At 42.8% G+C, this 101472-nt stretch overlaps 1 long non-coding RNA gene and 22 other non-coding genes across 23 annotated transcripts; 16 read left to right on the forward strand and 7 right to left on the reverse strand.

Annotated features, from left to right (window-relative positions):
* Positions 1-11352: 11352 nt before the first annotated feature.
* Positions 11353-11463, forward strand: trnal-caa (transfer RNA leucine (anticodon CAA)). The gene is made up of 2 exons: positions 11353-11390; positions 11418-11463. It is a non-coding gene; the product is annotated as a tRNA-Leu (tRNA).
* A 3579-nt stretch (positions 11464-15042) lies between these two features.
* Positions 15043-15153, forward strand: trnal-caa (transfer RNA leucine (anticodon CAA)). The gene is made up of 2 exons: positions 15043-15080; positions 15108-15153. It is a non-coding gene; the product is annotated as a tRNA-Leu (tRNA).
* Positions 15154-18730: 3577 nt separating this feature from the next.
* On the forward strand, positions 18731-18841 carry trnal-caa (transfer RNA leucine (anticodon CAA)). Its single transcript has 2 exons — positions 18731-18768; positions 18796-18841. It is a non-coding gene; the product is annotated as a tRNA-Leu (tRNA).
* Positions 18842-22390: 3549 nt separating this feature from the next.
* Positions 22391-22501, forward strand: trnal-caa (transfer RNA leucine (anticodon CAA)). Its single transcript has 2 exons — positions 22391-22428; positions 22456-22501. It is a non-coding gene; the product is annotated as a tRNA-Leu (tRNA).
* A 3564-nt stretch (positions 22502-26065) lies between these two features.
* Positions 26066-26176, forward strand: trnal-caa (transfer RNA leucine (anticodon CAA)). The gene is made up of 2 exons: positions 26066-26103; positions 26131-26176. It is a non-coding gene; the product is annotated as a tRNA-Leu (tRNA).
* A 5239-nt stretch (positions 26177-31415) lies between these two features.
* trnat-agu (transfer RNA threonine (anticodon AGU)) lies at positions 31416-31489 on the reverse strand. The gene has a single exon. It is a non-coding gene; the product is annotated as a tRNA-Thr (tRNA).
* Positions 31490-33135: 1646 nt separating this feature from the next.
* Positions 33136-33207, reverse strand: trnat-ugu (transfer RNA threonine (anticodon UGU)). Its single transcript has one exon. It is a non-coding gene; the product is annotated as a tRNA-Thr (tRNA).
* Positions 33208-37500: 4293 nt separating this feature from the next.
* trnaa-ugc (transfer RNA alanine (anticodon UGC)) lies at positions 37501-37569 on the reverse strand. Its single transcript has one exon. It is a non-coding gene; the product is annotated as a tRNA-Ala (tRNA).
* Positions 37570-50433: 12864 nt separating this feature from the next.
* On the forward strand, positions 50434-50515 carry trnal-aag (transfer RNA leucine (anticodon AAG)). The gene has a single exon. It is a non-coding gene; the product is annotated as a tRNA-Leu (tRNA).
* A 1008-nt stretch (positions 50516-51523) lies between these two features.
* trnat-agu (transfer RNA threonine (anticodon AGU)) lies at positions 51524-51597 on the reverse strand. The gene has a single exon. It is a non-coding gene; the product is annotated as a tRNA-Thr (tRNA).
* A 1678-nt stretch (positions 51598-53275) lies between these two features.
* On the forward strand, positions 53276-53357 carry trnal-aag (transfer RNA leucine (anticodon AAG)). The gene has a single exon. It is a non-coding gene; the product is annotated as a tRNA-Leu (tRNA).
* Positions 53358-56119: 2762 nt separating this feature from the next.
* On the forward strand, positions 56120-56201 carry trnal-aag (transfer RNA leucine (anticodon AAG)). The gene has a single exon. It is a non-coding gene; the product is annotated as a tRNA-Leu (tRNA).
* A 2761-nt stretch (positions 56202-58962) lies between these two features.
* On the forward strand, positions 58963-59044 carry trnal-aag (transfer RNA leucine (anticodon AAG)). The gene has a single exon. It is a non-coding gene; the product is annotated as a tRNA-Leu (tRNA).
* A 1009-nt stretch (positions 59045-60053) lies between these two features.
* trnat-agu (transfer RNA threonine (anticodon AGU)) lies at positions 60054-60127 on the reverse strand. The gene has a single exon. It is a non-coding gene; the product is annotated as a tRNA-Thr (tRNA).
* A 3666-nt stretch (positions 60128-63793) lies between these two features.
* trnal-aag (transfer RNA leucine (anticodon AAG)) lies at positions 63794-63875 on the forward strand. Its single transcript has one exon. It is a non-coding gene; the product is annotated as a tRNA-Leu (tRNA).
* Positions 63876-66637: 2762 nt separating this feature from the next.
* Positions 66638-66719, forward strand: trnal-aag (transfer RNA leucine (anticodon AAG)). Its single transcript has one exon. It is a non-coding gene; the product is annotated as a tRNA-Leu (tRNA).
* A 1009-nt stretch (positions 66720-67728) lies between these two features.
* Positions 67729-67802, reverse strand: trnat-agu (transfer RNA threonine (anticodon AGU)). Its single transcript has one exon. It is a non-coding gene; the product is annotated as a tRNA-Thr (tRNA).
* Positions 67803-71468: 3666 nt separating this feature from the next.
* Positions 71469-71550, forward strand: trnal-aag (transfer RNA leucine (anticodon AAG)). Its single transcript has one exon. It is a non-coding gene; the product is annotated as a tRNA-Leu (tRNA).
* A 2757-nt stretch (positions 71551-74307) lies between these two features.
* trnal-aag (transfer RNA leucine (anticodon AAG)) lies at positions 74308-74389 on the forward strand. The gene has a single exon. It is a non-coding gene; the product is annotated as a tRNA-Leu (tRNA).
* A 7186-nt stretch (positions 74390-81575) lies between these two features.
* Positions 81576-81648, forward strand: trnaf-gaa (transfer RNA phenylalanine (anticodon GAA)). Its single transcript has one exon. It is a non-coding gene; the product is annotated as a tRNA-Phe (tRNA).
* Positions 81649-81757: 109 nt separating this feature from the next.
* trnav-aac (transfer RNA valine (anticodon AAC)) lies at positions 81758-81830 on the forward strand. Its single transcript has one exon. It is a non-coding gene; the product is annotated as a tRNA-Val (tRNA).
* Positions 81831-91416: 9586 nt separating this feature from the next.
* On the forward strand, positions 91417-93455 carry LOC148638071 (uncharacterized). The gene is made up of 3 exons (XR_015931117.1): positions 91417-91503; positions 91591-91704; positions 91772-93455. It is a non-coding gene; the product is annotated as an uncharacterized LOC148638071 (long non-coding RNA).
* Positions 93456-98334: 4879 nt separating this feature from the next.
* On the reverse strand, positions 98335-98417 carry trnal-uaa (transfer RNA leucine (anticodon UAA)). Its single transcript has one exon. It is a non-coding gene; the product is annotated as a tRNA-Leu (tRNA).
* Between the last annotated feature and the right edge of the window lie 3055 nt (positions 98418-101472).

A 101472-nucleotide genomic window follows, 5' to 3' on the forward strand; every position in this document is an offset into this window, starting at 1 on the left:
TATCATCACAGGCCAATCAACGAAACTTCCTGGAGGGATGAATTTGGCTAATGGATTGTTGAATTTGCTAATTCTCTATTGTAGTATTGTAGGTTGTTAATTGAAGTGGTGCACGGGGCTGGTGAACAGGTGCTGGAGGCTTGGAGACCTCCAGTAGAGGGAAGACACGACCTGATACCTAGCGAGTGGGTGTGGGTGAGGAAGATATACCCTGCCAGATGTTGCAACCCTGCTGGGAAGGACCATATCAAGTGCAACTGACTACCGACTCTGCCATCTGAGTGACAGGATGAGATCGCTGGATCTACACATTGCGCTGACACCGAACCACTGCACCAGAGACTGAGTGAACATTATTATATTGTCACTGTTTCTGTGTTTGTTGAGCTTCCTGAGGTGGGGTGACAGTGTACCTGTTAAGTGTAAGGAGTTTTACTTTTATAAATGGGGATATGGAATCAATACTTTATCAGTCAGCCACAAATAATCATCAGAGCTCCTGTTGGGATTGTATTGCTATAAAAGATGCTCATGGGAGTAATCCCCTTTGGTAGAGGTGATTATTTAGGTTTATTGGCATGGGTAAATAGCCCTGCTTTTAGTCTGAGTGTAACTCAGATGTATTAGAAAGGAAATAACTGTATGCTCCTCGCTATAATCACAGTTTTAGGCCATTCTCTATTAGGGTGATAGACAGCTGTTTAGGTGAGCAAAGACTAAACAGTACTTGTATTTTAGACAATTATTAGCAAATTAATGACTTAGCAAAGCACATCTATGATGAAGAAAAATACATATCATAATTAGAATCCAGATGATTGGGGCATTGGTGCATGGCTACAGTCTGTGCTAGGAACCTGGAGAGGGTCTCTGGTTCAATACATATTTGTGTGTCTGGTATTATTCGTTATAATCATACTGTTAATATCCTGCTTGAAAAACATGTGGACTAAAGCTGCTGCTTCTGTGCTAATTGTACGCCCTGAAGGGATCATGAAGGTCAAAAAATGATTTCATGAGAAAGGTTCTCTTATCTAGTGGCAGAACCTGATGGGTAGAACAATATAGTTTTAAGGGGGGGTTACCCTTGGGACTGATTCCCCTAGATGCACATTATTATTATGATTTGTTTGTTCATAATAAGATGTTTTGCATGAACAGACCAATGAGAAATTTTACAACTTCAGCTAGAATTGTTCTGCAAAATGGCACAGCTGAGGCAGTGCAACAATGTGTAGATTTTTCTAAGAGTTTCTTCTGGTGAAAGACTTCAGGAAAAAGAAGTGGTGTTCACTCAGGTGGAGGGGGCCGTACCACGGCTGCTGACCACTGCGACTGCTGTGAAAGTCACGGAAAGGGTGCCCTGAATTCATGCTTCCCACTGTAAAAAGGTCACAAACGAACTGAGCAACGCGCAGGAGTGATGTCTCCACAGGGATAGATGGGGATCACGTGCTTGGGACTGATGTGCCCAGCCTTTTTCCTTTTTATGTGGAAGCCTGTCACCACCCAGAAAGAGGAAGAATCTAAATGCGAAGCCTCTTTGTATACAAACTGGCTGAATGAAACTGATAATGAGGGGGATATGAGTAATTTGTGGTATAAACTTATAAATCATACTGTAAAGTTAAAGAAATTTAATGCATCTTGTTATGTATGTGCTTTAATGCCTCATTCTACAGCCTCACCCATTTCTCTCCTGGTTAGAATCACTGTTTGGGCCAGGGGGAATGTTTTTCTTTAAGTTACTAACACCGATTATAGTAGCTGTGATACTTGTCTTCCTGTTTTTGTGTTGCTGTACGACATATATTATTCCAATGCTTTGAAATATGGTAATGAATATGTTTGCGCATCAGTATGTTCTGATAAGAACGCAAGAATCCGAAGTATGGGAGCCTCCTGGGAGTCCATATTGTAACACCCTCGCCTGGTGGTGAGGAGGAAGCGCCCCCAGGCGCTCGTAGTACCGCTGGGCATGCTGGGAGTGGTAGCCGGGGAGAGTCTGAGGGTCAGCACGATGACCAGTGGCTGACCCTACCTGTGTAAATAATGTCCTGTAAAAGTATAGTGTGTTGTTAGGTAATTACCACCCTAACGATGTGTACGTGTTCCGTCAGTCTCCTCATGTGCGTGTAGATCCTGTGTTTGGTTTTGTGTGGTTGTTAACGAATAAAGCTAATGCTTGTTTGTTAATCGCGTCTCCACTCGTCCTTTGTTCTGAAAAGAACCTGTAAATGCTACAATATTCTTTACTCAGCAGCTTATTAAAAACAGCTCCCGTGATGTTCAAACTGATTTTTTACACAGAACCTGACACAGCTTTGCGTTCTGAATCTCTTTTTCTCGTGCGTTTATTTAATGTTGCACAATGCACTGGGATAGGGGTATTCTGTTCACAAACCAATAGCATTTAAACCACAGCACCCACAATGCTGCAAGTAAGTGTTTTGCACACTAAGCAGAGAGCGATGTCTTCCTCGTTAGTATAGTGGCGAGTATCCCCACCTGTCACGCGGGAGACCGGGGTACATCAGGACGGCCACAACGCAAAGTACTGACCCCTATACGATCACGGCGAGTTACCAATACACACGTGGCAGGGGGGAAAAGGCTGTGCTCTCTTCGTGTGACATAATTCGGAAAAGTCCTGACGTTGCATTTCAACTGAGCCCCAGTATACATCGACCCTTCGACATTCTGAGTGACAACTCTCTTGCGTGTTTTCTCATATTTATGTAGTTTGCTTGCATGATGCCCAGAACAGCGGGGTGGCGCCCTCCCATTCGCTCTAGCAGTTAAGATTCCTGGTTTTTACGTGTCAGTTTTGCCTCCTGCTTTCCAAAAGATCAGCACCGTGTACGAAGGAGCCGCATTAAAACTATTCGAACGTGCAAAACGTGCGAGAAGAGGGGGCGCTTGTTTCCAACCGAAACTTCTCGCGTGTGAGACGAGCTGATCATCGCTGTGGGAGGGTTACTCTGGTAGACAGGGCTGACCTTCGGCAATAGGATTTATAGTCTCCAAGATGATATTTGCACTTTCTGGAGAGGCGATTTTCTCCACTTCAGTAGCCCGATTTCGTCGATTGCGTAGAGAGGGCTTTAGAATGTGGCGCCGCCTTTCCTGCTCCGTCCATGATAGGCGTGCTGGTCTCTGGAGAGAGAGAGCACGGTCCATCAGCGCACTCCAATAAAGGCACTGGAAGCAGTTGAATCGCATTGGCGAAGCTCAGCACTAGGCCGCTACTGTTTCCGTAGTGTAGTGGTTATCACCTTCGCCTCACACGCGAAAAGTCCCTGGTTTGAAACCGGGCGGAAACAGGCTTCTTTTGTCGCCACGCACAAAAGGGGATTGGGGATTCGCCTAGTGCTGTGATCGAACAGACCCACTCACCTCTTAGTGTGGGGAGATCTGCACAGTGCATGTCGCAGCGCATCCTGCTTTCACTTCAATGCGCGTCCTGATGTACCCAGTCTCCCGCGTGACAGGTGGGGACAGGTGACAGGTCCTATACTAACGAGGAAGACATCGCTCTCTCCGACCCCCGGCATCGTGTCCCGACACACCGTGCTGGAAGCCGACGCGTGCTGTGATTCCTTTACAGAGCAGAAATGACAACCGAGGAGCCGAGAGATCATTTCAGCATTTCGCGTCTGAACGGAAAACACAAACGACCAACACCGGGGTAAAGTTAGCTTGAAGTTCGAAAACGATTTTGGCACGCCTGTAGCGGTTTCACGAAATCTCTTAGAGTTACAAAAACACTTGCTTTGTGTATAAAATACATTGTGGATGATTTCTCAGCCTTTACTTTTTCGTTTTTATGACATTTTTTTTGACCAAGCACGAATATTCTTTTGTCCATATCTCCGCAATGGAAGCACAGAACGCCTTCAAACCAAAAGCATTTTAAAGACCACGATTTGTGGATATTTCCACAGCCTTTACATCAAACTATCGGTGAGCTAATTATCTTTTTTTAAACCTCCGTTTTTTCATCGATGCGTAATTACGCACGAACTGGAACCCGGGGGACCGCTGTGTGCACACGTTCACAAAGCGAGAAATACTGTTCAATACGGCTTCATGCGAAAAACCCGTATATGACCATAGGAAGCAAAACAGCGCGGTCTCCAATTACCCAGACTGTAAGAACGGGAATAAAGCTTTGTTTGATTTCTGAAACCCTTCCTTTACGTCCTGTTTTCATTCAGGTAAGGGTCAACTATATTCACAATACTACTGACAGCAGGAAGATTAAAATATTCTTTACTCAGCAGCTTATTAAAAACAGCTCCCATGATGTTCATACCGACTTTTTACACAGAACACTGACACAGCTTTGCGTTCTGAATCTCTTTTTCTCTTGCTTTTATTTAATGTGGCACAATGCACTGGGATAGGGGTATTCTGTTCACAAACCAATAGCATTTAAACCACAGCACCCACAATGCTGCAGGTAAGTGTTTTGCACACTAAGCAGGTCATCTGACTATTCCCAGCTTTGTTTTGGGTTATGGAACCTTTCTTTTTTTATGATTTTCTGAAGATAACACTACAGGTAACACACTGGGGTAGGTGGGTCTTCTTCATGGCTCAATAGCATTTCAAATACAGCACCCACACTGCTGAAACCAAGTGTTTTACACACCAGACAGGCCCCCTAACTTTATATAACCTTGCTGTGGCTGTGGCCCCTTTCTTTATTTTGTAATGATTTTCTGAAGATAACACTACAGGTAATATAGTGCCATAGGTGGGTCATCTTCATGGCTAAATAGCATTTCAAATACAGCACCCACACTGCTGAAACCAAGTGTTTTACACACCAGACAGGCCCCCGAACCTCGTACAACCTTGCTGTGGCTGTGGCCCCTTTCTTTAATTTTTTATGATTTTTTGAAGATAACACTACAGGTAATACACTGGGATAGGTGGGTCATCTTCATGACTCAATAGCATTTCAAATACAGCACCCACACTGCTGAAACCAAGTGTTTTACACACCAGACAGGCCCCCTAACTTTATATAACCTTGCTGTGGCTGTGGCCCCTTTCTTTATTTTGTAATGATTTTCTGAAGATAACACTACAGGTAATATAGTGCCATAGGTGGGTCATCTTCATGGCTAAATAGCATTTCAAATACAGCACCCACACTGCTGAAACCAAGTGTTTTACACACCAGACAGGCCCCCGAACCTCGTACAACCTTGCTGTGGCTGTGGCCCCTTTCTTTAATTTTTTATGATTTTTTGAAGATAACACTACAGGTAATACACTGGGATAGGTGGGTCATCTTCATGACTCAATAGCATTTCAAATACAGCACCCACACTGCTGAAACCAAGTGTTTTACACACCAGACAGGCCCCCTAATTTTATATAACCTTGCTGTGGCTGTGGCCCCTTTCTGTATTTTGTAATGATTTTCTGAAGATAACACTACAGGTAATATAGTGCCATAGGAGGGTCATCTTCATGGCTCAATAGCATTTCAAATACAGCACCCACACTGCTGAAACCAAGTGTTTTACACACCAGACAGCCCCCCGAACCTTGTACAACCTTGCTGTGGCTGTGGCCCCTTTCTTTATTTTGTAATGATTTTCTGAAGATAACACTACAGGTAATAATATAGTGCCATAGGTGGGTCGACTTCATGGCTCAATAGCATTTCAAATACAGCAGCCACACTGCTGAAACCAAGTGTTTTACACACCAGACAGGCCCCCGAACCTCATACAACCTTGCTGTGGCTGTGGCCCCTTTCTTTATTTTTTTATGATTTTCTGAAGATAACACTACAGGTAACACAGTGCGATAGGTGGGTAGTCTTCATGGCTCAATAGCATTTCAAATACAACAACCACACTGCTGAAACCAAGTGTTTTACACACCACACAGGTCCCCTAACCTTATACAACCTTTCTGTGGTTGTGGCCCCTTTATTTATTTTTTTAATAAGAATTTTAGTTTTTCAATATGGCACCATAGACAGGCGGTACATGGGGATTGGGGGGTGCTATTCATGAGTCAATAGCTCTTCAAGCACAACAGCCACAGTGCTGCAACCAGGTGTTTTACACCAGATATTTCCCCTAACCTTATACAACCTCGCTTTGAGTTGTGGAACATTTCTTTATTTTTTAATGGTTTTTTTGACTGTAATCAAGTGTTGTGCTCACTAGGCAGGCCTCCTGACCTTTCACAGTCATGCTTTGTTGTGTGCAACTTTAATTATCTTTTTAGGATTTTTTGAACATGGAAACTTCCACCGAGACAGATGGGGGGTGTGGGGGTGCTCTTCAATAGTTTTTTTTTATCTATACACACAAACGGATGTAACCAAGACACTCAGAACCTGTCACGCAGGGGCTGACTGCTGAGGATAGGGATCCAATGCGGTGCCCTTGGTAGGGTTGGCGCGAGACGCAGGTGTAGTCAGAGTAAACAGGCAGGGGCCTGAGTCCAGGAAGGCGTAGTACAGGCGTAGGCACAGAATCGACAGGCGAAGGCATAGTCGAGGGACTGGCAGGGGTCGGAGTCCGGGAAGGCGTAGAAGTTGCGTCGGTAGGCAGAGGCGTAAACGAAGAGACAGGCTGGGGTCAGGATCCGAGAAAGTGTAAAACAGGCGAAGGTACAAAATCGAGTGGCTAAAGCGGTTGTCGGAAAAGCGGGGTCGAGGTCCAGGGGAGAAGTCATAGTAAGGCAAAGGCGTAGTTAGTAGGTAAGCTCCGGGAGAGAATCTCAATCGTGAGCAATGACCGGGGGACAGATGAGGGTTTAAGTAGAGGACTGATTGACATGTGCACGTTTGGTATGGGGAGAGCTCGAGGGAATGCGGGAGCGCTTGCCTGCGTGAGGGAGATACATGACAGAACCAACAGAATCAACCTGAACTCATAGAAAAGCAAGAATGCCCCCGAGACACCTGAATCCCCCTCCTGGACCACTCTGGTATCAACACCCCCAAACCCATCGATACCAGCTAACAAGACTCAGAATTGGTGCAACCCTCCAACCTGGACCAAGAGCAGGATGGGACAAGAACCTGCACCACACTACGTACACAGGTTTGTATTTTTGGCTGAAGATGAAAATGTCTAACATAGATTGTTTTGGTTCTAGCAAACAATAAAAATAGTTGTTAAAATCCAAACACACATAATGAGATCACTCTCTGCCAGTATGTGTAACATTCTGGGTCTGGGCTCCTCTGTATTTGGGCTAAAGAGAGTTCAACAACATTATTAAATGCACTGACATCATAATCTGACAAGATCCATTGTTTAGGGGAGACTTGACCACCCACTGTCCCCCTGGTATCGTGAAGCTCATTGTCCTTTAGCTTTCCAAAACCAGAATCACTTGGGACTCCGGGGGGATCGGTGTATGCAAAATATGAATTCCTTATGCAAGAAATTGTATATGGTCAATATAGCGATCATATCTTATCAGCAGATGGTAATCTCCAAGGAACAAGTAATAGGTTTATTCCATGATGAAAAATGATCAAATGATTGATGAACCCAAGTGATTTGAAAGAAATGTTAAACAACTCAAAGCGAGGTTGTATAAGGTTAGGGGAGCTGTCTGGTGTGTAAAACACCTGGTTGCAGCACTGTGGCTGTTGTGCTTGAAGAGCTATTGACTCATGAAGAGCACGATGTACTATCCCCATGTACCGCCTGTCTAATGGTGCCATATTGAAAAACTCATAAAAAAATAAAGAAAGGGGCCACAACCACAGCAAGGTTGTATAAGGTTCTGGGGGCTGTCTGGTGTGTAAAACACGTGGTTTCAGCAGTGTGGCTGTTGTATTTGAAATGCTATTGAGCCATGAAGTCGACCCGCCTATGGCACTATATTTACCTGTAGTGTTATCTTCAGAAAATCATTACAAAATAAAGAAAGGGACCACAGCCACAGCAAGGTTGTACGAGTTCCGGGGGCCTGTCTGGTGTGTAAAACATTGGGTACAGCAGTGTGGGTGCTGTATTTGAAATGCTATTGAGCCATGAAGATGACCCACCTATCCCAGTGTATTACCTGTAGTGTTATCTTCAGAAAATCCTAAAAAATATAAAGAAAGGTTCCACAACCCAAAACAAAGCTGGGAAAATTCAGAGGACCTGCTTAGTGTGCAAAACACTTGCAGCATTGTGGGTGCTGTGGTTTAAATGCTATTGGTTTGTGAACAGAATACCCCCATCCCAGTGCATTGTGCCATATTAAATAAAAGCATGAGAAAAAGAGATTCAGAATGCAAAGCTGTGCCAGTGTTCTGTGTAAAAAATCGGTTTGAACATCATGGGAACTGTTTTTAATAAGCTGCTGAGTAAAGAATATTTTAATCTTCCTGCTGTCAGTAGTATTTTCAATATAGTTGACCCTTACCTGAATGAAAACAGGGCGTAAAGGAAGGGTTTCAGAAATCAAACAAAGCTTTATTCCCGTGCTTACAGTCTGGGTAATGGGAGACTGCGCTGTTCTGCTTCCTATGGTCATATACGGGTTTTTCGCATGAAGCCGTATTGAACATTATTTCTCGCGTTGTGAACGTGTGCACACAGCGGTCCCCCGGGTTCCAGTTCGTGCGTAATTACGCATCGATGAAAAACCGGAGGTTTAAAAAAAGATAATAAGCTCACTGATAGTTTGATGTAAAGGCTGTGGAAATATCCAGAAGTCGTGGTCTTTAAAATGCTTTTGGTTTGAAGGCGTTCTGTGCTTCCATTGCGGAGATATGGACAAAAGAATATTCGTGCTTGGTCAAAAAAATTCATAAAACCGAAAAAGTAAAGGCTGAGAAATCATCCACAATGTATTTTATACACAAAGCAAGTGTTTTTGTAACTCTAAGAGATTTCGTGAAAGCGCTACGGGCGTGCCAAAATTGTTTTTGAACTTCAAGCTAACTTTACCCAGGTCTGAAAAAGTCTTGTGAAAGTGGATTTTGCACCTACGCCAGTGCTGTAGTGGTATCATACAGACACCCATACAAATCCATCAAACGTTGGAAGCTCTGGAAGGCAACGTAAAATATTGCTCTGTCCGTTGGTGGATTAGGTATGCATGCTACATTTCAACGTAAAATGCAATGTAAAAAGATCAAATTTGATTCAAAATCGATTAATGTAAAAACCGATAAAGCTCATGTTTTTTTATCTAGTTTTATCTATATCTATATCTAGTTTTTCAAAGGTCTTAAAAAAATGTTTATCGCGATTGTGAAAGTTCGAGAAGGTGTACCAGCGCGTGTCTTTCTATCGCCAGCTTCAGTCTCGCCTGTAGCTGCGAGAAGGTTAAAAGCGCACAAGTGATCTGTCTTTCGTCCAAATAATTGCTGGAGCAGAAGGACGTAGAGCACCATCCAGCAGCTGTAGACGATGTTCGAGGAAGAGCTAATTCTGTTTTCAGCACAGGGAGCAAGAATGAGCTCAGTCCGGCTCCCAGCAGAATCCATTCTGGTTTGGTTGCTGTCAGACTGTGCATCTGAGGCTTTTTGGATCGCAACATGAAAAAAAAGAACAAAAAACAATTGCTCACATCGTGTTACTTCTACCAGAGGATAGGAAGATATCACTTAAAAAAATCAGCAATTAATATTTGGATCCGTGGCCTCATACTAATTATTTAACTATCAGATTGTGTTTCTGCAGCATTTCGTGCACAGTATGCCGTATTCAACAATAAAACAACAGTCACAACGAGGCCTTTACACCCAGTCTGGGGTATTTTCCCCTTTTATATTTTTGCCACTTTATATCGAACCTGTTATACTCCCAGAAGTGCGCAGTAGCTTCTACTTAATAAAATATACAATTCACCGCTGGTATAAACAGATGTGTGCCATGTCTGCTTTTGTAAGCATTTGTTTCAAAAATAAGTTCACAATATGTTAAAAACACAAAAAGCACAAACTTAATAATACAACGATACAAAATCAAAACCAAATCATAAAGCCAATTAAGTACCTATCCTTTGAAAACAGAGAACACCTTTATATCTACAATAAAAAAGTGACATTTGTATCTACTTTTGAATTACTGTACAAAGCAGACAGAGTATTCCCTGAATTCAAAGATCAGATCTTGGCCAAAACAAGACAATCAGACGTGAGCTGAATTCAGAACAAGAGCCTCTGCTTCGTCGTTTATTGAGCTTGTGATCAAAGTCTGAGTGGAAAAAGATCAGCTATTTTAACTGTTTGAATGAAATACACAAAGGGTACCTTCCTTCGACCCAGTGTCAAACCAGCAACCTAAGGATTCCCTCTTGTTTCCACTACAGTCCTCCGCTCTACCAACTGAGCTACCAACAGATGTCAGGAGATGCTCTCTGGCACATACTGTCCGATGTAGTGAAATGTTCCGGATGATTTAAATCCCAGATCGACATCGTTTCCAACTCGTTTCCTTAGTCTTGTTTACCTTGAATTTAAGCCACATACCAGGATTCTACTGTATAAACTTCCGGAGATATTACAAAATGTTTGATGGAGCATCAATCTTTCCAGGCGGAAATTGACTCCTTTTCTTTCTCGAGGGATCATATTAAACATTTCATTTGGATCGAGAAGAGGATCACCATGAGACACAAAACAAACAGTTTCATTCTGTCTTTATTAGAATCTGTATTACAGCTAATGAATGTAAAGCCTTTAGTATGCGAGAGTGAGAGTTCAGTTATGCCAGGGAGTGTGAGAAAAGAGAACTGAAATTTAGTAAATTAATATTTAAATAGAGCGTAAATCTTCAAAGTGTCACTGCAAAATTATTACAGGGGTCTACCAGCTGCCGGACGTACTTGTTTTGGGACTATTTCCAATAAGTACCGCATTAGTAGTTGTGTGTCCTTACTGGTATCTTTTAAACATTCGGTTATATACAAACGGGACAGAGACACAGTGATAATCTGATTTTAACATGTCCTGCATTTTAACTTACTGAACAGATAAATTGAAATGTTCTGATTCAGAGCCCCTGCAGTTCGTGCTAATTAGAACCACAACAATACTCCTGAGTCCTGAGCACCACACTGAGCAAAGGTTCAGCTGAACTCTGACTTTGTTCAGCACGACTTGTTGTTGCAGTTGAGCTCAGAGCTGGAGATGATCTCCATATTCTACCACACTAACTAGTCCTAAACGTAGTACACAGTACACACTTTTTAAAAACAATTTAAAATATTACACAAAGGCTGTAAAGCACACTCTAAATCGATCCGAATATTTGATTTCCGCGATCCGTTTAGGCAACATTAGGCAACGTGGCGCTTCTCCAGCAAAGCATTTCTCAGTTTTGTGAACTACTGGTGCTTTTAACACACCAACTTACGCAACTCGTCAGGATGGCCGAGTGGTCTAAGGCGCCAGACTCAAGGACTCCTGTCTTTCCATTGCTTGGGTGTTCTGGTCTCTGAATAGAGGCGTGGGTTCAAATCCCACTCCTGACAGCTTTTCCCTCTCTTGCATTTTTCCTGTCTTCTTGTGCTCGCTGACAACGACAGAAAGAAGAAAACGGAGAAACAGGCTTGCGGGCACATGATGGGCAGGGAAATGCTTCGTGAACACTTCAATGTGATTAGCAGAAAGTCAAATAGGCTTCGATTTCTCCCTTAAGAACTGTTTGGGGTGCCTGTAATCGAGTAAAGATTTACGGTCAAGGTATGCATTCAAAGGTGAAAGACCGAAATATAAATCCAGAAGAAGATGTATTAAAACATATTGTTTTCCTTGCGGTTTCCCCTGTATTTCATTAAATGTGGCATTGTGAAATCAGCCTGTAGCCCTACGGAATGCAGCCACTCTCCCGGTGACAGCGGCAGGAGCCGAGAGGATTAAATCAGAGCTCGAACAGAGAGTTAAAAAAATATGGGCAACTAGAACATAGATCATAGAACATTTTTATTAAACTTTCCTATCTGCTCGGCCTTACTGAAGTATTTTAGCTGCATTTTAGCTTCTATTTATATACTTTACAGTAGATAGTGTTTAGTAAGAGAAGAGAGATACAAGCGCTAAACCCCCACAATAACCAAACCTTAACTAAAGCAGGAAGATCTGTTGCTTTAGCAAATTTCATGCAGTTTATTTCTGACACAAGACATAACAAGCTTGTGTATTTATGACAAAAAAGCAGGGCAGCAATTTATATCGGCCTTGAAATTGATATTGTTAAAAAGTGAGTTAAATGCAGATATAGTAAATATATGTTCTCATATAATGGTGTGTTTTTTTGTCTAAAAATCCTTCATGAATGGTTTAACAGACACCTTGCATAATTAAAAAAAATATATATTTACGAATATTAACCTTTTATACAGTAAAGTTTTGTTGTGAACATGAGCCCTGTTTATCGATGTCACCAACACAGTTCTGGATTTTATTCTGCCTTCCTACGCACATATGAATTTTCTTTCACACAACAGCTCGCATGTATGGTAGCGTATTAGCGCCAGGGATAAAAAGAATGATGTTGGCTTTTAAATGATAAACCATTTGCGTTTATACAAAATCACAATGCGTTGTCGCAGACATTGGGACATACTCTGTTTAAACATCTGTCGTTTTCTCTTATATTGGCTCCTGTGCTTCGGTCCATTTGAGAGAGAAGACACTGAAAAAGTCTTGTGAAAGTGGATTTTGCACCTACGCCAGTGCTGTAGTGGTATCATACAGACACCCATACAAATCCATCAAACGTTGGAAGCTCTGGAAGGCAACGTAAAATATTGCTCTGTCCGATGGTGGATTAGGTATGCATGCTACATTTCAACGTAAAATGCAATGTAAAAAGATCAAATTTGATTCAAAATCGATTAATGTAAAAACCGATAAAGCTCATGTTTTTTTATCTAGTTTTATCTATATCTATATCTAGTTTTTCAAAGGTCTTAAAAAAATGTTTATCGCGATTGTGAAAGTTCGAGAAGGTGTACCAGCGCGTGCCTTTATATCGCCAGCTTCAGTCTCGCCTGTAGCTGCGAGAAGGTTAAAAGCGCACAAGTGATCTGTCTTTCGTCCAAATAATTGCTGGAGCAGCAGGACGTAGAGCACCATCCAGCAGCTGTAGACGATGTTCGAGGAAGAGCTAATTCTGTTTTCAGCACAGGGAGCAAGAATGAGCTCAGTCCGGCTCCCAGCAGAATCCATTCTGGTTTGGTTGCTGTCAGACTGTGCATCTGAGGCTTTTTGGATCGCAACGTGAAAAAAAAGAACAAAAAACAATTGCTCACATCGTGTTACTTCTACCAGAGGATAGGAAGATATCACTTAAAAAAATCAGCAATTAATATTTGGATCCGTGGCCTCATACTAATTATTTAACTATCAGATTGTGTTTCTGCAACATTTCGTGCACAGTATGCCGTATTCAACAATAAAACAACAGTCACAACGAGGCCTTTACACCCAGTCTGGGGTATTTTCCCCTTTTATATTTTTGCCACTTTATATCGAACCTGTTATACTCCCAGAAGTGCGCAGTAGCTTCTACTTAATAAAATATACAATTCACCGCTGGTATAAACAGATGTGTGCCATGTCTGCTTTTGTAAGCATTTGTTTCAAAAATAAGTTCACAATATGTTAAAAACACAAAAAGCACAAACTTAATAATACAACGATACAAAATCAAAACCAAATCATAAAGCCAATTAAGTACCTATCCTTTGAAAACAGAGAACACCTTTATATCTACAATAAAAAAGTGACATTTGTATCTACTTTTGAATTACTGTACAAAGCAGACAGAGTATTCCCTGAATTCAAAGATCAGATCTTGGCCAAAACAAGACAATCAGACGTGAGCTGAATTCAGAACAAGAGCCTCTGCTTCGTCGTTTATTGAGCTTGTGATCAAAGTCTGAGTGGAAAAAGATCAGCTATTTTAACTGTTTGAATGAAATACACAAAGGGTACCTTCCTTCGAACCAGTGTCAAACCAGCAACCTAAGGATTCCCTCTTGTTTCCACTACAGTCCTCCGCTCTACCAACTGAGCTACCAACAGAAATCAGGAGATGCTCTCTGGCACATACTGTCCGATGTAGTGAAATGTTCCGGATGATTTAAATCCCAGATCGACATCGTTTCCAACTCGTTTCCTTAGTCTTGTTTACCTTGAATTTAAGCCACATACCAGGATTCTACTGTATAAACTTCCGGAGATATTACAAAATGTTTGATGGAGCATCAATCTTTCCAGGCGGAAATTGACTCCTTTTCTTTCTCGAGGGATCATATTAAACATTTCATTTGGATCGAGAAGAGGATCACCATGAGACACAAAACAAACAGTTTCATTCTGTCTTTATTAGAATCTGTATTACAGCTAATGAATGTAAAGCCTTTAGTATGCGAGAGTGAGAGTTCAGTTATGCCAGGGAGTGTGAGAAAAGAGAACTGAAATTTAGTAAATTAATATTTAAATAGAGCGTAAATCTTCAAAGTGTCACTGCAAAATTATTACAGGGGTCTACCAGCTGCCGGACGTACTTGTTTTGGGACTATTTCCAATAAGTACCGCATTAGTAGTTGTGTGTCCTTACTGGTATCTTTTAAACATTCGGTTATATACAAACGGGACAGAGACACAGTGATAATCTGATTTTAACATGTCCTGCATTTTAACTTACTGAACAGATAAATTGAAATGTTCTGATTCAGAGCCCCTGCAGTTCGTGCTAATTAGAACCACAACAATACTCCTGAGTCCTGAGCACCACACTGAGCAAAGGTTCAGCTGAACTCTGACTTTGTTCAGCACGACTTGTTGTTGCAGTTGAGCTCAGAGCTGGAGATGATCTCCATATTCTACCACACTAACTAGTCCTAAACGTAGTACACAGTACACACTTTTTAAAAACAATTTAAAATATTACACAAAGGCTGTAAAGCACACTCTAAATCGATCCGAATATTTGATTTCCGCGATCCGTTTAGGCAACGTTAGGCAACGTGGCGCTTCTCCAGCAAAGCATTTCTCAGTTTTGTAAAGTACTGGTGCTTTTAACACACCAACTTACGCGACTCGTCAGGATGGCCGAGTGGTCTAAGGCGCCAGACTCAAGGACTCCTGTCTTTCCATTGCTTGGGTGTTCTGGTCTCTGAATAGAGGTGTGGGTTCAAATCCCACTCCTGACAGCTTTTCCCTCTCTTGCATTTTTCCTGTCTTCTTGTGCTCGCTGACAACGACAGAAAGAAGAAAACGGAGAAACAGGCTTGCGGGCACATGATGGGCAGGGAAATGCTTCGTGAACACTTCAATGTGATTAGCAGAAAGTCAAATAGGCTTCGATTTCTCCCTTAAGAACTGTTTGGGGTGCCTGTAATCGAGTAAAGATTTACGGTCAAGGTATGCATTCAAAGGTGAAAGACCGAAATATAAATCCAGAAGAAGATGTATTAAAACATATTGTTTTCCTTGCGGTTTCCCCTGTATTTCATTAAATGTGGCATTGTGAAATCAGCCTGTAGCCCTACGGAATGCAGCCACTCTCCCGGTGACAGCGGCAGGAGCCGAGAGGATTAAATCAGAGCTCGAACAGAGAGTTAAAAAAATATGGGCAACTAGAACATAGATCATAGAACATTTTTATTAAACTTTCCTATCTGCTCGGCCTTACTGAAGTATTTTAGCTGCATTTTAGCTTCTATTTATATACTTTACAGTAGATAGTGTTTAGTAAGAGAAGAGAGATACAAGCGCTAAACCCCCACAATAACCAAACCTTAACTAAAGCAGGAAGATCTGTTGCTTTAGCAAATTTCATGCAGTTTATTTCTGACACAAGACATAACAAGCTTGTGTATTTATGACAAAAAAGCAGGGCAGCAATTTATATCGGCCTTGAAATTGATATTGTTAAAAAGTGAGTTAAATGCAGATATAGTAAATATATGTTCTCATATAATGGTGTGTTTTTTGTCTAAAAATCCTTCATGAATGGTTTAACAGACACCTTGCATAATTAAAAAAAATATATATTTACGAATATTAACCTTTTATACAGTAAAGTTTTGTTGTGAACATGAGCCCTGTTTATCGATGTCACCAACACAGTTCTGGATTTTATTCTGCCTTCCTACGCACATATGAATTTTCTTTCACACAACAGCTCGCATGTATGGTAGCGTATTAGCGCCAGGGATAAAAAGAATGATGTTGGCTTTTAAATGATAAACCATTTGCGTTTATACAAAATCACAATGCGTTGTCGCAGACATTGGGACATACTCTGTTTAAACATCTGTCGTTTTCTCTTATATTGGCTCCTGTGCTTCGGTCCATTTGAGAGAGAAGACACTGAAAAAGTCTTGTGAAAGTGGATTTTGCACCTACGCCAGTGCTGTAGTGGTATCATACAGACACCCATACAAATCCATCAAACGTTGGAGCTCTGGAAGGCAACGTAAAATATTGCTCTGTCTGTTGGTGGATTAGGTATGCATGCTACATTTCAACGTAAAATGCAATGTAAAAAGATCAAATTTGATTCAAAATCGATTAATGTAAAAACCGATAAAGCTCATGTTTTTTTATCTAGTTTTATCTATATCTATATCTAGTTTTTCAAAGGTCTTAAAAAAATGTTTATCGCGATTGTGAAAGTTCGAGAAGGTGTACCAGCGCGTTCCTTTATATCGCCAGCTTCAGTCTCGCCTGTAGCTGCGAGAAGGTTAAAAGCGCACAAGTGATCTGTCTTTCGTCCAAATAATTGCTGGAGCAGCAGGACGTAGAGCACCATCCAGCAGCTGTAGACGATGTTCGAGGAAGAGCTAATTCTGTTTTCAGCACAGGGAGCAAGAATGAGCTCAGTCCGGCTCCCAGCAGAATCCATTCTGGTTTGGTTGCTGTCAGACTGTGCATCTGAGGCTTTTTGGATCGCAACGTGAAAAAAAAAAACAAAAAACTATTGCTCACATCGTGTTACTTCTACCAGAGGATAGGAAGATATCACTTAAAAAAATCAGCAATTAATATTTGGATCCGTGGCCTCATACTAATTATTTAACTATCAGATTGTGTTTCTGCAACATTTCGTGCACAGTATGCCGTATTCAACAATAAAACAACAGTCACAACGAGGCCTTTACACCCAGTCTGGGGTATTTTCCCCTTTTATATTTTTGCCACTTTATATCGAACCTGTTATACTCCCAGAAGTGCGCAGTAGCTTCTACTTAATAAAATATACAATTCACCGCTGGTATAAACAGATGTGTGCCATGTCTGCTTTTGTAAGCATTTGTTTCAAAAATAAGTTCACAATATGTTAAAAACACAAAAAGCACAAACTTAATAATACAACGATACAAAATCAAAACCAAATCATAAAGCCAATTAAGTACCTATCCTTTGAAAACAGAGAACACCTTTATATCTACAATAAAAAAGTGACATTTGTATCTACTTTTGAATTACTGTACAAAGCAGACAGAGTATTCCCTGAATTCAAAGATCAGATCTTGGCCAAAACAAGACAATCAGATGTGAGCTGAATTCAGAACAAGAGCCTCTGCTTCGTCGTTTATTGAGCTTGTGATCAAAGTCTGAGTGGAAAAAGATCGGCTATTTTAACTGCTTGAATGAAATACACAAAGGGTACCTTCCTTCGACCCAGTGTCAAACCAGCAACCTAAGGATTCCCTCTTGTTTCCACTACAGTCCTCCGCTCTACCAACTGAGCTACCAACAGATGTCAGGAGATGCTCTCTGGCACATACTGTCCGATGTAGTGAAATGTTCCGGATGATTTAAATCCCAGATCGACATCGTTTCCAACTCGTTTCCTTAGTCTTGTTTACCTTGAATTTAAGCCACATACCAGGATTCTACTGTATAAACTTCCGGAGATATTACAAAATGTTTGATGGAGCATCAATCTTTCCAGGCGGAAATTGACTCCTTTTCTTTCTCGAGGGATCATATTAAACATTTCATTTGGATCGAGAAGAGGATCACCATGAGACACAAAACAAACAGTTTCATTCTGTCTTTATTAGAATCTGTATTACAGCTAATGAATGTAAAGCCTTTAGTATGCGAGAGTGAGAGTTCAGTTATGCCAGGGAGTGTGAGAAAAGAGAACTGAAATTTAGTAAATTAATATTTAAATAGAGCGTAAATCTTCAAAGTGTCACTGCAAAATTATTACAGGGGTCTACCAGCTGCCGGACGTACTTGTTTTGGGACTATTTCCAATAAGTACCGCATTAGTAGTTGTGTGTCCTTACTGGTATCTTTTAAACATTCGGTTATATACAAACGGGACAGAGACACAGTGATAATCTGATTTTAACATGTCCTGCATTTTAACTTACTGAACAGATAAATTGAAATGTTCTGATTCAGAGCCCCTGCAGTTCGTGCTAATTAGAACCACAACAATACTCCTGAGTCCTGAGCACCACACTGAGCAAAGGTTCAGCTGAACTCTGACTTTGTTCAGCACGACTTGTTGTTGCAGTTGAGCTCAGAGCTGGAGATGATCTCCATATTCTACCACACTAACTAGTCCTAAACGTAGTACACAGTACACACTTTTTAAAAACAATTTAAAATATTACACAAAGGCTGTAAAGCACACTCTAAATCGATCCGAATATTTGATTTCCGCGATCCGTTTAGGCAACATTAGGCAACGTGGCGCTTCTCCAGCAAAGCATTTCTCAGTTTTGTGAACTACTGGTGCTTTTAACACACCAACTTCCGCAACTCGTCAGGATGGCCGAGTGGTCTAAGGCGCCAGACTCAAGGACTCCTGTCTTTCCATTGCTTGGGTGTTCTGGTCTCTGAATAGAGGCGTAGGTTCGAATCCCACTCCTGACAGCTTTTCCCTCTCTTGCATTTTTCCTGTCTTCTTGTGCTCGCTGACAACGACAGAAAGAAGAAAACGGAGAAACAGGCTTGCGGGCACATGATGGGCAGGGAAATGCTTCGTGAACACTTCAATGTGATTAGCAGAAAGTCAAATAGGCTTCGATTTCTCCCTTAAGAACTGTTTGGGGTGCCTGTAATCGAGTAAAGATTTACGGTCAAGGTATGCATTCAAAGGTGAAAGACCGAAATATAAATCCAGAAGAAGATGTATTAAAACATATTGTTTTCCCTGCGGTTTCCCCTGTATTTCATTAAATGTGGCATTGTGAAATCAGCCTGTAGCCCTACGGAATGCAGCCACTCTCCCGGTGACAGCGGCAGGAGCCGAGAGGATTAAATCAGAGCTCGAACAGAGAGTTAAAAAAATATGGGCAACTAGAACATAGATCATAGAACATTTTTATTAAACTTTCCTATCTACTCGGCCTTACTGAAGTATTTTAGCTGCATTTTAGCTTCTATTTATATACTTTACAGTAGATAGTGTTTAGTAAGAGAAGAGAGATACAAGCGCTAAACCCCCACAATAACCAAACCTTAACTAAAGCAGGAAGATCTGTTGCTTTAGCAAATTTCATGCAGTTTATTTCTGACACAAGACATAACAAGCTTATGTATTTATGACAAAAAAGCAGGGCAGCAATTTATATCGGCCTTGAAATTGATATTGTTAAAAAGTGAGTTAAATGCAGATATAGTAAATATATGTTCTCATATAATGGTGTGTTTTTCTGTCTAAAAATCCTTCATGAATGGTTTAACAGACACCTTGCATAATTAAAAAAAATATATATTTACGAATATTAACCTTTTATACAGTAAAGTTTTGTTGTGAACATGAGCCCTGTTTATCGATGTCACCAACACAGTTCTGGATTTTATTTTGCCTTCCTACGCACATATGAATTTTATTTCACACAACAGCTCGCATGTATGGTAGCGTATTAGCGCCAGGGATAAAAAGAATGATGTTGGCTTTTAAATGATAAACCATTTGCGTTTATACAAAATCACAATGCGTTGTCGCAGACATTGGGACATACTCTGTTTAAACATCTGTCGTTTTCTCTTATATTGGCTCCTATGCTTCGGTCCATTTGAGAGAGAAGACACTGAAAAAGTCTTGTGAAAGTGGATTTTGCACCTACGCCAGTGCTGTAGTGGTATCATACAGACACCCATACAAATCCATCAAACGTTGGAAGCTCTGGAGGGCAACGTAAAATATTGCTCTGTCCGTTGGTGGATTAGGTATGCATGCTACATTTCAACGTAAAATGCAATGTAAAAAGATCAAATTTGATTCAAAATCGATTAATGTAAAAACCGATAAAGCTCATGTTTTTTATCTAGTTTTATCTATATCTATATCTAGTTTTTCAAAGGTCTTAAAAAATGCTTATCGCGATTGTGAAAGTTCGAGAAAGTGTACCAGCGCGTTCCTTTATATCGCCAGCTTCAGTCTCGCCTGTAGCTGCGAGAAGGTTAAAAGCGCACAAGTGATCTGTCTTTCGTCCAAATAATTGCTGGAGCAGCAGGACGTAGAGCACCATCCAGCAGCTGTAGACGATGTTCGAGGAAGAGCTAATTCTGTTTTCAGCACAGGGAGCAAGAATGAGCTCAGTCCGGCTCCCAGCAGAATCCATTCTGGTTTGGTTGCTGTCAGACTGTGCATCTGAGGCTTTTTGGATCGCAACGTGAAAAAAAAGAACAAAAAACAATTGCTCACATCGTGTTACTTCTACCAGAGGATAGGAAGATATCACTTAAAAAAATCAGCAATTAATATTTGGATCCGTGGCCTCATACTAATTATTTAACTATCAGATTGTGTTTCTGCAACATTTCGTGCACAGTATGCCGTATTCAACAATAAAACAACAGTCACAACGAGGCCTTTACACCCAGTCTGGGGTATTTTCCCCTTTTATATTTTTGCCACTTTATATCGAACCTGTTATACTCCCAGAAGTGCGCAGTAGCTTCTACTTAATAAAATATACAATTCACCGCTGGTATAAACAGATGTGTGCCATGTCTGCTTTTGTAAGCATTTGTTTCAAAAATAAGTTCACAATATGTTAAAAACACAAAAAGCACAAACTTAATAATACAACGATACAAAATCAAAACCAAATCATAAAGCCAATTAAGTACCTATCCTTTGAAAACAGAGAACACCTTTATATCTACAATAAAAAAGTGACATTTGTATCTACTTTTGAATTACTGTACAAAGCAGACAGAGTATTCCCTGAATTCAAAGATCAGATCTTGGCCAAAACAAGACAATCAGACGTGAGCTGAATTCAGAACAAGAGCCTCTGCTTCGTCGTTTATTGAGCTTGTGATCAAAGTCTGAGTGGAAAAAGATCAGCTATTTTAACTGTTTGAATGAAATACACAAAGGGTACCTTCCTTCGAACCAGTGTCAAACCAGCAACCTAAGGATTCCCTCTTGTTTCTTCTACAGTCCTCCGCTCTACCAACTGAGGTCAGGAGATGCTCTCTGGCACATACTGTCCGATGTAGTGAAATGTTCCGGATGATTTAAATCCCAGATCGACATCGTTTCCAACTCGTTTCCTTAGTCTTGTTTACCTTGAATTTAAGCCACATACCAGGATTCTACTGTATAAACTTCCGGAGATATTACAAAATGTTTGATGGAGCATCAATCTTTCCAGGCGGAAATTGACTCCTTTTCTTTCTCGAGGGATCATATTAAATATTTCATTTGGATCGAGAAGAGGATCACCATGAGACACAAAACAAACAGTTTCATTCTGTCTTACAGCTAATGAATGTAAAGCCTTTAGTATGCGAGAGTGAGAGTTCAGTTATGCCAGGGAGTGTGAGAAAAGAGAACTGAAATTTAGTAAATTAATATTTAAATAGAGCGTAAATCTTCAAAGTGTCACTGCAAAATTATTACAGGGGTCTACCAGCTGCCGGACGTACTTGTTTTGGGACTATTTCCAATAAGTACCGCATTAGTAGTTGTGTGTCCTTACTGGTATCTTTTAAACATTCGGTTATATACAAACGGGACAGAGACACAGTGATAATCTGATTTTAACATGTCCTGCATTTTAACTTACTGAACAGATAAATTGAAATGTTCTGATTCAGAGCCCCTGCAGTTCGTGCTAATTAGAACCACAACAATACTCCTGAGTCCTGAGCACCACACTGAGCAAAGGTTCAGCTGAACTCTGACTTTGTTCAGCACGACTTGTTGTTGCAGTTGAGCTCAGAGCTGGAGATGATCTCCATATTCTACCACACTAACTAGTCCTAAACGTAGTACACAGTACACACTTTTTAAAAACAATTTAAAATATTACACAAAGGCTGTAAAGCACACTCTAAATCGATCCGAATATTTGATTTCCGCGATCCGTTTAGGCAACGTTAGGCAACGTGGCGCTTCTCCAGCAAAGCATTTCTCAGTTTTGTGAACTACTGGTGCTTTTAACACACCAACTTACGCAACTCGTCAGGATGGCCGAGTGGTCTAAGGGGCCAGACTCAAGGACTCCTGTCTTTCCATTGCTTGGGTGTTCTGGTCTCTGAATAGAGGCGTGGGTTCAAATCCCACTCCTGACAGCTTTTCCCTCTCTTGCATTTTTCCTGTCTTCTTGTGCTCGCTGACAACGACAGAAAGAAGAAAACGGAGAAACAGGCTTGCGGGCACATGATGGGCAGGGAAATGCTTCGTGAACACTTCAATGTGATTAGCAGAAAGTCAAATAGGCTTCGATTTCTCCCTTAAGAACTGTTTGGGGTGCCTGTAATCGAGTAAAGATTTACGGTCAAGGTATGCATTCAAAGGTGAAAGACCGAAATATAAATCCAGAAGAAGATGTATTAAAACATATTGTTTTCCCTGCGGTTTCCCCTGTATTTCATTAAATGTGGCATTGTGAAATCAGCCTGTAGCCCTACGGAATGCAGCCACTCTCCCGGTGACAGCGGCAGGAGCCGAGAGGATTAAATCAGAGCTCGAACAGAGAGTTAAAAAAATATGGGCAACTAGAACATAGATCATAGAACATTTTTATTAAACTTTCCTATCTACTCGGCCTTACTGAAGTATTTTAGCTGCATTTTAGCTTCTATTTATATACTTTACAGTAGATAGTGTTTAGTAAGAGAAGAGAGATACAAGCGCTAAACCCCCACAATAACCAAACCTTAACTAAAGCAGGAAGATCTGTTGCTTTAGCAAATTTCATGCAGTTTATTTCTGACACAAGACATAACAAGCTTATGTATTTATGACAAAAAAGCAGGGCAGCAATTTATATCGGCCTTGAAATTGATATTGTTAAAAAGTGAGTTAAATGCAGATATAGTAAATATATGTTCTCATATAATGGTGTGTTTTTCTGTCTAAAAATCCTTCATGAATGGTTTAACAGACACCTTGCATAATTAAAAAAAATATATATTTACGAATATTAACCTTTTATACAGTAAAGTTTTGTTGTGAACATGAGCCCTGTTTATCGATGTCACCAACACAGTTCTGGATTTTATTTTGCCTTCCTACGCACATATGAATTTTATTTCACACAACAGCTCGCATGTATGGTAGCGTATTAGCGCCAGGGATAAAAAGAATGATGTTGGCTTTTAAATGATAAACCATTTGCGTTTATACAAAATCACAATGCGTTGTCGCAGACATTGGGACATACTCTGTTTAAACATCTGTCGTTTTCTCTTATATTGGCTCCTATGCTTCGGTCCATTTGAGAGAGAAGACACTGAAAAAGTCTTGTGAAAGTGGATTTTGCACCTACCCCAGTGCTGTAGTGGTATCATACAGACACCCATACAAATCCATCAAACGTTGGAAGCTCTGGAGGGCAACGTAAAATATTGCTCTGTCCGTTGGTGGATTAGGTATGCATGCTACATTTCAACGTAAAATGCAATGTAAAAAGATCAAATTTGATTCAAAATCGATTAATGTAAAAACCGATAAAGCTCATGTTTTTTATCTAGTTTTATCTATATCTATATCTAGTTTTTCAAAGGTCTTAAAAAATGCTTATCGCGATTGTGAAAGTTCGAGAAAGTGTACCAGCGCGTTCCTTTATATCGCCAGCTTCAGTCTCGCCTGTAGCTGCGAGAAGGTTAAAAGCGCACAAGTGATCTGTCTTTCGTCCAAATAATTGCTGGAGCAGCAGGACGTAGAGCACCATCCAGCAGCTGTAGACGATGTTCGAGGAAGAGCTAATTCTGTTTTCAGCACAGGGAGCAAGAATGAGCTCAGTCCGGCTCCCAGCAGAATCCATTCTGGTTTGGTTGCTGTCAGACTGTGCATCTGAGGCTTTTTGGATCGCAACGTGAAAAAAAAGAACAAAAAACAATTGCTCACATCGTGTTACTTCTACCAGAGGATAGGAAGATATCACTTAAAAAAATCAGCAATTAATATTTGGATCCGTGGCCTCATACTAATTATTTAACTATCAGATTGTGTTTCTGCAACATTTCGTGCACAGTATGCTGTATTCAACAATAAAACAACAGTCACAACGAGGCCTTTACACCCAGTCTGGGGTATTTTCCCCTTTTATATTTTTGCCACTTTATATCGAACCTGTTATACTCCCAGAAGTGCGCAGTAGCTTCTACTTAATAAAAATATACAATTCACCGCTGGTATAAACAGATGTGTGCCGTGTCTGCTTTTGTAAGCATTTGTTTCAAAAATAAGTTCACAATATGTTAAAAATACAAAAAGCACAAACTTAATAATACAACGATACAAAATCAAAACCAAATCATAAAGCCAATTAAGTACCTATCCTTTGAAAACAGAGAACACCTTTATATCTACAATAAAAAAGTGACATTTGTATCTACTTTTGAATTACTGTACAAAGCAGACAGAGTATTCCCTGAATTCAAAGATCAGATCTTGGCCAAAACAAGACAATCAGACGTGAGCTGAATTCAGAACAAGAGCCTCTGCTTCGTCGTTTATTGAGCTTGTGATCAAAGTCTGAGTGGAAAAAGATCAGCTATTTTAACTGTTTGAATGAAATACACAAAGGGCACCTTCCTTCAAACCGGTGTCAAACCAGGAACCTGAGGATTCCCTCTTGTTTCCACTACAGTCCTCCGCTCTTCCAACTGAGCTACCAACAGATGTCAGGAGATACTGTCCGATGTAGTGAAATGTTCCGGATGATTTAAATCCCAGATCGACATCGTTTCCAACTCGTTTCCTTAGTCTTGTTTACCTTGAATTTAAGCCACATACCAGGATTCTACTGTATAAACTTCCGGAGATATTACAAAATGTTTGATGGAGCATCAATCTTTCCAGGCGGAAATTGACTCCTTTTCTTTCTCGAGGGATCATATTAAACATTTCATTTGGATCGAGAAGAGGATCACCATGAGACACAAAACAAACAGTTTCATTCTGTCTTTATTAGAATCTGTATTACAGCTAATGAATGTAAAGCCTTTAGTATGCGAGAGTGAGAGTTCAGTTATGCCAGGGAGTGTGAGAAAAGAGAACTGAAATTTAGTAAATTAATATTTAAATAGAGCGTAAATCTTCAAAGTGTCACTGCAAAATTATTACAGGGGTCTACCAGCTGCCGGACGTACTTGTTTTGGGACTATTTCCAATAAGTACCGCATTAGTAGTTGTGTGTCCTTACTGGTATCTTTTAAACATTCGGTTATATACAAACGGGACAGAGACACAGTGATAATCTGATTTTAACATGTCCTGCATTTTAACTTACTGAACAGATATATTGAAATGTTCTGATTCAGAGCCCCTGCAGTTCGTGCTAATTAGAACCACAACAATACTCCTGAGTCCTGAGCACCACACTGAGCAAAGGTTCAGCTGAACTCTGACTTTGTTCAGCACGACTTGTTGTTGCAGTTGAGCTCAGAGCTGGAGATGATCTCCATATTCTACCACACTAACTAATCCTAAACGTAGTACACAGTACACACTTTTTAAAAACAATTTAAAATATTACACAAAGGCTGTAAAGCACACTCTAAATCGATCCGAATATTTGATTTCCGCGATCCGTTTAGGCAACATTAGGCAACGTGGCGCTTCTCCAGCAAAGCATTTCTCAGTTTTGTGAACTACTGGTGCTTTTAACACACCAACTTACGCAACTTGTCAGGATGGCCAAATGGTCTAAGGCGCCAGACTCAAGGACTCCTGTCTTTCCATTGCTTGGGTGTTCTGGTCTCTGAATAGAGGCGTGGGTTCAAATCCCACTCCTGACAGCTCTTCCCTCTCTTGCATTTTTCCTGTCTTCTTGTGCTCGCTGACAACGACAGAAAGAAGAAAACGGAGAAACAGGCTTGCGGGCACATGATGGGCAGGGAAATGCTTCGTGAACACTTCAATGTGATTAGCAGAAAGTCAAATAGGCTTCGATTTCTCCCTTAAGAACTGTTTGGGGTGCCTGTAATCGAGTAAAGATTTACGGTCAAGGTATGCATTCAAAGGTGAAAGATCGAAATATAAATCCAGAAGAAGATGTATTAAAACATATTGTAACGCTTACGGCCGACAGGCACTGTGTAAGAGCCGGCGTACCAGAGCAGGTGATGTCACCGTCCTTCCCTGTGATAGCAGGACTACAGCTATCGGGCTGTAGAGAGATCTCTCTTTAGCTCACGGGGCTGGGTCGCTGCAGAGAGACGCGGGAGTCCCGGGTTCGAGCCTCAGTCGGGATGGGGCCGACCTAATGCGGCAAGGGCGCCTGCCTGAGCCTCCGTTGCGTTACAATATCTTTTTCCTTGCGGTTTCCCCTGTATTTCATTAAATGTGGCATTGTGAAATCAGCCTGTAGCCCTACGGAATGCAGCCACTCTCCCGGTGACAGCGGCAGGAGCCGAGAGGATTAAATCAGAGCTCGAACCGAGAGTTTAAAAAATATGGGCAACTAGAACATAGATCATAGAACATTTTTATTAAACTTTCCTATCTGCTCGGCCTTACTGAAGTATTTTAGCTGCATTTTAGCTTCTATTTATATACTTTACAGTAGTAGTGTTTAGTAAGAGAAGAGAGATACAAGCGCTAAACCCCCACAATAACCAAACCTTAACTAAAGCAGGAAGATCAGTTTCTGCTCGAGACAGCCGTTTTCTGAACTGTAAATCTCTGGCTGGAGACGCTGTGTGTCCGGACTCAGAGGTTGTATAAGAAAAGACTCGGAGAGCTGCAGTCGCGGCTCATTGCTCTGCGCTCCCCGTGCGGAATGCGCGTGTCCTCACTCTTTCATTACCTTCATACACTCCTCTCAAACCACAGCAAACTCCTGAAATATTTCGGTGAACAGATACTGGGTCTTTCTTTCCGAGATATCATAGGCAGAAACAATAAACACGGTGAAAACAGGAAGGTATTCTGATCGTATAGAGAAATGCGCAAAAATACATTTCCTAAAATCCAATAAAATCTAGTTAAATTCTGCTGTATCTGGATAGTTTTGGCACAGTTGTTACAGCAAAGAGACAAATAAACGTTTTTTTTAATTTCATTCGAGCTGTAGTTTTGAAAATGTTTTTTCAATTCTCTAAATAATACAAACACAAACACCCGTTGTAAGCGTCTGACCATTGATATTCTTGAATTACAGTATAAGACCGTACACACGCTGGCAGGCAGTTCAGCGAATATGATGCCCCTGCAGGGGCCGAATATTAGACAGACGTATACATACAGTCATCGAGTGGAGTTTATTCCTCCTCTGCCGCAGTCTTTGCCTCTTGTCACATTTGCGCTTAATTGTCGATTTTTTTTATAGAACACCGAATATCTTGAGGAAGCCTGTCAAGCGAAGACTGATGGATTACTGAGGTGCAAACACTGGTTCAAAATCAACACCCTCTGCTATTGCCGTTGTTTCTTTGATAGTTTCTTCAAATTCCTCATCTGACCTTCAATATCGAGGGATATTGAGCATAATACCATACAAATTGTAACTTTCTTTTGATTGCCAGTTTTATTAAAATGCCATCCCCTTTTACAGTTATTTTAGATGTTTGGCAAGGCGTAATATCCCCCCTCTCACCCTCAGCTAAAATATTTTAAAAGTACAACAACATTACATTATATTGAACAGCGTTTATGTTAACATTTATATTCAAATTAAGGTAAATATACGAAAATATTAAAATAGAGCTCCGGCGATCTGTTGTTTTTGCTTGTCAAGTTCTCGAACAATTTTGCATTGTTTTTTTAATTACTTTAGCTGAAGATGCAACGGGAGCATAAGTGAATTCTCCCGCCACTCACTGGAACATATAATTCCATGGGTGAATACTAACTGCTTGCAAGTTGCCAATGTCGGTAATTATTGGAAATTCCCGGTAATGTTGACTCTGGTACTCAATTGTTTACTACTGCAAATATCAAAATAGTTCAGGTTTTGCGGAACAATTAAATTTTTGCGGTGAAGATGTTTACTATAGGAAGAAGTGCGTCCCTGGGTGGGATCAAAAAAACCACCTGGGGGTTAATAGCCGAAAACGCTAACCGATTGCACCACAGAAATGCTTACACCTTGCTTTTTTTCATTTACATACTTTTGGTGAACAAAAAATTCGCTCGCATTTCATCTTTCGCAAGCTGTATGATTTTAAAAAAAAGTTGTTCTGCAAACGAAATGAATAAACCAAATCAAGACCTCTTTGAGTGTCCCAAATTACATGTTCTGTAAAACAAGACAGGAAAAAAAGGTACCGCTGGAATTCGGATCCAGGATTTCCTCTTTATGAAACAGGTGTTTCAACCAGCTTTACCACAGCACCGGCAGAATACTATTCTTATACAGGTGGGTACCCACCCTAAAACCTTTGTTCTCTCGCTATTTTACCTTTGCCTACTGCCCTGTCTCTCTCACACCTGAAGAAGGCTCCACGGGCGAAACGTTGTGTTCTCGTTCTTCTTTTTTTCAGCATGGAATAAACCTATTACCTATTCTTATACAGCCTCTTGGACACACCGCTCTGAGACATCTGAGGTCGATGTGCGCTGAGCCTGGTCGCCGAGCAAAATCATGCCCAAGGGGGGTGGCTCTCGTGACGAGGTGGCCGAGTGGTTAAGGCGATGGACCATTGTGCTTTGCACGCGTGGGTTCGAATCCCATCCTCGTCGGTTTATGTTTTCGACTTGTGATCCGTTTCTAAGTCGGACTTGCTTTCTTTAGCTTCTGTAGTAGAGCAGTAATATTTCTAGCGTTGGCTGAACATGGCTTACAGCAGTAGCTGACAGATATAGTCTCTTAATATTTAGGTTAAATTTATGCTTTGTACTGCTTTCACCTGATATTAATAGTAGTCCTGATGAACGATTTAGGGACATGGCGCATCTTGAAAATGTTCTTGTTAATTTCAGTTTGGAAAAGATGCACTCCCCAGAAGCAGAAACTGGTCGTATCTGCAAAATGCGCAATGCAATAGCAATGTCTTGCTATGAGTCCTTACCTGTTACAGGAGGCGTTGTAGGACTTTTTTAGTTCAGAAAAAGCTATCAATTCATCTTACATTTCTACTCCATCAATATTAGCATTGCTATCTTTACTAAGCTCTAAATACAGCTCTAAATAAATGCAAATTTTAAAATACATTTTAAAATAAATGCTATTCCATATGTTGTAACTTTGTGGTATTTAGAATTTTTATCTGAGGATGCAAGGGAAAGTATTATACAACTGTGAAAGAGGCTTGTATTTTAATACAATTTTCGATCAAAAGAAAACCAAAGTCCCTATGATATTACCGTCAATATATCTTGATATCAACGTTCAGTTGAAAGATTTGAAGAAACTCTCAAACAAGCAACTGCAGTAGCAGAGAGTTTTGATTTAAACCGATGCTTGCAGATCAATACTCCATTCATCCTTGAAAGAAGCAAAGACAGGGATATTTTGAGTGTCTCCATGATCCTCTTCTCAATCCAAAAGAAAGGTTTTATATGATCCTGATCCCACTAGAAAAAGGGTCAATTTCAGCCTGCACTGATGTCCCTTCAAACGTTTTATAAGAACTCTGGACGTTTATACAGTGGAAGCCTGGTCCATTTCTTCTTCTGAACGAGACTATGGGAGTGAGTATTTTGACGTCGAACTGGGATTTAAATAGAGGAACACTACACTACATTGGGCTACACGTGTGACAAAGCGTTTGCTTTCCGACCTCTCGATAGCTCAATTGCTGGATCTTAAGACTATAGACAAAAACAGTGGGCATTTCTTATGTCCCTGGTCTGAATCCAGTTTGAAGGATGGTGTTTTCTTGTTCCTTAATCAAAAAGTGAAAATTGCGAATTTGTCTTTCACTTTGACGTTCACCCGAAACCTCAGTATATAAAGAAGTAAAGGCTCCTGTTCTGGATCCTAATCCTAATCCTCACGTCTGATTGTTTTGCTTAGACCTTTAAAATGTACACTGTGGACTGTTTGCTCTTCCTAACACAATTAAAAAGCCGCCGACAAACTTACCGATCGGGAGTTTAGTTCAGTGATAGCGCGCACTTAAGACGCTCCGTTTTCTATCGCTGGCATATCTGTATTCTTTTTAAACGCGATATTTTTTATTCTTGAATTTCAGGGAGACTCATAAACCCTTTGTCTGTTTTAAAGATACATTATTTTAAACCAGACATAATGAAAGACGTAGTAACTAGACACACATACAAGACACATGAATAGTAGCGGCTCTGAATGCAATACAAACGCCAATGGCGCAATGGATAACGTGTCTGATTACGGATCAGAAGACTTTAGGTTTGTACTCCTTCCTGGTTCGTGAAGAAGCTTTTAAACCTCACTACTCAACACTGACATCGTAGGGTGTGCGGTCCTACACAACCTTACTATCGACTGGATGAGTCTTCTGTTCAATCTCCGATTCTTTCCGCACATTCCTGCTATTTCACCTCCGTTATTGTAAGATAGCCACAGACACGAGAAGATATACTATTCCGAACAAATGTCTTAAAAAATCACGTTGAAAAAGGTGACAATACGTTTTTGTTTCTTTAACGTAACCTTACTTTTGCCTGTAAAGTTCACATTATTTTCTGTAGCCGCAAATCCCCAATATTTCTGCTGTCTCCCGAGAAACACAAGCGTGGAGTCAAATCATATTAAATAACACAACACATCTATTAATTTAACACCCAGATGTGACAGAACACATGTAAGACTTACACACAGCTTTTAATATGCTCTAGTGAATTTGCAGGTGTCCTGGGGAGGGAAGAGAACTGATATTAAGGAAATGCATATTTAAAGGGGATGTTAGTCTTAAATGTGTTTTGTCACATCTGGGTGTTAACTGAATATTTTTTTTGCATTATTTATTGTGTTTTGACTCTATACTTGTGTTTCTCAGGAGACAGCAGAAATATTGATGTTTACATTTCTATTCACATTCCCGGTGATATTGACTGAGGTAATGCAGAAGCATGTTCTCTATAACAACAAACGGTGCGAGAAGACAGGAAGAAAGGCACCGCTAGGATTTGAACCCAGGATCTCCTGTTTACTAGACAGGCGCTTTAACCAACTAAGCCACGGCGCCGACAGAATCCTCCTCTTTTACTGCGACTTGGACACACCGCTCTGAGACACCTGCGTTCAGTAAGCGCTGAGTCTGCTGGCTGAGCACGTTGCCTCATTTACATTCAATAGGAGCCCAGACACTAAGAGAAACGTATAGAAATGGGTTTTATCCGGAACTTTGCGTTGTTCTGTTCATACTGACTACACGCTTTAGATATGTCATTTACTGCAAGCGTTGCTTTTCCAGGTTTTTCTGAAATTCCTCGCATTTGAGCCAGCACTAAAATATTTCATTCCCGTCGCTGAATACATCGTGGAAACGGTATTTGCAACGGAATACTGTCACACATGAAACCTCTTTGTTATTCGGTTCTGAAGTTAGAAAATGAAAATAAAACGGGGGTCACCTCATAGGCTTGAAAGAAGTCCAAGCAGCATAAAAACCCGTGAATTCTCACAAATTGCATTGTGCTGCACCTTTCTCCTGCTGCTGTTATAAATCTGCCTTAAACATTTGAATGCATACCTTACTGCTGCTAATCACATTCACGTGTTTACGAAGCTTTTTTCTGTCCGTTATGTTTTTGCTAAGCAATTTCTCCGTTTTCCTCGTACTGTGATTGTCAGCGAGCACAAAAAGACTGAAACAGTGTAAAGGCAGGTAAAGAAGACAGGGTAAAACGCCTGTGAAGACACGAAGCTGTGAATTTGCTGTTTTAAACCGCTCGACTATCCTGAAAAAAATGTGTGCTGATTGCACCAGTCGCATCCGATTTTCTGTAACTTTAGGACGATTGATACGACTGGACAAACACAATTTGTGGCGTTTAGCATGACATGGAAAACGGTACCGCAGCATTCGGGCCCGGACCACCAGACTCAGTTTTTACCCCCGCACTATCAAACTATTAAACTCCCAGCCTCTCTCACTCTCTCCTCACCTCTCACCTGTGATCTGAACCTCACAGTGCCTTCTTTCTTACCAAAGACCCAAATACACATTGAAAATCTACCTCTACCATACATGTCAAAAGCTCACTCCCCATCATTTCTATCCCTTTATTTAATTCTTTTGATGCATGTTTTTGCACATAACCTGTTACCTTTTTGTTGTTTTGCACACTACCTGTTGTTGTTTTTTGCACATCAGCTGTTGTCTCTGTCTTTCTTTTATTATACAATTGTATTGTTGTTGTGTTTTTTATTTGTACTACTTATGTCCGAGAGCTAGCTAAATAGCATTCCGTTATACCATATACCTGCGTATGAGTATAATGACAATAAACTTGAACTTGACCTTTAAACTTGAACTTGAACTTGACATAGTCTTGCAGGCAGTATATTATTTTATCGTTTACTCGTTTAAAAAAACACGGTCTTCTCGTTCCTAAGTCAGATTTTTAGTGCTTTCGAATGTTTCTTCCAAGCTGGACTGACAGCTCACCAGATCTGTTTGTGATCAGACCATGGAGTGGGGGGCTGTACCAAGCGCACGTTCCTTCCCAATGCTGAGGCGATCATTCGGAAGATGGGTGTGAAGAGAGACAAGCTTTGTCGACTAAAAAGCAAGGCAGGATATGCACGAATACTAATCACTGGCGACAGTTATGTTTTCTTACTATTGAGACTCCTACATTGCGAGTTTTTTTTTTAAGACTATGAAACAGGCACGGGTGGGGCTTGAACCCACGATCTTCGGTTTACAAAACCGACGCCTTACCACTTGGCCACCGCACCTTCGAGGAAATACATCGCCTGGAGGCAGCAACAACAATAAAAGGGATACTTAACAAGGAGATACGCTGTAGCAGTGCGACTCCAACAGATGCTCCTGAAGAGGCTGGAGGTTTAAGCCAGCTCCTTAAAGCACTCGGCCACGTTACTCTCAACAGCGGCTCTTCAGCTCTTGTTGTTTGACCTAGTGTTTTTATAACGCGTGGAATTGACCGCAGCTTCGTTTTCTGAGATGCTTTCTCTCACGTGGTGAAATCTCGACCTCTTTGGCATCTCTGGCTATAGTTCTTCTGTAGAGCAGGCTTTCACACCTCTGCTTTTAGTGCCCTTGAAGTCATTTTATTTTTACAGGAAGACGCATTCCCTAACGATCTCTCCTGTTTTAGAAATGCTTCATAAGGCGTGTTTGATTCAACGGACAAACAGTATACTAATTGTACAATGCAGATTTATGCGGCATTCGTACTGAATTTGGGTGGGATTCTGAAATACATCTTGCAAAGGTATTCAGACTTTCTTGAACCTATAATAAAAAACAGACCTGAAACTCCCTAACTTCCAATCTCTGATGTTGCTGTCCTTAAACTCGGACGTGATGTTCTGCAGACGTGTGCATAATGTCCTGTTTTCTTACAGTGTAGACATTTTGCTGTTCACGCTCCGCATTCATCTGCTTTGTGCATTGTTAGTCCGCACCTGTAACATGTAATGTCAGCCGTCCCCTGTTCTTCTATATCTCTAGCATGACTGCGTCCGGCTGCTCGGCTTTTGTTTGTAAAGTTTGAGCGAGCGCCCCGTTCAGTGTCACTTTGTCACTGTGGTCAGAAAGCATTCTTGATTCTGCTTGAGCTGCTTCATGAATTCTAGCGACTGTAAGAGCTCTTTCTAAAGTCAGCCCTTCCTCCTGCAGCAATTTATAGTCTCTTATGTGTACATTTTTCCACAAGTTGATATCTTAACATGTCAGTTTCCAATACTCCAAAGTCACAAGATTTAGCCAGTTCTTTTAGTGCAGTCACAAAAGCAACAACAGATTCGTCCTGAGACGTTCTCTGCCTAAATTTATGCCGTTCCAAAACCACATTTCTCCGCGGTGTAAAGTAAGCGTCTGAGGCAGCTACAGTCTGTTCATATGTACCTTTTTCTCCAGGGAGGTTGGCGAAAATCCGCTGCACGGGAGCCCCGATACAGTGCAGTAGTGTAGCCCGTCTCACGGCATCCTGAGCTTCTGTAGATCCACTGGCTATTTAAAAAAATCTGTACGACTCCATCCATATCTTGTATTCCGTATACAAATACGGAGGTCCGAGGTTCAGTAGAAATGGTGGAAAAAGCTGAGCATAAGCAAAGCTTCTCGGCGCGGCTACCATATCTTCCATGGCGAAAGCTAAACGAAAAGTCCGAAAATTCAGAAGTTCGTTTCTACCAGCAAGAGAACTAAAATCAGCAGTGTTCTGCTCGCTTTGAGTCCGTCAAGCACTCATCTCTGGTCACCATAAATGTTGTGTATCTTAATAAAGAGACGTTTTCATATTATTTTAACTATTTTATTAACTACACAGATCACGCCCTTACACCATATATTCCCGCCTTCTACTCTCTCGTTCTGTTGTCTTGCGATGTCTACTCACTATACTACATTTAGCATGACTTCTTGTTGCAGTTGAGCTCAAAGCTGGAGATGATCTCCATATTCTACCGCCGTAACTAGTCCGAAACGTAGTACACAGTACACACTTTTTAAGTGAACTCAGGTTGTTAAAAAATTAAACCAGCGCCCTGTCACAGAAACGTACCCCAGTCTCCCGCGCAACAAGCGGGGGTACTCAGCACTATACTAAAGAGGAGCGCTTGTCTGCAGCTGAGCGTCAGCTCTGTTTACTGTCAGCAGTCATTTCCTCATTTCCAAAGACTTTTTCACCTGCTTTCAGCTTTTAAACTAAACGCTCAAGAAGTAATTCATGTCAGTTGGAAGTCTGTTTCTGTTGTCTCAGCTCTTGATAAAGAAAAGCCGTGCATGGGAGACTCCCTCTCTGAAGAAGTTTGCAGTCACCCTGCGAGGGAGAAGAGCCATCAATCACCGAGGCAACTACTGAGACAGTTAACATTAAACACGTGAAATGCGAGATGTTGTGATTTTTTTCCCGCTTAAGGCTTCTATCGTTTCTTCTCTAACAAGAAAGACCTCTTTATTAGAAGTGAGATTTTAACAAACGTCTCCAGGGTTAACTGCGACCTGAACGCAACGCCTTAGACCACCAGCCATCTGGCCTGTGGTACTTAGAGCAGTGCTCAATAAAAATGATCAAAAACCGAAAGCGCTTCTTATGCGGATCAGTATATTCCGATACCACTGGTTATGCAGAAGAAATAAGAAAAGCCGAACTCAAAGCAGTGTGTTGCCATTACGGGTACTCTGCAGCTGCTTTAAGATCTACTCACACCGTGTTGCCATTAAGGTTACCTAGTTAAAAAAAAAAACTTATCGTCATCTTTTTGAACGTGATTATTAGACACCCGTTAAATCTCCACCGAGGTTTCTTGAGAGATCGTTCAGCGAGCGAGTATTAAAAAACTACGTCGCTTCCAAACTCTGCTCTCACTGTAAACTCGGACGTGATGTTCTGCAGATGTGCAGTGTGCCTTTCCTCTTGTCGTATTCAAGAGTACTCACTGTGTGAGCTCCTCACTGCGTGTTCTGTACTCTACTGTGATTTAATTTAGATGATTACGTGGAGTAGAGTGACAAGATCTACTTGAACATTTTCGGTTTGTGAAATGAAACACTAAATACACTACTGTAAATACAAGTAATGGACATTTAAAATAACCACAGTACAGCTAGAAGAGTGAAAGATAAAAGACTATTTAGAATGACATTCACAATAGACACAATAAGAGCAGCACAACCACCCGAACAGGGACTTGAACCCTGGGCCCTCAGATTAAAAGTCTGATGCTCTACCGACTGAGCTAGCGGGGCTCTGAAGGAAGGTCAACACTGTCGGGATCCTCGCAAGTCACGTGTCTCTTGTTCCGAAGAGCAGTCATACCGGACCCGTCTGGAATGACCACTGACAGACTTTATCCAGAAGCGACGGCACCACTCCCAGTAGAATGAGTGAGAAATACAGCATGACATGGGTAGTTATGGGGCTCCCACAATCCATCTTTCCTCACATTACTGATTTTTTTCAATAGCATTTTGACCTTTTTTCACAGATTTTTTTCTCATTTAATAAAATCTTTTAATCAACAACATTAAAAAGAAAATAAATGGAACGTTTTTTGGAACAATAATTAAAAAAAATATTTCAATGCCTTGGTTGTATACGTGTGCACACCCTTTATAAAGGGAGTTGCAACAGTGCTGAAATTTAAAGAGCATTTCTGTAGATAAAACAGCCTTGATGTTCAGCTTAGGGAGCTTGTCTTTTCGAAATTCTATTTCTTAACACCTTGCACAGCCTCCCGACAGACTAACAAATATTTTTTGGAGAAATTGGCTCACACACCGGAAGACACTAACGTTTATTTACGTTAGAGTAAGTGAATAACAGTTTAACCGAAAAGGTTTGTATTTGTGATTTTGTTAAAATTCAATACATCGTCTATCAACAGTTAGAATTTATTAAGAAATTGTTTTATTTCATAAACTATAAGACAATTCAGAGAGTTTATAGGTCATATCTGTCGCTTATGTTCTTTTAACTCTAGCGTTCAGGATCCAAACCCAGGTGCGGACGGTTGTGTTTCTTGAATCTCTTTTAATCATCAAAAGTCGATGTGTAGTCCTTCAGCACTTTCTCCAGTTGTGCCATGGATATTTTATACGTTCAATACTTGTCATGCTCTTTTGCATTTTCCTTAACAAACGGAAAAAGTTCAAAGTGTGTTTATGGCTGTGCTTCACATCTACACGACAGCACTTGTAACAGTACAGGACACGCAGTGAGGAGTTCGTGAAGCTTTCAGTTTAATGCGGAGTTCAGAAGGAGGATTCGCTCGCTGAATGATCTCTCAGGAAATCCCGGGTGAGATTCAACAGGTGTTTTCTGCAATAGCCATGACAAGTGTAAAGCAATCTCAGGATTTCCTGAATTTGAACTAAATTATTAGTTCAAATAATTTAGGATTTAACAGAACTAAAAGAGGTACATTTAAAACAGCAGCGCAACTCAGCAGCACGTCGAGTGTGCCTGCATTTAATTGTGTAAACCTGGCTCTCTCTGAACACAAGCAAAGAGTTCTCACTCACCAGAAGATTGCGATGTGAGTACTGTAATATACAGCACCTGGAGATGCCAGGGATTGAACCCGGGACCTCATACATGCAAAGCATGCGCTCTACCACTGAGCTACCACTGAACAGACTTAGAGATGTGCAAATGCTCACTGATCACACCACTCATGAAGAATGCCTGCAGTTTCCCACTTTCGCGTTTCTTCTACTACAGAGTAAATTAATAGGAATGAAAAAATAAGGAAGGAAAAATAATGGCATCGAAGCTTCAAGAGACTGTGCACAAATTAATCTGTTATTTTTGCATCCAGTTACATGGGCGACGGTGGTTGATTCCCAGACGGGGGAGTGCTTTTTTTCTACCTCCTTACTCGACTGTCTTTCAATTCTATTTTATTTGTAAGCTTTTTGCATCTTTTAAGTGCTCTTGATTAAACTATGCATAGAAAAACAGCAGTGCTGATGATTTAATGTAAAAGGGTAAAACGACGCCCCAACCACAGGAATGGTAACAGGAAGGATCGTGTTCTTATTTAATATGTCCTTTTGAGGTGTCTTGTCAATGCACATAGGCGGTAGAGCTGAATAATTTACTTTTAGTGGTGTTTTTAAACAAGGATGGAACACGTTCTTTCTATACCAGGAAGAAAGGAGCAGACTTTACCTTTAAGAGGCAAAAATGACACCTTATCAAAGCTAATATTAATTAAAATGACATCACAACAAAAGAGTGGAGCCTTGAGTGAATAAAGCCTTGAGAGGAGCCTTGAGCTTTCATTGGACGTCTGTGTCTCCATAACTTTGTAGGTGAGAGAGAGGAGTGTGATAATTTGCAGGTGCTTCTCGGAAGTGCGTTGGTGGTACAGGCACCTTACAAATAATTGAGTCAGGTTTGAATCCCAGCCAGTGCAAACCCAAATCTTTTCAAGATAATCTGTGGTCCGCTAACACATCTATTGAAACACTACAACAGGTAACACCCGTGTGAAACATCATGAGCATCTGTTAAACCTCTCTACCTGCCTTTTCCTCACAGAGACATGACGAGGGTCTAAGGGGACATTTTGAGCCGTAGAAACATTTTATCATTCCGTACTTTCCTGTGCAGTCAGGCCAGTTCCACTTTAACTGTGCCCGACAACGGAGGTCGTTTTGAAAACAACGAGAGTAAAGGCACACTGCACGTCTGCAGAACATCACGTCCGAGTTTAAGGACAGCAACATCAGAGATTGGAAGCTAGGGAGTTTCAGGTCTGTGTTTTTATTATAGGTTCAAGAAAATCTGAATACCTGAAGAAGCATTTCAGAATCCCAGTCAAAGACAGTACGAATGCCGCATAGATCTGCATTGTACAATTAGTATACTGTTTGTCCGTTGAATCAAACACGCCTTATGAAACATTTCTAAAACAGGAGAGATCGTTAGGGAATGCGTCTTCCTGTAAAAATAAAATGACTTCAAGGGCACTATAAGCAGAGGTGTAAAAGCCTGCTCTACAGAAGAACAAAAGCCAGAGATCCCAAAGACGTCGAGATTTCACCACGTGAGAGAAAGCATCTCAGAAAACGAAGTTGCGGTCGTTTCCACACGTTATAAAACCACTAGGTCAAACAAGAGCTGAAGAGCCGCTGTTGAAAGTAACACGGCCGAGCGCTTTAAGGAGCTGGCTTAAACCTTGAGCCTCTTCAGGAGCATCTGTTGGAGTCACACTGCTACAGCGTATCTCCTTGTTAAGTATCCCTTTTATTGTTGTTGCTACCTCCAGGCGATGTAAACCAGATTCAGAAAAAAAATAATTTGAACAACATTATTCCTATATTTGCGTGAAGGTGCCATGGCCAAGTGGTAAGGTGTCGGTCTCGTAAACCGAAGGCTGTGGTTTCAAACCCCACCTTTGCCTGTTTCAAAGTCTTCAAAAAAACTAGCAATGGGGGAGTCTCAATAGTAAGAAAACATAACTGTTGCCAGTGATTAGTGCATATCCTGCCTCGATTTTTAGTCAACAAAGCTTGTCTCTCTTCACACCCATCTTCCGAATGATCGCCTCAGCATTGGGAAGGAACGTGCGCTTGGTACAGCCCCCGACTCCATGGTCTGATCACAAACAGATCGGGTGAGCTGTCAGTCCAGGTTGGAAGTAACGTTCGAAAGCACTAAAAATCTGACTTAGGAACAAGAAGACCATGTTTCTTTAAACGAGTAAACGATAAAATAATATACTGCCTGCAAGACTATGTCAAGTTCAAGTTCAAGTTTAAAGTTCAAGTTCAAGTTTATTGTCATTAGACTCATACGCAGGTATATGGTATAACGAAATGCTATTTAGCTAGCTCTCGGACATAAGTAGTACAAATAAAAAAACACAACAACAATACAATTGTATAACAAAAGAAAGGCAGAGACAACAGCTGATGTGCAAAAAACAACAACAGGCAGTGTGCAAAACAACAAAAAGGTAACAGGTTATGTGCAAAAACATGCATCAAAAGAATGAAGTAAAGGGATAGAAATGATGGGGAGTGAGCTTTTGACATGTATGGGAGAGGTAGATTTTCAATGTGTGTTTGGGTTTTTGGTAAGAAAGAAGGCACTGTGAGGTTCAGGTCATAGGTGAGAGGTGAGGAGAGAGTGAGAGAGGCTGGGAGTTTAATAGTTTGATAGTGCGGGGATAAAAACTGTTTCTGAGTCTGGTAGTCCGGACCCGAATGCTCCGGTACCGTTTTCCATGTCATGCTAAACGCCACAAATTGTGTTAGTCCAGTCGTATCTATCATCCCAAAGTTACGGAAAATCGGATGCGACTGGTGCAATCAGCATCCATTTTTTCAGGATAGTCGAGCGGTTTAAAACAGCAAATTCACAGCTTCGTGTCTTTTAAGCTTTGTGTTTCACTCTCCAAATAGAGGCACGGGTTCAAATCCCACTCCCGACAGTCAGGCGTTTTACCCTGTCTTTTTTACCTGCCTTTACACTGTTTCAGTCTTGTTGTGCTCACTGACAATCACAGTACGAGGGAAACGGAGAAACTGCTTAGCAAAAACATAACGGACAGAAAAAAGCTTCGTAAACACGTGAATGTGATTAGCAGCAGTAAGGTATGCATTCAAATGTTTAAGGCTTATTTATAACAGCAGCAGAAGAAAGGTGCAGCACAATGCAATTTGTGAGAATTCGCGGGTTTCTATGCTGCTTGGACTTCTTTCAAGCCTATGAAGTGACCCCCGTTTTATTTTCATTTTCAAACTTCAGAACCGAATAACAAAGAGGTTTCATGTGTGACAGCATTCCGTTGCAAATACCGTTTCCACGATGTATTCAGCGACGGGAATGAAATATTTTAGTGCTGGCTCAAATGCGAGGAATTTCAGAAAAACCTGGAAAAGCAACGCTTGCAGTAAATGACAAATCTAAAGCGTGTAGTCAGCATGAAGAGAACAACGCAATGCTCTGTAAAAACGATCTGAAGCCGCAATTACTTTTTTATCTCGGGCAGTTCATTTCGATACGATGTTTCCGCAGAATAAATTAAATGCCGAACTTGCCAAGCAAGTTTAATACTTGCTTGTGAGCCCTAGATAAATCGGCTGCTGCAATTTCAGCAAGCGGAGTTCTGCTCAGCTGCCTGTAGTACACATTGCTGATTCCTTTTGTGAGGGCACGGGCAATCTTTCAACGATAAGGCTGACGTGCCTGTCGAAATTGTGTTTCCCTTTCACTGTGTTGTATTTGCCCTACTAGTACAACATCAATTTTGATGTCATCATTGCCCATTGGTTTGTCTTGTTGTCATTGTGTATTTTACATTACAGGAACTGAAAGTACTGAACTGAAGGTACTGAAGGTAGGAACTGAAAGTACAGACTGCTTTAATTATAAGAAAGTTTTTTTTTCTGCTGTTCTCTTTCCTGATGTATTGGTATTTTAAGGCTATTGGGCAGCAAGGATTTATCTTCCTGAACTCTCTATATAAGATATGGGTCCATGATCATCTTAGTTTAGATGTACCTTTTAAAGGTGGTATTATTCTCCATTGTTCAGCCTTCAGACATACTTGGAAAGCTTTAGGCACAGACATAATCTTTCTTAATCCCCTTTTATCCTGAGGTGACGTCCCAGGCACGCTTGCCCCCTGAGAATATTCACTGTGCTCTTCAGGCTTTTTTTCTGATTCTACACAGATTTTTTCTCCTTCAAACATGTCACCACTGTCTGTGCTGCCGTGTGCAGCCCATGCATCTTCTGTATCTCCTGATGAACTTCTGAGCTCTGTGTTGCCTTCCAAACTATGTCCCTCACTTTGACTTGAAATATGGACTATAGATTGTATACTGTCATCAGGTTTTGAATCCTTACCAATACTCACCTCCTTCTGCGCCCTAAGCACTTGGATTCTTACTTTTTTTCTATCTTCATGCCAAATCACTGATAACCATTTCTTGTTGCTGGAGCAATCCTCTCCAAGGACTCTGTTTGACAGTGTTGACCACATATTGTCATGCCACCTAATTTTTTTTTCTAGCTTAAAAAACTTCAGAAATTCTTTGATCTCATCCCTACTCCACAAGCCACAGGTCTGGCCTCCTACTTCTCTGTCCTCCTTTAACATGTGGCATTGCCAAAAATCTGAAAAATAGGGAACACATCTGAATGAAGTGGAAACATAATTGAAATTCAACTCCCAATGGATGTTAATAGTGTAGGAGTGCAACAGATGTACAAATCCATTCAATGTTTTTATTTCTGTGTTTAATTTTTGAGGGACCCTATATTTTGATATAGCATCAATCACAAAACAGCATTCTGTCAATGTCAAGACCACCAGCCAACTGGTGGAGATCAACATGTGTTAATCCACCAGGACATTCTCTACTGTGCGGCAAGCAGCACTGTTTTAACCATTCAAACCCGCTTCCCGCTACTCGGTATTGAGTCTTCTCTTTGAGAGCTCTACCTCGCGTTTACTCTGAATCTCGCTTACTGGTTATGGACTCTCTTTTGCCTCTCGACCTTGGACCTCGCCTGACGTTCTGGATTGTTCGCCTGTCTCAATAACTACTTACATCAGCACAGGATCTGCATACCTTTTCACTGAGGATTTCTGACAGTCACAGCCATATAAAAAACTAGAAAGGAAGTATGTTTCTTAAAAAAAAATACCCCCCAAATTGTTTTTGTTTTTTTTAAAGTCAACATATCTGGGTTGTGTTTACAAGATTTTTAAAAATTGCAAAGTTTGTGTGGGTATGATTGTAAAAAATCAAATCATAACTGAAGAAAGCTCCATGGTCAAAACATTGTGTTTTCTTCTTCTCTTTTCAGCATGGAATAAACCTATTACTTGTTCCTTGGAGATTACCATGTGCCAATAAGATATGATCACTGTATTGACCATATACAATTTCTTGCATTAGGAATTCCTATTTTGCATACCCCAGCTTGCTCTCCTTGAGACACACATACAGGGAGAGAAGCTGGGGGTCAGAGCACAGGGTCAGCCATTTATACGGCACCCCTGGAGCAGTTGGGGTTAAGGGCCTTGTTCAGGAGCCCAATGGAGTAGGTGTCAGCCCTGTCCCGTCCCTAGTTTCCGGTCTGCTGTCCTTCTGGTCTTTCTCTTTCCCTTGGGCTATATATTCTGGGTCTTGCACTCTGTCCTCACTCAGCATTGACGTTCGGATGTCCTGAGACCCGCCTAGCACCAGGGCGCCCCACGTCCGCTCCCTGAGGGCATAGGTTTCTATACGGCATTCCTGAACTCTTTGCACTAATGAGCCCGGGCCTCCAGATTGATGGGCCCAATGTCCCCAGTTCTTCCATATCCTTATAGCAGTTTTAAAGGGTAACCCACACTCCTGTAACAACACAATATCAGCATTTACCTTCCTCACAAATGATAGTATAGTCCTTGCCCTTAACTTGGAGCGAATGCTTCTCACATTTATTGACACAATATTAAGAGCCATACTTAAAGTAGGACCAGGGGAGACTAAAAGCTCTGGCTACAATCATTCAGTAGGTGACACCTACCCAACAGGCCTCCCCCCCCCCTTTTGCTTTAATTGTCTCCTCCTCCACCACCCCCACAATCCATAGGATATTTCACCACCTGCCCTCCTTGAGTCTTTGGTTCTAAAGCTTGGTCAGTAAGATCACATATATTGGAGACATCTAAACCCATGGGAGAACCTACCTGAGGACTCGGAAAATGATCTTCCCTCACTCTTCTACTCGGAGTTCAATCATTTTCTAAATCCAATGTCTCTTTTAGACTGCACCCTCTGTTCTGTACATTTCATTTGAGCACTTTCAGTCTCCACAGGTGGCAGGCTATTGGAAGAGCAATGGTCTTCCCAGTTTTGTTCTATTTGCAAAGGAATTTGGACAGTCTTTAAACACATGACCTTCACACTCACAGAGATTACATTTCCTCGCGCTTGTACATTCAGTATATGCATGTCCAATTTCCTTGCACTTACCACACACCACCTTTGTACAGGCATCCACAAAGTGACCCAGCTCCCCACATCTCCTGCACGGTTTTGGCTGCCCTTGGTAGAACACAAGGCCTCTATTTTCACCTAATCCAATCAAAGAAGGAATGTGTTTAAATCCACCATAACCATTTTTTGTCTTCATGCAATGAAACAGGTACTCTCCATGCACAGTTCCAGATGCCATCATCATCCAAGACTTTCTGAAGCTCACCTTTCACTAAACAATACTTAGACAACCATGTCACAACATCTTCCTTCATCACCATCTCATTAAACATGCGAACAATCACAGTCCTATTAATTAATAATAATTGCTTACACTTATACAGTGCTTTTCTGGACACTCCACTCAAAGCGCTTTACAGGTAATGGGGACTCCCCTCCACTACCACCAATGTGCAGCATCCACCTGGATGATGCGACGGCAGCCATAGTGCGCCAGAACGCTCACCACACATCAGCTATCAGTGGGGAGGAAAGCAGAGTAATGTAGCCAATTCATAGGGGGGGGTTATTAGGAGGCCATGATTGGTGAGGGCCAATTGGAAATTTGGCCAGGACACCGGGGTTACACCCCTACTCTTTTCGAGAAACACCCTGGGATTTTTAATGACCACAGAGAGTCAGGACCTCGGTTTTACATCTCATCCGAAGGACGGCGCCTGTTTACAGTCCAGTGTCCCCGTCACTATACTGGGGCATTAGGACCCACACAGACCACAGGGTGAGTGCCCCCTGCTGGCCCCACTAACACCTCTTCCAGCAGCAACCTTGGTTTTTCCCAGGAGGTCTCCCATCCAGGTACTGACCAGGCTCACACCACATTAGAAAGATCCATCAGCTTCTGCCATTCAAACATTCTAATCAGGCCCACATCTTTTTTTCTACTCTATTTTTATCCAAAATTGTTCCAGTAACTTTGCCGATTGAAACTAATGTCAAAACCAATTCCCTTCAGCAAAGTGATTAAGCATTTGACATCTAATGCCTTAATCCTTTCTGTAACACCTTCCTTGAAAAGTCCAACCGTGAAATATCACCCGAGTGAGCCGAACCCTCACCACCCTTATACACCAAAAGTGAACAAAAGTAACGGTGCATGCCGACCCTACAGGCCGCCATGGCCGTTACAAATGTGTCAAAAGCAAACTAAACCTAAACCGAAACCTCTGCTGTGCACCAAACCCACCAAAACCCTATTCCCTTAATCTTACACTTATACAAAAACTCCACTCTCGACTTCTGGGTTTAACCCTTTACATCTCGAACACTGGTTAGAGACTCAGTGTGTCCCAGGCTCAGCGGTTATATAGGACAGGACTCGGAGAGCTGCAGGTGAAACTCGTTGTTCTGTGCTCCCCGTGCGGAATGCGCGTCTCCTCCCTCCAGACTCATCAAACCGCCTTCATACGCTACAGCAGGAAAAAAAAACTCCCTTTACTGTCTTCATACAGTACATCCCTCTTAAATCCCAGAAACACAGAAACTCCAGGGCGTTTCTGTGAGTCAGTACTAGGTTTCTCTGTTCGAGGTTACAAGCAGAAACAATAAAAGCGCTGAAAGCAGGAAGTTATTTCTCCTCGTAGGCATAGATGTGTAAAAATAAATGTTCTGATTTCTAAAACCTAATAAAATCCATGTAAGTCTCCTTTTCATCCCCAATGCATATAACTGAATAGAAACCAGTCAAGTTCAGCTACTTTTCTGATGTATATGAATACACTAGTTCTGGTGCAGCTCTTACAACAAAGATACTTAAGAACTTTTTTTTCATACGAGCTCTTGCCTTTTTTAAATTGAATATTTTTTCATTTCAGTAAATCACACGAAACACCAGCAACACTCATTGTAAGCATCTGACCAATCACATTCCTGAATTTTAAACCCATTTAGTATTTATTTTTAACTTGTTTTATTTATTTTTTTAAAATTTTAAAACCTGTTTTAAGTATTCTTGCCATTTTTAGCATATTGTAAGTGGATTTTTTCAAATATTTTATTTTTTAAATCATATCAACCCATTGTAAGTTCCCATTGATAATTCCTGAGCTTTATAACTGTGTATTATTTCTTTTTACCTTTTTTAATTTTTTTATTATTTTACAGAGCTTTTTAATATATTGTGAGCATTTTAGTGTCATTTTAAAATAGGACTATCAATGCTCCTGACTTTGAAACCTGTATTTATTCTGACATTATTCTCTCCACCTGCAGATGAGGGAGGTATTTGATTTTAAATTTGTTGATTTGGGGGGAAAATGTACATTCATTTCCTTGTATGTATCACCAGTGGGAAACTTTTTTTGGATGAATTGCAATCTTTACTTCAAGGCCTTCAGGCTGATATAGAAATGACGGGAGATTTAAATGACACATTTGATAAATCAGACAGGAACAGCATAACATCTAAAATGGCAGAACCCTCTAAAGTACTGAAAAAATTCTGGCACATTCATAATAAATACAATTTATTTAATTTAAAGCATAAAATTTGCTTTAAAAAGAAAACCACAATTTGTACGATATCATATTTCAATATCGACATTCAGATGAAGAATTTGAGGATTTGAATATCATTGAAAAGTACATCGATTTTGGGACAATGTTTGCATCTGAATAATCCTTCCTCCTGGAGAGAAGGAAAAAAAAGTTTTGAGTCTCAGTCTTCAGGATCCCCCCCAAAAAACGTGCAAATTTGTTTCTGATGTATTTTGGATAAAGATATAACTCTCATAGAAGATACATTTTATCAGTTGAATGCAGTCGATACTTTCGACTTTTTATATGATGATAGGACCTACTGTACATTTAGGGCTCAGTACTGATAACACTGCTGCTATTGATGGAGTAGAAATAAATGTTGTACTGGCAGTTTTTTTTCTGAGGCAAGAGGTCCTAGAACACCTCCTATAAAAATGTTAAGATTCAGAGCAAGAAATATTTTTCCACCTCACCTAATACTATTGCATTAACGAGGCTGAAGTTGGCTTCTTATTCGCCAGCTGCTGCTTTGTGTTTTTCGTTCCATCTTAAATGCTACTGCTGTGATGTTATGTCGTCTTTAGCCTGTAGATGGCTCTCTACAGTCATTTTTAAAAATACTTATCCGGATGTATTATTGTACATTTCCTCAGTAAAGGGGAATATGTAAGTAGAGACTGTCCAAATTGCATTTTTGTATGAAACACATTTCAGAAACACAACTCACAATAAAACAAACTGGCATGTTATACCACGAGTAAATAAGACAAAGGCAAAACGTAAATTCACTGGCACTTCCTGCATATTTTCCACGACCTTGCCTTCTGATCATAAAAAGTCTCAAACTCTTGCGTTTTACAAGAAATTTTAATATAGCAGTTTTAAATGGGACATTTAGAACATGCCATATGAGACTATATGGTTAACTGAGGATGAGCAGAGGGTGATCGAACCTACCTCCTGGTTATGAAAATGTCTAAAAATTCTGACACAGATGTGTGAGAGACAATGGAAAAGACTATCAAAATCCTGAACTTCAGGACATTGTACTGTACCGTTTTTTAAATACAACCCTCTGAACATGGCATGAGAGAATACATTGTCAAATGGTAAATGCAATGTTTGCTATATTTCTAGGGCCCTCCCTCCTGATTTTAAAATCGTCTCATATTTCTGACATCAAGGTGTGAGACACAATATAACAGACTGTCAAAATCCTGAACTTCAGGACATTTTATGATACCATTTTAAAAATATGACCCTCTGAGCATGGCATGTGAGAAAATGGCATGTGAGAATGCATTGGGAAAAGATGAATGCAATTTCTGCTGAATTGCTATGGCCCTCCCTCCTGATTACAAACTCGTCTCACAATTCTGACACTGAGGTGTGAGACACAATGTAACAGACACTATTAAATCGTGAAGTACAAGAGATTATACTGTTACATTTTTTTTTTAATATTGACCCTCTGGCATGTGAGGACTTCTAGTCAACAATATAGCACACATTCCGCCAATTTACTTTGTCCCTCCTTCCTCGTTACCAAAACATCTTAGTATACCGACACTAAGGTAAATATCTCTAAATCCAGAAGTTAAGTTGTCAAAGTATATTGGAGTCAACCGATACTGATCAGGTTCTGCTGATGCTGAGCCCGCAGCCTTCACCATAAGGTCCAATTCCCCAAGCCTGCTGACCTTATATGTCCATCCCTTTGCAGTATAGAATGAAAAAAAACTCCAATAGACATCGGCCACTGTTGGCGATTTTCCTTTAAGATGGAGTGTATCACTTTCACTGAGACCGAGAAGTGTTAAGCTCTACATGAGTCTTTGTGGCTCGGTTGTTAACCAAAAGGGTGGTGGTTTGAGACCTCCCTGGGACGCTATGAGCCTTTTAATGAACACACCCTCTTCACTTCATTTCTCCATGGCCGGTCTTGTACCGCAATCAAATACAGAGCCCGTAGGGGGCAGTAAGCCCGCATATATAGCTCACTGTGTATATAATGAAGAAGCGGAGGTTAGTTTCTCATCTGCATGTTGCAGAGCCTTACGCCACTCATACCAACAGTTGGGGTTTGATCCCTGCACGGGCTATTAGTTGAAAGACCATTGTAAATGACGTGTAACAGATTTATCCAGCTGGCTTTTATGTTTCATACTAAATTGCTATCTTGAAACCAAAATAATTAGAAATATGGAACACAACCGTTGTTCCCCATGAAGGAAAGCTGTTTTACACTGACGTCACTCCTATTTATTTAATCCAGATTTTAAAAACAACTCCGACCTATCAAAGGAAAATGTTACACAAAAGTTGGAAAGCACACTCTGAATCCATCTGTATATTTGATTTCCGCAATCCGTTCAAGGCTGCCTATGTTAATCGTAAGTGTATAGATGAAACATTTAATATATTGTTCAGTTTAAATCAAAATGCTTTACTACTACAAGAGAGAAGTATAGTATGGAGGATGCGACAAATGTGTGATTTCTTGGAAGAAAACTACTTTTCTTTGCGTTCGAAATTAATTCGAAACAATTGACACACAAACCCTTTGTCTTTTTTAAAGAGATTATATCTTTAAACAGACAAATGTATAAAATGTGTTTTTTTACCTAGAGATTTTGGACAGGGGCGATGTATTACTAGTAGAGGCTGCTGACTAACACTGTACTGTCTGGAGATCAGCTCCATTTGCAATAAAAAAACGTGCGTAACAAAGCTGGAGAGCAGCTGAACTTGTGCTCAGTAGTCAGTATGGTGCTGAGGGTTCAATACTGTCGTTGTTGTATTAGCACGAGCTGCACAGGCTCTGAATCAGACCATTTCAATTAGTCTGATCAGTGCAGGACAAGTTAATGTAGAATTATTGCTTTGTCTGTCTCTTGTTTGTATATAAATGGATGTCTCTGATAACTTAATGTTAGTTTTTATTTTAGTTTTACGATGTAGGTCATGCGTTGATATATGACATGTCTCATTCCTGATTCAGCTCATGTTCCATAGGAGAGAAGAGATTCTTCCTGTTTCTCGTACAACCATATCAGAACAGAAGGCCATGTCACCCAGCTCTGATTCAAGATCGAGTTGCATCTTCAACATTTTGTTTTTGTTTCTGATCATAATTTTCTTTAGTTATGATCAATATTGAACTTTTTCTAAGTAAAACAAAACTAATCAAACATGCAGGCAGATTTTTGAAAAGTATTAGGAGTTGATAGGGCGCTCCTTCGGAATAGTCGTCAGAAAATGTGAGAAAAAGAAAAGTTACGTAAACTCTCACACAGAGCATTAAAGACTGGAATCTGATCATAAAAAAACTAGCTGTCTCCCCGTCGGTAATCAAACCCCGGTTTCCCGCGTGACAGGCTGGGACACAAACAACTTTACTAACTAGGAGCGCTTGCTAGCTATTAGGAGGCATTTACTCTTAAATATGTTACTGTTTTGGGTTTCGACTTTAATTTTCCCGATACCAGTTTTTTACAAAAGTAAAGGCACATGGCACATGTGTGGCACATCACATCCGAGTTTAGTGACAACTACCTCAGAGATTGTAAACTGGGTAGTTTCAGATCACTTTTTTTTTAAAGGTTCAAGCAAACCCGAATACCTTTGTGTAATCGTTTTTCATAAAGTGTAATTGTATTATAGCATGTGCCCTTAATGATTTTCTTGATACGTTATATGTGCTCTTGTTTGTATTGTATGTAGTTTTGTTGTTCAAATAAAACGTAAAAGACACAACTTTCCGGATGCGGCTGCTGTAAAAATAAAATGACATCAAGGGTGCTGTACGCAGAGGTCTGAAACCTGCTCCACAGAAGATCTTTATCCAGAGGTGTTAAAGAAGTAGAGATCTCGCCATGAGAGGGGAAGCATCTCAGAAAAAGCAGGTGCAGTCGGTTCCACGGTCATAACGCCACTAATTCGGGTGACAAGAGCAAAACCCACCCGGCTTCCTCCGGGCAAGTAATGAGACAAAGAGACAACACACAGCGGGTAGCGTGGCTGAGCGGTCTAAGGCGCTGGATTAAGGCTCCAGTCTCTTCGGGGGCGTGGGTTCAAATCTCACCGCTGCCAGGTGCTTCTGTCGAGACCCTCTTTCAGCTGGCTTCAGACGAAGGGAACTGCTTTTTGGCAGTCTCTCGAGAAACTAAGCAAAGTGTTTAAAGATACTTTCTCAGCTTGACATCAAGGCACAAAACAAAAACCTTCTTGCGTCCTCTCAACCCAAAAGCGCTTTGCCACTTTTTGCGTTATGCAGGGAACGACGTCTGCCCAGATCACTTTTGTGTCAATGCAAATCGTAGTGTGCCCTGCGTTTTAATTTTGGCTGTGCTGGCGTGCTGCTTCTGTCTGTGAAACTTGAATGTTCTGCTTCTTCACACCAAATCGTCGGCGGGGGTTGAGCTTGTTAAATCTTTGCGCATAGCGCTCCTTTGGAAGTACTTTGTCCAAGTTCAAAAGCAATCGTGGGATTTACTTCATGCGTGCAAAAAGCATGCCTCGCACGACAGATTTAAATGGGGAATGGAGCCTGCTTCTTGCTGTTTTTCCTGTGGTTGCAGTTACAAAGTTGATCGTGCTTTCACATTCTGTTAACAGTATTCACTGGCTGAGCTTTATCAGTTGGTTCGTAAAGGAATCTCTGCTTCGGTTCCAGAAAAGTCATCTGTAGTGTGTTTTTTTTCCGTGCCCATGGCAGTCTTTTAAAGCTGGTAGTAATGGCGGCGAAGTTAATTTTTTATCCTCTTTAAAAGAATAAGGACGGGCTGGGGCGAGCTCCATTTACCACTCTTTCAGCTAACCGCCGAACTCGCGAACTGATTACACTGCAGAGCCACAGGCGCCTCGCTTTTCTCCATTCTCTGGGTTAGGGTGAAAAAAAACTTTGCTGGTATTAGCTGGCCTGCTGGGAGTACCTCTTCTTCACTGATAAGCAAGATTTGTGTTTCATCTTTCGCAAGCTGTATAGATTTCTTTCAAAACAAGTTGTTCCAGAAAGGAAACGAACACTTGCATGCACCTGAATTAAAAGGCATGGGATTTGCCCATAAGGATAAATTCTGTACAGTAAGACAGGAAGAAAGGCACCGCTGGGAATCGGACCCAGGATCTCCTGTTTACTAGACAGGCGCTTTAGCCAACTAAGCCACGGCGCCGGCAAAGTGCTGTCCTTTGACAGCCACTTGGACACGTCTCAACTGCTCTGAGACATCTGCGTTCGGTGTGCACCGAGCCTGCTCGCCTTGCAAGTTGCCTCATTTACATGCGATAGTTCCACCACTAAGAGAAAGGATGAGAAATGGCTTTTATCTGTCACTTTTCATGTCAGAGGATCTCAATCTGCTTTCCCTGTACAAGAGGATGTCCAACTCATGTAGCTAAAGACGTAGACGACAGTGCTCCACTGAAATCTTGATCTCACAACCCTCGGCATGACTCCGCTGTGTTCTGCTTTAGACAAAGGGGGGAAAAGACTTCTTTCATCACACGTTTTGCACTGTTTACGGTGTTTGCAGTGCTCTTTCTTAAATGAAAACCAGGAATCGGCACCATATGAGGTGAGACTAGATAATATTGGAACAAGTAGCCTCGCCATTCCATGCGTGACGTGAGCAAAGTGTAATTCCTGTCTTTATAGTGTGCTTGTTAGAGACATAGCTGGCACCCAGAGCGCTTTAAATCCGGGAGTCAGCAGCCCAAGACAAGAGAGTTTCCTTCGTCTATGTTTTTTGCGTGAAGGGGGAAACCATGCGTGTGCTGCAAACGATCTTAGTATCGAAGTGCCGTCCCACATAACCGATCCGAACAATCTGCTTTACAGAGGAGCACTGCCGGAGCTTATCGTTGGCAAACTGAAGACCAGGCTGACCTCTTCTGTGACTCTTGAACACTGAGTCTCAAGGTTGTGAATTCAAGCTCCACGCTGGCGGGAAATTCCATAGGTAATGATCACATTTTCTTGCATGCTAATCAAAAGAAATATTAAGAAACTTTTCCCGATACCAGTTTTTTACAAAAGTAAAGGCACACGGCACATGTGTGCCACATCACGTCCGAGTTTTGTGACAACTACCTCAGAGATTGTAAGCTGGGTAGTTTCAGATCAGATCACTTTTTTTATCAAAGGTTCAAGCAAACCCGAATACTTTTGCAAGAGACATTTCAGAATCCCAGTCAAATCCACTAAGATTGCTGGTACCTTTGAATTCGACTGAACTATAGCACAGATCTGCAGTCCACCATTAGAATACTGTGGGTGTGTTGTATAAGCCATACTGCCCAAAATAGTTCTAAAACAGGAGAAGCATCCTCGTTTAGGAATGTGGTATAAAGTGAAATGGTCTGGGAAGAGTCCTACGTTTGAACAGTTCAAAATAGACGTAAAGGGGTATTTACGGACTCTTTCGAAATGTAAGAACGAGCTGTGCGGACCTTATCTTTATTTACCTTGTGTAATCGTTTTTCATAAAGTGTAATTGTATTATAGCATGTGCCCCTGACGATTTTCTTGATACGTTATATGTGCTCTTGTTTGTATTGTATGTAGTTTTGTTGTTCAAATAAAACGTAAAGGACACAACTTTCTGGATGCGGCTGCTGTAAAAATAAAATGACATCAAGGGTGCTGTACGCAGAGGTCTGAAACCTGCTCCACAGAAGATCTTTATCCAGAGGTGTTAAAGAAGTCGAGATCTCGCCATGAGAGGGGAAGCATCTCAGAAAAAGCAGGTGCAGTCGGTTCCACGGTCATAACGCCACTAATTCGGGCGACAAGAGCAAAATCCACCCGGCTTCCTCCGGGCATGTAATGAGACAAAGAGACAGTGCACAGTGGGTAGCGTGGCCGAGCGGTCTAAGGCGCTGGATTAAGGCTCCAGTCTCTTTGGGGGTGGGGGTTCAAATCCCACCGCTGCCAGGTGCTTCTGTCGAGACCCCCTTTCAGCTGGCTTCAGACGAAGGGAACTGCTTTTTGGCAGTCTCTCGAGAAACTAAGCAAAGTGTTTAAAGATACTTTCTCAGCTTGACATCAAGGCACAAAACAAAAACCTTCTTGCGTCCTCTCAACCCAAAAGCGCTTTGCCACTTTTTGCGTTATGCAAGGAACGACGTCTGCCCAGATCACTTTTGTGTCAATGCAAATCGTAGTGTGCCCTGCGTTTTAATTTTAGCTGTGCTGGCGTGCTGCTTCTGTCTGTGGAACTTGAATGTTCTGCTTCTTCACACCAAATCGTCGGCGGGGGTTGAGCTTGTTAAATCTTTGCGCATAGCGCTCCTTTGGAAGTACTTTGTCCAAGTTCAAAAGCAATCGTGGGATTTACTTCATGCGTGCAAAAAGCATGCCTCGCACGACAGATTTAAATGGGGAATGGAGCCTGCTTCTTGCTGTTTTTCCTGTGGTTGCAGTTACAAAGTTGATCGTGCTTTCACATTCTGTTAACAGTATTCACTGGCTGAGCTTTATCAGTTGGTTCGTAAAGGAATCTCTGCTTCGGTTCCAGAAAAGTCATCTGTAGTGTGTTTTTTTTCCGTGCCCATGGCAGCCTTTTAAAGCTGGTAGTAATGGCGGCAAAGTTAATTTTTTATCCTCTTTAAAAGAATAAGGACGGGCTGGGGCGAGCTCCATTTACCACTCTTTCAGCTAACCACCGAACTCGCGAACTGATTACACTGCAGAGCCCCAGGCACCTCGCTTTTCTCCATTCTCTGGGTTAGGGTGAAAAAAAAACTTTGCTGGTATTAGCTGGCCTGCTGGGAGTACCTCTTCTTCACTGATAAGCAAGATTTGTGTTTCATCTTTCGGAAGCTGTATAGATTTCTTTCAAAACAATTTGTTCCAGAAAGGAAACGAACACTTGCATGCACCTGAATTAAAAGGCATGGGATTTGCCCATAAGGATAAATTCTGTACAGTAAGACAGGAAGAAAGGCACCGCTAGGAATCGGACCCAGGATCTCCTGTTTACTAGACAGGTGCTTTAACCAACTAAGCCACAGCGCCGGCAAAGTGCTGTCCTTTGACAGCCACTTGGACACGTCTCTACTGCTCTGAGACATCTGCGTTCGGTGTGCACCGAGCCTGCTCGCCTTGCAAGTTGCCTCATTTACATGCGATAGTTCCACCACTAAGAGAAAGGATGAGAAATGGCTTTTATCTGTCACTTTTCATGTCAGAGGATCTCAATCTGCTTTCCCTGTACAAGAGGATGTCCAACTCATGTAGCTAAAGACGTAGACGACAGTGCTCCACTGAAATCTTGATCTCACAACCCTCGGCATGACTCCCCTGTGTTCTGCTTTAGACAAAGGGGGGAAAAGACTTCTTTCATCACACGTTTTGCACTGTTTACGGTGTTTGCAGTGCTCTTTCTTAAATGAAAACCAGGAATCGGCACCATATGAGGTGAGACTAGATAATATTGGAACAAGTAGCCTCGCCATTCCATGCGTGACGTGAGCAAAGTGTAATTCCTGTCTTTATAGTGTGCTTGTTAGAGACATAGCTGGCACCCAGAGCGCTTTAAATCCGGGAGTCAGCAGCCCAAGACAAGAGAGTTTCCTTCGTCTATGTTTTTTGCGTGAAGGGGGAAACCATGCGTGTGCTGCAAACGATCTTAGTATCGAAGTGCCGTCCCACATAACCGATCCGAACAATCTGCTTTACAGAGGAGCACTGCCGGAGCTTATCGTTGGCAAACTGAAGACCAGGCTGACCTCTTCTGTGACTCTTGAACACTGAGTCTCAAGGTTGTTAATTCAAACTCCACGCTGGCGGGAAATTCCATAGGTAATGATCACATTTTCTTGCATGCTAATCAAAAGAAATATTAAGAAACTTTTCCCGATACCAGTTTTTTACAAAAGTAAAGGCACACGGCACATGTGTGCCACATCACATCCGAGTTTAGTGACAACTACCTCAGAGATTGTAAGCTGGGTAGTTTCAGATCAGATCACTTTTTTTTATCAAAGGTTCAAGCAAACCCGAATACTTTTGCAAGAGACATTTCAGAATCCCAGTCAAATCCAGTAAGATTGCTGGTACCTTTGAATTCGACAGAACTATAGCACAGATCTGCAGTCCACCATTAGAATACTGTGGGTGTGTTGTATAAGCCATACCGCCCAAAATAGTTCTAAAACAGGAGAAGCATCCTCGTTTAGGAATGTGGTATAAAGTGAAATGGTCTGTGAAGAGTCCTACGTTTGAACAGTTCAAAATAGACGTAAAGGGGTATTTACGGACTCTTTCGAAATGTAAGAACGAGCTGTGCGGACCTTATCTTTATTTACCTTGTGTAATCGTTTTTCATAAAGTGTAATTGTATTATAGCATGTGCCCCTGACGATTTTCTTGATACGTTATATGTGCTCTTGTTTGTATTGTATGTAGTTTTGTTGTTCAAATAAAACGTAAAGGACACAACTTTCTGGATGCGGCTGCTGTAAAAATAAAATGACATCAAGGGTGCTGTACGCAGAGGTCTGAAACCTGCTCCACAGAAGATCTTTATCCAGAGGTGTTAAAGAAGTCGAGATCTCGCCATGAGAGGGGAAGCATCTCAGAAAAAGCAGGTGCAGTCGGTTCCACGGTCATAACGCCACTAATTCGGGCGACAAGAGCAAAATCCACCCGGCTTCCTCCGGGCATGTAATGAGACAAAGAGACAGTGCACAGTGGGTAGCGTGGCCGAGCGGTCTAAGGCGCTGGATTAAGGCTCCAGTCTCTTTGGGGGTGGGGGTTCAAATCCCACCGCTGCCAGGTGCTTCTGTCGAGACCCCCTTTCAGCTGGCTTCAGACGAAGGGAACTGCTTTTTGGCAGTCTCTCGAGAAACTAAGCAAAGTGTTTAAAGATACTTTCTCAGCTTGACATCAAGGCACAAAACAAAAACCTTCTTGCGTCCTCTCAACCCAAAAGCGCTTTGCCACTTTTTGCGTTATGCAAGGAACGACGTCTGCCCAGATCACTTTTGTGTCAATGCAAATCGTAGTGTGCCCTGCGTTTTAATTTTAGCTGTGCTGGCGTGCTGCTTCTGTCTGTGGAACTTGAATGTTCTGCTTCTTCACACCAAATCGTCGGCGGGGGTTGAGCTTGTTAAATCTTTGCGCATAGCGCTCCTTTGGAAGTACTTTGTCCAAGTTCAAAAGCAATCGTGGGATTTACTTCATGCGTGCAAAAAGCATGCCTCGCACGACAGATTTAAATGGGGAATGGAGCCTGCTTCTTGCTGTTTTTCCTGTGGTTGCAGTTACAAAGTTGATCGTGCTTTCACATTCTGTTAACAGTATTCACTGGCTGAGCTTTATCAGTTGGTTCGTAAAGGAATCTCTGCTTCGGTTCCAGAAAAGTCATCTGTAGTGTGTTTTTTTTCCGTGCCCATGGCAGCCTTTTAAAGCTGGTAGTAATGGCGGCAAAGTTAATTTTTTATCCTCTTTAAAAGAATAAGGACGGGCTGGGGCGAGCTCCATTTACCACTCTTTCAGCTAACCACCGAACTCGCGAACTGATTACACTGCAGAGCCCCAGGCACCTCGCTTTTCTCCATTCTCTGGGTTAGGGTGAAAAAAAAACTTTGCTGGTATTAGCTGGCCTGCTGGGAGTACCTCTTCTTCACTGATAAGCAAGATTTGTGTTTCATCTTTCGGAAGCTGTATAGATTTCTTTCAAAACAATTTGTTCCAGAAAGGAAACGAACACTTGCATGCACCTGAATTAAAAGGCATGGGATTTGCCCATAAGGATAAATTCTGTACAGTAAGACAGGAAGAAAGGCACCGCTAGGAATCGGACCCAGGATCTCCTGTTTACTAGACAGGTGCTTTAACCAACTAAGCCACAGCGCCGGCAAAGTGCTGTCCTTTGACAGCCACTTGGACACGTCTCTACTGCTCTGAGACATCTGCGTTCGGTGTGCACCGAGCCTGCTCGCCTTGCAAGTTGCCTCATTTACATGCGATAGTTCCACCACTAAGAGAAAGGATGAGAAATGGCTTTTATCTGTCACTTTTCATGTCAGAGGATCTCAATCTGCTTTCCCTGTACAAGAGGATGTCCAACTCATGTAGCTAAAGACGTAGACGACAGTGCTCCACTGAAATCTTGATCTCACAACCCTCGGCATGACTCCCCTGTGTTCTGCTTTAGACAAAGGGGGGAAAAGACTTCTTTCATCACACGTTTTGCACTGTTTACGGTGTTTGCAGTGCTCTTTCTTAAATGAAAACCAGGAATCGGCACCATATGAGGTGAGACTAGATAATATTGGAACAAGTAGCCTCGCCATTCCATGCGTGACGTGAGCAAAGTGTAATTCCTGTCTTTATAGTGTGCTTGTTAGAGACATAGCTGGCACCCAGAGCGCTTTAAATCCGGGAGTCAGCAGCCCAAGACAAGAGAGTTTCCTTCGTCTATGTTTTTTGCGTGAAGGGGGAAACCATGCGTGTGCTGCAAACGATCTTAGTATCGAAGTGCCGTCCCACATAACCGATCCGAACAATCTGCTTTACAGAGGAGCACTGCCGGAGCTTATCGTTGGCAAACTGAAGACCAGGCTGACCTCTTCTGTGACTCTTGAACACTGAGTCTCAAGGTTGTTAATTCAAACTCCACGCTGGCGGGAAATTCCATAGGTAAGATCACATTTTCTTGCATGCTAATCAAAAGAAATATTAAGAAACTTTTCCCGATACCAGTTTTTTACAAAAGTAAAGGCACACGGCACATGTGTGCCACATCACATCCGAGTTTAGTGACAACTACCTCAGAGATTGTAAGCTGGGTAGTTTCAGATCAGATCACTTTTTTTTATCAAAGGTTCAAGCAAACCCGAATACTTTTGCAAGAGACATTTCAGAATCCCAGTCAAATCCAGTAAGATTGCTGGTACCTTTGAATTCGACAGAACTATAGCACAGATCTGCAGTCCACCATTAGAATACTGTGGGTGTGTTGTATAAGCCATACCGCCCAAAATAGTTCTAAAACAGGAGAAGCATCCTCGTTTAGGAATGTGGTATAAAGTGAAATGGTCTGTGAAGAGTCCTACGTTTGAACAGTTCAAAATAGACGTAAAGGGGTATTTACGGACTCTTTCGAAATGTAAGAACGAGCTGTGCGGACCTTATCTTTATTTACCTTGTGTAATCGTTTTTCATAAAGTGTAATTGTATTATAGCATGTGCCCCTGACGATTTTCTTGATACGTTATATGTGCTCTTGTTTGTATTGTATGTAGTTTTGTTGTTCAAATAAAACGTAAAGGACACAACTTTCTGGATGCGGCTGCTGTAAAAATAAAATGACATCAAGGGTGCTGTACGCAGAGGTCTGAAACCTGCTCCACAGAAGATCTTTATCCAGAGGTGTTAAAGAAGTCGAGATCTCGCCATGAGAGGGGAAGCATCTCAGAAAAAGCAGGTGCAGTCGGTTCCACGGTCATAACGCCACTAATTCGGGCGACAAGAGCAAAACCCACCTGGCTTCCTCCGGGCAAGTAATGAGACAAAGAGACAGTGCACAGTGGGTAGCGTGGCCGAGCGGTCTAAGGCGCTGGATTAAGGCTCCAGTTTTTTCGGGGGCGTGGGTTCAAATCCCACCGCTGCCAGGTGCTTCTGTCGAGACCCCCTTTCAGCTGGCTTCAGACGAAGGGAACTGCTTTTTGGCAGTCTCTCGAGAAACTAAGCAAAGTGTTTAAAGATACTTTCTCAGCTTGACATCAAGGCACAAAACAAAAACCTTCTTGCGTCCTCTCAACCCAAAAGCGCTTTGCCACTTTTTGCGTTATGCAGGGAACGACGTCTGCCCAGATCACTTTTGTGTCAATGCAAATCATAGTGTGCCCTGCGTTTTAATTTTGGCTGTGCTGGCGTGCTGCTTCTGTCTGTGAAAGTTGAATGTTCTGCTTCTTCACACCAAATCGTCGGCGGGGGTTGAGCTTGTTAAATCTTTGCGCATAGCGCTCCTTTGGAAGTACTTTGTCCAAGTTCAAAAGCAATCGTGGGATTTACTTCATGCGTGCAAAAAGCATGCCTCGCACGACAGATTTAAATGGGGAATGGAGCCTGCTTCTTGCTGTTTTTCCTGTGGTTGCAGTTACAAAGTTGATCGTGCTTTCACATTCTGTTAACAGTATTCACTGGCTGAGCTTTATCAGTTGGTTCGTAAAGGAATCTCTGCTTCGGTTCCAGAAAAGTCATCTGTAGTGTGTTTTTTTTCCGTGCCCATGGCAGTCTTTTAAAGCTGGTAGTAATGGCGGCGAAGTTAATTTTTTATCCTCTTTAAAAGAATAAGGACGGGCTGGGGCGAGCTCCATTTACCACTCTTTCAGCTAACCGCCAAACTCGCGAACTGATTACACTGCAGAGCCACAGGCGCCTCGCTTTTCTCCATTCTCTGGGTTAGGGTGAAAAAAAAACTTTGCTGGTATTAGCTGGCCTGCTGGGAGTACCTCTTCTTCACTGATAAGCAAGATTTGTGTTTAATCTTTCGCAAGCTGTATAGATTTCTTTCAAAACAAGTTGTTCCAGAAAGGAAACGGACACTTGCATGCACCTGAATTAAAAGGCATGGGATTTGCCCATAAGGATAAATTCTGTACAGTAAGACAGGAAGAAAGGCACCGCTGGGAATCGGACCCAGGATCTCCTGTTTACTAGACAGGCGCTTTAGCCAACTAAGCCACGGCGCCGGCAAAGTGCTGTCCTTTGACAGTCACTTGGACACGTCTCAACTGCTCTGAGACATCTGCGTTCGGTGTGCACCGAGCCTGCTCGCCTTGCAAGTTGCCTCATTTACATGCGATAGTTCCACCACTAAGAGAAAGGATGAAAAATGGCTTTTATCTGTCACTTTTCATGTCAGAGGATCTCAATCTGCTTTCCCTGTACAAGAGGATGTCCAACTCATGTAGCTAAAGATGTAGACGACAGTGCTCCACTGAAATCTTGATCTCACAACCCTCGGCATGACTCCGCTGTGTTCTGCTTTAGACAAAGGGGGGAAAAGACTTCTTTCATCACACGTTTTGCACTGTTTATGGTGATTGCAGTGCTCTTTCTTAAATGAAAACCAGGAATCGGCACCATATGGGCAGTTTGACTGCTCAAGCCAAACTGCCCCACCACATTACCTGCCTCATCACAACTTTGCAACACATTCTTAGATTTCTTTAGTTCTAAGATTGACAACATCCGGCATCACATTCTCTCCACTACGGATATAATTTCCACACCTCCTCCCTCCTCATCCAACTTCTCTGGTTCCCGTCTATCCAGCTTCTCTCTTCTTGACTCAGCATCCCTAAACAAACTAGTTACGCGCATGAAACCCACCACATCTATTTTAGATCCCATTCCCACCACTTTATTCCAGTCCTGTTTCTCTTCTCTCTGTCCCATTGTCCTCAATATAATACATGAATCCTTGAGCACCGGCATTGTACCAACGGTCCTCAAAACTGCTGCTATTACCCCAGTGCCAAAGAAGCCTAACATGGCTCTCGACAATCTTAACAACTTTCGCCCCATCTCCAACTTACCCTTTCTCTCTAAAATTCTAGAACGTGCTGTCACACTTCAGTTACATAACCACCTCATGACAAACAACCTTTTCGAACCCCTCCAATCTGGCTTCCGTCAACTTCACAGCACAGAAACCGCCCTAGTCAAAGTCACCAACGATCTCCTAATAGCTTCTGATTCTGGTTCTCTTTCCATACTCATCCTTCTTGATCTCAGTGCTGCCTTTGACACTGTTGACCATAACATCTTGCTTTCTCGTCTCGAGACTGTGTTTGGAGTCTCTGACACTGCCCTCAAATGGTTTAAGTCTTACCTCACTGATCGCTGTCACTTTGTCTCTCTCAATGGGTACAGGTCTGAAATTGGTCTTGTCAAGTCTGGTGTCCCTCAGGGCTCAATACTGGGCCCCTTACTCTTCAGCATTTACATGTTCCCACTTGGTCAGCTTTTAAGATCACATGGCCTCAGCTTTCATTTTTACGCTGACGATACTCAAATATACATCCATACCAAACCCGACACTGATGTGGCTGTCTCTATTCTATCTAATTGCATCTCTGACATAAAAATTTGGATGACTCAAAACTTCCTTCATCTTAACTGTGACAAGACTGAAGTCATGCTTATTGGTACCCCCCATCAACTTCGTAAAGCCAGTCCTGTAACCCTGTCTGTAGATGGCTCTGTACTTGAGCTCCAATCAAAATTGAAAAACCTTGGGGTTATATTCGATTCTGGCTTAACATTCGACCCACATGTACAGCATACTGTCAAAACATCTTTTTTTCACCTTAGAAATATCGCAAGACTACGCCCTATGCTATCATTAACTGTGGCTGAAAAGCTGATCAACATATTTGTAGTCTCTCGAATTGACTACTGCAATGCTCTGCTCCCTGGGGTATCTAAATCTACTCTGAACAAGCTGCAGTATGTCCAAAATTCAGCAGCCAGAATCCTGACCAGATCTAGTGCAAGTGTTCACATTACTCCTATCCTGGAGTCCTTGCACTGGCTTCCGGTCAAATTCCGCGTAGACTTTAAAATCCTCATGCTCACCTACAAGGCTTTACATGGCTTGGCACCTCAATACCTGTCTGAACTTTTATCGCCCTACTCCCCACCTCGCAACCTCCGCTCTTCAAATTCTGCCCTCCTTACTGTCCCCCAAGCCCGTCTACATTGTATGGGCGACAGGGCCTTCTCCTGCTATGCCCCCAAGCTCTGGAACTCCTTGCCCAAGGATATTAGAGAGTCACCTTCTCTAAACTCCTTCAAATCCAGACTCAAAACCCTCCTTTTCAGAAAAGCCTTTACTTAACTGCTTCCATTCTTCACCCCTCTGCTCTTCTTAATACCATCTTCCACGGTCTCCTCTATTGTTATTGTTATATTGTTGTAATTATAATTGTGTCCTGTCTTGTGAAATTTTCTTATTTATTGTTGTAGTCTTCTTATTTATTGTTATTGTCATCCTGTAAAGCGCTTTGAGAAGCCACCTTTAAAGGCGCTATATAAAATAAAGTTTATTATTATTATTATTATTATTACCATATGAGGTGAGACTAGATAATATTGGAACACTTAGCCTCGCCATTCCATGCGTGACGTGAGCAAAGTGTAATTCCTGTCTTTATAGTGTGCTTGTTAGAGACATAGCTGGAACCAGAGCGCTTTAAATCCGGGAGTCAGCAGCCCAAGACAAGAGAGTTTCCTTCGTCTATGTTTTTTGCGTGAAGGGGGAAACCATGCGTGTGCTGCAAACGATCTTAGTATCGAAGTGCCGTCCCACATAACCGATCCGAACAATCTGCTTTACAGAGGAGCACTGCCGGAGCTTATCGTTGGCAAACTGAAGACCAGGCTGACCTCTTCTGTGACTCTTGAACACTGAGTCTCAAGGTTGTGAATTCAAGCTCCACGCTGGCGGGAAATTCCATAGGTAATGATCACATTTTCTTGCATGCTAATCAAAAGAAATATTAAGAAACTTTTCCCGATACCAGTTTTTTACAAAATGTAAAGGCACACGGCACATGTGTGCCACATCACGTCCGAGTTTAGTGACAACTACCTCAGAGATTGTAAGCTGGGTAGTTTCAGATCAGATCACTTTTTTATCAAAGGTTCAAGCAAACCCGAATACTTTTGCAAGAGACATTTCAGAATCCCAGTCAAATCCAGTAAGATTGCTGGATCCTTTGAATTCGACTGAACTATAGCACAGATCTGCAGTCCACCATTAGAATACTGTGGGTGTGTTGTATAAGCCATACCGCCCAAAATAGTTCTAAAACAGGAGAAGCATCCTCGTTTAGGAATGTGGTATAAAGTGAAATGGTCTGGGAAGAGTCCTACGTTTGAACAGTTCAAAATAGACGTAAAGGGGTATTTACGGACTCTTTCGAAATGTAAGAACGAGCTGTGCGGACCTTATCTTTATTTACCTTGTGTAATCGTTTTTCAAAAAGTGTAATTGTATTATAGCATGTGCCCCTGACGATTTTCTTGATACGTTATATGTGCTCTTGTTTTTATTGTATGTAGTTTTGTTGTTCAAATAAAACGTAAAAGACACAACTTTCCGGATGCGGCTGCTGTAAAAATAAAATGACATCAAGGGTGTTGTACGCAGAGGTCTGAAACCTGCTCCACAGAAGATCTTTATCCAGAGGTGTTAAAGAAGTCGAGATCTCGCCATGAGAGGGGAAGCATCTCAGAAAAAGCAGGTGCAGTCGGTTCTGCGGTCATAACGCCACTAATTCGGGCGACAAGAGCAAAACCCACCCGGCTTCCTCCGGGCAAGTAATGAGACAAAGAGACAGTGCACAGTGGGTAGCGTGGCCGAGCGGTCTAAGGTGCTGGATTAAGGCTCCAGTCTCTTCGGGGGCGTGGGTTCAAATCCCACCGCTGCCAGGTGCTTCTGTCGAGACCCCCTTTCAGCTGGCTTCAGACGAAGGGAACTGCTTTTTGGCAGTCTCTCGAGAAACTAAGCAAAGTGTTTAAAGATACTTTCTCAGCTTGACATCAAGGCACAAAACAAAAACCTTCCTGCGTCCTCTCAACCCAAAAGCGCTTTGCCACTTTTTGCGTTATGCAGGGAATGACGTCTGCCCAGATCACTTTTGTGTCAATGCAAATCGTAGTGTGCCCTGCGTTTTAATTTTGGCTGTGCTGGCGTGCTGCTTCTGTCTGTGGAACTTGAATGTTCTGCTTCTTCACACCAAATCGTCGGCGGGGGTTGAGCTTGTTAAATCTTTGCGCATAGCGCTCCTTTGGAAGTACTTTGTCCAAGTTCAAAAGCAATCGTGGGATTTACTTCATGCGTGCAAAAAGCATGCCTCGCACGACAGATTTAAATGGGGAATGGAGCCTGCTTCTTGCTGTTTTTCCTGTGGTTGCAGTTACAAAGTTGATCGTGCTTTCACATTCTGTTATCAGTATTCACTGGCTGAGCTTTATCAGTTGGTTCGTAAAGGAATCTCTGCTTCGGTTCCAGAAAAGTCATCTGTAGTGTGTTTTTTTTCCGTGCCCATGGCAGTCTTTTAAAGCTGGTAGTAATGGCAGCGAAGTTAATTTTTTATCCTCTTTAAAAGAATAAGGACGGGCTGGGGCAAGCTCCATTTACCACTCTTTCAGCTAACCGCCAAACTCGCGAACTGATTACACTGCAGAGCCACAGGTGCCTCGCTTTTCTCCATTCTCTGGGTTAGGGTGAAAAAAAAACTTTGCTGGTATTAGCTGGCCTGCTGGGAGTACCTCTTCTTCACTGATATGCAAGATTTGTGTTTCATCTTTCGGAAGCTGTATAGATTTCTTTCAAAACAATTTGTTCCAGAAAGGAAACGAACACTTGCATGCACCTGAATTAAAAGGCATGGGATTTGCCCATAAGGATAAATTCTGTACAGTAAGGCAGGAAGAAAGGCACCGCTGGGAATCGGACCCAGGATCTCCTGTTTACTAGACAGGCGCTTTAGCCAACTAAGCCACAGCGCCGGCAAAGTGCTGTCCTTTGACAGCCACTTGGACACGTCTCAACTGCTCTGAGACATCAGCGTTCGGTGAGCACCGAGCCTGCTCGCCTTGCAAGTTGCCTCATTTACATGCGATAGTTCCACCACTAAGAGAAAGGATGAGAAATGGCTTTTATCTGTCACTTTTCATGTCAGAGGATCTCAATCTGCTTTCCCTGTACAAGAGGATGTCCAACTCATGTAGCTAAAGACGTAGACGACAGTGCTCCACTGAAATCTTGATCTCACAACCCTCGGCATGACTCCGCTGTGTTCTGCTTTAGACAAAGGGGGGAAAAGACTTCTTTCATCACACGTTTTGCACTGTTTACGGTGTTTGCAGTGCTCTTTCTTAAATGAAAACCAGGAATCGGCACCATATGAGGTGAGACTAGATAATATTGGAACAAGTAGCCTCGCCATTCCATGCGTGACGTGAGCAAAGTGTAATTCCTGTCTTTATAGTGTGCTTGTTAGAGACATAGCTGGCACCCAGAGCGCTTTAAATCCGGGAGTCAGCAGCCCAAGACAAGAGAGTTTCCTTCGTCTATGTTTTTTGCGTGAAGGGGGAAACCATGCGTGTGCTGCAAACGATCTTAGTATCGAAGTGCCGTCCCACATAACCGATCCGAACAATCTGCTTTACAGAGGAGCACTGCCGGAGCTTATCGTTGGCAAACTGAAGACCAGGCTGACCTCTTCTGTGACTCTTGAACACTGAGTCTCAAGGTTGTTAATTCAAACTCCACGCTGGCGGGAAATTCCATAGGTAATGATCACATTTTCTTGCATGCTAATCAAAAGAAATATTAAGAAACTTTTCCCGATACCAGTTTTTTACAAAAGTAAAGGCACACGGCACATGTGTGCCACATCACATCCGAGTTTAGTGACAACTACCTCAGAGATTGTAAGCTGGGTAGTTTCAGATCAGATCACTTTTTTTTATCAAAGGTTCAAGCAAACCCGAATACTTTTGCAAGAGACATTTCAGAATCCCAGTCAAATCCAGTAAGATTGCTGGTACCTTTGAATTCGACAGAACTATAGCACAGATCTGCAGTCCACCATTAGAATACTGTGGGTGTGTTGTATAAGCCATACCGCCCAAAATAGTTCTAAAACAGGAGAAGCATCCTCGTTTAGGAATGTGGTATAAAGTGAAATGGTCTGTGAAGAGTCCTACGTTTGAACAGTTCAAAATAGACGTAAAGGGGTATTTACGGACTCTTTCGAAATGTAAGAACGAGCTGTGCGGACCTTATCTTTATTTACCTTGTGTAATCGTTTTTCATAAAGTGTAATTGTATTATAGCATGTGCCCCTGACGATTTTCTTGATACGTTATATGTGCTCTTGTTTGTATTGTATGTAGTTTTGTTGTTCAAATAAAACGTAAAGGACACAACTTTCTGGATGCGGCTGCTGTAAAAATAAAATGACATCAAGGGTGCTGTACGCAGAGGTCTGAAACCTGCTCCACAGAAGATCTTTATCCAGAGGTGTTAAAGAAGTCGAGATCTCGCCATGAGAGGGGAAGCATCTCAGAAAAAGCAGGTGCAGTCGGTTCCACGGTCATAACGCCACTAATTCGGGCGACAAGAGCAAAACCCACCTGGCTTCCTCCGGGCAAGTAATGAGACAAAGAGACAGTGCACAGTGGGTAGCGTGGCCGAGCGGTCTAAGGCGCTGGATTAAGGCTCCAGTTTTTTCGGGGGCGTGGGTTCAAATCCCACCGCTGCCAGGTGCTTCTGTCGAGACCCCCTTTCAGCTGGCTTCAGACGAAGGGAACTGCTTTTTGGCAGTCTCTCGAGAAACTAAGCAAAGTGTTTAAAGATACTTTCTCAGCTTGACATCAAGGCACAAAACAAAAACCTTCTTGCGTCCTCTCAACCCAAAAGCGCTTTGCCACTTTTTGCGTTATGCAGGGAACGACGTCTGCCCAGATCACTTTTGTGTCAATGCAAATCATAGTGTGCCCTGCGTTTTAATTTTGGCTGTGCTGGCGTGCTGCTTCTGTCTGTGAAAGTTGAATGTTCTGCTTCTTCACACCAAATCGTCGGCGGGGGTTGAGCTTGTTAAATCTTTGCGCATAGCGCTCCTTTGGAAGTACTTTGTCCAAGTTCAAAAGCAATCGTGGGATTTACTTCATGCGTGCAAAAAGCATGCCTCGCACGACAGATTTAAATGGGGAATGGAGCCTGCTTCTTGCTGTTTTTCCTGTGGTTGCAGTTACAAAGTTGATCGTGCTTTCACATTCTGTTAACAGTATTCACTGGCTGAGCTTTATCAGTTGGTTCGTAAAGGAATCTCTGCTTCGGTTCCAGAAAAGTCATCTGTAGTGTGTTTTTTTTCCGTGCCCATGGCAGTCTTTTAAAGCTGGTAGTAATGGCGGCGAAGTTAATTTTTTATCCTCTTTAAAAGAATAAGGACGGGCTGGGGCGAGCTCCATTTACCACTCTTTCAGCTAACCGCCAAACTCGCGAACTGATTACACTGCAGAGCCACAGGCGCCTCGCTTTTCTCCATTCTCTGGGTTAGGGTGAAAAAAAAACTTTGCTGGTATTAGCTGGCCTGCTGGGAGTACCTCTTCTTCACTGATAAGCAAGATTTGTGTTTAATCTTTCGCAAGCTGTATAGATTTCTTTCAAAACAAGTTGTTCCAGAAAGGAAACGGACACTTGCATGCACCTGAATTAAAAGGCATGGGATTTGCCCATAAGGATAAATTCTGTACAGTAAGACAGGAAGAAAGGCACCGCTGGGAATCGGACCCAGGATCTCCTGTTTACTAGACAGGCGCTTTAGCCAACTAAGCCACGGCGCCGGCAAAGTGCTGTCCTTTGACAGTCACTTGGACACGTCTCAACTGCTCTGAGACATCTGCGTTCGGTGTGCACCGAGCCTGCTCGCCTTGCAAGTTGCCTCATTTACATGCGATAGTTCCACCACTAAGAGAAAGGATGAAAAATGGCTTTTATCTGTCACTTTTCATGTCAGAGGATCTCAATCTGCTTTCCCTGTACAAGAGGATGTCCAACTCATGTAGCTAAAGATGTAGACGACAGTGCTCCACTGAAATCTTGATCTCACAACCCTCGGCATGACTCCGCTGTGTTCTGCTTTAGACAAAGGGGGGAAAAGACTTCTTTCATCACACGTTTTGCACTGTTTATGGTGATTGCAGTGCTCTTTCTTAAATGAAAACCAGGAATCGGCACCATATGGGCAGTTTGACTGCTCAAGCCAAACTGCCCCACCACATTACCTGCCTCATCACAACTTTGCAACACATTCTTAGATTTCTTTAGTTCTAAGATTGACAACATCCGGCATCACATTCTCTCCACTACGGATATAATTTCCACACCTCCTCCCTCCTCATCCAACTTCTCTGGTTCCCGTCTATCCAGCTTCTCTCTTCTTGACTCAGCATCCCTAAACAAACTAGTTACGCGCATGAAACCCACCACATCTATTTTAGATCCCATTCCCACCACTTTATTCCAGTCCTGTTTCTCTTCTCTCTGTCCCATTGTCCTCAATATAATACATGAATCCTTGAGCACCGGCATTGTACCAACGGTCCTCAAAACTGCTGCTATTACCCCAGTGCCAAAGAAGCCTAACATGGCTCTCGACAATCTTAACAACTTTCGCCCCATCTCCAACTTACCCTTTCTCTCTAAAATTCTAGAACGTGCTGTCACACTTCAGTTACATAACCACCTCATGACAAACAACCTTTTCGAACCCCTCCAATCTGGCTTCCGTCAACTTCACAGCACAGAAACCGCCCTAGTCAAAGTCACCAACGATCTCCTAATAGCTTCTGATTCTGGTTCTCTTTCCATACTCATCCTTCTTGATCTCAGTGCTGCCTTTGACACTGTTGACCATAACATCTTGCTTTCTCGTCTCGAGACTGTGTTTGGAGTCTCTGACACTGCCCTCAAATGGTTTAAGTCTTACCTCACTGATCGCTGTCACTTTGTCTCTCTCAATGGGTACAGGTCTGAAATTGGTCTTGTCAAGTCTGGTGTCCCTCAGGGCTCAATACTGGGCCCCTTACTCTTCAGCATTTACATGTTCCCACTTGGTCAGCTTTTAAGATCACATGGCCTCAGCTTTCATTTTTACGCTGACGATACTCAAATATACATCCATACCAAACCCGACACTGATGTGGCTGTCTCTATTCTATCTAATTGCATCTCTGACATAAAAATTTGGATGACTCAAAACTTCCTTCATCTTAACTGTGACAAGACTGAAGTCATGCTTATTGGTACCCCCCATCAACTTCGTAAAGCCAGTCCTGTAACCCTGTCTGTAGATGGCTCTGTACTTGAGCTCCAATCAAAATTGAAAAACCTTGGGGTTATATTCGATTCTGGCTTAACATTCGACCCACATGTACAGCATACTGTCAAAACATCTTTTTTTCACCTTAGAAATATCGCAAGACTACGCCCTATGCTATCATTAACTGTGGCTGAAAAGCTGATCAACATATTTGTAGTCTCTCGAATTGACTACTGCAATGCTCTGCTCCCTGGGGTATCTAAATCTACTCTGAACAAGCTGCAGTATGTCCAAAATTCAGCAGCCAGAATCCTGACCAGATCTAGTGCAAGTGTTCACATTACTCCTATCCTGGAGTCCTTGCACTGGCTTCCGGTCAAATTCCGCGTAGACTTTAAAATCCTCATGCTCACCTACAAGGCTTTACATGGCTTGGCACCTCAATACCTGTCTGAACTTTTATCGCCCTACTCCCCACCTCGCAACCTCCGCTCTTCAAATTCTGCCCTCCTTACTGTCCCCCAAGCCCGTCTACATTGTATGGGCGACAGGGCCTTCTCCTGCTATGCCCCCAAGCTCTGGAACTCCTTGCCCAAGGATATTAGAGAGTCACCTTCTCTAAACTCCTTCAAATCCAGACTCAAAACCCTCCTTTTCAGAAAAGCCTTTACTTAACTGCTTCCATTCTTCACCCCTCTGCTCTTCTTAATACCATCTTCCACGGTCTCCTCTATTGTTATTGTTATATTGTTGTAATTATAATTGTGTCCTGTCTTGTGAAATTTTCTTATTTATTGTTGTAGTCTTCTTATTTATTGTTATTGTCATCCTGTAAAGCGCTTTGAGAAGCCACCTTTAAAGGCGCTATATAAAATAAAGTTTATTATTATTATTATTATTATTACCATATGAGGTGAGACTAGATAATATTGGAACACTTAGCCTCGCCATTCCATGCGTGACGTGAGCAAAGTGTAATTCCTGTCTTTATAGTGTGCTTGTTAGAGACATAGCTGGAACCAGAGCGCTTTAAATCCGGGAGTCAGCAGCCCAAGACAAGAGAGTTTCCTTCGTCTATGTTTTTTGCGTGAAGGGGGAAACCATGCGTGTGCTGCAAACGATCTTAGTATCGAAGTGCCGTCCCACATAACCGATCCGAACAATCTGCTTTACAGAGGAGCACTGCCGGAGCTTATCGTTGGCAAACTGAAGACCAGGCTGACCTCTTCTGTGACTCTTGAACACTGAGTCTCAAGGTTGTGAATTCAAGCTCCACGCTGGCGGGAAATTCCATAGGTAATGATCACATTTTCTTGCATGCTAATCAAAAGAAATATTAAGAAACTTTTCCCGATACCAGTTTTTTACAAAATGTAAAGGCACACGGCACATGTGTGCCACATCACGTCCGAGTTTAGTGACAACTACCTCAGAGATTGTAAGCTGGGTAGTTTCAGATCAGATCACTTTTTTATCAAAGGTTCAAGCAAACCCGAATACTTTTGCAAGAGACATTTCAGAATCCCAGTCAAATCCAGTAAGATTGCTGGATCCTTTGAATTCGACTGAACTATAGCACAGATCTGCAGTCCACCATTAGAATACTGTGGGTGTGTTGTATAAGCCATACCGCCCAAAATAGTTCTAAAACAGGAGAAGCATCCTCGTTTAGGAATGTGGTATAAAGTGAAATGGTCTGGGAAGAGTCCTACGTTTGAACAGTTCAAAATAGACGTAAAGGGGTATTTACGGACTCTTTCGAAATGTAAGAACGAGCTGTGCGGACCTTATCTTTATTTACCTTGTGTAATCGTTTTTCAAAAAGTGTAATTGTATTATAGCATGTGCCCCTGACGATTTTCTTGATACGTTATATGTGCTCTTGTTTTTATTGTATGTAGTTTTGTTGTTCAAATAAAACGTAAAAGACACAACTTTCCGGATGCGGCTGCTGTAAAAATAAAATGACATCAAGGGTGTTGTACGCAGAGGTCTGAAACCTGCTCCACAGAAGATCTTTATCCAGAGGTGTTAAAGAAGTCGAGATCTCGCCATGAGAGGGGAAGCATCTCAGAAAAAGCAGGTGCAGTCGGTTCTGCGGTCATAACGCCACTAATTCGGGCGACAAGAGCAAAACCCACCCGGCTTCCTCCGGGCAAGTAATGAGACAAAGAGACAGTGCACAGTGGGTAGCGTGGCCGAGCGGTCTAAGGTGCTGGATTAAGGCTCCAGTCTCTTCGGGGGCGTGGGTTCAAATCCCACCGCTGCCAGGTGCTTCTGTCGAGACCCCCTTTCAGCTGGCTTCAGACGAAGGGAACTGCTTTTTGGCAGTCTCTCGAGAAACTAAGCAAAGTGTTTAAAGATACTTTCTCAGCTTGACATCAAGGCACAAAACAAAAACCTTCCTGCGTCCTCTCAACCCAAAAGCGCTTTGCCACTTTTTGCGTTATGCAGGGAATGACGTCTGCCCAGATCACTTTTGTGTCAATGCAAATCGTAGTGTGCCCTGCGTTTTAATTTTGGCTGTGCTGGCGTGCTGCTTCTGTCTGTGGAACTTGAATGTTCTGCTTCTTCACACCAAATCGTCGGCGGGGGTTGAGCTTGTTAAATCTTTGCGCATAGCGCTCCTTTGGAAGTACTTTGTCCAAGTTCAAAAGCAATCGTGGGATTTACTTCATGCGTGCAAAAAGCATGCCTCGCACGACAGATTTAAATGGGGAATGGAGCCTGCTTCTTGCTGTTTTTCCTGTGGTTGCAGTTACAAAGTTGATCGTGCTTTCACATTCTGTTATCAGTATTCACTGGCTGAGCTTTATCAGTTGGTTCGTAAAGGAATCTCTGCTTCGGTTCCAGAAAAGTCATCTGTAGTGTGTTTTTTTTCCGTGCCCATGGCAGTCTTTTAAAGCTGGTAGTAATGGCAGCGAAGTTAATTTTTTATCCTCTTTAAAAGAATAAGGACGGGCTGGGGCAAGCTCCATTTACCACTCTTTCAGCTAACCGCCAAACTCGCGAACTGATTACACTGCAGAGCCACAGGTGCCTCGCTTTTCTCCATTCTCTGGGTTAGGGTGAAAAAAAAACTTTGCTGGTATTAGCTGGCCTGCTGGGAGTACCTCTTCTTCACTGATATGCAAGATTTGTGTTTCATCTTTCGGAAGCTGTATAGATTTCTTTCAAAACAATTTGTTCCAGAAAGGAAACGAACACTTGCATGCACCTGAATTAAAAGGCATGGGATTTGCCCATAAGGATAAATTCTGTACAGTAAGGCAGGAAGAAAGGCACCGCTGGGAATCGGACCCAGGATCTCCTGTTTACTAGACAGGCGCTTTAGCCAACTAAGCCACAGCGCCGGCAAAGTGCTGTCCTTTGACAGCCACTTGGACACGTCTCAACTGCTCTGAGACATCAGCGTTCGGTGAGCACCGAGCCTGCTCGCCTTGCAAGTTGCCTCATTTACATGCGATAGTTCCACCACTAAGAGAAAGGATGAGAAATGGCTTTTATCTGTCACTTTTCATGTCAGAGGATCTCAATCTGCTTTCCCTGTACAAGAGGATGTCCAACTCATGTAGCTAAAGACGTAGACGACAGTGCTCCACTGAAATCTTGATCTCACAACCCTCGGCATGACTCCGCTGTGTTCTGCTTTAGACAAAGGGGGGAAAAGACTTCTTTCATCACACGTTTTGCACTGTTTACGGTGTTTGCAGTGCTCTTTCTTAAATGAAAACCAGGAATCGGCACCATATGAGGTGAGACTAGATAATATTGGAACAAGTAGCCTCGCCATTCCATGCGTGACGTGAGCAAAGTGTAATTCCTGTCTTTATAGTGTGCTTGTTAGAGACATAGCTGGCACCCAGAGCGCTTTAAATCCGGGAGTCAGCAGCCCAAGACAAGAGAGTTTCCTTCGTCTATGTTTTTTGCGTGAAGGGGGAAACCATGCGTGTGCTGCAAACGATCTTAGTATCGAAGTGCCGTCCCACATAACCGATCCGAACAATCTGCTTTACAGAGGAGCACTGCCGGAGCTTATCGTTGGCAAACTGAAGACCAGGCTGACCTCTTCTGTGACTCTTGAACACTGAGTCTCAAGGTTGTGAATTCAAGCTCCACGCTGGCGGGAAATTCCATATGTAATGATCACATTTTCTTGCATGCTAATCAAAAGAAATATTAAGAAACTTTTCCCGATACCAGTTTTTTACAAAAGTAAAGGCACACGGCACATGTGTGCCACATCACGTCCGAGTTTAGTGACAACTACCTCAGAGATTGTAAGCTGGGTAGTTTCAGATCAGATCACCTTTTTTATCAAAGGTTCAAGCAAACCCGAATACTTTTGCAAGAGACATTTCAGAATCCCAGTCAAATCCAGTACGATTGCTGGATCCTTTGAATTCGACTGAACTATAGCACAGATCTGCAGTCCACCATTAGAATACTGTGGGTGTGTTGTATAAGCCATACCGCCCAAAATAGTTCTAAAACAGGAGAAGCATCCTCGTTTAGGAATGTGGAAGTGAAATGGTCTGGGAAGAGTCCTACGTTTGAACAGTTCAAAATAGACGTAAAGGGGTATTTACGGACTCTTTCGAAATGTAAGAACGAGCTGTGCGGACCTTATCTTTATTTACCTTGTGTAATCGTTTTTCATAAAGTGTCATTGTATTATAGCATGTGCCCCTGACGATTTTCTTGATACGTTATATGCGCTCTTGTTTGTATTGTATGTAGTTTTGTTGCTCAAATAAAACGTAAAAGACACAACTTTCCGGATGCGGCTGCTGTAAAAATAAAATGACATCAAGGGTGCTGTACGCAGAGGTCTGAAACCTGCTCCACAGAAGATCTTTATCCAGAGGTGTTAAAGAAGTCGAGATCTCGCCATGAGAGGGGAAGCATCTCAGAAAAAGCAGGTGCAGTCGGTTCCACGGTCATAACGCCACTAATTCGGGCGACAAGAGCAAAACCCACCCGGCTTACTCCGGGCAAGTAATGAGACAAAGAGACAGTGCACAGCGGGTAGCGTGGCCGAGCGGTCTAAGGCGCTGGATTAAGGCTCCAGTCTCTTTGGTGGCGTAGGTTCAAATCCCACCGCTGCCAGGTGCTTCTGTCGAGACCCCCTTTCAGCTGGCTTCAGACGAAGGGAACTGCTTTTTGGCAGTCTCTCGAGAAACTAAGCAAAGTGTTTAAAGATACTTTCTCAGCTTGACATCAAGGCACAAAACAAAAACCTTCTTGCGTCCTCTCAACCCAAAAGCGCTTTGTCACTTTTTGCGTTATGCAGGGAACGATGTCTGCCCAGATCACTTTTGTGTCAATGCAAATCGTAGTGTGCCCTCCGTTTTAATGTTGGCTGTGCTGGCGTGCTGCTTCTGTCTGTGAAACTTGAATGTTCTGCTTCTTCACACCAAATCTTCGGCGGGGGTTGAGCTTGTTAAATCTTTGCGCATAGCGCTCCTTTGGAAGTACTTTGTCCAAGTTCAAAAGCAATCGTGGGATTTACTTCATGCGTGCAAAAAGCATGCCTCGCACGACAGATTTAAATGGGGAATGGAGCCTGCTTCTTGCTGTTTTTCCTGTGGTTGCAGTTACAAAGTTGATCGTGCTTTCACATTCTGTTAACAGTATTCACTGGCTGAGCTTTATCAGTTGGTTCGTAAAGGAATCTCTGCTTCGGTTCCAGAAAAGTCATCTGTAGTGTGTTTTTTTCCGTGCCCATGGCAGTCTTTTAAAGCTGGTAGTAATGGCGGCGAAGTTAATTTTTTATCCTCTTTAAAAGAATAAGGACTGGCTGGGGCGAGCTCCATTTACCACTCTTTCAGCTAACCGCCGAACTCACGAACTGATTACACTGCAGAGCCACAGGCGCCTCGCTTTTCTCCATTCTCTGGGTTAGGGTGAAAAAAATTTTTTGCTGGTATTAGCTGGCCTGCTGGGAGTACCTCTTCTTCACTGATAAGCAAGATTTGTGTTTCATCTTTCGCAAGCTGTATAGATTTCTTTCAAAACAAGTTGTTCCAGAACGGAAACGGACACTTGCATTCACCTGAATTAAAAGGCATGGGATTTGCCCATAAGGATAAATTCTGTACAGTAAGACAGGAAGAAAGGCACCGCTGGGAATCAGACCCAGGATCTCCTGTTTACTAGACAGGCGCTTTAGCCAACTAAGCCACGGCGCCAGCAAAGTGCTGTCCTTTGACAGCCACTTGGACACGTCTCTACTGCTCTGAGACATGTGCGTTCGGTGTGCACCGAGCCTGCTCGCCTTGCAAGTTGCCTCATTTACATGCGATAGTTCCACCACTAAGAGAAAGGATGAGAAATAGCTTTTATCTGTCACTTTTCATGTCAGAGGATCTCAATCTGCTTTCCCTGTACAAGAGGATGTCCAACTCATGTAGCTAAAGACGTAGACGACAGTGCTCCACTGAAATCTTGATCTCACAACCCTCGGCATGACTCCGCTGTGTTCCGCTTTAGACAAAGGGGGGAAAAGACTTCTTTCATCACACGTTTTGCACTGTTTACGGTGTTTGCAGTGCTCTTTCTTAAATGAAAACCAGGAATCGGCACCATATGAGGTGAGACTAGATAATATTGGAACAAGTAGCCTCGCCATTCCATGCGTGACGTGAGCAAAGTGTAATTCCTGTCTTTATAGTTTGCTTGTTAGAGACATAGCTGGCACCCAGAGCGCTTTAAATCCGGGAGTCAGCAGCCCAAGACAAGAGAGTTTCCTTCGTCTATGTTTTTTGCGTGAAGGGGGAAACCATGCGTGTGCTGCAAACGATCTTAGTATCGAAGTGCCATCCCACATAACCGATCCGAACAATCTGCTTTACAGAGGAGCACTGCCGGAGCTTATCGTTGGCAAACTGAAGACCAGGCTGACCTCTTCTGTGACTCTTGAACACTGAGTCTCAAGGTTGTGAATTCAAACTCCACGCTGGTGGGAAATTCCATAGGTAATGATCACATTTTCTTGCATGCTTCTGTAGGGTTTGGGCATTTACTTGGACAATTATTAATTGTAGCAGTAAATCACAAAATTGATTCTTTTGATGACTTTAGAATCCAACCATGCAATATAACTCAAACAACGCACACACACAGGTACTAATACACGAGGATACATTTATTAATACATAGAATATGCATATAAACAGATCTTATCGAGAGGGTTATCAGAATACAAAAGATATATATTCAGTCAGTTACAAAGAGTTACATATATCAAGTGGACATACATTCAGTATATCATTCATTTAGACCGTTTCGTAATTGAACTTGGTTATAACTTCTACATTAGATACTCAAAACAAGTACATAACTCTTGTTGGGATAACAATTGAATTCTGGAGCAGTAATGCAGTGAAGTTGAATACTCTTCCGATCTCTGGGGATTCAGATCTCCTGCGGGCACAAAGAAACAGTTGCAGGCTTGTTGCTGTCCAATCCACACTCTCTGGCTCCGTGCCAGGCTGTGCTGTGCGGCTTGTGACGGTGCGCTGCTGATGCTCTCTGAATACTGGCTAGTTAGTTTTGGCTGAAACTAGCGAAGTTTGTGCACAGGAGAAAAGATGACTGTGAGTCCCAGCAGGTCAGGAAGAAGACCAGTTCGTTCCTGATGAAGCGCTAGTTCTGAATAGTAATTCAGCTGTCCACAGTTCTGACCTTTTCACCAGGCCTGCTGCTGGTGCTAACCTCGGGTGGATCCTCTGGTTACTCTCTGGCAACCTCCGCTCTCGACTCTTAGAACAAAGGAAAGTTCTGGCACTTGGACACACTGGCCGTTCCGTGGTGGTCCAGGCTGAGTCTCAGGATGGTCAGGAGGCGCGCTGCGAGAATGTTCTGCCCTTGGGAGCCTTTCTGCTCCTGGGCCGTCCCGCCCTGGAATTATCTCACAGCCCTGGAATTCTCCTTTGAATTCCCTTTAGAATAGTCTTGGAGCTCTGTGTTGCCTGTTTTTACCTGGAGGAACTTCAGCTCGTTCATTGGATGAAAGTTTCATGGGCATCAGAGACCCACGTGGGTTACTCTGCCCTACCAGTCCCTGATTGGTTGATCAAGGTGAGATATGAGTCACTTACTCCTGACACTTAGGAATGCAGTCCAGATGTCCATCTGGCACTCCCTAGACAGATAGGCGCCAATGGATGCCCATTGATCATGATAGCCAGGCTTAGCTAAATGCATCCCCATTTGGGAGCTGTCCCTTATCAAAAGAAAACATCTTTAAATCAGCCTGCCTGAATAGCTTCTCTGTGGCTGCACCACAGAGATGAAGAGAGAGATGGGGCCTCATTTGGGAAAGCACAGCAACACTTAATTCTGTCTTATTAACAAGCATTGCCGCTACAATTAGTAGAAAGAAAGATACAATGTTTTGAAAATGTAATATGTTTTAAAGGATTAAAGGGAAAATAAATACTTTATATACGCAAACTAATTCAACTGAGCTCCTCTAAACAATATCGCCTGAAGAATTGCCAAAGCACAGTGTATCAATTTGGGTGACACTGGGGGAAAAGGATCACAACATTCTACACATTCTCACAATATTACACGCACGGAAACCAATATTTACCACTAGGATAGAATGCAGCATAGAACAGTTGGATAGAAGGTTAGTGTAACTCTATAGTGCATCACAGAGGTCAGTCTCTTCCCCCTCATTATGCAGGCTGACTTCACTGTCCTCCAGCGATAGTCAGCTGTAATCACTGATGCAGACATGATGTTAATACTCTGACAGCATCTTGGCTGATTTGGTTAAAGTGTTTTCCTATTAAACAGGAGATTCTGCGCTCAAATCCTAGCAGTGTCTTTCTTCCTGTCTTGTCTTACAAAATGTATCACTATGGATGATTACATGCAGCTTGATTTTGTTTAATGCAAGTTTTCATTCCCTTCCTGATGGCTCTCTAAAGTAATTTTTAAAAGTACTAATCGGGATGGATTACTGTACATATCCTCAGTAAAGGGGAATATATAAGTAGTGACTATCCAAATTGCATTTTTGTGTGAAACACATTTCAGAAAATCGAAAACCAATTTTCAAAACTCACAATAACAAGACAAAGGCAAAACATAAGTTCACTTTAACTTTATGCATATTTACCACAACCTTGCCTTCTGATCATAAAAAGTCTTAATTTTTATATAGCAGTTTTAAATGGGACATTCAGAACATGGCATATGAGAATATATGGTTAACCGAGGATGAGCAAAGGATGATCGCACTTTCTGCTTATTGCTATGAACCTACCCCTGGTTATAAAAATGTCTCAAAATTCTGACACTGAGGTGTGAGACACAATGTAACAGGCTCTCATAATCCCGAAATACAAGAAATTTTACTGTAGCGTTTTATAAATTTGACCCTGTGAACATTGCATGTCCCTCCTTCCTCATTACCAAAACATCTCAATGTCCCGACGCTATGTACATTTGTAATTACAACACTTCACTGTTTCATTTATGAGTTGTGACATTGTGAACATGGCATGTTAAAGTATATAGAAAATCTAGATCAGAACAGGCTAAATGCAATTCCTAGTGATTTATCATTTTCTTACTTTCTAAATGAAAAAAAATATTTTTTCAGTGATTATGACACTTCAGTATGACATAAAATATGCTTCAATGACAGAATAAATAATAATAATAAATAATCATGGAAAAAATACCCAAAGTGGACATTCATAGTTGTGATTATAGAATGTTAGATATCGGGTGGGTAGCTGCGTCAGCATGCGTAGGCTGCAAAGGAACAAGTAAAGGACTATTCCAGCTGAAAAGAGAAGAAAAGAATCACAATGTTTCGGCTGTGGAGCCTTCTTCAGGTGTCCGAAAGACAGGGCAGTAAGCAAAGATAATTTTCTTTTTATCTTTGCTGAATGCAGTTTATCGCTGATGACATCAAAGACATTAAGGGCATTAAGGAGTTTTTACGGCTAACAGCTCCACATCAACTTCCTTTCATAACTTTCATAACTAACCTCATCAGATCCTTCAACTCTTTTCTTGGGTGAATATGGTTTTCTGGGGAGTTGCGATGTTGGGCATACAGTAACTGGACATTTCCCGGTGATTCTGACACGTGTTAAGCACTCGCATTTCCTGCAAATATTAAAATGGTAAAGGTTTCGCTGAGAAATCCAATCGACCTTTGCGAAGACAATGTTTACATCGCAACAGAAACCCGTCCTTTGGTGGACTCAAACCACCGACTTTTCAGTTAACAACCGAATGCGCCACACAGACGGAATGGTGGATTCGTGTCTCACATCACAACTTTCCGGTTAAAAAAAAATATTTTTTTGCCAGCTGGCAATATTTCTTCTGCACTGATAATCAAGAATTGAATTTAATTTCTCGCAAGCTGTGTGAATTTCTTGAAATACAAGTTTTCCAGAAAGGAAATGAATACATGCATTTAACGAAATCAAGCCCTTTGTGATAGTCCGAAATGGTACGTTATGTACCACAAGATAGGAAAAAAAACATGATTGGGATTTTAAGCTACTGTACGTGACCTATGGTACCAGACCGGGGTAAAGTTAGCTTGAAGTTCGAAAACGATTTTGGCACGCCTGTAGCGTTTACACGAAACCTCTTAGAATCGCGAGAATACTTGCTTTGTGCATAAAATACATTGTGAATGCTTTCTCAGCCTTTACTTTTTCGTTTATATTACATTTTTTTGGACCAAGCACGAATATTCTTTTGTCCATATCTTCGCAACGGAAGCACAGAACGCCTTCAAACCAAATGCATTTTAAAGACCACGATGTGGATATTTCCACAGCCTCTACATCAAAGTATCAGTGAGCTAATTATCTTTTTTTAAACCTCCGGTTTTTCATCGATGAGTAATTACGCACTAACTGGAACCCGGGGGACCGCTGTATACACAAGTTCACAACGCGAGAAATACTGTTCAATACGGCTTCATGCGAAAAACCCGTATATGACCATAGGAAGCATAACTGTGCAGTCTCCAATTACCCAGACTGTAAGCACGGGAATAAAGCTTTGTCTGAATTCTGAAACCCTTCCTTTACGTCCTGTTTTCATTCAGGTAAGAGTCAACTATATGCAAAATACTACTGACAGCAAGAAGATTAAAATATTCTTTACTCAGCAGCTTATTAAACACAGCTCCCATGATGTTCAAACCGATTTTTTACACAGAACACTGACACAGCTTTGCGTTCTGAATCTCTTTTTCTCGTGTGTTTATTTAATGTGGCACAATGTACTGGGATAGGGGTATTCTGTTCACAAACCAATAGCATTTAAACCACAGCACCCACAATGCTGCAAGTAAGTGTTTTGCACACTAAGCAGAGAGCGATGTCTTCCTCGTTAGTATAGTGGCAAGTATCCCCACCTGTCACCTGGGAGACCAGGGTTCATCAGGACATGCATTGAAGTGAAAGCAGGATGCGCTGCGACATCCACTGTGCAGATCCCGCCACACTAAGAGGTGAGTGGGTCTGTTCGATCACAGCGCTAGGCGAATCCCCAAACAGTGTGCGTGGCAACAAACGAAACGGGCCTGTTTCCGCCCGGTTTCGATCCGGGGAAATCGGGCCCAGTAGTGGCGGGATCTGTACAGTGCATGTCGCAGTGCTTCAATGTGCTTCCTGATGTCCTACCCCGAGTGCAGAAAAGACAGCATCCACAGCAACAACAGCTCAGGTCTCTGCACAGGAGCTAAGCTGCCCTCATCTCCTCTGCTCTGCGGCTCCTGCGGAGTGGAGTCCCGCCTGGAGCCGTGTTTGCAGGCGGCTGCTCCCCGCGCCCATTCTGTGCGTCGTGTCCAAGAGCTCCTGGGAGGAAGAGAGAGCCCTCCCACTCGGGGGCTTTTCCACGGTCTGTGTGAGGAGGGGCGGGTGTGTCCAGTAGCTTATCGAGCGGAAGCCTGGGGCGGCGGAGAGCTGTGATCGTGCAGACCTTGAGGTGTCACCTCTTTGTCTGCCCCCCTCCCCCCAAGCTCTGCTCCAAAGTAGCCCGGCAACCCCTCACACCTGCACATGTCACAACCTAAGGTGCGGTCATGAGACACCCATGGGGTGTCGTTCTGTTCTTGCTAATTGTTTCCTGCCCGTCGCAGGCAGGAGTCCATGCGAGGAAGATGCGCTGGACAGAGCTCAGAGGGCGCAGCTGGGTGGCTTTCCTTCTGAGTGACGTTCCTGCAACACTCTCCCGCTACTCTTGGTGCGCTCATGTCACAACACAGGAAGGCTGGAGCAGGTGGCTGTGGGCTTTGCGCACTGCCGAAATAGCTCAGTTGGGAGAGCGTTAGACTGAAGATCTAAAGGTCCCTGGTTCGATCCCGGGTTTCGGCATTTTGTTTCATCGCGCCCTTTGTTCCTCTCTCCAGCGCCCCCTGCCTAAAGTGACGCGTCCCTTTCTCAGCCCGAAACGCAAGCGAGACACCAGCAGCGATCCCTGCAGGTTTCCGTAGTGTAGCGGCTATCACGTTCGCCTAACACGCGAAAGGTCCCCGGTTCGAGACCGGGTGGAAACAGCCTCGTTTTGCACGCTCCTGTACTTCACAGAGGTCTTGAGCGACCGGTCATTTGTTCCCAATGTATTTCCGGTGCCTTCGTGCACTCTTGTACCAAACGCACGTTCCTTCTGTACGCGGAGCCGATCATTTGCAATTGGGCTGTGCCGACAGACCAGGACGAGCTCTGTCGGCTCAAAAGCAGCGCAGGACCTGCAAGAACAACAGAAAGATTAGCATCCAGCGGGGGCCTCTTAGTGAGCCCAAGAGCTCATCAAGAATCGGCTCCAGCAACAGGGCTGGGCGCATTGTTCCATTCTCCGCCCACTCTCGGTGTAAACAAGTCCCTCCTGGTCTCTGCTTGAAATGCACTTTCCTGCGTTTGCTTTGGTGTAACTGGCTTCCTCTGCATGGGCGAATGTGAAGAAGATCCTTAGTAAGTCATTGAAGAAAACCGAGAAGAGGTCGGAGTGGCCTCTGTCGTTCATCAACGATCCAGTCAGGCAGTACTCCTCTGTAAAGCGCCGTTCGTTCACATCGATTGGCTTTTTTTTTGCCTTCATTCGTGCGAGTAGTAAAAGCAGACGCCCCTATTCTGCCGTGACCCGGATTTGAACCGGGGTTGTTGCGGCCACAACGCAAAGTACTGACCACTATACGATCACAGCGAGTTACCGAGACACACGCGGCAGGGTGGAAAGGGCTGTGCTCTCTTCGTGTGACATAATTCGGAAAAGTCCTGACGTTGCATTTCAACTTAGCCCCAGTATACATCGACCCTTCGACACTCTGAGTGACAACTCTCTTGCGTGTTAGTAGTATAAAGCGACACCTTTCGTCAAACTTTTGACAGGTACCACGCCCCCTTTTCCATCCAATGGTCGTCCGCGGTGTTTGGTTGTCCCGCCCCCCAGCCATCCAATGGCGTGTTGTTATTTGTGCATGTCCCGCCCCCTCAGGAGCCAATGGTGTGGTTCGGAACCCCCACCGGCCGGTCGCCCCGGCGCCTCGGGGTCCCAAAGCCCCCAGCCGGCGCATCCCTGGGTGTGTGCGAGTGTGTATTGGTTCGGAATGGGGAGCATGTCTGCCGCGGGGTTGAGTGCGCTCTATTATAACCCTAGGAAATCGGGCAGTTACGGCGGCGCAGGGGGTCTGTTGCGGGCCGCGAGATCCCGGGGTGTGCGCGGCGCCAGCCGTGGCCGGGTGGTCGAGTGGCTGTCCGGCCAGGCTGCTTATACGCTGCACAAGCCGGCGCGCGTACGTTTTAAGAGAAACAGGACGCTGGTGTCCGAAATGGACTGGCAGTGGCAGGCCGACTTGGTGGACATGAGAGAACACCACGCGTTCAACGACGGTTTCTGTTACATCTTAATGTGTATAGACATGCTGTCTAAATACGCTTGGGCCGTGCCGCTGAAAACCAAGACTGGTGGGGCCGTGACAGGCGCTTTCTGAAATATACTGCAAGAGGGGCGTGCTCCTAAAAAGCTACAAACGGACGAGGGTAAAGAATTTCTTAACAGGACCTTCCAAAATTTTCTCAAACGTGAGAATATTGAACATTTCAATACGGCCAGCGATGTGAAGGCTAGTGTGGTCGAGAGGTTTAACAGAACTATTAAAACAAAAATGTGGAGGTACCCGACACACAAAAACACCTTTCGTTATATCGACGTCCTTTCAGATCTTATTTACGCTTATAACCATAGTTACCACACGACTATTAAACGAACCCCGGCTTCTGTTACGCCCGACAACTCCCTTGAGGTGTGGAGAACGGTCTATGACGCGCACTTTAAGAGAAAACCGTCAAAGTTTTCATTTAATGTGGGTGATCGCGTGCGGGTGTCCAAAATAAAGGGAGTGTTTGAGAAGGGATATGAACAGACCTTCACAGATGAAATTTTCATTGTCAAAGAGCGGTCCGCGGCTCTGAGACCCTATTACAAACTGCAGGACTACGCAGGCGACGATATTAAGGGTTCCTTCTATGCCGAAGAGCTACAGAAGATAAACCCGGATGTTGAGAACGTCTACCGCATCCAAACGATTTTAGCAACCAGGGGTCGTGGCAAAAACAAACAGCTTTTGGTAAAGTGGCGTGGCTGGAGAGATTAATTCAATAGTTGGGTGAAGGCTTCTGAGGTCCGAGACATATAGAGGTGGTGAAAAATGAACCCCAATGGTTTCTATGTGACGCTGGCCAGTAATTCATCCTCAAAGATGTTTCCAAAGAACATAACGCCTGCTTCACAGAGCATCTGGCAAAGGCGATTGACCTGGACGGGGGCTGGGAAGTGGGCCTGGTCGAACTACACTATCCGAATACACTAAACACTTTTGATGAAGACGAAGTTTTTCTGTTCATCAGCGAGGAGCTCAAGACTATCTGGACCTGTACCTTACCGAGAGGGTACTACGGCAACATCGAGCAGCTCTTGCATGAAATGAAACGGGCTGCTGAAAAATCCAAGTTATCGGCTGTAAGTCTTAAATACAACCCCATTAGCCGGTCGGTAAGGATTGTTAGTGATAAACGGTTTGTTATGCAGCTGCGTAATCGCCTAGCGCGGATGTTGGGTTTCAATTCGGGTGTAGCGGGTGTAAAATCACCGCACCCCGTCGATATGACTGGCGGATTTAACACCATGTATATATACACCGATATCATAGAACACCAGTTATTAGGCGACGTCTACGCACCGCTTTTGCGTTGTGTGCCCTTCAGAGGCGTGGATGGTGAATTCGTCACAGTATTGTACGACAAACCCCATTACGTGCCGGTGAGCATCGACCATTTTAACAACATCACTATTAAAATAAAGACGGATCAAAACGAACACGTGTCATTTGCATTTGGAAAGGTCATCGTCAAGCTGCATTTCAGACCTGTGAAAGCGTCAAACATCTAAAAGGATGACGGTCATCAAGAGCTAGGGGATCCTTCTCTGTATACGCACTACTACAAACAACAGGCTGGTTATGGATTACCAGGATTTTCAGGGCTACCGGTTCAGTACGGCGCTGGTATCGGGGGTATTTTCAGAGCGCTATTTAGAAAAGCCGTGCCTTTTCTGAAACGCGGGTTTGAAATAGCTAAGCCGCACATGGCATCGGCAGCTAAAAACATCGCCAAAGACGTGGTCGGCAACGTTACAAGCGCGGTCATGTCTAAGGTGGCTGCACATCAGCAGGAAGGTTCGGGTCTAGCATACATCCGCAGGGGTGTCAGTAGAAAAAGACAGACGTCATCATCCCACCGTCGGGGGCCGCCGAAACCTGATAAAAGAACGGCTAAGCGCAGACAGGCAACTCATAGAAGCTTCAGGTCGACCAAGAAGAGCGTGACACACCGCAATCAACGCGACACGAAACGAGACATATTTTAAACATGGCTTTTGTTCACGGCGGGTCTGCAGAATGCGCGAAGTCGGAGCTGGACATATTTCAATTAGCACCTACCCAAACAAGCGTCGAGAAAAGCTTTTACATAGAAGTTCCACCCCTCACGGCCCTCACGGAAAACGCACCTCTGGAGTTCTACGTCGCAGGCAACGGTGAAGATTATTTAGATTTAAACAACACGCTGCTCTATTTGACCTGTAAAATAACGGAAGCAGACGGTCGGGACATTGATGCGGCAGCCCGTGTGAGCCTGGTGAACTACCCCATCGCTGCCATCTTCAGCCAGGTTGACATCACCGTAGGAGACCGATTGATCAGCCAGAGCAACAACTGCTATCCTTACAGAGCCTTTATAGAGTCGGTCCTGAACTACAGTGAAGAGACGCTGAAGACGCAGTATTCAACAGGTCTCTTTTACAAAGACACAGCCGGGGAACACGAGTCCACAATTTTGGATGGTCCCAATCAGGGGTTCCGAAAAAGAGCATCATACACGGCGCAAAGCCGAAAACTGGAGCTCCTGGGTCACATTCACGCTGACCTGTTTTTTCAGGACAAACTACTTCTGAATGGCGTAGACCTGAAAATAAAACTCACGCGAAACAGAGATGCTTTCTGCTTAATGAACAACGCCGGAGAACACAAACTGAGCGTACTCTCTGCATCTTTGTTTGTGAAAAGAGTCAGAGTGTCACCCGGGGTCAGACTGGGACACGCCGAAGCACTCCTGACGGCCAACGCTAAATACCCCATAGACCGCGTACAGATGAAAGTTTCAGCCTGCCAGCAGGGAGCCGTGTGTGTAACCAAGAAAACCTCTTTCTCGGGCAGTTACCCAAAGTGGTCATTTTGGGGTTTGTGGACAACGCGGCATTCAGCGGCAGTTTTACCCAAAACCCCTTCAATTTTAAACACTACAACGTTAACTTTCTGGCTCTCTACGCGGACGGGGAACAAATCCCCACTAAACCGCTTCAACCAGACTTCCAGAATGGACATTGCGTCCGTGAATATTTTAATCTGGTGGAAACAGCCGGGAAGCGTCTGAAAGACAAACCAGTTCTGGTGGACCGCGAGGAGTACGCGCGCGGTTACACATTGTTCGCTTTCAACCTCAGCCCCGACGACGAGTGCACAGGACATTATTCACTTATCAAAACGGGTAAACTGAGAGCTGAAATACGCTTCGCGCTCCCGCTACCCACTACAGTTAACATGGTTGTGTACGCGCTGTTCGACAACGTGATAGAGCTGGATATGAGACGTCAAGTCATTTACGACTTCAGCTAAAAAGCACTTGGAGACCACACAACCTGCACATAAAGATGAACACCAAACAGCTGGAAGACATTCTAACCCGAGACCGCTATACCCGAGACAGTTTTCTAGGCGTGTTCCCCAGTGATGCCCTACCGAGCGAGAGACTGGCGCGGCGCCCTCTGAGTTTAATAGTTAATACTCACCCACACGACCGCCCCGGTGAACACTGGCTGGCTATTTACTTACCCGACGACGAGGGCGCAGAATTTTTCGACTCCTACGGATTTTCACCCCAAGCCTTTTTCTTTCCCAAGAACATTAATGATTTCTTAAACAGAAATGCTAACTCCATATTTTACAATAACAGATAATTGCAAGATTCTTTTGCAGTGACCTGCGGTCTACACTGCGTCTTTTTTCTATACCATAGATGTAAAGGTTTATCTTTTAGAAACATTTTAGAACTTTATTCTACGGATGCAATCCAGAATGACCGCATGGTGGAAATGTTTCTGAAAAACCGATGTCGTGTCGTGAGACGGAGACCCCTGTACCCTTTCAAGCCCTTTGAAAATACGAATGTTCAATTATGCGGGTGTTTACGACAATTTAAAACATGTCATAAATGTTAATCGGTCGTCTAAAATAAAAATGAAATCGAACCATTTCGACGTCTGTGTGGTTATTATTTAAAAAGAACACAAAACATGGATGAAAATCAACACAATATTTTTATTATACATTCGCTGTTACAGCGCTCAAGCTTTTTTTAATACATGTTACAGACAAACCATTTTTAAACATATTGCGCACGCTTTTTAATATACATTTCAAGTCATTTAACACAAACACACAGACCCAGAGAAAAAAATGTTACAAAGACAGCCATGTGGGTCTAGGTATTAATGATCGTCTCCTTTCAGCGGTTATCTTAGAGACCGGGTCGACCGTCGACAACTCTACCGGTTGTTTTAAAGTTTTGGCCGACGCGGCACACCCCGGCGGGGCAGCCTTGAATTTTTCAAGTAGCTCTCGGTTACCAGCGTTGGCTAGCAAGGTGCCCGGCACGTTGATTTCAGCCATAGCCTCCATGAACACATCCCAACCTTTTGGCTTCTTACCGCCAGCAACTGCTTGCTGCTGCGTGAGAGCCCTGACAAGATCAATCATGTGAGAGCCCTCAACGGGTGCCCCCTTGTACACAAATTCCCCCTTTTCATTCCAGGCTATTAGTGGTTCATTGCGGGCCATGGTCTTTAACAATATCTCGGCATTTCTCCGGAACCTCTGAGACACGCTGTCCAAAATATACTCAAAGTCAGCCTCGCTCGATGACGGCGGTTGCGCGAACGTACGTGATAGTTCGGTGGGTGCATTTTCCGGTAGTACAACGGTTAATGTCCCCTTTTCGGAAGTCTCCTGGCGTACTAATGTCAAATACCGTTGCAACACCTGGATGTACAATTTCACTTTTTCATATTCGCCCAGATGCGAGTTCTGCAGAATGTCACGCATTTCATCATCCAGGCGACGGGCGGTTATTTTTCTTACATCGCTTTCGAACCCAGACCGCTCTCGGAGTCGATCGAGCTGTTTCTGAGGTACCAGGTACATTTTTTCAGCGTGCTCCATTATCGACGTTGTAGAAGCCCCGTAATCAGTGGTACTGCAATACTCAACAGGGCCCCGATAAAACCACCGGACTGGTTCACCAAGAGTCTCTTTCTTTTAAGAGAAAGACCCTTTCGACTCAAAGTCTTTATAAGCTTACGCTTTCTCTTCAGGGTCCCAAACTGCTTAGCAGATAACGGTATGTTCCCTTTCAAGGTATTCAAGGCGATTTCAGCTATGGCCTGTACAAGATCATTTGTAGCCCCGCAGAGAATAGCTTTCCGCTGTTTGGGGGTGGCTTTTACCAGAAAATTTAAGAGAGTCAGGTTTCTCCGAACGCGTGAAGACATGACGACGCCCCGAACGTGTTTTTTCGACTGAGTCGGTGGTTGTGAGATCACCGACTTTTAGATTTTTTAAACACATAAGCCGTGGCTACATCTGGGGGGAAAAGACCTGTTTGCAAGCGATAGTCATCTGGGGTGTCGGCATTTAAATCCACCAACAAGTAACCGAAAGGTTTTTTAGTAGCGTCATCGAACGCTTCCAAAAAAAATTTGGCTTTACCGGGGTACATCTGCCGGGACAGGGTTGTAATCTGTAGTTTATCTCTAGGGTTTTTAAACAGCACCATGTACTTTGTATTTAACGCGATGGTTCTACTTTTCCGGCCTTGACAAAACACATTTTGGACGATATACATGATGCTGAGGTTTCGGTGGTGTACGTATTTGGTAAAAGCTTTTTCTATCTCATTATTTTCACACGCAGACTCCATCAAATCATCCACTATAATCAAATTTACTCTACCCGGCGGCAGTAGCTGGTCGTCGGAAAACGACGTCGGTAGTCCTTCTATAAACTGAATGTATGGAAATTTCACAAGCAACTCGTCGTATAGAGGTTGCCAGCAGCTGTAACACCAGACTATGTTTTCGGGTTTACGAGTCATAACGGTATCACCGCTCTCCAAGAGCTGTTTTATAAAATAACTTTTACCGCAATTCGAGGGTCCGGACAAAATGCACGAAAAAGGGTGTTTTAACCTGACATCCATCGTGTTAATATCCGTAGGGCAACGATGTCAAATTTTCTTGCAGCACCCGCTTGTCGTACACCACCTTCTGGGTTTTCTTTAAGGTCCGGGTCTCAATGCGCCAATCCTTTTTAACACGCACGATCATCGGCTGTTGAATAGAAATGTGTTTAAATTCCCGGCACTCTGCATAAGGGTTAACGCCATAGTCAAAAACCAAGTCCCGCAGACTCTCAAAGTTAACTTTTTCACAATTGTTCACATTGAGCGTAATGCCTTTTACCTTTAAACAGGCTTTCCCTCCAGACAGTTTGTACCCGTACGACTTGGGTCCTGTTGACACAAACTCGGTGATGTGTTGACCAGCATCGATTTCGCTGGTCAACACACCCAAGTAGTCGCCCAGTTCCGGATTCCACTCACCCTCCCGGCTCACAAAGATAACGGAATCTGTGTCATGGTAGAGACAACGGCCTTGCAAAGCATTTAGCAGATTGTATAACTCCAAGCGGGCATAGGCGGTTGTAAAGCTAGCGATGAAAATGTTAGTGTTTGAATGGCCCGTATAGTGGTGTTTAGTGTGTTTCCACGTAACACAGGCTGTGTTTTCATCGATAAACTCGCAGGCTGACACCTCATGATATGGCGTAAATAAGTACCTGAACAATTCATCGGGGTTTCTCACAATGGTGGTCTGTGGTAAATTGTCTCTTTGCCCATACTTGCCCCACAAACTGTTCAAGGCAATTTTTGAAAGCTGTCTTTTGGCCGGATTCTTTTTAATGTTGCCGGGGTCCAGCCGGACACCCTCTTTTTCATAATATTCGCAGATATATCTTTGTTGTTTCTCGACATCTGTACACCACTCTGGAAACCCCGAAGCTTCCTGCTTCCCTTTCAGATGCAGTTTGATGTAGTCGGTAAAAAGATCGTGTGAGGCCTTTTCGAAATGCCAAATTTCGTAAATTTTACACACTCTATACCCCAGGTCTAAGGCCTTCTGTAATTCGGGGGTGCACCAGACACCAGTCAAAGCGCGATCTTCATCACCGTGCTCACAGGGGGTGGTCTGTTTTGTTTCAGCACACGTACGACAGCGTGAAAAACAGTTTTTTGTCAATTTTGGTTGGAAGAACTGGAAAGTACAAACTGGAAAGTACAGTCTGGGTGGGTAAACTTTCACCTTCGCTAAACCGAAATACCGTTTTAAATCTCCAAAGTTGTTATATATTATTCGGGGATGCCCCAGTGGGTATTTTTTAGTTTTGTTCACAAACGGATACAGACTGGTTAAATCATAGTAATGAATTTTTTCACCGGGCTGCGCTGTGTAATGCAAACAAATAGCATTTGTTCTCCCCGAAAAAGCGAATCGCGCGGTTGCAGAGGCTCTGGTAACTGCGCAGCTGTTAGAAATTTACCCAAGTCTCCATTTTCAACAAGCATGTCTCTGAACTCATGCTCCCACAAAACACGCACGTTAAAACCTCTCATTTTGAGAAAATTAATTTTAACCATCGTCTTTCTGTACAACCAGCCAAAAGTAGTGTTTGTCAGCGGATTAAAATCGTTTTCACAATAACAAACGCTACAACCGTGAAAAAAGCAACCGTTGAACTCAAAGGCTGTCGGCACTCTGCCAATTACAGCATAACCATCCAGAAAATATGGGCCAACCTTGAACTCACAGGCCGTGGTTAACGTGTGTTGGATTTTAACGGGCTCTGTGTGTTCGATGTACATAAGCCACTTTAACTAACCCCCCCACACACACACACACCGCATGTCTCCAAAACATCTCAAATTATCTCTAATACGTGATTTTAAAACTTTAAGACCAATCCATTAAAGTATGAAGAACAACACCCCATCATTTGTTGCCTATTAATACCTTAAAGACTTTTACGCTTGCGATGTGTGGAAATTTATCTCAAACTTTCGAAAAAGCTGTCGCGAATGTGTTATTAAAAATAAACTGTGTCTTATTACATTATTTTAAAAACTTTAAGACCAACCCCGTGTGTTTAAATTTTTTTTTCTGGGCAAACCCATCATTTGTGTTTGCGTTGTGTGTTAATACTTTTAAAGTTTAAAACTTTTAAACTGATATGTGAATACTTTTCGCTCTCGATAAAACAAGGGGGGGGGGGGGGGTCATCACAACATTGGTTGTGATGCGTTTTAAAGCATCACAACCAATTGAAAAATGTCTTGTGTTATGTAGGCGTGGTTACACCATTGGCGCATATTCTTAAATGCTCCGGACTGACAGGGTCGCAGCGCGTCCTTGGAGCTGTCAGACACCGCCCCTTGTTAGGAGCTGCGGAGATGGCTTCTTTGTGTGGAGAAACAACGGGGTCTGCTACTCTACAAAGTGAAGAGGTAGGCGGCTAAAATATTTTTTCTGATCGTGGAATTGTTGTATCGGTGCTTAGCGTATGTCATTTTAATACTTGGTCTTCTTTTTAGCAAAACCCAACCCCACCCTCTGCACCCTGTGACAGCAGCGGGGGTGTGAGTTCAGCTGGGGTACCAGATGTTGAAGAACTGCCGGGTGCTAGCGATGATACCACGCTACAAATGGTAAATATTAACGAAAAACCTTAGCTCAAAAGTTTTTTAAGCCTTTCTTTTCTTTTTCCTTTAATAGAATAAAGAGGATGTGGACGGGTCAATCTTCAGCCTACCGGCACAACTGAATGTTTCGTGTCTATGCTTGTGTGTTCGGCCAAATGTTAATAAAGCTGATGCCCAACCAGGTTTAGCTAACGATGTCCCTAATGAGCCCGATGTTATGCCCCAGATTGTGAAAGCAGTAGTTTATTGCATCTTCAAACACTGTTTAAAGAGGGTCCTGGTTGATGACTGCCCGGCCTGTTTGATTGACCATCCTGGGCAGCGGGGTCACACATGCCTGTCTGTCGGCTACACAGATGGGTTTGAAGATGTGATGTTTGCCGCTTTAGAAATTTATAAGTCTCATAGTTTAGCCTGAATTTTATCGACTGTTCTGTACACCGCCAGGTGTCTGGGTTCGTACACCATTAGAAATGACACTGAGCGGTGCATAAAACAGTTGCTGAAAAATATAATTGAGGACCGCTCCCCATACGAGCATGTACACACCATACTTGAACAGCTGGATGAAAAATTAGTAGATGTGACTTTTGATGCGTTGCAAAAGAAACACTATTCTTATTTTTACAGACGCAAAAAAAAAGATCTATGTAAAATGTGAATACAGATTTCACTCTGTTTTACAGACCCGGGTGTGCCATCGTCCGAAGAGTGAAGAATTTCGAATGTATACGTCTGAATGCTTACTAAGAGTGCTTTACACACTTCTCTCTACAAAGCTTGATATGCAAAACAAAGAGTCGAATGCTAATATCCTTAAATTTTTTAAAGAGATAGATGTGTATGTCAAGAACTTGAGTGAAATTATTGCAGATCTGATTTTTTCAGATCAGAAATGGAAGCCTGGGGTGTAGGGGAAGCCTACAGTGTGTATTCCAAAATACAGTGTGTTTTGCACAGAACCTGTGGTAACACCATCCCGCTGATTACGCAGGCAAATGTTTTTGCTCTGCTAGATCGGATCGCCCAGTGTGGTTCGCATGGCTTTAGACATGGGGAGCGGAAGGGGGTTATGAATGCTTTTTCAGATGCCTCAAAGTTTCTCAGCAATGTTGGGGTGGTGGTTACATGTACCGAACTAATTTTCCGCACCAACATTTAATTGTTGAATGCAAACAGGAGCCGGTAACGCGTGTGTGCTGCGTTGTTTCAGTGTTTGAAACACCTACTGTTGAAATAAATCGGTTCACATTTCACATGGTGTTTGTCCTGCGAGTTCTTTCCGTGAGACTTTACGCAGTCAGTGTGTGTGTGCTTACAACCCTGCTGCTTTTGAGACACGGCTTGTGCAGCGTATAAGCAGCCTGGCCGGACAACCACTCGGCCACCCGGCCGCGGCTGGCGCCGCTCACACCCCGGGATCTCGCAGCTCACACCAGACTCTCCATGCCGCTGTAACTACCCGATTCCCTAGGTTTATAATAGAGCGCACTCAACCCCGCTGCAGACATGGTCCCCTTCCAAACCAATACACACTTTCACACACCTAAAGCGAGGGATGCGCCGTCTTTGGGCTTTGGGACCCTGAGGCTCCGGACCGACTGGCCGGGGGGGAAGGCGGGAGTTCCGACCCTTAACAACACACCATTGGCTCCTGAGGGGGCGGGACATGCACAAATAACAACACGCCATTGGCTGGCAAGGGGGCGGGACAGCCAACCACCGCTGACTCCCATTGGCTGGAAAAGGGGGCGTGGTACCTGTCAAAAGTTTGAGGAAAGGTGTCGCTTTATACTACTCAGAACACATGTAAGACTTACACACAGCTTTTAATATGCTATAGTGAATTTGCAGGTATCCTGGGGAGGGAAGAGAACTGATATTAAGGAAATACATATTTAAAGGGGATGTAAGTATTAAATGTGTTTTGTCACATCTGGGTGTTAACTGAATAACTTTTTAGCATTATTTATTGTGTTTTGACTCTATACTTGTGTTTCTCAGGAGACAGCAGAAATATTGATGTTTACATTTATATTCACATATAAATGATATTGACTTAGGTACTCCACTATTTACTTGTAGTTTGACTGGTGTCAAAAGTTGAAAATCTCTGCAAACATCAAGATGTCTAAGGACGTGGAAAGAAACTCAATCACATTTAGAGAAGGTAATGTTTAGATCGGATTAATTCGAAGTGTGTCTCTGGGTGCGTTTGATCTACCAACGTTGTGTTTAACTGAAGGACACCCTGACTGAGTGTGCCATAGAAACTGACATTTTTTGTATTTTTTCTACATTCACAGATTTTTGGCTAAAGTAAAAAAAAATCATTGTCATTTTCTTGCCAGCTGGCAGTAATTCTTTTGCACTGATAAGAAAGATGAGCATTTTATCTTTCGCAATGTGTGGATTTCTTGAAAAACAAGTTGTGCCAAAAGCGAAATGAAAACTTCATTTAAACATAATGCAGAAGCATATTGTCTGTAACAATAAACTGAGGGTGAAGACAGGAAGTAAGGCACTGCTGGGATTTGAACCCAAGATTTCCTGTTTACTAGATAGACATTTTAACCAACTAAGCCACAGCGCCGGCAAAGCACTGCCCTTTTTCAGCCAGTTGGACACACTGCTCTGTTATATCTTCGTTCGGTGTGCAGTGAGCCTGCTCACTGAGCAAGTTGAGAAAGGATGTGAAATGGCTTTTATCCGCCAATTTCATTACCAGGGAGCTTAATATGCTTTTGATTATCTACAGGGTGTCTAGTGCAACACAGGCGATGGACTGCTGGGATTTGGAGCCAGGATTTCCCGTTAACTAGACAGGTGCTTTAACCAACTAAGCCACGGCGCCGGCAGAATTCTCCTCTTTTACTGCCCCTTGGACACACCGCTCGGAGACACCTGCGTTCAGTAAGCTGAGTCGGCTGGCTGAGCATGTTGCCTCCTTTACATTCGGGCCCCGACACTAAGAGAAACGTACAGAAATGGCTTTTATCGGGCACTTTTCATGTCCAATGCTCTTGACATCTCCCAAGGATGACAGAGTTCATTTACGACACTTTTCCTTTCTTTCTTCTTTCTGTACTCTTTGATGAAACAAAACGAGAAATCATGTAAGAGAAAATGTCTTTTTTTCATGGAGAAAACGTGCACCAGGAAATGTTGTGTTTAGAAGAAGTGAGTTAACATGAAAAGTGACCTAATTTACCGGAGCAAATGCTCACCTAGCAAGATCTGCTTTACTACAAGAGAGAAGTAGAGTGAAAGACATGAATTTTTCACGCCGCTGTGGAACAAAATGCTTTTTTCTTGGAATTCTAAATCAATTAGAAATTCAGAGCGACAAATAAAGGCTTTGTCTGCTTAAAAGTGATGATTTTTTAAAACTGATAAAAATGTAGAAAACACGTTTCTCATTTAGAAATTTAAGATGGGGGTGGGGTATTACTAGTAGCGGCGCTGAACTCACCGTGGTGCAATTCATTTATGTGACGGACTAGTGGTTTAATGGATAACGCGTCTGATTTCGGTTTATTAGATTGTCGATTCGACTTCTACCGGGGTTGTGTGATTTAAATCAGGCTCCTCAGAAATAGATGTCCGTTATGTAAATAGACCGCACCTGAAAGCAAACGTTGGGTCTGGTTTCCTTTCTTTCCTGCATGAAATAGCAAATCGTTACAAAAAACACCAGCTAATGTCCAATAGCGTTAGTCATTTAAGCAAACATGAATATACTGTAAGGTCTTGGTACATGGGAGTGGATTTCAACCACAATTAAAAAAGGACAAATTATAATTACAGGCTTCAGACACTTTTTCATACAAAAGTGACCAAACACTCCCTAACTTTCAGGTTTGCTTGAACCTGTAACAAAAAAAGCAGTCTGAAACTTCCATTCTCTGATGTCACTGTCTCTAAAGCCGGACGTGATGTTTCACGGATGTGTAGTATGCCTTTTCTCTTGTCATGTTCATGATGATTCGCTGAATAAGCTCCTGACTGGGTGTTCTGTACTGCGCTGTTACTTTGTTCGATTACCTATGTGGTGTACAGCTAAAACCCGACTGCGTGGTGTAATTTCCAGGTTCAGCACCAGCAGCACCTGCAAACTCATCAGCTGACCTTGACGTGATTTGAACATGCAACCTTCTGTTCTGTAGTCAGACACGCTACCGTTGCGCCACGAGGTCGCTTGCCACAGGTGCTTTTAATTCCCCCAAAGAGAACAATCAGCGTCCCTGAAAAAGATTTTTTTTCATTCTCTCCTGTGTGGAGCGCCGCTCTTCCAACGAGGGTCTCTTCTTCCCCGACCACAGATTATTCTTTCCGCCCGGCTCTCTCACAGAGAGCAGACACACCGTCTCCACTGATGTGTTTACTACATCTATAGATCTGACCCCCTACAGCCCCGATATTCCTGGACAGGATATTTACCACCAGCCTCGTGAACTTCTCATCTTGACCTCTCCCAGGAGGAGCACAATTAACACAGAATCCTCTCTCCATTTAGCAAATAACACAAAACACTGTTTACCTGTCAAGACAGAAAACCGGGCTGCTCCAGGTGAGGCTTGAACTCACAGCCGCAGCATGACTCCACTAATCATGTCATTTTACAAAGCCTGAACCTGGAAAGAGATTGGAAGCCGAAAAGTTATGGTGTTTTTTTTAATACTTGCCTACTCTTTCAATTGTTCCGTCAAGTCTTTTATTTGGGAGTACTTTCAATTGATGTTAATCCTTGTCCCGATACACGTTCTGGGCCATGGTGCATCTTGAATAATGTTCTTATAGGCTTCAGTTTGGAAAAGTGCGCTCTTCAGAAGCTACCAAAACCGCTAATGGTTACATAACACTTAATGCAAAAGCAACGTTCGGGTTTGAAAAAAAATATTACTTCCTATGAATACAAACACTGTTACAGGAGGCGTGTTAGGGATATTTTAGCTTAGATCATCAATTCATCTTACATTTCTTCTCCATCTATATCAACAGCGTCATCGCTACTGAGCGCTAAAGGCAGGTCCTGGCAATACAATCTTCTTTAGAAAACATTTTTAAAACTATTTCCACTACCATACGTAAAGTAAAAGATAGCGATTGCACGCAACGAATAAAATCTCTTTTCCAGGGATGTTGTAGTTAGATGCAAATTACAATAGAAAATGTATCAGCTTTAACATTTTCTTTTGGATTCACAGGACAGTCAGCATGAGTCATCAAAGAGCAAGTGGCAAGAAGTTTAAAAGCGCACAAGTGATCTGTCTTTGGTCAAAGGAATTGCTGGAGCAGTAGGACGCAGAGCAATATCTAGCAGCTGTAGACGATGTTTGGGGAAGAGATAATTCTGTTTTCAGCACAGGGAGTGAGAATGAGCTCAGTCCGGCTCCCAGCAGAATCCATTCTGGTTTGGTTACTGTCAGACTGTGCGTCTGAGGCTCTTTGGATCGCAACGTGAAAAAAAAAAGAACAAAAAACATTTGCTCACATCTTGTGATTTCCACGAGAGAAAGAGAAGATATCACTTTAAAAAAAATCAAAACTGAAGATTTGGATCCGGGACCTCATACTTGTTAAATGATTAAAATAATAATTATGAAAATATCATGTTGTGTTTCTGCAACATATCGTGCACAGTATGCCATTTTTTTCTAAAAATACAGTAGATTGTACTTAATAAAAATGTACAATTCACCGCTGATATAAACAGATTTGTGCTGTGTTTGCCTTTGTTAGCATTTGTTTAAAAAATAAGTTCACAATACGATAAAAACACAGAAAGCACAAACGTAATAATATAATGATACAAAATCAATACCAAATCATAAAGCCAATTAAGTACCTATCCTTTGAAAACAGTGACATTTGTATCTACTTTTGAATTACAAATCAGACAGCGTAGTCCCTTAATTCAAAGATCAGATCTTGGCCAAAACAAGACAACCAGATGTTAGCTGAATTCGGATCAAGAGCCACTGCTTCATCGTTTATTGAGCTTTTGATCAACGTCTGAGTGAAAAAGATTCGCTATTTTAACTATTTGATTAAAGTTCACAAAAGCACCTTTCTTCGAGCTGGAGTCGAAACAGCTACTTAAGGATTCCTAACTGTTTCTAATACAGTCAGCCGCGCTACCAACTGAGCTATCGAAGGGATTTAAAGTGCTCCTCTCTGGCACATATTGCCCTACGTAGTGAAATATTCCGGGTACTTAAATTCCAGTTCGACATCAAGTTTCCAACTCGTTTCCTTAGTCTTGTTTACCTTGAATTTAAGCCACAAACCAGGATTCTACTGTATAATCTTCCGGGGATGTTACAAAATGTTTGATGGGGCATTAATCATTACAGGCGGAAATTCACTCCTTTTTTTTTCTCGATGCATCATATTAAACATTTCATTTGGATCGAGAAGAGGATCACCATGAGAAACAGAACAAACTGTTTGATTCCGGCTTTATTGGGAGCTGTATCACAGCTAATGCATGTAAAGCCTTCAGTATGGGATAGTGAGAGTTCAGTTATGCCAGGGAGTGGGAGTGAAGAGAACTGAACTGAAATTTAGTAAATTCATATTTAAATAGAGTGTAAATCATCAAAGTGTTCTGTCACTTAAAACTTATTACAACACTACCAGGAGTGGGGATTGAACCCACGTGGACATTTGTCCATTGGATCTTAAGTCCAACGCCTTAACCACTCGGCCATCCTGGTCTCCAGCTAGGTGCTGTTCAGTTGTTTAACATTTAAATATGATTCAACAATTAAAAAAAATTAAACCAGCGCCCTGTCACAGAAACGTACCCCGGTCACCCGCGCAACAAGCAGGGGTACTCAGCACTATACTAACGAGGAGCACTTGTCCGGAGCTGAGCGTGAGCTCTGTTTACGGTCAGCAGTCATTTCCTCTTTTCCAAAGACATTTTCGCCTGCTCTCAGTAATTAATGTCGGTTTGAAGTCTGTTCCTGTTGTCTCCACTCTTGACAAAGAGCAGCCTTTCGTAGGAGACTCCCTCTCTCAAGAAGTTTGCCATCACCCTGCAAGAGAGAAGAGCCAACCGGGATAAACAGCTTGAAGTTCGAAAAAGATGTTGGCACGCCTGTAGCGTTTACACGAAACCTCTTAGAGTTGTGAGAATACTTCCTTTGTGTATAAAATACATTGTGAATGCTTTCTCAGCCTTTACTTTTTCGTTTTTATGATATTTTTTTACCAAGCATGAATATTCTTTTGTCCATATCTCCGCAATGGAAGCACAGAATGCCTTCAAACCAAATGCATTTTAAAGACCACGCCTTGTGGATATTTCCACAGCCTTTACATCAAACTATCAGTGAGCTAATTATCTTTTTTTAAACCTCCGGTTTTTCATCGATGCGTAATCACGCACGAACTGGAACCCGGGGGACCGCTGTGTGCACACGTTCACAACGCGAGAAATACTGTTCAATACGGCTTCATGCGAAAAACCCGTATATGACCATAGGAAGCAGAACAGCGCAGTCTCCAATTACCCAGACTGTAAGCCCGGGAATAAAGCTTTGTTTGATTTCTGAAACCCTTCCTTTACGTACTGTTTTCATTCAGGTAAGGGTCAACTATATTCACAATACTACTGACAGCAGCAAGATTAAAATATTATTTACTCAGCGGCTTATTAAAAACAGCTCCCATGATGTTCATACCGACTTTTTACACAGAACACTGACACAGCTTTGTGTTCTGAATCTCTTTTTCTTATGCTTTTATTTAATGTGGCACAATGCACTGGGATAGGGGTATTCTGTTCACAAACCAATAGCATTTAAACCAAAGCACCCACAATGCTGAAAGTAAGTGTTTTGCACACTAAGCAGGTCCTCTGACTTTTCCCAGCTTTGTTTTGGGTTGTGGAACCTTTATTTTTTTATGATTTTCTGAAGATAACAATACAGGTAATACACTGGGATAGGTGGGTTGACTTCATGGCTCAATAGCATTTCTAATACAACAGCCATACTGCTGAAATCAAGTGTTTTACACACCAGACAGGCCCCCTAACCTTATACAACCTTGCCGTGGCTGGTCAATATAGTTGACCCTTTTTGGAAAGCTTTCTCAGCCCGAAACGCAAGCGAGACACCAGAAGGGGTGTGTGCAGGTTTCCGTAGTGTAGCGTCTATCATGTTTGCCTAACATGTGAAAGGTCCCTGGTTCAGAACCAGGTGGAAACAGCCTCTTTTTGAGTTCACAGAGGTCTTGAGCGACCGGTCATTTGTTCCCAGTGTATTTCTGGTGCCTTCATGCACTCTTGTACCAGGACCTGCAAGAACAACAGAAAGATTAGCATCCAGCGGGGGCTTCTTAGTGAGCCCAAGATCTCATCAAGAATCGGCTCCAGCAACAGGGCTGGGCGCATCGTTCCATTCTCCGACCACTCTCGGTGTAAACAAGTGCCTCCTGGTCTCTGCTTGAAATGCACTTTCCTGCATTTGCTTTGGTGTAACTGGCTTCCCCTGCATGGGCGAATGTGAAGAAGATCCTTAGTAAGTCATTGAAGAAAACCGAGAAGAGGTCGGAGTGGCCTCTGTCGTTCATCAACGATCCCCTCAGGCAGTACTCCTCTGCAAAGCGCCGTTCGTTCACATCGATCGGCTTTTTTTTGCCTTCATTCGTGCAAGTAGTAAAAGCAGACGCCCCTATTCTGCCGTGACCAGGATTCGAACCGGGGATGTTGTGGCCACAACACAAAGTACTGCCCACTTTACGATCACGGCGAGTTACCGAGACACACGTGGCAGGGCGGAAAAAGCTGTGCTCTCTTCGTGTGACATAATTCGGAAAAGTCCTGACGTTACATTTCAACTGAGCCCCAGTATACATCGAACCTTCGACACTCTGAGTGACAACTCTCTTGCGTGTTTTCTCATATTTATGTAGTTTGCTTGCATGATGCCGGGAACAGCGTGGTTGTTCGCTGCCATATGGTCTAGCGGTTAGGGTTCCTTGTTTTCACCCAGGCGGCCCGGGTTTGACTCCCGGTATGAGAACGTGTCAGTTTTGCCTCCTGCTTTCCAAAAGATCAGCACCGTGTACGAAGGAGCCGCATTAAAACCACTCGAACGTGCGAGAAGAGGGGGCGCTTGTTTCCAGCCGAAACTTCTCGCGTGTGAGACAAGCTGATCATCGCTGCAGGAGGTGGGAGGGTTACTCTGGTAGACAGGGCTGACCTTCGGCAATAGGATTTATACTCTCCAAGATGATATTTGCACTTTCTGGAGAGGCGATTTTCTCCACTTCAGTAGCCCGATTTCGTCGATTGCGTGGAGAGGGCTGTAGAATGTGGCGCCGCCTTTCCTGCTCCGTCCATGACAGGCGTGCCGGTCTCTGGAGAGAGAGCACGGTCCATCAGCGCACTCCAATAAAGCCACTGGAAGCAGCTGAATCGCATTGGCGAAGTTCAGCGCTGGGCCGCTGGGTACATCTTACCACCGTTTCCGTAGTGTAGTGTTTATCACGTTTGCCTCACACGTGAAAGGTCCCTGGTTCAAAACCGGGTGGAAACAGACTTCTTTTGTCGTCACGCACAAAAGGGGATTGGGGATTCGCCTAGCGCTGTGATCGAACAGACCCACTCACCTCTTAGTATGGCAGGATCTGCACAGTGTATGTCGCAGCGCATCCTGCTTTCACTTCAATGCGCGTCCTGATGTACCCCGGTCTCCCGCGTGACAGGTGGGGACAGGTGACAGGTCCTATACTAACGAGGAAGACATCGCTCTCTCCGAC

This window comes from Lepisosteus platostomus (genome assembly GCF_059453375.1).
Source record: "Lepisosteus platostomus isolate fLepPlt1 chromosome 5 unlocalized genomic scaffold, fLepPlt1.hap1 SUPER_5_unloc_4, whole genome shotgun sequence".
Classification (NCBI taxonomy): domain Eukaryota; kingdom Metazoa; phylum Chordata; class Actinopteri; order Semionotiformes; family Lepisosteidae; genus Lepisosteus; species Lepisosteus platostomus.